This window comes from Castor canadensis, chromosome 15 (genome assembly GCF_047511655.1).
Source record: "Castor canadensis chromosome 15, mCasCan1.hap1v2, whole genome shotgun sequence".
Taxonomy (NCBI): Eukaryota; Metazoa; Chordata; class Mammalia; order Rodentia; family Castoridae; genus Castor; species Castor canadensis.
Genome location: NC_133400.1, coordinates 82,670,796 through 82,814,974, shown reverse-complemented (window position 1 = coordinate 82,814,974; position 144,179 = coordinate 82,670,796). Strand labels below are relative to the sequence as shown.

The 144,179-nt window shown below is 42.2% G+C and overlaps 3 protein-coding genes across 9 annotated transcripts; 2 read left to right on the top strand and 1 right to left on the bottom strand.

The window, feature by feature from the left end:
- Positions 1–23,773: 23,773 nt before the first annotated feature.
- Positions 23,774–64,823, top strand: LOC109679005 (optineurin-like). 7 transcript variants are annotated; one of them, XM_074056640.1, is made up of 14 exons: positions 23,774–23,955; positions 30,106–30,282; positions 31,506–31,708; positions 35,798–35,929; positions 38,206–38,285; positions 40,244–40,378; positions 49,369–49,471; positions 50,284–50,399; positions 52,134–52,283; positions 52,801–52,894; positions 54,905–55,063; positions 59,457–59,587; positions 60,447–60,529; positions 63,911–64,823. In XM_074056640.1, the coding sequence occupies exons 2-14, from the start codon at positions 30,117–30,119 to the stop codon at positions 64,036–64,038; spliced, it is 1,680 nt and encodes a 559-aa protein (XP_073912741.1). In that variant the 5' UTR covers positions 23,774–23,955; positions 30,106–30,116; the 3' UTR covers positions 64,039–64,823. The 7 variants fall into 7 exon arrangements, with proteins under 7 accessions (XP_073912741.1, XP_073912739.1, XP_073912740.1 ...); XM_074056638.1 differs by having other exon boundaries at positions 35,798–35,977; XM_074056639.1 differs by having other exon boundaries at positions 35,798–35,980; positions 60,450–60,529.
- Positions 64,824–80,077: 15,254 nt separating this feature from the next.
- On the top strand, positions 80,078–116,004 carry Mcm10 (minichromosome maintenance 10 replication initiation factor). Its single transcript, XM_020169243.2, has 20 exons — positions 80,078–80,695; positions 82,862–82,941; positions 87,150–87,482; positions 88,272–88,376; positions 88,747–88,887; positions 90,380–90,551; positions 91,784–91,949; positions 93,496–93,663; positions 95,316–95,432; positions 96,453–96,652; positions 98,276–98,376; positions 98,950–99,057; positions 99,143–99,260; positions 101,363–101,591; positions 102,770–102,914; positions 103,870–103,988; positions 105,830–105,943; positions 107,577–107,722; positions 113,064–113,106; positions 113,567–116,004. Exons 2-20 carry the CDS (start codon positions 82,935–82,937, stop codon positions 113,648–113,650), a joined length of 2,616 nt encoding a protein of 871 aa, XP_020024832.2. The 5' UTR covers positions 80,078–80,695; positions 82,862–82,934; the 3' UTR covers positions 113,651–116,004.
- A 5,035-nt stretch (positions 116,005–121,039) lies between these two features.
- Ucma (upper zone of growth plate and cartilage matrix associated) lies at positions 121,040–137,255 on the bottom strand. The gene is made up of 5 exons (XM_020169242.2): positions 137,074–137,255; positions 136,621–136,686; positions 136,430–136,525; positions 133,309–133,407; positions 121,040–121,367 (listed from the first exon to the last, which is right to left on the bottom strand). Exons 1-5 carry the CDS (start codon positions 137,129–137,131, stop codon positions 121,270–121,272), a joined length of 417 nt encoding a protein of 138 aa, XP_020024831.1. The 5' UTR covers positions 137,132–137,255; the 3' UTR covers positions 121,040–121,269.
- Between the last annotated feature and the right edge of the window lie 6,924 nt (positions 137,256–144,179).

Genomic DNA, 144,179 nt, shown 5'->3' with positions numbered 1-144,179 from the left:
AGATTACCAGCGACTTGAAAGGTATCAGAAGGCATTATGGGGAGGCATGAAGGAAGGAGGGAAAAAGGCCATGAACTTGAGCAAAACTTCAGAAGTCCAAGGCCCAGATGAGAGTCCCAGCCAGTTCTATGATTGCTTGTGTGAGGCCTTCGGCTTGTATACCCCCTTTGACCTGGAAGCCACTGAAAACCAACGGATGATAAATGCTGCTTTGTTGGCCAGGACCAGGGAGACATAAGGCAAAAATTGCAGAAACTGGAGGGATCCACAGGAATGAATGCTAGCTTCTGAGAGTGGCCACAAAGGTTTTTATCAATCAAGATCAGGAGGCTAAATGGGAGGCCAACAGGAAGATGAAAGGGAAGTGGACCACCTTGCAGCAGTTCTTGCAATCAGGTGGGCCCTGGTGAGCAAATCCAGGCAAAGGCAATCCCCGAGGATAATGACAAATGCCCCCAGGACACCCCCACCCTAGGGAGGAACTAGGGTGAAACCAATGTGCCTACTGCCATCAGAAAGGTCATTGGAAGAATGAATGTCCCCAACAGGTCAGGGACTCCCAAAATGCCCCCCAGACTAGAGGCAGAGGCCAGGTCATCAAAGGAAAATACCAGCCCAGCCACAGGGGATCAAGCCCCTGGGAGGAAAACATTGTCAGTCTAGCAGGTCTTGAAGGCTATGAGGAGGAATAGGACAGACCAGGCTCCATTCTACTGGGCCCCCAGGAAACTATGGTCTGAATGAAAATAGGGGGCCATTCCACTGACCTCATGGTGGACATGGGTGCTCAGCATTCAGTTCTGACCCAACCAGTGGGTCCTCTTTCCAATAAGCATATAACTATTATTGGGGATACAGGGAATAGGTCCACCACCCCTTCCTAATGGCTAGACAATGCAGTCTTGGGAGTCATGAGGTAGGGCATGAATTCCTTTATCTCCCTGGTTGCCTGGTGGGCCTGATGGGCAGGAACATGACCTTATCCCAGCTGAGGCAAAGTTTTTACCTGCCCAAATCTTAAAGATACATTCTTCTACATCCTGGCCCCACAGTTGCAGCCTGTTTTTGCCTTCCAATGGGCAAATTCCAACAGTGGGAAAAAGGGGCAACTAACCTGGATTCAGTTGCCACAAGGTTTCAAAAATTCACCCACTATTTTTGGAACTGCCCTGGCATCTGACCTAAAAACCTTCTCAGCTGACCAGCATGGCTGCATACTCCTCCAGTACGTAGATGACCTCCTGCTGGCTGGACCAACTCAGGAGGACTGTGTGGAAGGGACACACTTTCTCCTTTCTCTTTTATGGGAGGCAGGATACAAAATCTCTAGGAAAAGGCCCAGATTAGCCAAAACACTGTCAAACACCTTGGCTTTCACCTGTCCCAGGGGCAATGCAGGCTTGGCCCTGAGAGGAAACAGGCTGTATGTTCCATCCCAGCCCTAAGACCCACCAGCAAATTATGGAATTTTTGGGTGTTGCAGGTTTCTGCCAAATCTGGATACCTAACTACACCCTCTTGGCCAAACACCTCTATGAAGCCACAAAGTGGGGAGAAGGCACTCACTAATGCCCTTGCTCCAGGCCTGCCAGATGTGATGAACCTATTGGGGTCCTGACTCAGTTACTCGGTTCCTGGCACTGCCAAGGCTTACTTGTCAAAACAACTTGATGCCATTTCCTGAGGCTGGCCACCATGCCTGCATGCTCTGGCAGCCACTGCTGCCCTGGTGACAGAGCAGACAAGCTCACCCTAGAGCAAGAACTCACTGTCTGGCTTTCCCACTGTGTCCTAACACTCATGGAGGGAAATTATTGGCTGACTAACTCTCAGATGGTCAAATACCAGAGTACGCTATGTGAAAACCTGCACACCCATCTGGAGGTTGTTAAGACTCTAAACCTGGCCACTGTATTGATGATTGTCTCAGGCCTCCCAGAGCATGACTGCTTAGAGGTTATGGATGAGGTTTTCTCGAGCCAGCCAGATCTAACTGATTAACCAATTGGCAATCCGGATGTTGAATATTTCACAGATGGCAGCAGCTTTGTCTGGGACAGCACACACTGTGCTGGTTATGCAGTGGTGACTTTGGACGCAGTTATTGAGGCTCACTCACTGCCAGTAGGGACTTCTGCACAAAAGGCTGAATTTGTTGCCCTCATGCAGCTCACTGCAGGAGTATGAGTAAATATTTATACTGACTCTAAATATGTCTTCACAACCATTCATGCCCATGAGCCCTTATATAAAGAGAGGGGACTCATTAACTCAGGAGGAAAAACTATCAAGTATGGGCAGGAAATCCTTGAACTGCGAGATGCTGTGTGGTTTCCTAAACAGGTGGCAGTTATGCACTGCTGAGGGCACCAGAAAGGAGATGTAACAATTGCTCAGAGAAACCAGAAAGCTTGCAGGGAGGCCGAACAAGCAGCCCTCACAAGGGGCTGCTTGATGTCCTGATGGCTGCCTTGTTCCCATGCCCCTTAGCTGAATGGGACCCACAGTACACACCACAAGAACAGACTTGGTTTAAGACTGAGGAGGGAAATTTTCTACCAAATGGATGGTGGAAGTTTGGTGATGGCTTCATTGCCATACCTGAGTTGCTAGCCCCTACATTTGTCAAGCAATTCCATGAAGGAGCTCATGCAGAGCAAACAGCCCTTAAGACCACCCTGACTCAACATTTTTATATCCCCAAGCTCTCCAGCATAAGTAAGGCAGAATGTAAGAGATATACCCTATGTGCTGAAAATAACCACAGACAAGGGATGAGAGGTGCCCCCTCAGGCACAGAGTGTTGGTGAAACTCCTCTTGAAAACTCAATTGTGACCTTCACTGAAATGCCACAAGTTTGCAGATGCAAATATCTGTTGGTGTTTGTTTGTACCTTCTCAGGATGGATGGAAGCCTTCCCCACATGAACTGAAAAGGCCCAGATGTCTGTTAAAGGAAATCATCCCTTGGTTTGGAATACCTGTGTCAATTGGGATGGATAATGCACCAGCCTTGTGGCCAAGGTTGTACAGCTAATGGCCAAGGGCTTAGGAATCACCTGGAAGTTGCATAAGGCCTACCACCCCAGAGTTCAGGAAACGTGGGACACATGAATAGAATCCTAAAATCAGTTAGGAAAACTGTGTCAAGAGACCCATCTGCAATGGGATCAATTACTGCCCATACCATAACTAAGGATTAGGTCTAGCCTATGAAACAGACAGGACTCACCCCATTTGAATTCCTTTATGAATACCCATCTCCCTTAATCAAGGGCATGCAGGGGGACCTTAAGGAAATAGGTGACCTCACCTTGAGGCAGCTGATGCAGGCCCTTGAGTTGACTCTCTCAAAGACCAATGACTGGGTCCAGGACAGACTCCCTGTCAGCCTGACAACTCCCACACATCCATACAGGCCAGGAGATGCCATCTGGGTAAAGGAATGGAATGTCCAACTGCTAAAGCCTCATTGGAGAGGCCCTTTTGTTGTTATCTTTCTACTCCCACCACAGTTAATGTAGCAGAGATTGCTCTTTGGTTCTACCACAGTCGAGTCAAGCTAGTGTCTCTCAAGTGGTAATGCATCCCTGATGCAGTTTCACTGTGTAAGTTCACCCTCCAGAACCTAAGCACCCTCCTTGGCCAGATTCTGCTTCCCAGGAAACAACAGGGGATCATGAATGGCGGGACAATAGCCCTGCTCAAGTCACCCCTGGAAGCTGACTAGTCTATGCATGGCAGAAGCTTGAGGAGTCAACTATCCAATGGGACAAACAGACTGTTTTCCATACCAGTTTTCACCGTAATGCATCATCACCCCTTGTCTTTATCTGTTGCTATAGTTCTCACCCTAGTCTTCACCATAGGTTTGGTGAAAACTGCCCCTGCTGACTGGACTCACTGCTAAAGGTTTTTATTAGCTCTCTTCTACCTCTTTTGGGCAGGATGCATAATTACTTATATTGTTACTGATCTGGTTCCTGTGACCTAGGTATGCATACTACTCAGGAAGGAAGTGTTGTCACTAGGACTTTGCTTTTCCATACTTACTATTCCTGTGCAGGCTCTGTCATCAGGTCATACACACACAAACATACCCCCTATCTAGTGTGCTCCCATGGGAATCAGCATATCTGCTTCAACCACACCTACCACCTTCAGGAGCAATGGTTAGAGATCCAGAGCATCTGCAACCCTGGGAACCTTGTTAGCTGCATCCAGGTGTGTAGCCCCAATGATCCAGTGTCAGTGTTCTTTGTTGCATGTGCAGCCATATACCAGATGGATGTGGAGGTATAGGTTGTGGCTGTGGGGGTCTAGCTTGGGAAAGAGCCTATATGTCAAATGATAAGTATATGTGCTGCGAAGACCACCCTTGGCTATGTGATAATGTGGGTTCTTATTATTGCCCTTATTGGGGTTGTGTTTCATGGGCCACATGGCAAAGGGAAAAATATTCATCCCGCCTTTACAAGGGGATAGCTGCCCCTGACTGTACCCCCTGGCACCTGTAACCCTGTATATTTCACTATGCTTAAGCCATCCAATTGGAAACAGACATATAATTAGTATAATGATAGATGAAAAGGGCCTTGACCCCAGGACTCTGATGCATCTCAAATTAGTAACTGATACCCATGAGAGTTCCTCATACTAAGTTTTTCACTCCTTCTATGAGGAAATGAGGAGTGAATTTTCTATCTCTACCAAGGCCAAAAATTTGTTCCTCTCACTGGCTGAATCTATAGCCCAGACACTGAATGTCACTTTGTGCTATGTTTTTTGAGGGGACCAACATGGTAGACCACTGGCCTTGGGAAGCAAGGGAGCTGGACCCATAGGAGCCTTTTAATGAGACTGTGTTCACAAAACATGGGAAAGGCATCTGGCTCCTAAAAGCTTCCATCATCAGAAATTATCGTATCTCCCACCCAGAAGGCCAATTCTCCACCTCAGTGGGGGATTTAACTTGTTTAGGACAGAAATTTTACAATGACACTGCCCAAGAGACCCAATGGTGGGGAGCTCCAAACCACACAGAACACCAGCCCCACCCACAAGCCAACTTTTTCTAATCTCCAGAAAGCTTGGAACAATCTTACCACAAACATAGATTGGTGGGTGCCCAGGGGGCTGTATTGGATCTGTAGGAAACAAGTTTATATGGTGCTACTTAGTAGCTGTTTGGGTCTTGTGTGCTAGGCTCAATCAGATCACCCTTTTCCTTGCTTCCTCTCAGACAAGGTGAAAAACTGGGAGTCCCCATATATGAAGAAAGATTAAATAGACAAAAACAGGGTGCCTTACAAATTGGCAATTGGATAAATGAAAAATGGCCTCCTGAGTGATTCACCAAGCACTATGGTATTGCCACTTGGACAGAAGATGAGTCCTAGGGCTATTGCACCCCTATATATATGCTCAACAACATCATCAGGTTGTAGGCTGTTGTTAAAATTATAACTAATAAAACTACAAGAGCTCTCAATTTGCTGGCAAAACAAAGCACTAAAATGTGCAATGCCATCTACCAAAATCACTGGCTTCTGAGGGAGGAGTTTGTGTAAAATTTAACCAGAGCAACTGCTGCTTACAGATTGATGATAAAGGAAAAGTCATGAAAGAAATCACAGATAAAATGTAAAAGCTTGCCATGTCCCTGTCCAGAGAGGCTGGGCTCCCAGTGACCTCTTTGGAGGATGGTTCTGTTGGGTATGGGAGCCTAAAAGACAGATGTATGAGTATCCCATTCCCCATGGAGAGCACTTTGGGCCCTGCATACTGAGGAGCTCATAAATCTGCCACAGGGCTGATAAACAAAATGCTCTCAAAGTTGTTTCCCTCCAGTAAGGGGCAAACAGACCAGCTCATTGAAGAGAGCCTGTGTGCATGAATCCACAGCCAATGATAAGAACCCACCTAACCCTTACCCTAACCCAGAATTAAAGCATCCATAAAAAGCCCCAGCCTTCACCTGAGCAGGGAGCCACTGGTTTCTGGGCTCTGCTGCACTGCAGTAGGTGTAGCCTTTCCTTTCTCTCTAATAAATCCTACTTTGTGTACTAGCCTTGTCTCACAAGTCAATCAGGTGCCTTATGGCCAGTTCTCTGGCCTGTGAAGGCAAGAATCCTTGACACCAGCCCACAACATTTCACACCAGCATGTAACATTTCTGGTGACCTGGAACAAGGTCAGTATGACTTGAGTGCCAAACCAGCTGGAGTTTGCCTAAGGGGCAGCTGTGAGCCTCTGGCACCCTGCTGGATACTCCTGCTGGGGGAAACACCTGCTGAGGACTAGCCAAAAAGCAGACTTCCCTGTGCTGCTCCCCTGTCTCTCTCTCTCTGTTCCTGTCTTCCTGAGGGACTTTCCCATCATGGTATTGAACCAAAAGCTCCTGGCCAACTTTGGTCTCATGGCAATTCTGGCTTTGGAAATGCTTTCTACTCCCTCCTTGTGAGCCAAGACTGAGCCTGGGGTTTATTCAGGTATGCCTTATGCTATGTTGGAGGAGACCTCATTGGTTTTGGCAACTGGTGATCCTCGTCTTCTCCCACCTGTTGGTACCCTCTTCTGCTGGAGGCAGTGACTTGAGACAAGAGATTTTGTGTGGCTGAAAGTGTTCCAGTACCACTTAGTGGGAGTGACCTGAAAGCACACCTAATCCTTAATTCCTCAAGCATGTGTCATGTCTCTCAGCTCTGTTCCCCCCTCCCCCACCTAGGATGTCAGGTCACCCTTTCTGTCCCTGCCAGAAGCAGCAGACATACTTTTACTCACATGCGCCCTCTTCTGGTCCTACCACCTTGTTTGTCCCTGTCCACCTTCCCCTCCCTGCGCTTACTGGAACACTCGCCTCCCATAAAAAACTCTTACCATCGTTCATATGACTTTCTTGAGTCTTTCTTGAGTTACTCCCACACCTAGTTTGTCATGCCCTTTTGTCTGCACCAGCTTTAAATCAGCTGGTGGGCACTGGCAAGGCAAGGCACCTCACAAAACTGTGGATCCGGCAGGGGTGAGGACTGACAAAGGCCTCTGCACTACATATGTGCCCATCCCCTAGGCACAGTCCCTGCTGCAGCTAAGACAATCCATGAGAAGTTCCCAGCTGGCATCCAGAGCTTCTACTGCCAGATGCACAGTGGTGATTATGACCCACCACCACTCCCCCAAAAAGAGATAAGAAAGGAAATAAATGTGCATGTGCACGTGGAGGAGGAGCATCAGGCCACTAGGGCAGACCCAGTGGGGTTAAGGACCCATACAGGGCTCCTGCTGTGCCACATGCATGCCCTAACCCCACCCCCACAAGGAGAGGAGGGAAAACCCCATTCATGCATGGGGACACCATCCAGTCCCACCAGACTCCCTTGGTGCAGTGGTGATGGCTGCCACAGCTGAGGCAATCTATAAAAAGGGCCCAGGGTGCATCCAAAACCACAGGCCATACACAGCAGTGACTGTGACCTGCTGCCACTCCCCCAAAAAGGGATAAGAGGAAAAATAAACACGTGCAGGTGTGCATACATGGGAGGAGGAGTGATGGGCTGCAAGGGTGGGCCTGAGTGGATAAGGTCACTTGTTCCAGGCATGGGGGAGGGTGGCAACACCTTGCCCAATCCCTATGCCCATCCCCACTTCATGCCCAAGCCTGACCAACCCAGCCCTTGGAGACAATTCTTATCTCAAAGTTAATGTAATCTTCCACAAAAAGCCAAAAAAAAATGAGTGTTTCTATGGTCTCTAGACTTCTCATTTAAAACTTTTCACACTTTGAGCCTCAGCATAAAATATTTCCTCCAAATATTGACACTAGCCGTCCCTTTGTGGCTCTGTGATTGCCCTGGGACTCCTTCTGTGTTCCCTTCTCTAACTCTACAGGCACTTCTCCAGATGATCCATACCTTTGTTAAAGAGGCTGCCTGCTTTTGGTAATATAAGACTAAAAGTCAGGATCCTAGAGGTTTTACACTGCATAGGTAAGGGTGGCTGCAGTCCTACCAGTCACTACATTTCCTTTGGTCCTGGCCATGGATGGCAGAAGGAAATCACGAGACAGGGACACCTGCTCTCATCAGATCGATCCCCAGTCATGACACTGATGAAAGGGGAATCTGACAAGTTTTTCTAGATGGGACCTGCCCTCTCCAGTCTTCCAGCTTCAGTACCCAAGCAGTCTCTGCTGGCCTATCTAATGACCCTAATAATCTAAAAAAAAAAAAAAAACCAAAAAACAAAAAACTCATCTTTCTTTGTACTGAGGCCTGGCCTCTATATCCCTTGGGTGACCAGGAGAAGTGGCCTTCAGGGGGCTCCTTAAATTATAATACCATACTCCAGTTACACCTTTTCTGTAAAAAGGAGGAAAAGTGGACTGAGGTCCCTACATACCGTTTTTCTTTTATCTCCAGGACCACCCAGAATTGTTCCATAATTGCTATCTAGATACTCAAACACTGGCTGTTCTTTGTAAGCCACCCCATAAACATGGGGAAGGAGGACCAGAAAAGCCCCTTATCAATGACAAGTCCCCCATCCCTACTGCTCCACCCTATGCCCTACCTTCTAAGCCACCCCAATATTCAGAATCTCCTAATGGATGTTTCCCTTCAACAGGCAGTGGTAGAAAGAGGGCGAGTCTATGTCCCCTTCCAATTATCAGATCTAAAGGAGATTAAAAAGGATCTGGATAGTTATACTGACACCCCAGACCAATATATCTAGGCCTTTATTTCTGTGATGCAAACCTTTGAATTGGCATGGAAGGATATCATGCTTCTCCTGGACATTATGCTTTTCCTCATTAGAAAAGCAATAGGTCCTAGCCCAGGCCACCCAAGTTGGAGACAATTCCCCTCTACAATGAGTCCCAATACCCATGGCACCTGGAAATGAGCAAATAAATATGCCCACACCCAAAGGGGCACAGGCAGTCCCATTGGCAGATCCACATTGGGATCAAAATGACAAGGGGGATGAATGGCATCTATGCCACTTCATCCATCTTATAGTGGAAGGGCTAAAAAGGGCCAAAGTTAAGCCTCTACACTTTTCTCAGGTGACTGTAGTACAACAAGGCCCTGAGGAAAACCCCCTTACCTTTCTACAACATCTTAAGGATGCTATCCAAAAGCATACCACAGTGTACCCACAGTCACAGGTGGGAGAGGTTCTCCTCAAAGATAAATTTCTAACTCAGTCAGCCCCAGATATCCATAGAAAACTCCAAGTCTGTGGCTGAAGGGAAAAGTCACTGGACCAACTAATGCAACTAGCCACATCTGTATACTACATCCGGGACATCACTAAAAAGAGAGAAAAGGATAAGAAATATTATGGCCTAATTGCAGCTCTCAGGGAGTGCCCCACCCAATGGGGGCCTACATCCCAAGCTTGCTAACATTGTGGACAGGAGGGGCACTTCCACAGAGAATGCCCAAAAGAGGGACAGACTAGGAGATAGCCCCAGCCCCCACCGGGAGCCTGCCCCTCTGCAAAGGTAACCACTGGAGGTCTAAGTGCCCTTGTTCTCCAGGTGAAAGGCGGGGAGCCACCTCCTATGGATTGATGGGCCCCAGTGCCTCCTGTCTAGACTCCTCTTCTTAACATCAATGCTGAGGAGCCTCTGTTAACCATAATAGTAGAGAAATGAAAGGTCATCTTCCTCCTAGACAGTGGAGCCTGTTTCTCTGTTACACCTTTCTCTCCTGGTCCCCGGTCCAATAACAAGGTTATTGTTCGGGGCATATCTGGCCAGCCTCTGTAATGCTATTCTACTTGGCCTTTGGCCTGCTCTTGGGGACACCTCCACTCTATCACTCTTTTCTCATAGTCCCTGAGACTCCAGTGCCTCTGCTGGAACAGGATTTACTATCTCAGCTAAAGGCTCAAATTCTACTCCCCCCAGGCAACTATCTCTGCAGCCCTTCTTCAGGAACAAGTAGATCCCACGGTGTGGACTGATGGAATGACTGTAGGACAAGGCAAAATGGCCCTTCCAATTCAAATAAAACTCAAAGATCCCTCACAGTTTCCACAACAAAGACAATATCCCCTCAAGCCTGAGGGACGATCAATGAGGCCTCTTACCTATCATAAATTCCTTTAAAAAAACAAGGGCTACTAATCAATTGCTCCAGGCCCTACAATTCTCCTATTCTTGCTGTCCCCATAGGGCCAAATAAATGGAGCTTGGTTCAAGACCTCCGGCTCATTAATGAAGAAGCCATTCCCCTCCACCCAATCATTCCCAGTCCTATACTCTATTGGCTCAAATACCCTCAAAAGCCCATTCTTACTCTGTACTAGATTTAAAGGATGTTTTCTTTTACAGTCCTCTACATCCTGACAGTCAGCCTCTGTTTGCCTTTAAAGACCTCACTAACTCCTCACAACAGCTAGCTAGCCAATTTGTGGTCCTTCTGGAACAACATATGGAGCTGGACTCCTTGGGCACTACCTCTGGCTGGCCCCCATTTTATGCTCCTTCTAATATTCCTATTTGGGCTTTGTATAATAAATGCTCTCTCCAGAGTCTTAGCTCAACAGGTCCAATGGATCAAATTCCAGCTCTTAGTCAAGGATTACTCACCTCTGCCTATACATGAGCCCTCCATCCAGTTCTACCAGGGCCCTCTGGAGACTACACCTCCCCCACCCCCATCACCCCACTGATAGCATGAAGCAACTAGACAAGTCATCACCCCTCTCCCCAACAGCAGTTGAGTACTTGCCTCTGAGGGGGGACTTGTTGGGTCTGGGAACCTAAATGATAGATGAATGAGTATCCCATCCCCCATGGAGAGCACCATGAGCCCTGCACCCTGAGAAGGAGTCATAAATCTGCACTCCTGCACCCTAAGGAAGAGATACAGGGTCTCATAAATCTGCCACAGGGCTGATAAGCAAAATATTCTCAAGGTTGTTTCCCCCAATAAGAGGCAAACAGACCAGCTCATTGAAGAGAGCCCGTGCATGCAAATCCATGGCCAATGATAAGAACCTGCCTAACCCTTACCCTAACCCAGAGTTAAAACATCCATAAAAAGCCCCAGCCTTCACCTGAGCAGGGAGCCACTGGTTTCTGGGTTCTGCTGTACTGCTCTAGGTGTAGCCTTTCCTTTCTCACTAATAAATCCTACTTTGTGTTCCAGCCTTGGCCACAAGTCAATCAGCTGCTTCACGAGCCAGTTCTCTGGCCTGTAAAGGCAAGGACCCTCGATATCAGCCCACAACATTTCACAATAGTACGTAACAGTTCTCTGCCTTGGGTGGACGCAAAACCCTGATAGGGGCAATGGGCCTAGTCCAGGGAGCATGTTTAATACTGCCCTGCCTGGTTCCCTTGGTATTGCAGTCTTTCAGGACTATTATGGAGGCCATTATAGAAAGAAAAATGGCCACACATGTAATGATGTTAAGGAAATACAAACCCCTAGATCAAGATGATGCTATTTGACCCTAGGTGGGTCTGAGCATCAAAGAGGGGAATACTGTAGCAGGGAGGAGGACCAGAAGAGAAACAGACTAGGCCACAGTTCTGTGATAAAGTAGCAGGGAGGTAAGGATGGCATAGCAAAGAGATAAAACCTGAGGAATCTAAACGTGGAGAGGGTCATGTACCACTGGGGAGGGGGAAAATCACGTAGCACAGGGGTAAAGCAGCCTATTGAATTGTATATAACCATGTATGGATTAGACCTTGCTTTTTGCTTCTGTAACCTGCTTGCAAGGGTATATAAGGTGAGACCCTTTTGTTCTTGGGGCTCAGCCTTTGGACACAAGTCTGCTGGGTCTGTGCTGGTACAAGAAAACATTTCTTCCCGCTAAACTGCATCAGTGCCCTATTTCTCAGAATGAGATTCCTGCAACAATACCTCTAGGTAGGGTGAATTATATTGATAAACAGGATTTTGTTTGTTTGTTTGTTTTTCTTTGCCATGCTGGGCTTTGAACTCAGGGCCTATACCTTGAACCACTCCACCAGGCTTTTTGTAAAGAGTTTTTTTCGAGATAGAGTCTCAGAAACTATTTACCCAGGCTGACTTTAAACTGAAAAACTCCTGATCTCTGCCTCCCAAGTAACGAGGATTATAGGCGTGAGCCACTGGCACCTGGCTGATAGTTTTTTATCTTTAACGGCAACATGATAACCGTGAATGAAAGCTGAGCTGCAGTGACCTTGAGGGTACCCACTGTGGTAGAGCACCTGGCTAGCTTGCAGGAGGGCCTAGATTCCATCCTAACATCACACACACAAAAAATTCTTCCCTGCTGGCAAATTCCTGGAATTTCTTTAACAAATATTTTATTATAATGCCAGAAATGCTGAACCTTCTAAGTGGAGAGCACCCCAAAGTGTCAAGGCTGTGTCATACAGCCTTCCAGTGAGCAAGGTGAAGGGGGAAGGAGAGAGATGGGGTGGGATTGGAGGACAGGGGACAGGACAGGGACGAAGATGCAGAGAGCAGTGGCTGAGGTGACATTTCATGAATACTGAGACAAAGAGTACACCTGAGCCATCCAAGCCAGAACAAACTGAAATAAGCTTTTGCACTGAAGGTGAATTTAAAAAAATCCACAAAGATGGGAGCCAAGGAAATAAGTCTATAAAAAGACTCATAGAGACTGTTCCCTTGTTTCTAAAATAAACAGTGGAGCAGCTTCCCAGAATGATAATAAGACACAATGAAAAGGAGAATTCTAAATTTATGTGAGATCCATTTTTGACATGTCTGAAACAGTGGGAAACAGAGCCTAAGCACTTCCAAGTTCACAAATAGACCTTCTTCTTGGAGTTTTCTCAGCCAGCTCTTCAAAATTTGGCCACCATTGTCATATTAGTTCACCAATATCCAATTGTCTCTCTGAGAAGCGTGTTATAACTAGGATTTCTTTCTGCCTCCCTGGGGTCAGATCAAGTGAACTCAATGAGAATTTCTTTCTGTGAAGACAGCCATATTGGAAAAACTGCTGTGTAATCAAAGGCATTTTTTCCCCATAGCTCAGGGTTGAATCCAGAAAGGAGAATGATGATGTCAGGAATAACAATCGTGGCAAAATTTAATGATAGAACATGGTCCTTAGGGAAGAAACGGCCTCCTGGCATCCAGGCCTAAAGGTTAAGAGACCAGCCCCAGAGAGAGCTGTGTGACTGCTCACGAGGGCACCACAGCTACAAATTTAGTAATTGTCTACAGGCCTAGGACAGGATCAGGCATTCTGTTCACACAGCAAAGAGTTATTGTAGCCCACTTTCATGGTAGGATGTCGAAACTTCAAGGGTATTAAAGGGCACAGCTCGTCCAGCTAAGTAAGGTTTATTGTGGTCGATTTGAAAGTCATATATGAACACATTTTCTTACAAAAATAGAGAATTTAATGAGCTTTCAAATTGCAAAATATTTTTTTGACAATTTAACTAGGTAAGCATTAAGTCAGTCTCTGAAGAAGGAAAATGTAGAAATTGAAATCAAGTTAATTTGGCATGTACTAACATAGGATACCAAAACAAATTCTATCACCTCTGCCTTTACCTTGGGGAGGGTAAGGCCAAGGCCATGGGTCTTCTGTCTGTCTGCATGAGGTTGAGCCCAGACATCCTACAAGACTCTGTGTCCCACTCCACTGAACACCTCTACAGAGACACAAGACATGTCATTTTAGATAAACTAAATGAAATGGATAAAAAGAAAAATCTCATGTGCTTCCACACTACAGATCAATTATTTAATCTGAAGCAAGAAGCTAAAACTATGTACAAAATTAGGCACCCAGGTCATTTCTCTTTCCTCAGCCACACAAACAAAATAATCGCAGTATTATTTTTAAGATTATGAAGAATTATGGGATATTATGATGGCTATTTTCCAAATCACCATCTCTGGCTAATTAATACCTTAACAAAAAAAGACCACTCCAGGAACTCAAAGGTTTATAGCAAAACAAAGAAATGAGGAGTGAACACTTCATCTATGCTCTGCTTTTGTTAGCGTAGGCAGCTAAGCAGACATGAGCAGGATGAGGAAATGCCCAGGCTATAAGACTCTATTCTAAGTTCCCAGATGGCTATACCCTGGACCAACTGTTAACATAATGTACCTGTAGCCTCCGTATGGAGCACACTCCCCATGTGGAGGCTGGGATGTGCCTTGAGGGTGTAATGGTCACTATGTGACCTGCCCCTGGATATGCTAAACCAGGAGGGGACAAGAGGACCACATATGCAGGCGCCTACCCTCATCTTCTCAAAAGTACAGGTACATGAGTTCCCACACCCGGACTGCCACTGCACAGGTGTCAAACTATGTGGGAAGGGCCACAGGGAGGACTCTAATTTCACACCACCTAGCAACCTCATCCTATTGGATAAAAAATTTCAAGCCCCAACAACTGCAACTCAGTCGGCCCTTACCCAAACTGCCCACATCACATCTCAAGGTGTAACTCCATTTTGCTAATAAAACACCGTTTGCTACCTTCCTACTCTTTGAGGTACTATTGCTGTACCTGGAGCAGCATCCTAATCTTAGGTCTTGTACCCAAATATCATCTGAAACACCCAACCACTGGTAACACTTTGAATAGAAAAGGTGGTGCCATCTTCATACAAAGGGTGGAACAGGGAGTAATTAATAAGTAGTATCATTGCTACGGTATTGTAAATACTTACAGAGCACAAACCTTCACCTAAGGGATAAACTCCTGTAGGGATCTGGCTTTTGGGGAAGCTGAGCCTTTGTGCCTGTGACTTTTAGCATACTCACCGTGGAGCCTCATTCTGATAGAAGCTGCAACTACACTCCTCACTCATTTGAGTCCCTGTTTTCAATTATTTTGGGTGTATACCTAGGAGTGGACTTGCTCAGACATATGGTAATTCTCTGTTCAAGTCTCTGAGGACCCCTTCCTCTGACTATTTGGAGCCAATGGTGACCTAAATCTAAGTAAAGCTGGACCAAAGGCCAGACCCAACTCAGCTGCAGAGTGGATGACCTAAGAGGCAAAGGAGAATGGATGCCCTTTTTTAGACATAATTATGACTTATTTTGATCTCTAGTGTGCTTTTTGTTGGTTTACTTTTGAAGTGGGGATCTTCCTGTGTTGCCCAGGCTGGCACCAAACCCCTGAGCTCAAGTGATCTCAGCCTTGTGAATAGCTGGGACTACAGGTATGTTCCGTCACACCTGGCTTCAGGTGTGCTTTTCGTGTCATTTGTGCAGCTTTATTGAGTGCAATATATGATAAGAAAAATTCTGAGATGTCCTAAAGTTAATTCATTACAAGGGCCAGAAGAGAGAGGAGTGAAGAGATAAGGAAAGTTAATTGTTAACAGTCATGTACCAAAGTAATAAAGACCATTGTAAGCAAGGGCCTGGGTTCCATCCACAGTACAGAAAAAAAAAAAAAATCTTGCATGTTCCTGAATGTGTGTTAGAACTTTGGCTCCCAACCCCAGGGTACCAGTGCTCTAGGCACCATCCATGCTACCTACAACCCCAGCCAATCAGAAACAACCAACATTTCTCCCATCTGCACCTTCCTGCCCCTCTTATCTTGAGCCAATGTAGGTTCGATGTAAATAAATCATGTCTTCCTTTCCCAAAGTGCTATTAATGTAACAGGTCCTTAGAAAAGGCTTTTGCTAGGAAGAACTGACTCCTCCCTTGGGCCTACAGAGTAACTACAAATGCCATAGAAGCCTGGCATCCCACCCTGCATTTTGTGTCTGTCTCCTTTGTCTTCAAACTTTGGGTCAGACTCCTGCTGAACTCTGCAGTAGGCAAGTGAAACATTCAAGGAGTGTCTGTTTAAAAAACCCATGCTACGTCACCTTCAAGGCTGGAGACACACAGGTAAGAGTATCTGAGGCACCTCACTGCCAGCTTTACAATGTCCTATTCCAGACCCCCTAGAAGCACCTGAAAGTCTCCAGTCATTGTCCTAAACCTGCAGTCACGTTGGAATCTAGGAACTGTAGAGCCTTACAGACAGATCACCCCTGTGATGATGTGAGGGGAACCGTGAGTGGGCAAACTGCAGAAAAAGAGCAGAAATGGATAGAAACACATGGCAGAAATGACCATGGGAATGTAAAGGAAACAAGTGTCAGGAGTAACTTTGTCTTGGATAAAAGAAGGAAGGAAGTCATCCTTAAAAGCAAGCATCTAAGGAGACAAGCATAGTGGGCTTCTCACTTGTATCCTAAAGTACAGCGGTCTTTCTCCTAGATAAGGGAGAACAACAACTAAAAAGATGAATTTTAGACCCCTTAAGGAAGATAACACAGCAAACTTTCCCAAGATAAACAAAAAGGAGGTCTCACCAAAATAATGAGTGGCAGTCATAAATTGTATATGGCAGAGCTCCAAAACAGGATAGGCTAACAAAGGCCCTCTTGGAATGCCCAGTTGGATAAGGCAAGACCCTCCTGAAATGTCCAATCCAATTAGGATGAGGTCAACAAGAAGTTAGTTAGACAGCCGATTAATAGATGCAGCTTCAAAGTTAAATTAGGGGATGCATAAGTCAGACCAGGCCCTATATCATCTCCTAGACTTCAGCCATCCTTTGGCTTAGCTCCTTCACTAAGTCCCACCTGTCAGGCTGCTTTGCTATCCTTTCAATAAACTTTGTGCTTGCTTTAATTCTTAACTCCTGGTCTTGTGCTTTCAGTCAACCATGTTCTACTATGCCAGAACACGAATCCGGGATCAACACTCCAGTATCAATGAGGTTAACTCCCCACCCCAATTAGGAGCTCAGCATGGGAACTGGATTGTTCCCTCAAGCAGTAAGGACTTCTTTGGGCCACCTGGCAGGACCATAACTGAGATAATAATTAACCAGGCACACTTTGTTTGGGACTGCTTCACAGCCCCAATTCTTTCTGTAGTTAAACCTAATATCCTTGTCAGTACCCCAAGGATGGCTGGAATGCTTGCTCTTCCTCTTCCAATGGGCTCCTTTCCTGCCATTCACCACCACACATCTCTTTAATTGGTGTATTGGGGAGAGTGGCCAGACCTGACATGTGGAACTCCCAGAGCCAGGCCTCTCGCCTTGGACTCTGGTCATATTACAAAAATATTTTTAGTAGCTGGGTGTGGTATCACACACCTGTAATTCCAGCCCTTGAGAGGTTGAGGCAGGAAGATGGAGAGTTCAAGGCCAACCTGGGCTACACAGATAACTGCCTCAAAAATATTCTTAGCTCTAAATCCGGCAGACACTTCCTCAACTTCTGTCAGTCTTGCTGCTGCAAGTTCTGGGAGCTTGTCCCAAGACCTGATCCCCCCATATTTTCTTTTTTGGCTGCATCTGCAAAAGTTCAATAAATCCACTTATTTCAGAGTCTCGAGAGTTTCAATTTTCACATGATTTGTGGTCTACATGCCATAAAACTCATCCCAATGTAAGTGTATGATTCAATGATTTTTAATTATACTTACAGAGTTGTGCAACCATCAACACAACCCAGTTTTAGAATGTTTCCATCATCTCAAAATATTCCCTTGAGCATTTGCAAGCACCACCCCTGCTGCCTCCCACAGCCCCAAATCTCAAGATAGCTACTGGTCTGCTTTCTGTGTTTGTTTGTTTGTTTTGGCAGTACTGGGGTTTTGAACTCAGGTCCTCAAGCACTCTACCACTTGAACACAAACCTTAGTTATTTTTCAGATAGGGTCTCATAATTTCTTCTGGGTGGGTGGCCATGAACTGTGATCCTCTTTTTGGGGGACAGCACTGGAGTTTGAACTCAGGGCCTCATGCTTGCTATGCAGGCATCTTAACACTTCAGCCACTCCGCCAGTCCTTTTTTGGGATGTGTTTTGTCCAGATAAGGTCTTGAGAACTATGCCAGGGACTGGCTTCGAACTTTAATCCTCCTGATCTCTGCCTCCTAAGTAGCTAGGATTACAGGTGTGAACCACCATCACCCATTCAACTGATCCTCTTACCTCTGCTTTCAGAGTGTGCACCACCTCAGTGGCTTATTCTTTGAGACAGCATCTTGATAACTTTTTTTGATTGCTCTGGTCTTGAACTGCAATCCTGCTATCTCCACCTCCCAAGTATCAGGGATTACAGGTATGAGCCACCATGCCTGACCTGGAATTTAATGTATATTGAATCCTGGTCCATGTAGTCTTTGTGTCCAGTGTACCAAGTGTGAATAGTAGTCAACTGACTGAGATGTGCATTAAGATGTGACATATCTTCACTTTCTTTAAAGCCAGCCTCTGCAGGAGTGGAGGGAAATCCAGGCATCACTGGGGCTTTGGAGAGCTGACTCTCCTTCCCTAGGGTCCTGCAAAAGTCTGGGAGGACTTTGGGCCCTGGTTGGAGTAAGGCCATTTATTCTCTTGACCATCAGTCCTGTGGCTCATGCCTCATTACCCAACACAGGTGTTTTCTAGGAAAGCAAAGGCTGCCCTGCTGTTTCCAGTGACAAACCTGGGTACCAGAATCTTCCAGGGTTCCTGAGGTTCAATAGACGCATCACCTAGAGTGTATCACTTCGAAAGCTGCCAGCTGTCCTAGGGTTACAAGGACTTGAGCGTGCGACCACCAGTCCCCTCCCCTCTCCCAAGCCGAAGGAATTTTTCCTCCCTCCAGCTGCCATGAGCCTTCTCCCTACCCTGGCTCTCTCCCCTTTCCCTCTGGCTCATCTGTGTTTATCAAGATCAGCCCTTCTCAAAAGACAAGAAGAAAGGGTGTTCTAAGAGCTGTTGCTTAGAATTCTGCAGAAGCCCCTGAGATCAGAAACAAAGCTGCCAACTCAAAACAGGGGGTCAAGGGTGAGGAGGAACACAAAAGCCGTGACATACAAATTAATATCCCACTACTACCTAGCACACTGCTGTGTATTGACCTATACAAAACCACACCAGTCAAACGGATAAAAACATGTGAGAATTTCAGTCATCTTATAACAGGTACTAGAAAGTTATTTTTTACATAGGCACCTGTGGCTCACACCTATAATCCCAGCTACTTAGGAGGCTGAGATAGGGAAGATCAGGGTTTAAGGCTAGCCTGGGCAGAGTTCTCCAAAATAACCAGAGCAAAATGGAATGGAGGTGTGACTCAAGTGGTGGAGTTCCTGCTTTGTAAGCACGAAGCCCTGAGTTCTAATCCCACCAAAAAGAAGAGAAAAAAAAGAAACTGCACGGTTTCTTTGCACTGCCTCCTTTCTTGGGCCCACAAGTTAACTAAAAGCAGGAGAAAAGCTTGGCATCCCTGCCTCCATTTTGCATCCGTCTCCTTTATTCTGAGTCTCTCTCCCCTGAGGGTTCCAGAAAGAACAGGACTGATGGTTGATAACACTTTTACTATGAGAGACCAAAATGTCCCCCAAGGAAGACCTTACCCCCCCCTGCCCCAAAAAAATGAGGACAATGACTTACGATGACAAGGCTGCACCCTTGAGCAGGAGTGATCATCTCCTGGGAATCAAGTCTCTCCCCCACCACTTGATGACAGAGATAACAACTTCCCTGGGAATCCTCACAGAACTGAGGATTAAGCCTGAGATAAAGATCAACCTGGCCACACTTTGCCTGGGACTGCTGAATTATGCAAACCTCTCACCTCTTACCCTGATTCTTTCTCTATTTGTACTGGAAGTGCTGGCATTGTCTCTTCAGGTGAGCTCCTGCTGAATAACAACCTTCTTTCTCTGCCCCTCACCGCTACTCTGAATTTCAAGTGTGGGGTGCAAGTGGCCGAACCTGCCTTGTTGGAATCCTGGGAGAGCTGGACCTTGGCCTAGAACTTGGTACCGTGTTTGCCACTCTGAGATTCTTGCTACTGAATTAGTGTGAGGGACAATGGAAGCCCCAAACTGGACTACTTAGGCCAAGAAACTGTGTGCTGAGAAAGCCACACCTTTAGTAAAGATTCCACAGGCTGCTTGACCTAGGATGACTAGAACACCATTATTATGGAGACATGGAATGTAGAAGGTCAAGAGCAAAATTTATTTAGGGCCCTTTAATAGCCACTTACCTCTAATGTTCTCCGATTATGGAAACTTCTTGGAATATGTCACTAAGTTTAGCAGATTTCAAGCCTCCTCCAACCCTAAACTAAAAATGCTGTAAACTAATATCAGAAACCTATGGAAGAGATTTCCCCAGCCTGGATACAGTGACACAAGCAGGTAATCCTAACTACTTGGGAGGATCCAGATTCAAGTCCAAGCAAGCCCTGGTCAAAAGTTCTTCAGATCCTCATCTCAAGCAATAAAAAGCTGGGTGTGTCATCCCAGCCATTTGGGAAGCAGAAATAACAGAAGGATCTTGGTCCAGGGGCAGGAGGGAGGGAGGGAGGGGGAGGAGAGAATCTCCCAGCCTTCCGCCCATGACCTCTTCTACCCTCCTGGGAACTTCTCTGATTCTCATTTATCTCACCTTAATATGATTTAAAACAATACATCAAAGGGCAAAGTTATATCAATTCAGTTTTGGCTTTATTTTTATTCTAGATTCAACAATATTTTATTCCATAGAGTAGAATAATAAGTGTTCTGATGAATCAGAACAGGCTGGTTTCATAGTCAGAAAAGGGCTAAAAAGCAGAAACAAACAAAACTAAAAAGTGGATTGGCCTTTTCCAAGTTATTTTTCTAGTATGGCAGGGATGGTAAGTCAAAAAAATAGAGGAATAATTGATTGGCTAAGATCATGTTGCCTTTTTGTGTAAGGATTATTTATTTTTTAATTTATTTTATTTTTTAAATTTTATTCATATGTGCATACAATGCTTGGGTCATTTCTCCCCCCTTCCCTGACCCCCTCCCTACCCCCCCCCACCCCCTTGATACCCTGCAGAAACTATTTTGCCCTTATCTCTAATTTTGTTGAAGAGAGAATATAAGCAATAATAGGAAGGACCAAGGGTTTTTGCCAGTTGAGATAAGGATAGCTATACAGCGAGTTGACTCGCATTGATTTCCTGTGCATGTAAGGATTAAAGCAGACAGAGGAAGCTCCATTATCAAGCCAATTGAAAATTAAAACTTGAGTAGAGAATTTGGCCATTGTTTCTCTAATCCTGACTTTTCAGAACAGATAGATAGATAGGTTAGTTTAAGCTTAGCGAGTCACAGGGCAGGGTGGCCCATGTCTGCCATCCAGTCCCTTATCAGCCCTGGGTGTGAGGGGGAGTTATCGAGCTGGAGGCTCTTTGGTTGAGGCTAGCCAGGGCAAAAACTCAAGACCCTACCTGAAAAATCACTAAAGCATGAAAGGGCTTGATAGAAGGAGTGAGAGTGGGGCTTAAGTGGTAGAGCACTTGCCTGGCAGGCACAAGGTCCTGACTTCAAACTCCAGAACTGACAAAAATAAAACAGTGAGTGGAACTTTAATATGAGTGATTCCATTTTGATTTACATTTTTAAAAAACTTTTTTTGGTTTTGTGAGACCGAATCTGGATATGTAGTCCAGACTGGCCTCCAGCTGGAGATTCTCCTGGCTTCATCTCTGAGTGCTGGGATTATAGGTGTGCACCACCAGCCCCGATTTCTATTTAGAGTTTTAGCCTGGTATGTTAGAGCCTTAGTCCAAAACAATGGTGTCCTGTCAGTTTATTTAATAAGTGAAGTGTGACTCACACCAGGCACTCTTAACAGGCCCTAAGAGGGATCCTCCTCCCCAATTCTCAAGAACTTGATTCCAGTTCTCCCTCTCTCTCAATCTTTCTCTCTCTCTCTGAATGATATCAGGTCTGCAACAAACTGATTTTTTTTTAATTCTCATTTTTGTTACACTTCCCCCAGGCTCACTCCATATAAGCCAGCCCTCTCCACTATTCTCACCCTCCTACACCACAACTTCAGGGCTCAGGACTTGGGTCTGAGGCAGCTCCTGACTTGAGAAATTGTGAAATAAATATTTGGTCTTATCCAAACTTCCTGGAAAACAGCTCCCCAAGTCCTTGGAATCTCCAAAGTGACAGGTGTCTTTTGGTGTGCTAATAAATTGACTATTGGTTGGCAGCCCATAGGTAGCTTCAAGATGGAAGCTGTTCACACAGAAAGACCAAGGCAGGATTAGAGGGTTGGGACCAGTCCCACCTTCAACCTATGGGAAAGGGAGAAGGGCTGAAGATTAAATTGGTCACCAATGGCCAACAATTTAGTTAATCATGCTTGTATAACAAAGCCTCCATAAAACCCCAAAAAGATGTGATTTGGACAGCTTCCAGATATCTGAACATATGGGAGCTTCCAGGAAGGTGAACAAAGACACATCCTCTAGCAGGGTGGCACACAGCAAATCCCAGGGACAGAAACTTCTGCACTGGGGACCCTTCTGGACCTGGCCCTTTATAACTCCTCCTCTGTTTCTTTGTATCATTTAAAATATCCTTTGTAGTAAACTGGTAAACATAAGTGTTTCTGTGAGTTGCTCTGGCAAATTAAAATCCGAGTACAAGATCCTGGAAACACCAGGTTTGATTGGTCAGAAGCTCAGGTGAAATTACCTGGGGCTTGCAATTGCCCTGGGAAGTAGCCGGCAGTCCTGTGGGAGTGAGTCCTTAACCTGTGGGATCTGCCACCACATCCAGGTAGATAGTACCAGAACTGAACAGAGTTAGAGGACACCCAGCTGGTGTGCCCTGCAGAACTGGTTGGCTGTTCTAGGGAGAAATTCCCACATACTTCCTGGTGACCAGAGTCATAGGAGTCTTATATGCTGATTGTGGAGAGTATAGGAGAAATAGATCGTTTCTGGACTGGGAAAGCTGAATCTTTCCAGTGTACCAGGAAGGATGTGTCTGTCTGCCTTTTCCCGGTTTGGATCAGGATTTGATTCCTTCCAACCTGTGAGCAGGTGGATAGGCAATCACGTGTGCTCATTTCCACTGAGGTGAGCAGCGTCGTCCCTTTCATTGGCAGATCAAGTTCTCCCTTGTTATGCATCGTTTTTGACCTTGAGCACAAACCTGCTCACAGACTCTTCAGAACATTCCGGGAGACCGTCCTAATGTCTGTTTACGTGTCTTGCACTGGGATCCAGGACCTCACTCTTACCATCAGATGTCATCTGTGTCCTGTGATGGCGTCTCGGGTGTGTGGAATGCAAACCAGGGCGGTTCTGCTCTCCTGCTGTGGCTTTCTACCCTTTCATTCTACCGTACAAAGCAGAGGCGCCCTCCCTCCTTAGTACAGTGCATCAGTACGTCCCCAGCAGCGAGGACTGCCAATCTCACCTGCCTGGGTCATCCTTAGCACCCAGGCGACAACGAATCTGGGAGAACAAGCTCCAGAGAAGCATTCTGCAGGCTTTTTCTGTGTTTTAATTAAGGACAAAAGAAAGGGGGAGTTGGGGGTGGAGATTGGGTGTAAAGCAATATATGCGTACGGTTACCTATACCTAGAAGGAAGGTTTCAAAACCAAAACACAGATGAAGATACCATTTTGAGGGTGCCAGGTTTCCTCCTGCTCTGAGGGGCGCAGCGACCCCCTGTGGTCCGCTGTTCTCCTACAGGGACCTCACGAGCAAGACCCAGGCAAGCCCGACTCCGAACACTGGGTCTAATTAATCGTTTATTTTAATTAATCCCATCTGTCTGACCCCCTCTTCGTTCTCCCCGTTTTCTTGGCTCCTTGTGGGGCCCTGCGCGAGCCGCGGGATGCGACGGTCCGGCGCACGCAGAGACGAGGAGGGAGGGGCGGGACGTTGGGGGCGTGGCCAGGCCTGGGGCGTGCCCGTGGGGCGTGGTCCCAGGGGGCGTGGCCTGGGAAATTCCCCGGCGGGGCGCTGCGGTCAGCTGAGCGGCGCCGGGCGGGTAGTGAGTCGGTGCATCAGCCCCTCGCAGGCCGCCGCCGCCCCCACCCAGCAGGTCGCCGGGCCGGCGTCCGCATCCGGGTCGGGAGCTGCCCTCCAGGGCGCGATGCCGAGGAAGCAGTGATCCCGAGACAAGCCGATCGCGGCGGCCGGTGAGCCGGGACAGGGGCGAACAGGAGTAGATAATTGGGGTGGCTCTTTCTTTCCTCTGGTTGGCTCTGGAAGTGGTTCCCGCTGCCTGATTGCCTGCGGCCCCGAGCCTGCCAGGGTGACGGTGGCTAAGGGTGGCGTGTCCCTCCCGCGGGACTGCTGTCATGGGAAGATTTCCAGGCCCTAGTCGATCTTGACCTGGTGTGAAAGGGCAACGGGGCAGAGGATGGTGGGGACAGACGGCTACCTCAAGGGGTCCCCGTTCCCTTGAATGGTGAAAATACCACGGGCTCTGCTGTCTGCAGGTGACTTCTCTGCAGGTCACCGAGGTGGTTTGAGGGTGACGTCCCTTCTGCAGGTTTAGAGTGGTTATGCAGCCAGTTCCTGATTATAAGAAGGAAGTGGTTAAAGGTACACCTTTGGAAGACTTGAAAATACTCTGGTAATGAGGTGGCCCAGGAACTGCAAGGAATAATGACCCTATCCAACGTGGTGGGCGGTGGTGGACAGCCCAGGCAAATGCACACGAAACCCTTATGCCTGAGAGAGGAGTGTGTGTGTGTGTGTGTGTGTGTGTGTGTGTGTGTGAGAGAGAGAGAGAGAGAGAGAGGATATGAATGAATATTTGATGAGGCTGAGAACCTTCAAGAATTGCTTTTAGCTTTGAAACTATGTAAGCAGGAGGCAGTGGAGGAGGCCGAGAAAATGAAACCTAGCTTTTGGCCTGGCCTCCACCCACCAGGAGTAGTGTTGTATGGAAATGTATGCTATGGAGTGGTTTAAAGACGATATGGAAAACTAAAGCCTTAGGAAAATAAGTGAGGCAGTGCTAAGACACCCAAATCCTTCAGAACTGGCTAGTAAGGCCACACTGTTAATCCAGGCAGCCACCTACCCGTTTGACCTAGGAAGAGAAGAGATAGGGAGCCAGGCTGGTTCCCAGGAGTAGTCTGTTTGTATTGGGCTGAGAGGGCCCAGAGCAGAGGCCAAGGCCAAGGACTGCCCTGTAATGGATAGGACAAGTGAAGTTTCTGTGTGGACTGTACAGAGAGGAGGAGGATTGACTTGAGTCTGTGGGTGTTTGTTGATCTCTTTTTATACTGAGCCAGTTCTGGGGTTCTTTATGTGTCGTGTACACCATGAGAGTCACAGTACCTTTTTTACAACAACCTTTGGGTTGCATATTATGCTATGGAATCTAGCCCTCCCCCAAATAACTTCTTGAAAGGAATTGGACATCATATGACCTTCCTCATGACGCTCCTGCCCCCTTCCTTAAGTAGTAGCACGTAGGTGTTCTAGAAAGAAATATACCTACTGGTCTCTAAACCTGCTTTCCTGAGTTTTATAGAGACTTGACATATTTAATATTTAATAAGTTCTTTAGAATTTATGGAACAGTGAAACCAAAATGCAAAGAAAAAGAAATTGATCATTTTCCAAAAAATTAAAATCTATTCTTTAGGAAGTTTTCATTGTTTCTACTTTAGCATGTGTATGATGATGGAATGTTGCAAGTATGTATTATGAAATAATATCCAGTGATATTATTTGCAATGATATAAAAAGCAGTTCTGATTGTTAAAGTAAGTTTTAGAAGTTGACTTCAAGAATCTGGTAATGCATGCCATAGAACTGTAAGAAAACTTGTACTAGCATGGCGGGTTTGCTACTCGCACAGCAGAAAGCATTTTTAGGTATTAGACTTTAAAGTACCTCATTATGCTGTATTTTAATTTCATTTTAATAAACACCTACTGAGAGCCTGCTGTGTGCCAGACTCTAGTTAGAAGATGGAGAGAAAATAGGTGGGCATAAGATGATGGCAGAATTTGCCAAGGAGGCAAGTAGAAGGGCCAAGGAGGTAGAACTGCAAAATGATCATTTGACACAGGAAGAGTTCACTTGACACAGGAAGAGTTCACTTGATACAGGACTCCATGTTTGAGCTGAACATTGAACTGTCCAGAGGAACTTTGCCAGAGCAAAGGGAGCCAGATATTTCAGGCAGAGGACAAAGGAGAGGGAAGGACACAGAGGCTAAGAATGCAAGGAACTATGAGCCCTTTGATGTGGTGCAGTGGTTGGGTGACAGAAGAAGACACAGATGCATCAAGAAATTGAACTCAAACCCTGAAATGCCTTCTTTGTCTTGCTCAAACTGTCTTCAGTGAGAATGGTTGTACTTGGGCAAATTATCTCCTATTACAAGAGAAAACATGAAGGAGACAATGGAATTGAAATGGAAAATGAAAGTCAGATTACTTAGGAGGCTGTTAAAATTCACTCAACAATATCTGCTGTACTTTTCCGTATAATGATGTCAGTGCTAGGAATATAGCAGTAGATAACATAGGCAGAAACCCTATGGAGCTCAGCAGACAAATAAGGGCCTGAGCTCAGCCTATGCGGATGGAGAGGAGGTGGGGTTTAGGAGCATTTTGGAGGTGGAAGTGACTGGATTCGATGGCCAATTAGATTTGGGGGAACAGAAGAAGCAAGCTTTATTCCCAGGTTACTGCCTTGGTGCCCAGCTCAACTGTTTCCGTTTTCTGTATATAGTAAGAGCCAAAATTAACCTAGTGTTTTTAGCTTATCATGATAGGGCTTCTTTTGCTCCATTAGGAGGATACGTGTGAATTCTGAGTGCTGATGGAATCTTGCTCTCTCCCTTGGTCCCTCTGTGAACCCAAACCAGAATTTGCTCATAGCCAACTATTGGCTCTGATCAAAGCTAACTTATCCCAGGAGAGATTGAGCCTGTGAAAACTTCATTAGCAAATTTGAAGACTCACCTACACTAGGGTAAGGGCTTAAGTTTATTTTGCACCCAGTGGGTGGAAGCCAGTGTAAGGCAGATTCTCTTTGACACACAGGACTTTCTGGCAATCAAAGCCATCCTGTAATGGAAAAGACAGGGCCTGCTGTGATCAGTGCTCTGTCATTGAATATCCAAGACTATTCTGTATGACCATGCACCATGGAAACCAGACAACACGTTCTTGCATTGAACAAGAAGTAGAATTAGATTATCTATCTCTGGCCAACTCAGGAATGAGACTTATGCCTGTGTCTACAAGGACAAGTCATTAATTGCATGACTTTTAGAATGAAGAGTAAGAATATGTATAGTTAGGAATTCAGGCAGCAGATCTGGGAATAAAAGCTAGGAGATTTTGCTTTGACCTTCCACCTATCACCTACTTCTCAGTCTTCCTAATTAGTGAAAATGTGACAAACCCTATGCTCAATTCATGCCTCCTTCTATCCTTAAATATCACCTTTGCTCAGAAATGACATGATTGAGATCTGGATCATCTGGATTATTGTGAGAAATTATGTTATGTGATAGAACCTTGGTATAAATGACTGTTCTAATTTCTGTAACCTACGAAGATCTGTGCAAAGGTTTGTGTTCATGTTTGCCCAATTCAAAGTTGTTCAAGATGAAGTTTAAAGACTTAAAGAATGAAGCTTTCTCTTACCAGCATTCTAGCAGTAGATAATTCACCTGTGTACTGTTCAGTGGTAACTCAGTGATCCCCTTAGACTAGTCTCAGGACGGGGGTGTGGCTGAAGACATAGAGTGCTTGTCTAGCAGGCGTGAGGCCTTGGGTTCAATCCTAGTACTCCAAAAATAGAAAAAGAAAAATAATTCTAAAAAAAGTACCCTTTGAATCTTCCAAACTTACATTAAATTGCTTTTCAATTTTAAATAAGTAAATTGTTGGTAGTATTTGCAATGGTTATGTTTGCCGTCCATGTTCACTTCTTATTTACTGGGGCATTTGAACTACAAAATCATTTTTCCTAATAATATTGAGTAACGAAGAGTTCACAGTTACCAAGATAGGCATACGTTTTCATGAGATGAGAGCATGCCTGTGAGGATACCGGGGTGTCAGTGGAAGGGTGAAGATGGAGCTGTGACTTTTTCTCTCTTTTCTGGGACTGTGATCTTACTAGAAGTTTAATACTCCTTACAGGGTTGCAGAGCTGAAAGCAGCCATCAGGGTCACCATTTGATAGGTAAATCAGGAAATAACCACAAGAGGTTAGGCAACTTCCCAAGGCCACAGGTTCAGCAACTGGTATAAGTGGTTTTTCTACTGTGTCCCTTCGTACAACCCCACCCTTTTCCAGTGTCCTTATAAAATCTGAGCAGCCTGCAAAAGTTGGAAGCCCTGCAAAAGTTGGAAGAACACATTTAACTTTATCGTGTTTATATCTATAGACTTGGTGAAGGTGCAGAGGAAGGTGAGGAAGAGAAGAAAAGGAAACATCTCCTTCCCTTTTCTTTCTTTCTCTTTCCCACCCTTTCTTTTCATTCTCTCTTGGAAAGAGCACTAAGAAGAAACTTGTGACATAATAAGATGAAACCAGACACATCTCCAGATACCTACTTGTACGCTTTTTAAAATGTTAGGCGGGGGATGTAGCTCATGGTAGAGCACATGCTTGGTATTTCAGGGGCCCTGGGTTCCATCAAATCAAAAAAAAAGAAAATGTCTGTTAAATGTTGCCATGGTCTTTGCAGAGTGCAGTATAATCACCGTATATGTAAGGAACTTTCATGTTGGCAGATAAATGATCGATGTTACAAGGACTTCATTTTTAGACCTCTTACCTAGAATTTTAGCATTCCTCTGCAAAAATAAGTAGGAACATGGTTATTCAATAAAACCTCATTTATATGAAATGTTAGCAGCAAGATCATTCTGTGAAAAACTGAATTTTATGGAAAGTCAGTAACTGACAATTTATCCAAATTGCATTTTTTAGGGAAAAAAGCAGTCTATTTTTGTCTCCTAGTGCTAAGTGTTGGAAAACAATCTCATGATAATTCTTTTCTAAATTTGGTTATGTAAAACATAGATACAAGAGGTTCACAAGCCATGTGTGGTAATACATGCCTGTAATCCCTGTACTCGGGAGGCAGAAGCAGGGAATCACGGGGTCCATGCCAGCCTGGGCTATATAGGAAATTCCAGGCTAGTCTGGGCTATGATAAGACTGTGTTTCAAAAAGCCAAAACAAACAGAAAAAAAGGTTCACAGTTGTACAGCAGTACCATTGCTTAATCCTATTTGTTACATAGATGGATTTAAAGTTGGCATGTGGCCAGGCATGGTGGTGCATATCTCTAATCCCAGCTATTCTAGGGGTGGAGATAGGGAGGGTCACTGATTGAGACCAACCTAGACAACAAAGTTAGCAAAGTTAGCTGAGTCCCAGCTAGGTGGGAGGCACAGGTGGCAGATTGCTAGGAGGATCTTGGGCCAAACTGGGCAAAAACTTGAGACTCTACAAACTAGAGTGGTGTGTGTAGAAACCTTTTCAGAGCATGCAGTCCCTGAACAAAGGTCTTAGTCTGTGTTCACTGTGTGCCCAAGCAGTCAGCACTACCTTTACTGTGTTGTCAGACTGGGTTGTGGTGCCTCCTTGATGCCTGCCTATGTCATATGTCACGTGTTGACCTTGGACAAGCTGAGCATCCATGAACTCAGTTTCCTCACTGTGAAAATAGGTAACCAGCAATGTTTTGATGAACAGAGGATGTCTGATAGTGTTTCAGCACGGAGTAAGCACTAGAAAAAAGTTACTTCTCCCTTTCTTTTTAATCAATATCATAAGTAATAAAATGTGGAGATTTTTAACAGCTTCATTGGTATATAATTCACCTACCATACAGTTCACTCAAAATAAGAAAGTTCAAAATTAAAGATTTGTAGGGGGATTATTATTATTATTATTATTGGCAATACTGGGGTTTGAATTCAGAGCCTCATGCTTGCTAGGCAGTCTCTCTACCACTAGCCAGGGGGGAGTTTTATTTAATGTTACTTTGTCCATGCCTACAAAAGCATCCTCATCACCATGATGCTGAAGCCCTCTTCCTCTGTTCCCAGCTCCTCACTGGGCCCCTTCATATACCCAGGCACACAGGAAAGTACATGCATGCACGTATTTCCCTGAAGCTGGGCCATGCCTTTTGTGTTAAAGGAAGAATCAAAAATATATGAAATACAATTGGAGGGAAGGTTGGCAACTTTGGGAGTAAATATTAGTCATTTTCTATGTTACTTGTGGGACTCACGGAGATCCTAGGAGAGGAGGGACAACTATATTTTCAGTTTGTGGCTTTTCCACAGGACCTGCTGCTATGTCCCACCAACCTCTGAGCTGCCTGACTGAAAAGGGGGACAGTCCCAGTGAAGCCCCAGGAAATGGACCCCCACACCTGGCTCACCCCAGCCTGGACACGTTCACCCCAGAGGAACTGCTGCAGCAGATGAGGGATCTCCTGGTGGAGAACCACCAGCTGAAAGGTGAGCCACCCCATATCCCTGGTCAGCAAGCCCTCGTGATGCAGGGTCCCCCCAAACAAGGCTCCTCGGCGGGTGCCCTTCAGTCTGCTTTCCTGGAGAAGAAACAGCACAGGGTAGCCCTTGGCAGGGATAAAGGGCTTTCTGTCTTTATTTCTGGGTACAGGTAAGAATAAAAAGTGTTCTGTCTTGGGGCTGGGGTGTAGCACAGTGGTGGAGTGCTTGTCTAACATCCCCTAGGAGGGTCCCTAGCACCATCTCAGGGAAATAGCACAATGATATTTAGACCTTTGAGAGGAAAAAGAGAGGAAGCCTTGCTAAGAACACAGCTAACCCTGAGTATCACCTAGGAAAAGAAAGCATTGTGCCAGACAGGGTGGGGCACTCCAAGGATTGGGAGTTCCAGGGCAGCCTGGGAAACAAGGTGAGACTCTATCTCAAAAGCAAGCAAGCAAGCAGAGTATTCTGATATCTCAAACCATAGATTTTGGTAGAACTGGTGGTTTAATCAGCATCCTAGTGATTAATGGGGATTTGTGCTATATGAAGGTACCCAAATCAATTCTATTTTCTTGGAACTTTGTGGGTTTTTTTGAGACAGGGTCTCTCTATGTAGTCCAGGCTGCCCTCAAACAGGCTCCTCCTGCCCCAGGCTTCCAAGGGCTGGGATTACAGATGTGGGCAACGATGCCTGGCTTTTCTTGATGCTTTTAAGGACTAGATATGATGCTAAGTGCTTTAGTCCTGTCTGGAAGCAAAATCACTCACATCTCACATCACTATAAATCACTCACATCTCATATCACTATAAATATCTATCTATCTATCTATCTATTTATAGATAGATAGATAGACAGATTTTTTTTTGGTGGTACTAAAGACTGAACTCAGGGCCTCCCACTTGCTAGGCACCCCACCACCACTTGAGCTACTCCCCTCAGTCCTTTTGCTTTTAATTTGTTTTTCAGATAGAGTCTCATACCTTTACCCAAGTCAGCCTCAAGCTGTGATCCTCCTATCTCTTCCTCTGAAGTAGGTGAGATTATAGGCATGCACCACCACACCTGGGCTCACTATAGTCTTTTTTTCCTGCTGACCCTTGACCCAGGCCAAATAAAGCATATTTAGATCAGAGCCTTATAGTAAAATGGGCAATGGGGAGGTTTGGTTCGTGAAATTCCATACGTTCTCCTGATTATGACTTCCTTCCTCTGTACTCTACACAGAAGCCATGAAGCTAAATAATCAAGCTATGAAAGGGAGATTTGAGGAGCTTTCAGCCTGGACAGAAAAACAGAAGGAGGAACGCCAGCTCTTTGAGATACAGAGCAAGGAAGCCAAAGAGCGACTGACAGCTTTGACTCGTGAAAATGAGAAACTGAAGGAAGAGCTGGGAAAACTAAAAGGGAAACTGGAAAGGTCATTTGCGGTGAGCAAACTGAGCAACTCTGATTTGATTTTCTTAATATTTGCTATAGAATCTTAATTGTCTAGACTCCTAGATCAATGCCTTTCATGATTCAGGCTGGACTGGCGTTTTGCAGGTCTTGAAAGAAGTGTTTTGCTGAAAAGATCGCTTGTGATTTTAAAGATCAAGTATAATCTCTGTTGGAGGAAAGAAATTTTTGAGACTTTTTCCATATTGACTCAAGTCAAAAAAATATTGAGATCATAAATCGACGCCTTGCCTTCACTGCAGATGGTGCATACAGACCTCTGCGTGGAACCACCCACTTGGTAGTCTTTAGTTTGTCTTTAATATAAAATTGTTTTTTTTAAATCTATTACTCTAAATTTTATTTCTTGACCTTGTCCTTTCTCTCAGTCTGAAATAGAGATTATTTATTTCACATGTTCCTTTAGAAAAAAAATGTCTTGGCAAAAGCCATCTTGCAATAGGAGGCTGGCTGTTTGGTTTCCATGGTAAAGAGGGAAGAAGACTTGTTTTTGTTGACCCAAAGAACAAAGGAAATGTATTCATACCCAAGAGTGGATCAAAGGTGTTAATGAAAACCAAACCAGGACACATTGGAAGTTCTTGCTGAGCCTCCAGCCTTGCTGGCTGTTGTTTGTTTGCATTGACATCTGCCATCCACGTTCTTCCAAACCTGGACTTAACCCTTTGGAGGAGGGAGCACTGGGTTGGTTAAGGAGGGATTTATTCCAGAAATCAATGTTTTGTTTGTTTTCTTTCTTGAGACTTTACCTTGAAGTTTGTTGATCTCTACATTTTTGGATGGATAAAGAATGGAAACAAGAAATAAAATAGAAAATAATTCAAAGGGAGGGATGACAGAGGATAAAGATGAAACATTGTTCAGGGAACTATAAAAAAAGATCACTTAAATCAACACTCTTATTCATCTTCCCCTGCTCACAGGATGAGGAAAACATTCTGCTTGAGTCATTTATATTCGTATTGGACATGTGTCATTCTTGATAAGATTTATCTCGCCTAATCCTTCAACCTGTCTTACGGAGTTCAAAGAACATTAAGTTGTTTCCTTGGTGGGGGTAGGAGTCTCTCATTAGTTGAATATTTTTGAGGTAGAATTCTTTGAAGAAATGATCACCTGGAACATATGAATAATTTCCTACTCTCTGAAAGAAAATATCTTACATTATTTTCCTTTTTTGGCTTTTGGGAGGTGAGTTGACAGTTGGCTCCTGTCTGCTGGGACCTATCACATTGAAGCCAAGAAGGAAGCTTCTAGAACACTTTGTCTTTTGAGATAATCTGCCCACAGGTTTTCCTGGGAGGCTCCACAATTGGGAGCTGTTGAGACAGAAGCTGGAGCTCTGTCAGCTGCTTTCAAGGCAGATGACCGATGGGCACGAGGTTGGAGCAGGACCCGGGGCTCGGGGGTGGGGGGGTGGGAAGAAGAAATGAACTGCTTTTGAACCCTTGGCCATCAGCCTTTTCCCACCAGTCTGAGCTACTCCATCCGCCCCATTGCCTCCCTGCCTTTTCTTTAGTTTTTATTTCATGGATCCTTTGGAGAGATTTTTATTGAGTCCTCATCTTCCTGACTTAGTAAAGCTAAGGCCTCTTCTGACTGTTCTCTCTCATGCCACCCATCCTTGGTGCTGTTTCCTACAGATGAGAACATAGGAAACCCCCTCCCCACAAGCCAGCAAGGCTTCTCATGTGTTCTGAGCCTCACGGGAGCCAGAGTAGGCATTTCCCGTGGAGGTCTGCCTTTCCATCCTCAGTGTGAGCTGAGGTGTGAGTGACTCTGCCTGATTTCACCCAATTATGCATTAAAATGATCTCCAGAGAGTACTTTGTAACTTTTAATTGTATAAATGGCCAGGTAAAGACCATAGATAAACATTCCTTCTGGAATTCTAGCTGACACATTAACCTGGACAGCGGTACATTTTCAGGAAAATGAAATGGAAAGCCTTTACAAATACATGAAAAGATAAATTGTGTTATGGGAAGGTCAATGGTAAGGGCTCAAAAGTGACATGTAGTGATAATGGAGTTGCAGGAGATTTTGAAAAAATAAACCACAGCGCTTGCCTGGCATGTGTAAGGCCCTGGGCCCAATCCCCAGCACCATTCTAAAAATGTCCTTTGAGAAGTCAAGAGGGTACAGAGGCTAAGACTGAAGATTCCTAATAAGGTGTAGTTTTGCCTTTACCTGCCTAGTCTACTTCCTGATTCGAATACCATTTTCATTCTTCAAGTTTGTTCTTTCCTTTGAGTCCTCACTGAGGTAGCTCACACAGACTTCTGACCTTCCTCATTGACCTGAATCCCTGGGTTCACAATGAGTTGCTTTTCTCTGAGGCCTGTAATGGTTCCCCAACAAGGGATAGCTCCACATGAAGAACATTGCCCCTGTAGTGTGAAGAAAGTCAATACCTGTGCCTCCATTTTAAAATATTTTAGGAACTAGTTGGTTTATGGTCCACCCATCCAAATCGACACCTCTTTGGTTCAACCATGAGCCTTGAGGGCATTTTTATGTTCCTTGGGAAATCTCTCAGAGAGGGCAGGGAAAGGGAAGGAATAAAACTCCAGGACATGGGCTGGTGGAGAGCCTCAAGTGGTAAAGCATCTGCCTAGCAAGTGTGAAGCCCTCAGTTCAAACCCCAGTACCACCCCCCCCCCAAAAACACTAGGGCAACATTGACTACAAGTGTGAGATCACTTATTTAAATTACTTGTTTAAATAATCTATAGATGGTATTTAATTATACTATAAATTCCTGAGGGCAGTTAAGACTTTTCTTTAAAAGCTGGTCTGCAGGTATTTGTTATTTTACCTTGAACTATTAAGGTGAAGGACTGTGTCTATCTGTTGTAGTTTTCTGATATTGTTGGGGCACCGCAATTAAGGTTTGGAAAGGGAATTGGTGACATGCACATAAGGACCATATAGGTTTTCTGGGGAGGGAACCAGCAGAGACATGGAGGTCACCACTGGCAGAGACCATGGACTATGTGGTGCTACATAGTTCCAAGGCCAGAACTTCAGGGAGTCTGCTCAAGATCAAATCCGCAGTGGTTAGCAGATGTAGACTACATCTGTTGTCCCTGCTCCCAAGTAAAAGTGCCACACCTGAGCAGGGTCTTTCTCCTGTAACTGTCCTCTGCAGTCATTACAATTGGGTAAACAACTCATGCTTGACACTAGTGGAATATTTTTTTTGACACTAGTGGAATATTGATGCTGATTATTCACATTTGTGCATGTGGAAACTTAAGGTTTTCCTTACCATTGGGTTATACCCATCTACTAACATTGGGAGAATTTGAGATTTTTCATGTGACTTACTGTTGCCAAGTAACATCCTTGATGCTTTGGTTTTGAACTAGATCTGAGGGGTGTGGGGAGAGCGGGGTAAGTGGCCATTTGTGGGAAGGAAAAACATAAGAAGGAGGTTGAATTATAACAGCTTTTTGTCCTTGTTTTCTGGAATTTCAAACTATAACTTACGAGGTTACTCAAAGTTTGGTTAGTTATTCCAATGTGCCATGGAATCCTTTCTTTTGTGTCATAAAGTTATTATTTACTAAAACGAAATAGTATAAAAATTCCATTTTATTTTATGGTGCTGGGGATTGAACCTCAGGGCCTTGTGCATGCTAGGCAAGCACTCCACTATTGAGCTCTACCCCCAGCTCCCAGATTTCCATTTTAAATGATAATATGTCAGAATAAATTGTCAAGTAAGAGCTACAATCTTTAAAGGATAGGAGAAGACCAGGTGTGGTGGTACATGCCTGTAATCCCAGCACTCAGAAGTCTGAGGCAGGGGGATTACAAGTTCAAGGCCAGCTTAGGCTATATAGCAAGTTCCGGGCCAACTTGAGCTACATAGTGAGACCCCCATCTCAAACAAACAAACAAACAAAAAAAAAAAAAAAAAGAGAAGAAGAAGAAGAAAAAAAAAAAAACAAAAGAAATATTAAGAAACCGCCTTTTTGTGCTGGGGGGATTTCTGAGTTTGATGGGTAGGCCCTTAGTTTGATTTGTGTATTCACTTTATTCCCTGTCATTTCTAGGACCCCAATGGTGACTCTAGGCCTCCCAAGGCAGAAGCAGAACAGGAAGCAGAGCAGCTAAAGACACAGGTGGCCCGCCTTCAGGCTGAGAAGGCCGACCTACTGGGCATCGTCTCAGAATTACAGCTCAAGGTCAACTCCAGAGGCTCCGCAGAAGACTCCTTTGTTGAAATTAGGATGGTTGTAAGAGTTTTGGTTGCACTTCTGTTGTAAACAAACTATAAAGCGTCATCCAGACAGATGAAAAAAATACCACTATCATTTGTCAACACAGGGAAGCCCAATAATGAGGAAACTGCAGTATAGCAGCATTAAATTGCTAACCCCATTTTTATTATTTTTAGGCTGCTCTGTAACTCTTGCTCCCTTTTGTCTCTTCCAAAATTTTTTTTGGAGGGGAGTGGTTCTGGGGATTGAACCCAGGGCATGCTAGGCAAGCTCTCTACCATTGACCCAAATCCCTAGTCCTACTCCTGTTTTTAAAGTGTAACATAGTGCTTGCAAGAGTTATCCTAGCTGAAATGAAAAAAAAAAAAAAATATATATATATATATATATATATCAGTTACCTTTTATAATCTTTTTCCCCAACTTGTCTTGGCAAATTAGGTATTTTTGTAACTACCCTAAAAGCAAAAACAACCCCCACCCACCCAAAACAAAAACCACTTGGAGTGGCTCAAGTGGTACAGTGCCTGCCTAGCAAGCATGGTGAGGCCTTGAGTGTAAACCCCAGTACTGCAAAAAAAAAAAAAAACCCAAAAAACCACAAACATGAACTTTCTGTCATTTTTTTCAAACCAAATCTCAAAACTAGGTTGAGCAGTTCACTCAGGAACAGAATTGTGATCAAATGTAGTGAACAAATGGCTTTTAAACACTTTAAATAATGGAATTGTCTTTTCAAAGTCAAATGAGGAACCATGGTAATTAAAAATGAGAGGAGGGTGGCAGACTGAGGGGAGTCTAGATTTTTCCCTCCCTTCCAATAGCATCTACGAGGCATCTCTGAGAACTGAGTTTGAAGCCAGTGCTATCCAACTTAAATTTCTATGCAACCCAAAATGAAATGGGTTAAGTGAGGTGGTGTGGACTGATTCCTAGGCTCTTGTAAAGGGTCTTTTGGGAGTGTCTCTGGATGTATTCAGACCTGTTACAGAGCAAAGCAGATGTACAAATCTTGTAGGGGGTCTGTCCTTGTGAGCTACTTAAAGAGATTGGACAGTGAGGGAGAAAAACACAATCCTCTGTATTAGACATGCTCATTTTATCTTTGTCAAAGGACATATCTGATATAGGAAAAGAGATTAACTGAAGAGAGAAATGTTCAACATATATAAGTCAGGAGGAGAGGAGAGTAACTTGCAAAAACTGAGCTACTAGATATGTCTGGAATATGAGCATGGGACTTCCTTATTCACTTGCTGCACTAAAGAGTAATAGAGTTGGAAAATGGCTCTCACTGCCCTTGTCATCCACACTTCCTAATAAATTTTAGATGTATTAATAAATAAGTGGCCAAACTCAAGAGCAGTGAAGATTTGAAGCATACCTTGCTGACTATCCTTTCTGCAAGTGACCAAAGGGGACTAAAGCCTAAGTTTGATCACAGAGCGTTAGCCCTCTGCAAATAACTGATAAAATTTAGGAAGCCCAAATATTTTATCATGAGTTTCCAAAGGAGGCTTCTTTCATAGTTTGCATCATCTTCTGCCTCCCAGATGAGTGACAGTTATTGTTAGCATAAATTTTTGTTTGCCTGGCTTCTGTGAACTCAAAAACACTGCCCATGGTTTAGGAAGAGTGTATCCAAAATATCAAGGACATCTTTGTGCATTTTTGAAGATTTTCTTCATTAGCTTATTGGAATAGAACTGCCTTACAAATCCTATTAAGTCTTGGTCTTAGCCAGCGATGCATGCAAATTATAACGAGAGCCAACTTGGCAAAAACATTGCTTTGTAAGCCTCATCCACAGAAAACTGCCTCCTTTTCTACTTTGCTTAGGTGAATTCTAGCATTTTCCATTTTAAAGGACTGTTAGGAAAGGTCCATGGAGTTGTCACTGCTCTGTGTGACCTTAACCTAGGGAACGAGGGAGATGCCAAGGAGAGAGAGGAGGAGATAAGCTTTCATGGAGTCAGGTTGACTGGGTTCAACAAGAGGAGGCCAACCTTCATGCCTTGGCCTAGATATTTATAATTCTGACAGGACATGCAGCTGCAGGAAGAGTAAATTTCCACTCCAGTTGGATGACCTAGTTAAACCACTTCACATTCAAAAGGTGGTTAGTTTTCTTGGTTTGCATATCATTAAAGTTCTTGATCTTTTTGTCCTTCTTTCTTTTGACAAAGAATTTCTCTAACTGACATATTGTGCTTAAATCCCTCTCATCTATGCTTTCACAGGAAGGAGAAGCAGATGGGTCAATAAGAGAAATCAAGAATAGTCCTGGGCCCATAAAAACGGACTCCACATCCATTAACACGTATGTGATGAAAGACTAGAGTGATCAGACAGACTCACAGACAGGGCAGCCTTGTCACTTTTAGCCTGGTACTGGAGGTCTAACATGAAGGGCTGAAAAGTAACTTCTCTCTAACTTGTACCAGGGCCTTTCTAGAATATTCGATTTGAATGGTATTTAATGTTGCCCAATCTGGCAAAATTAAAAATAATGTCTAGTGCCTTGCTAGGCTTACAAATGCTGACTACTCTGTTATAGAGGTGTTTCATTTCCATAAACTAGTCCTTGATCAAACAAAGGTATTTGTTCCTAGTCAAAAGACCCATGTTTACTCATTACCAGTGCTCTTTGACCTAGACCAGGCTGCCCAGCTTCCATAAGGGGGATGTGTCCATTTTCTCTTTCCTGTTCATTACAAATAAATGACAAACCAGATGATCTTTTGTAACAACTGTTGTTAGTGCTCTCAGTCATTGTGGGCATTTCTTAAAAGTGTCCAGCTATCTTATCTGTGGAGTCTCAGATTTACCTGCCCCATGTAGATACTAAGAAACAGACTTCTTAAATAATTAGAGAGCCTTTGGTGAGGGAGATAGTAGAAGTGAGTGTGTCAACCACTTGACTCAGCCCTCAGCCAGAGGAAGTCGTTAGCTCCTCCTCTGTGTGCAGGTTGCTACTTCATTCGTCCATTTATGAGTCAGTCTGAACATTTCTCTGGATCTCTTCCCTCATAGACTTTTGCGTGTATGTGATACTAGGGTTTGAACTCAGGGCTTTGTGGTTAGCAAAGCAGGTGCTCTACCACTTGAGCCATACCTCCAGTCCCCTCTAGACTTGAAAACCTTTCTATAAGTTGTGAAAAGATACATACAGAAGAATGTATAAATGATTAACACAACTTTTTTCAGCTATGTTCCCAAGGCTTCATATCAGGGAGAAAATAAGGATTATATAATATGCTTTCATCAAACAGTGCATAAATAAGCATTATTCCCTTTTTTAGCCAGAAATGCTTCAACTTTCCCCAAATTGCTGTTTTTAATATCAGAAGACTTTCCTGGAAGTAGAAGGAAGGAAGAAAACTGTGTTTGAAAGTTTCAAGCCACTTCCTCCTCATTTATATCCACACGCAAAGACCACTTCCTCTTTTGGGCTACACTGCTAACTTTTTAAAATAATAACAGCTCTGTGTCATTTATGAGTATCAAAAGAGATCAGAGCTAGATTTCTAGGTTTGGAGTTAAAGCGTTGGAGTCTTGGTAACTGGTATTCAGCCCTGGCTATTTATCAGATATGGTAGTTTGAGTAGATGACTAAAATAATAGCTGCTGTTAGCATCATCCCCATCACTGTGATGACTTTTGTGACTACAGTCATAGTTGTGGGTTTAAGTGTCTCTTAATTCAGCCACATTTGGAAATCGAGAAAAATATTTGACAGTAGTGCCAATATTTTTCTGCTTTGATTATTTGAAACCAAACCAAAACAGGTTTTCTTTTCTTGACTTGCAAATGTGATAGCTTCTGTCCATTTGGAGAAAGGCCAATGGTCTGCCCACATGCACTTGTATAATTTGTTTGACTGCAGTCCCCTTTGTGATTAGATCTCTAGAGAGGCTGGCTCCTCCAGCTAGGGCTGCTGAATTGATTCTGTGGGTTGTGTGGTCTTAGGTTGTATAAACAGTGACCATTTTGAAGAAACAAGTGCTCACATTGTCAGGCTACCTTCTCTGGAGCCTTGTGTTAGTCTTCACGCTTCACCCAGAAAACATGAAAGAGCTTGGCTGGATGGGTCACAGAACCAGCTGCACTTGATTAATCCATGAGAATTAATTGGAGAATGTTCTGGAAAGCAATTCCTGTAAATTAGTCTCAGTTATATTGGGCAACTCTTTTCTTATTCTTGACATTTTCATTTTCTGATGAAAACCTTTGTAAGTTTTATACCAGCTGTGGTGGTGATGTGATGTCTCAATGTAGGAGCAAATCTGCAGAAGGTGCCAGAAATTATTTGGAATTTGAGGAATTAACTGTGAGCCAGCTCCTGCTTTGCCTAAGGGAAGGAAACCAGAAGGTGGAGAGACTTGAAACTGCTCTCAAAGAAGCCAGAGAAAGGTATGAAATAGATTAATATGGAATGTGCACACATCTTAACTGCTTTATTGAAATATCATTTAGATACCGCACAGTTCACCTGTGGAAAGTGTGCATCTCAATATTTCTAGAACATTCACCAGGTGATGCAATCATTGCCACAACAGAATTTTAGAACGGTTTCCCCTATAGCAGAAATCCAGTACCCACTAGCACTCGCTTTCCACTCCTTCCAGTGATCTGCTTCCTGTGCCTGTAGATTTGTCCATTCTGCGCATTTCATAGAACTGAAGCAATCCATATGCGGTTCTTTGTGACCGGTACTTCACCACTGTTGCTGTTGAATAATATTCCACTGTATGAGTATAAACCTTTTTATTTTTCTGTGCACCATTTGTTGGCCATTTGGATGGTTTCCTCTTTTTACCGGCATCCACATCGTTTCACATTCACACGAGCAGCGTATGAGTGTTCTACTTTCTCCATATCCATACCAACACCTGCTATTGTCTAGCTCTTTATTTTAGCCATGCTAGTAGATGGGAATGGGTATCTTCTTGTACTTTCATTTCTATTTCCCTAGGGAGTTACTTTTATGTCAGATCTTCTTTGGATAAATATCTATTCAAATTTTCAGCTTATTTAAGAACATGAGTGTTTATTTTATTTTATTTTTATTGTTTTATTATTCATATGTGTATACAAGGCTTGGGTCATTTCTCCCCCCTGCCCCCACCCCCTCCCTTACCACCCACTCCCCCCCTCCCTCTCCCCCCCACCCCCTCAATACCCAGCAGAAACTTTTTTGCTATTTCTAATTTTGTGGTAGAGAGAGTATAAGCAATAATAGGAAGGAACAAGGGTTTTTGCTGGTTGAGATAAGGATAGTTATACAGGGCATTGACTCACATTGATTTCCTGTGTGTGTGTGTTACCTTCTAGGTTAATTCTTTTCGATTTAACCTTTTCTCTAGTTCCTGGTCCCCTTTTCCTATTGGCCTCGGTTGCTTTTAAGGTATCTGCTTTAGTTTCTCTGTGTTGAGGGCAACAAATGCTAGCTAATTTTTAGGTGTCTCACCTATCATCACCCCTCCCTTGTGTGCTCTCGCTTTTATCATGTACTCAAAGTCCAATCCCCTTATTGTGTTTGCCCTTGATCTAATGTCCACATATGAGGGAGAACATATGGTTTTTGGTCTTTTGGGCCAGGCTAACCTCACTCAGAATGATGTTCTCCAATTCCATCCATTTACCAGCGAATGATAACATTTCGTTCTTCTTCATGGCTGCATAAAATTCCATTGTGTATAGCTACCACATTTTCTTAATCCATTCGTCAGTAGTGGGGCATCTTGGCTGTTTCCATAACTTGGCTATTGTGAATAGTGCCGCAATAAAAATGGGTGTGCAGGTGCCTCTAGAGTAACCTGTGTCACAGTCTTTTGGGTATATCCCCAAGAGTGGTATTGCTGGATTATATGGTAGATCAATGTTTAGATTTTTAAGTAGCCTCCAAACTTTTTTCCAGAGTGGTTGTACTAGTTTACATTCCCACCAACAGTGTAAGAGGGTTCCTTTTTCCCCCGCATCCTTGCCAGCACCTGTTGTTGGTGGTGTTGCTAATGATGGCTATTCTAACAGGGGTGAGGTGGAATCTTAGTATGGTTTTAATTTGCATTTCCTTTATTGCTAGAGATGGTGAGCATTTTTTCATGTGTTTTTTGGCCATTTGAATTTCTTCTTTTGAGAAAGTTCTGTTTAGTTCACTCGCCCATTTCTTTATTGGTTCATTAGTTTTGGGAGAATTTAGTTTAAGTTCCCTATATATTCTGGTTATCAGTCCTTTGTCTGATGTGTAGCTGGCAAATATTTTCTCTCACTCTGTGAGTGTTCTCTTCAGTTTAGAGACCATTTCTTTTGATGAACAGAAGCTTTTTAGTTTTATGAGGTCCCATTTATCTATGCTATCTCTTAGTTGCTGTGCTGCTGCGGTTTCGTTGAGAAAGTTCTTAACTATACCTACTAACTCCAGAGTATTTCCTACTCTTTCCTGTACCAACTTTAGAGTTTGTGGTCTGATATTAAGATCCTTGATCCATTTTGAGTTAATCTTGGTATAGGGTGATATACATGGATCTAGTTTCAGTTTTTTGCAGACTGCTAACCAGTTTTCCCAGCAGTTTTTGTTGAAGAGGCTGCTATTTCTCCATCGTATATTTTTAGCTCCTTTGTCAAAGACAAGTTGGTTATAATTGTGTGGCTTCATATCTAGGTCCTCTATTCTGTTCCACTGGTCTTCATGTCTGTTTTTGTGCCAATACCATGCTGTTTTTATTGTTATTGCTTTGTAATATAGTTTGAAGTCAGGTATTGTGATACCTCCAGCATTGTTCTTTTGACTGAGTATTGCCTTGGCTATTCGTGGCCTCTTGTGTTTCCATATAAATTTAACGGTAGATTTTTCAATCTCTTTGATGAATGTCATTGGAATTTTGATGGGAATTGCATTAAACATGTAGATTACTTTTGGGAGTATAGACATTTTTACTATGTTGATTCTACCAATCCATGAGCATGAGAGATCTCTCCACTTTCTATAGTCTTCCTCAATCTCTTTCTTCAGAAGTGTATAGTTTTCCTTGTAGAGGTCATTCACATCTTTTGTTAGGTTTACACCTAGGTATTTGATTTTTTTTTGAGGCTATTGTAAATGGAATTGTTTTCATACATTCTTTTTCAGTTTGCTCATTGTTAGTGTATAGAAATGCTAATGATTTTTCTATGTTGATTTTATATCCTGCTACCTTGCTGTAGCTATTGATTATGTTTAGGAGCTTCTGAGTAGAGTTTTTTGGGTCTTTAAGGTATAGGATCATGTCGTCTGCAAATAGGGATATTTTGACAGTTTCTTTACCTGTTTGTATTCCTTTTATTCCTTCTTCTTGCCTAATTGCTCTGGCTAGGAATTCCAGTACTATGTTGAATAGGAGTGGAGATAGTGGGCATCCTTGTCTGGTTCCTGGTTTTAGAGGGAATGGTTTCAGTTTTTCTCCATTAAGTATAATGTTGGCTGTAGGTTTGTCATATATAGCTTTTATAATGTTGAGGTACTTTCCTTCTATTCCTAGTTTTCTTAGAGCTTTTATCACGAAATGGTGTTGGATCTTATCAAAGGCTTTTTCTGCATCTATTGAGATGATCAAGTGGTTTTTGTCTTTGCTTCTGTTAATGTGGTTTATTACGTTTGTTGATTTTCGTATGTTGAACCACCCCTTCATCCCTGGGATGAAGCCTACTTGGTTGTGGTGAATAATCTTTTTGATGTGTTGTTGAATTTGGTTTGCCATTATTTTGTTGAGGATTTTTGCGTCAATGTTCATTAAGGAGATTGGCCTATAGTTCTCCTTTTTGGAGGTGTCTTTGCCTGGTTTTGGGATAAGTGTAATACTGGCTTCATAAAATGTGTTAGGCAGTTTTCCTTCCCTTTCTATTTCGTGGAACAGTTTAAAGAGGGTTGGTATCAGTTCTTCTTTAAAGGTCTGATAGAATTCAGCAGAGAATCCATCAGGTCCTGGACTTTTCTTTTTGGGGAGACTCTTGATTGCTGCTTCAATTTCATTTTGTGTTATAGATCTATTCAGGTGATTAATTTCCTCTTGGAACATGAGTTTTTATATTATTGAGTTGTAAGAGTTCGGGTTATGTTCTGGATGCTAGTCCTTTATTAAGTATGTGATTTGCATATATTTTCATCCATTCTTTGGGTTGTCTTTTCATTTTCTTGATGGTATCATTTGCAGCACAAAAAGATTTTATGTTGATGTAATCCAATTTATCTGTCTCTCATTACCTGTGCTTTTGGTCTCATGTGTCAAAAACTGTTGCCCTAACCCATTGTCACAAAGATTCACTCTTATGTTTTCCCATAAATTTTTTATAGTTTTAATTCTGACCCATCTTCAGTTCATTTTGTTCTGTACAGAATGATATAAGAATCCAAATTCATTAGTCTTGATTCATTCTGTTCCATGTCCTATATGTCTATCCCTATACTAGTACCATACTGTCTTTTATTTGGGGGGCGGGTACTGGGATACTAGGCAGGCACTCTTCCACTTGAGTCACTCTGTCAGCCCTTTTTTTGTGTTGGGTATTTTTGAGGTAGGATCTCAAGATCTATTTCCCTGGGCTGGCTTCAAAGCTTGATCCTCCTGATCTCTGCCTCCTGAGTAACTAGGATTACAGCTATGAGCCACTGGCCCCCAATTTACACTATCTTGATTATAGTTTTGTGGTAAGTTTTGGAATCAGGATTGTGAATCCTCCAACTTTGTTGAAGACTATTTTGGTTCTTCAGGGTCCCTTGCTGTTTCATTTGAATTTTAGAATCACCTTGATAATTTCTGGGTAGAAAAAACCAGCTGGGATTTTATTAGGGATTGCATTGACTCTGTAGGTCAGGGTCTATTTTTATTTCTTTCACTGATGTTTTATATTTTCAGTGTACAGCTCTTACACTTATTTGTTAAATTTATTCCTTAGTATTTTAGTATTTTTGATGTTATTGTAAATGGACTTGTTTTCTTTGTTGGCTTAGTCATTGGTAGTACATAGAACTATAACCAAGTTTTATATGTTGATCTTATATCCTGTAAACTTGCTAAAGTGACTTATTGGTGCTAATAATTTTTAGTGGGATCCCTAAGATTTCCTGTGTACAGAGTTAAATTGTATAATCTGCAAATAGAGATAGTTTTGCTTCTTTGCTTTCTAATCTGAATGGTTTTTTTCTTGCTTGATTGCCATGGCTAGAACTTCAATTCATTGTTAAGTGCTAGTGGAGAGGGTAGGCATCCTGTCTTGATCCTAATGTGAGGACAAAGCTTTCAGTCTTTTACCATTAAGTATGAAGTTAACTGTAAGCATGTCATTGATGTCTTTATCAGGTTCAAAAGCTCCCTTTGATGTCTACTTTGTTGTAAATTTTATCATGAGACAGATTTGGAATTTTTAAATGCTTTTTACATGTCTATGGAGATCATCATACAGATTTTAAGGCCTTTATTAAAATTTCATATTTAATTGACTCTCAGATATACAATCAACCTTTCATTCCTGGGATGAATCTCATTTGGTCAAGGTGTATAATCCCTTTTCTATGTTGCCAGGTTCAATTTGTTGTATTTTGTTGGACATTTTTATGTCTTGTTACATAACGGATATTGGTTTGTAGTTTCTTTTCTTGTGATGTCTTTGTCTAGCTTTGGTCTCTAGGTAATACTGACCTCATAGAATGAGTTGAGAAATGGTGCTTTTGTGTACACAAAAGAGGAAGCAAGAAGAATCACTTAGGTTAGCATTCAGGGTAAAGTTTATCTATCTTATGAGTTACTGTAAAGTTCTGATTACGAATGTACTTTTTGAAATGCAAAGTGTTAAGATACCCCAAATCCAACATAAACTATAAGGGAAACTATGTAATATTTTTAGGGTGCTGGTGATTAGAACATTTAATCATAAATACCCTATGGCATAATTAATTGTCTCAAACATTATAAATAGCTAATTAATTGCATTTTAAGGTACAATTTCCAATTGAAGCAGTTTAAATATTTAACTATTAGAAGACCTACTCTTAAAATACTGAGAATAAGTTGTTTTTCAGAATGGAGAAATAACTTAGAAGACAGTCAGCATTTACCTAATGACTTACTTGGTAATCAGCTCTTTTCAAATGTGAAAAGGTGGCAATAGATCCTAGGTTTTTAATCCCATGTCCTACTGCTGTCCTGTAGAACAGTTCACAGGTGACTTCTAGGACACTACCACCTAAGTTCTAATGGTGACATATTCATTCTGCCTTTTTGTTAAATACCAATGCACAGTAATAGTGCACAAATAAATAAATAAAAGTGTTCTTCCCACACTTTGTTATAGCTGAGTTTTAGAGGAGAGTGTCAGGCCTTTCAACAGCCATGTGTAATCCGTGTTTTTATTTTATAGACATGCTTGTGTCTCCCATGTTCTGTGTACCATCCCAGGAAGTGAACTTTAGCCAGTAGTTCTACCTTACTTAAACTAGTGTGATTGGCTGTATTCATAGCGTAAACTTAGGAATTTGCTGCTTATACATCCTGATCTTTTTATATGAAATATATTATTCCTGTTTAAAAAAAAAAGACATAGCTTTCCCCCTCTAGGCTAGAAGGCGTAGCTCTTCAGATTTACCTAATAAGTCAGGCCTGATCTTGGAGAGGGAGGGGGCTTTCAAACCCCACCTTATGCACCCTATATAAGCCTCTTTCTCAATAACATTGAACTTTGACTTTGTGGGCCAGCCTCCTCTCAATATTTAACAACTGACAGATCATTAGTTAGTGGCTGGGACGAATGTTTTTCTCTACATGGGAGGCAGGATGATTTTCTCCCAGATAAGGCAGGATTGAAACCAAACACCACATGAACAGCTTGGCTTGATTTGTACAGATTGTAATTAGATATGCTAAAACACATTGCAAAAGCTGGTGTGGTTACACACACCTGTAATCTCAGCACTCAGGAAGCGGAGGCAAGAGGATCTCAAGTTCAAGGCCAACCCGGGATACATAGTGAGACCCTGCCATAAACAAACAACAGTAACAGAAAAAACTCATTGCAAGATCTAGCATGTCTTTTTCTGAAAGAAAAAAAAATAAGTCAGTCTTCAACCTTTTCCATTAATCACAGAAAATCCAGGTGTAGGTGTTCTAAATTTTATTATTCTGAAAATAATCAGGTGATATATGGGGGCAGGGAACAGTAGATTTATCTTCCTGTCATTGTTTTGTCAGGATTCATATTTCATGTAGTTTGTGTTTTCTAAACATACCCTGACATTGGGAGAAGAGGAAAATTGTATAGGAAATGTAGTCCTGGAGAATCAAGGAGTAGCAAGGGACAGTTTGAGGTGACAGTATGTCCTGGAAAATGAAGAGAACTTGTAATTCAAACAGATGTCCAACCTTGTACCTCCGTAAGCTGTGTTGTAAGACCCACCTTCCTCCCCACTAGCTGCTGCTTAATCCAGTTATTCAGCCTAACTGGAGAGAGTGTGCCTGCACTAATTAGATCTGACAATTTGCAAGTCATTCCAGTGTTTATTTTACTTTTCATCCTCATTAGATTCTTCTTTAAAGATCAGTTTTGCAGGTCTGACGGGGTGGTTCAAAGTGGTAGAGCGCCTGCCTAGCAAGTGTGTAGCCCTGAGTTCAAACCCCAGTCCTGCCCCCTCAAAAAAATCAGTTTTACATTCATAGAAAGAATTGGTCATTCTAGGAACTTCTTATGGAGAAACAGTCTTTCGATCAGCCCCTACCCCATACTTAAGTGTAACCTGCTTCCCAATCACCTTTAACACATTTAGTTGGTTCTTTTGATATTTACCTCCACATATCAGGAGGTAAATATCAAAAATTGTTGCTTTAATTTTTAAAAAGTTTTAAAACATAATCTATTGACCTCTCACTATGAATGATGGAGATTTACTGTCTGACACCATTATCATCAACACAACACACACATGCTTCGGGGCCCTTCTCTTCCTATTCTCTTCTGAAACTGAAATTGATGTAATCAATTGATAGACTACTCGTGTTCGCATTCTTAGGCATCCAGGAATGCACGCACTGCATACACACTCACAGTTCACAGTTGAGTTGTGTACTCTGCTCTGATCGCTCTTCCTGGCTTCATACGGTGCTTTTAACGTTCCTTTCTGGTAGTTGTCTCTAGGGATATTCTATTGAGAGTAGAAAATGTCTTTTATTTTAAGGTTTTCCTTCAAAGTCTGGTAGTCTTGGCTGTTCAGTCGGATTTAAGAAGAGAGAGAGAGGCTACTTGAAGCTTCTATAGGAAGTCAAGCTGGAGACTTCCTGGGGGAGGCCACAGATCTGAGACTGAATCTTCCCTCTTCTGCTAGTCAAGTTCTCTAGAGAAGGCTCTTTGGCCTCCTGCCTGACAGCAATTTTCTGGATGCCAGTGTTCTTGAGAGGAGAGGAAAAGAAGACCGAGGGCCTGAAGTCATCTGATGTGAGGTCCCCTCTCTTATGTAGGGGACCCAGTACCTCAGCTTTGTTTCACGTCTGAGTCCAGAAGCTCGATATGTTGACATCTTCCAGTTGCTTTTATCACCCCCAGTTCCTGAGCCTTTGTGGGTTCTCCGCAGTGGGAATCAGGTTACTTCTTGGTTTTCCCTACTGTTGGCTTTAGGTCCAGCTCCCAGAATGCTCAGCGCCCCCCCCTCCAACCCTTGCTTGCTGTAGTGCCCTCTTTCTTTCTTTTTGTTCCTATAGGCTCAGGGCTGTTTGAAAGTCATTTTCACAGGGCCTGGGGTCAGAGAAGAATTAGGTACACACACCCAACCTCCCATCTTTAACCAGTCTATATTGGCTTCATTTGTTTTGGGATAGCTCTCCCGTGATTTAGATTCTGTGTAAGAACAGTGCTATATGCTTTTGTTCAGGGACTTACAAACTTATGTGGGTCCTCAAAGAGAAAGGCTTTCTGTCTCTGATGAATTCTTATGGGGTTCACACACATCCACATTTGTACATACACAAAAAATTTTAAAAATCCCTGTGGACAGTACAGTCACATGAAAACAGTGTTCACAATGAGTTAGTTCTATCTCTTGTTTTGTTTTTGAGACAGGTTCTCATTATGTAGCCAAGGTTGGCTTGGAACTCATGATCCTTATGCCTCAACCTGCTGAATACTGGGATTACAGGCGGGTAACACTGTGTTCAGTTTATATTCCCACCTTTTACATCTGTGTGTATTCATCTTAAATTGCATCAATTCTAGTCAATCTTAAGATGAAAAGCAAAACCAATAGCAATATAGTGACAAGTAAAAACATTTTGAAGTCCCCTTTACCCAGGTTTTGAATGGTGTTCTTTCAAGTGCTTCTGCAATTGCTATTTTTCTTGAAGCCAAAAAGAAAGTAACTTTTCTACATTTCTGTGATTTTTCAGAATTTCAAAGTTTGAAAAGAAAGCACGTGATCATTCTGAGACTGAGACACAGACAGAGCAGCGCACAGAGAAAGAGGGTGAAGAGGAGAAAGTCACAGAGACTGTGGGTATAAGACTCCAAGATGCCGCCTCACCCTCATAGACACGAGAGGCCATAGCAGCTGGATTGGGGGACTTGAGGTGTATTGTCTGCTGTAGAAATGACAGTCATGTTAATCTGTTCCATTTCTCTCACATATCCTTATCCTGGGTTTGAATTTTACTCCATGTCAGTTATAGTGCAATGCGTTCCCATCTGTATTATATAAAAACCATTCCCGTATCTCTTCATAACTGATTTTGTGTCCTAAGTCCTTAAGTGAACAAGGGTACTAAATGAAAATGGAATAATGAGATGATTTGAGGATATGACTCAGAAACATGCAGAATTGCAAGGTCTTGGTTCTGTCCCCTACTGGTAGGAGTGACACAGTTGGCATGGAAAAGGCTCCTGAATATATATTTGGTGTTGTATTATAAGTTAATTAGGCTCAGGGGAAGTTAATGAAGCCAGCAAGTTATGATAGCCACAGTAGCCTACAAGATGGTGTTTATATAAATGGACATTTTAGCTAATTTATTCAGATATATTCATGCATGATATTTGATCTGTGTGCTCCCTGAACCACGAGTAGGGGTAATTTTAGTAGTGACAAACTCATTGTCACAAGTGTATCCAAGCTGATCTGTTAGTGCTGTATTAGGAAACAGAATTATACCTAAAACATTTCCTTTCATAGAAGGTAGTTGGGGTAGTAATTGTCAAAATGAATTGGTTCCCCATTGGCTACTATTGGTTCAGACCGTCATCTCACAGAGGTTCATGTAGTCTCTGATGATGGTCACAGGTGAATATTTGGCACTTCTGTGTGGCAGGTTGGAAGCGAAGTGGAAGCCTTGAACCTTCAGGTAACCTCCCTGTTTAAGGAACTTCAGGAAGCTCATATGAAACTCAGTGAGGCTGAGCTCATGAAGAAGAGGCTTCAAGAGAAGTAAGAGCAAGATGTTAACTTTATCTACCTTGAAAAATATCCAGTGCTACAAAATTCCATTTTGCTACTATGCTACTGACCAAAAAAAAAAAAAAAGAGACCTAAGTAAAATGTGAATTCAAAAATGCTAATGTGTATACAGATTGATGTAGAGCATAAAGTTCTGGATGTGACACAGGGGCTAGGGACCATGGCGGGGGACTTTGATTCTGCTGAGTCTACCAGCTTATGTGCTACTTGTACAGCGCTGTAAGCCAGATTTCCTGGGACTGACTTCAGCTGCCATTGATGTGTACAAACATAAAAGAAAGCTGGAAAGAGCATAAAGAAGTTGAGTGGGGTTTATTTCAATATAACCCATCTCAATCAATTCCTTTTTTTTAGTACTGGGGTTTGAACTCAGGGCCTCCTGTTTGCTAGGCAGGCACTCTACCACTTGAGCCACTTCACCAGCTCCTTTTTTATGTTGGGTATTTTTGAGATGCAGTCTCTTAAATTGTTTGCTTGGGCTGGACTTGAACCTCGATCCCCCTGATCTCTGCCTCCTGAGTAACTAGGTGTAAGCCACCAGTGCCCAACTCTCAATTCTTTTAATCAGTTGTTAAAGCTGACATATAAATTGAAAATTTTATATTCGCTTGTTTCTCTTGATTTAAGAAGCTACGATTATAAACTGGGATTATAGAGATGGTGGTGCATCTCTATAATCCTAGCACTTGGGAAGCTGAGGCAGGAGGATCACAAGTTTGAGGCCAGCCTGGGCTATATATAGAGACCCTGACTCAAACAAATTTTTTCCCAAAACTTGGCAAAGCTAAGTCATTCTGTTGGATTCACTGGCAAGCAGATTTGTAGCCCCATGTGCAGGTGGATGTTTTCCTGAGTGACACTTACCAATACTCTACAGTGTTATGGTTGTCTGGTCCTGTGTAGCAGCTAATGTGAAGGATGTCGGTCACACAGGCCTAGATGTGAAATGCTCACGTACAGCTTGTCTGCAGTGGCACCTTGTGGGTTGTTTAACCTCTCTGAGTCACAATGCTGTCACAATGTCTATGATATGTGGAGTGTTAAATGAGATACTTAATGAGCGTGACATTAATGCCTGGCACGTAGCTATTGTTTATTTGTTTTGCTGTCATTCTATTAAAATTCTTGTCCTCATCTTTAACAGACCCTTAGAGGACTTCCTTTTCCAGTCAGTGAATCTGCCAGAAGTCCAAGTCTTTGTGACTGCAGAACTTTTTAAAATATAGGTGAAGTGGCTCAAATGGTAAAGCGACTGCCTAGCAAGTGGGAGGCCCTGAGTTCAAACCCCAGTAACGTGAAAATAATGCATTTATCAAGAACTTTTTTAAATATAAAAGGGAATAAATCAATAAAATATAGAACGGGCCCATGGGTGACTATATGAGATTCATCTTTAGCCAATTACTACTTTGGTCTGTGTTTAAATAACAAAAATATAATGCTACGAATACTTAGGACAATTACTCTAAATTATTATTCAAAGAAGACACTACTTCATGTCTTAGATTTGCACTAATTTGTGTTTAGGCATACAAAATCAGAATTAATGGCCATATCTAGTAAAGAAGCAAGGAGAATAAAATGTTTTGTTTTGCCTTCCTAATTCCCAAAATTCTTTGTATTTTTCTTTAGCTTGGGATGTGTGAAAGCCACTGAGAAGGGAAAGAGCATTGTTCATCCTCATGAAATCGTCATCTTTTTTAGGTGTCAGGCGCTCGAAAGGAAAAATTCTGCCACCCCATCAGAGTTGAATGAGAAGCAAGAGCTTGTTTATAATACCAAGAAGCTGGAGCTCCAAGTGGAAAGCATGCATTCAGAAATCAAAATGGAGCAAGCGAAAACAGAAGAGGAAAAGTAAGTGTGCCCTGGTGGAACTGGAGTTTAAACTCAGGGCTTTGCACTTGCAAAGCAGGTGCTGTACCACTTGAGCCACACTTCCAGTCCATTTTGCTCTGGTTATTTTGGAAACGTGGTCTCAAGAACTATTGTTTGGGCTGGCCTTAAACCTTGATCCTCCCAATTTTAGCCTCCCAAGTAGCTAGGACACAAGTGTGAGCCACCAGCACCCATTTTGGTTTTTGTTTTTTTTTTTTTAAATACAGATTGAATTGGGATTTGAAACTAAATTCTGATTTTTTTAATTTGAGAGTCCTAAGAGACTCTTTGAAAGAATAAAATTTAACATTTTACCTTAATAAAATTATGAAAATTATTTACATTCCATCTTTTGGAAAATTTTATTTGAGAATGAGAAAATGCTAGCAGGTGGTGTAATGATAAAGGTAGAAAAGGTTTTGCTACTTGAGTTTCAGATGAGTAGGAGGCAAGATATTTTCCCCAAAATTCTGTTTTCTACTGTCTTTTTCAATAGGTCCAAGTTAGCCATTCTGCAGTCAACACACAACAAGCTTCTGCAAGAATACCATAGCGCACTGAAAATGATTGAGGAAATAAGAAAAATAGAGGTATTTATACAAAAAAAAAGCCTAATGATGAACAGAAACTATTGAACATTTTACAGATTAAAAATTTGAGTGATTACTTAATTAAGTTGGGTTTCAAAAGTTGTTTTGCAACTTTATGGATGTCCCGTGTGAAAACATTTATAACGTCTTATGCTCCACATGTGAATAAGGTGCTTTGTGAACAAGGATGAAGCTGACATCCACAGTCAGTCAGGGAATAGGCCTTCAGGATTTCTCAGGATGGTTTGCAGGGGAGCTAAGAGCACTGGCTTCCCTGTGAACAGGGCACACAGTGAGATAGCTGGCGAGGGCTGGAAGCCCATCTGCTGCATGCACTTGTGCAAGGCCAGCTTCCCTGCTGGCAATGAACTTGGGACCCTGGACTCATCAGAGTGTAATTTAAATTTGAAGAGACACCCAGCATGATGTGATCATTTACAGACCATGCAAGCCTTGAATTAGAAAGGATCTTTGAATTTCCATCTTTATAAGTATAGTGTTTCTTTTTACTTATTTTTTTCTTTTATTCATATGTGCATACAATGTTTGGGTCATTTCTCCCCCCTTCCCCCCGCCTCTTTTTCTTTTTTTAAAAATACAACATTTTTTTTCTCTCTAGGACCTAACTGATTTTAAATTTAAACACGTTTCACAAAGTAAGAATGACATGATAATAACTGTGACACACAACCCCATGGGGTTGGGGTTTATTATTTCCCAATTTCAGTGTTTGGTTTTTTTGTTTTGTTTTTTGAGGCACTGAGTTTTTTTTTTTTTTTTTCATTTTTCTTTTATTATTCATATGTGCATACAAGGCTTGGTTCATTTCTCCCCCCTGCCCCCACCCCCTCCCTTACCGCCCACTCCACCCCCACCCTCTCCCCCCCACCCCCTCAATACCCAGCAGAAACTATTTTGCCCTTATTTCTAATTTTGTTGTAGAGAGAGTATAAGCAATAATAGGAAGGAACAAGGGATTTTGCTGGTTGAGATAAGGATAGCTATACAGGGAGTTGACTCACATTGATTTCCTGTGCGTGTGTGTTACCTTCTAGGTTAATTCTTTGTGATCTAACCTTTTCTCTAGTACCTGTTCCCCTTTTCCTATTGGCCTCAGTTGCTTTAAGGTATCTGCTTTAGTTTCTCTGCATTAAGGGCAACAAATGCTAGCTAGTTTTTTAGGTGTCTTACCTATCCTCACCCCTTCCTTGTGTGCTCTCGCTTTTATCATGTGCTCAAAGTCCAATCCCCTTTTTGTATTTGCCCTTGATCTAATGTCCACATATGAGGGGGAACATACGATTTTTGGTCTTTTGGGCCAGGCTAACCTCACTCAGAATGAGTTATTCTCCAATTCCATCCATTTACCAGCGAATGATAACATTTCGTTCTTCTTCATGGCTGCATAGAATTCCATTGTGTATAGATACCACATTTTCTTAATCCATTCGTCAGTAGTGGGGCATCTTGGCTGTTTCCATAACTTGGATATTGTGAACAGGAGGCACTGAGTTTTGAATTCAGGGTTCCTCTATTGCTAGGCAGGTGCTCTACCACTTGAGCCATGCCTCCAGCCCCAATTTCAGTGTTATCTTTTAGAAAACTTATTGTTGTGAATTAGGAAATTATTATTTGCAAGTCATAAAGTGCAACTTTCTGAGTAAGTTATCTCTGCTAATTAAACAGACTAGTTCATATCTAATAATTTAGAAAAGTAAACCTGTAACATTTTACTAAAACAGGCTGCATTATTTCAAGACCATTTCTGGAATAATGGTGTGTGTGGTGAGGGTTGTTTCTGTGTTCTTTGTGGTACTGGGAATTGAACTCAGGACCTCCTGCCCATGAGCCACACCCCCAGTCCTTTTGTTGTATTTTATTATTGTGATAGGTTCTCACTAACTTAGCTCAGGTTGGCCTGGAAGCTAAGATCCTCCTGCCTCCACCTCCCAAGCAGCTGGGATAACAGGCATGTGTCACCATTGTTGGACTCAATATTGTCTTTTTCAGTCAGAAAAAGTGGACAAGGTGGTGCTACAGGAACTAAATGAGAAACTGGAGCTGGCTGAGAGAGCACTGGCTTCCAAGCAACTTCAGATGGATGAGATGAAGCAACTCATAGCAAAGCAGGAGGAGGACCTGGAAACCATGGCTGTCCTGAGGGCTCAGGTAAGAGCTGTTCTAGAACCTGAGCTGAGTGAGGTCAGCCTTGCTTCAATTCCCAATGGCAAAAGGGTTTAAATGAAAATGGTGTTTAATATATGTATTGTTTATTGTATAATCTTCCTACCAGTGAGTTTTTTTCAATTTTAAATTGAAAACGTGTGCAAAATGCACCAAATTTTTAAGCACACAACTCAGTGAACTTTATCTTATCGACAGTTAATAGGCAGGTGAGTCATTTCTGGTTTGTGGCGTTATGAGTAGTGTTGCTGTTACATGCCCACACATGTCTCTTTGTTCATGAGTTCTCAGTTCTTTCGGTACAGACCTGGGAGTGGAGTCCCTGGTTGGAGGCTGTGCACACTACACCGGCTAGTAGGTAAATAGGCTTCCCAGAGGTTTACCAAGTTCACTTCCGCCAGCAGAGTTGCCATTGCTGTGAGTACTGTCAACACTTGTATGGTCGGTCTTTCGCTCTGAACCCTTCTGGGGGACATAAGGTGATGACATCTCATTTAGTTTGCAGTTCATTGATGACTGATGAGGTTGAGGACTTCTAGGTTTCCTCTCTTGTGACTTGCCAAGTCAAGGCTTTGTCTGTTTCTCTTTAGGTCTGCATGGCTTTTTCTTGATTTTATGAGTTCTGTATCTACTCCAGATAGAAGTCTTTGTCAGAGTTTTTGCCTTTTCAGTCTTAGAGTGTTTTTCTTTTTTTAGCAGATGCTCCTTAGGTAGCCCAAACTGAGATCCTCCTGCCTCAGCCTCCTAAGTAGATGGGATTACAGGCCTGCACCACCACACCTGACAACTACATGTTTTAATTTGTTAATATGGTAAATTAAATTGATTTTTAAATATTGAGCAAAACTCGTATCTCTCAAATTATCCTCTGTGTCCAGTTGACCCTTGCTGTCCTCAGGCTCACCACTGAGGAAAACCTGTGCATGTTCAGGAGACACAGAGGTCAGTGCTATACTGCAGATGCTTGATTCGTTTCTCCCACAATGCTGCTCAACTCCCTCTACAGGCGTGGTGCCTTTCAACAGATCTCAGATTTTCATATAGCACATCCACTTGCACCTTGGTTTTGAGATACCATTTGCTTCTGGAAAATAGATTTTCACCAAATGAAAGGCAGGGAAACCCTCAGAAAGCAGATCACGTAACAATTTAAACACAAGTATAATAATGCAGGACTGATTGAGAGCTTCTCCCATCAACTGGGCTGCATAATATGTGCAGAAATTTTAAAATTTATGTTTTGGAAATTTATTTTGATTTTTTTATTTATTATTTTCTGACCATGCTTGGTCAAAACTTCATGTAATAATTCCGTGTATAAGGTGGACTTACTGTAAATTGTAGGATTTTGTTTGCTCATATTTTGCTTATAATTTTGGGTCTATATCCTTAAGATTAGCCTAGGATTTTCCTTTGACTAGCTTCTTTGTCAGATTTTAATATTGGAATTACACTTGCTTCATAAAAACAACTTTAAGCGTATTTCTTGCTTTATGTTCTCTGGAAGAGACTGACTAGTGACTACTTTGACAAACTTCGGATATTGTTGAGTGGAGTATTTGGAAGAGAATTTATGAGTGGTAATACATCCTTCCTGAGATGTAAAACCACAAAAAAATTAATGGGAAGAAAGAGGGTTCATTTAAGTAACTAGAAATCAGAGAGGAATTTTTAAGATAATTAGGTGCTAATATGTTTTAAATTTATTTGAAATAATATAAACAAAGCCATTCATTAAAAAACAAAAATTTTAGATAATACAAATACAATACAAGAATATATAAGGTACAAAGTAAAGCCCTAACTCCCCCAAATGCCTCTTCTTTTTTTTTTTTTTTTTTTGGTGGGACTGGGGTTTGAACCCTGGCTCTGCACTTGTAAAGCAGGCACTGTACCACTTGAGCCTCACATCCAGCCTGCCACAAATTCCATTTTGCTTGCTTCATTAGGAATGGGATCATGCCAGGTACTGGTGGCTCATGCCTGTAATCCTGCCCACTCAGGAGCATCATGGTTCAAAGCCAGACTGAGCAAATAGTTTGTGAGACCCTTGACAAAACCCATCACAAAAAAGGGCTGATGGAGTAACGGTAGAGTGACTCAAGTGGCAGAGCACCTGCCTAGCAAGGGTAAGGCACTAAGTTCAAACCCCAGTGCTGCCAAAAAAAGGGGCGGGGGTGATATTAGGCTGGGACTGTAGCTCAGTGGTAGAGTTGACTAGTATGTGTAAGGCCCTGGCTTCCATCCCCAGCACCACACACTGAAACAGATCATGCTACGCCTTTTGTACTACAACTTTTTCACTCCTGAGATATATTGAATACCTCTCTGTGTTATTACTTGGCCACATGTTATTTTTATTGGTGTTTTTGTTAATTTTTAAATGTTGGATAGTATTCTCCCAAACTCTTGCCCCAACTGGCCTCCAACTACCATCTTCTGATCTCTGCCTCCCAGGTAGCTAAGATTAAAGGCATACACCATCATGCCTGGCTCTAGCAACCTTTTTTTGAGCACCTATCATATGTGAGATAATGTTTTCACTGCTAGGGAGGTGGTATGGACAAAACAAAGACCTATATTTACTGGCTCAAAACTAAGAAGGGATACAAGTGAGTCTCCAACTAAAGTTTAGACCTTTCTAAAAAAGACATGGTCTACTAATGATTATCATGCTGGATCACTCAGAAGTGATAAGAAGTCCCTTAAAATGGTCTCTTTATTACATACTTTTTATAATTATAGTTGTAACAGAATATTTAGATTAATTTTACTTTTTAAAGTAATAGGTAATAATCCATATCATAGAACCATTAAATTTCAAAAGGAAAAAGTGATTTTATTTCTTATTTATTTTTTGCAGTACTGGGGTTTGAACTCAGGGCCTACACCTTGAGCCATTCCACCAACCCTTTTTTGTTATGGGTTTTCTTTTTTTGAGATAAGATCTTACAAACTATTTGCCTGGGCTGGCTTTGAACCACAGTCCTCCTGATCTCTGCCTCCTGAGTAGCTAGGATTACAGGCGTGAGCCACCAGCGCTGTGCAGAAAAAGTGATTTTTAACATAGAAAGTTAAAACCTGGTATTTAGAACAATGCTTAATTCACTACATTCACTATTAAATGGTTCAGTTTTACAATTTGATAACAATAGAGAAATTGCTGTCATGATGTATTAGTTATCTCTGCATAACAAATTACTCCCCAAACTCAGCAGCTTAAAACAAACAAAAATAAGCATATGTTGTCTCACATAGTTTCTGTGGGTCGGGAATCAGGAGAAGCTTAGCAGGACATCCTGAGTCAGGATCTCTCATGAGCTATGTTGGTCCCTTTCCGAGATGTCTCACTCGCACGGCTGTTGGCCGGAGGCCTCTTTTCCTCACTGAGCAGGCCTCACCCGTGGGCTGCTTGTATGACTTCATGACATGGCAGCTGGCCTCCTCCAGGGGAAGGGATCCTGAAGAAAGCCAGGAAGGAGCCACAGTGTCTTTTATGACCCAGTCTCCGAAGCCACATTCCCACTTCTGCGCTGCCTAGTAGTTACTCGGGTCAGCCCCATTCACTGTGGGAAGGAATCACAGAGGGGATGAAAGCCAAGGGGCAAAGAGCACTGCAGCCAGCTGCAAGGCTGGTGGCCGCCACACATGTCAAGTGTCTTGGTATATCACAGAGTCCATGGTAAATGGGTTCAAGTGCTGATTTGCCTACTCCATAAGTTTTCCCAGGATTAAGAACTATTAAGCTTATTTTTTTAAATGGTGATAGTAGTTTGGAGCATGACTCAAGTGGTAGAGCACCTGCCTAGTAAGCACAAGGCCCTGAGTGCAAACCCCAGTATCACCAGAAAAAAGAACTAAATAAAATAAAATAGTGATAGCAATTTTACACATTCCCAGGAATTCTGATAAGGTGAAATAAGCACCCAACACAGGACCTCACACATATTTAGAATTCAATAAATAGCATCTGATAATTATTATTGTAAGTTTTGCTTGTGACCAGCATTCTAATTTTACCTGGCAAAGTGAATAAACCATTTACTATAAGCCAACACTGATGATTTTGTTTTTAAAAAGAGGCCACAGTACTTTACCGAGTTAGCGGTACATACATTGCTTAACCCACCTGTATCAGTGCAGTTGTGGGGTTGTAACTGCTTCAAGCACCTATGCACATGCCTTGTACCTACGATCAGAATGGAGTTGGAAGGCCTTGGTGGTTGTACTGGTTCCTGGCAGGAGTCAGTAGCTGTCATTCACAAGGTCCCTCTTAGGACATGGCACTCCATGTTATCTCCTGACGTCATGAACAGGTGAGCTGCAGAGGGTCTGTATTCTAACTCATGGCAACTTCTGTGCCTTTCTCCTCTCACAGATGGAAGTTTACTGTTCAGACTTTCATGCTGAAAGAGAAGCAAGAGAGAAGATCCATGAAGAAAAGGAACAACTGGCATTGCAGCTGGCAATCTTGCTGAAGGAGAATAATGCTTTTGAAGATGGAGACAGGTAAGGAAACATGACAGGACTTGGAGCCTAGGACCAGGAGGCTGTGGAAGAGGTGACCTGTCCAAGCTATTTCCTAATTTGAGCTGTGAGGGTTGCTGTACCTCCACTTCACTTGGTCTTATTCCTGTACCTAGTTTGGCTTATAATAAAGCTTGACAGAAACTTGTGAGAAACAAGCTTTTATTTATTTATTTGGTGGCAATGGGGTTTGAACTCAGGGCCTCATGTTTGCTAGGCAGGCACTCTACCAGTTAAGCCATGTCCCCAACCCAGTATTTTTTTTTATTAAAATAAAAAAGGTGTTGTAGATAAAGTTAATGTCTCCTTTGTTCCCCATCCTTTATCATAGTCCCCTCTTCCTTTACCTTGTACAACCAGGAATTTGATAGGCGTCTCCCCATCTATTTTATACATATATACATGTAGATATGCACACCCCTATAAATAAGGTAATACTGATTTCTCTGTGTCTTCAGTTACAAAATGATCACTGTAAATACTGTTCTGAAACTTGGTTTAGATAGTATTGTGATTTTGAACTCTGTTGATACATACAGATTTAAATCATTATATTTAATTGCTGTGTAGTCTTTTGATAAAGAAATAGCTACTTTTTTCTAGTCCATTCTCCTATCAATTAACAGTTTGATTGTTTCCTAACTGATTTTGAAAATCTTAGTTTCCCCACATAGTATCCTCATGCCAATAGTATTTAAAAACCAAATTAGTCTCAAGTTCTGGAGCTTATGAACCTTGGCCTTGTAGTTGGACTCTTTTTCTTCCTACTGTGGTTGACTACTCACCAGCATCATGTTTCAGTCTTGTAGAACATCACACGTAGCGTTGCTTTTAATCCCAGCAGGCAGTCCTTGATGGAAATGCAAAGCCGGCACGGAGCGAGAACAGTTGACCCGGAACAGCAGGCTTACCTCGTTCAAAGAGGTGAGTCACATGCGAGCTGGTATTCAGGGAATAACGGACGCAGAAGATGCTTTAAAAAAGGTTCCTTTCCATTCTATAGAATGGATTCCAAATCATACTACCAAAACTATAGCACCCCTTATTCCCCTAGTACACTAACCTCCATCCATTTCTCACTAGTCCAGTCTGGAGCCTTCACCTTTGGGACAGGCTATAGACATTAGTGGATCTGAATCAGTCCCTTCCATTCATCCTGAGCCTCTCTGTGCATATATTTGCACTGTGTCCCTCCCTCATGCATATTCCTGTCTTATAATTGCTTCCCAGTGAACTCCTACCCATCCGTAGAACCCATTTCAAATCCCATCTGTATGAGTTGTTTCCTTCCCGAACTGAAGTACTTTATTACTCTGCTATTCAACAGTTTATGTTTAAGTGCATATTTAAGTACTCTGTTGAGTGATAACCTTCCTTGGAGCACGTGTGAACACTGCTACCTAGTAGTCACACACAGTCGTGTTCACATTCATTGAGAATGTGTGTGCAAGCACTGTGCTGGTGTCACTGTATCAGTATTACTTCATTGGATTCTCAAAAAAATCCATGAGGTCTATTTCTTACAGAAAACAAAGCTAGAACTCAACAAGGTTAAATAACTCAGGATCGCAAGGCTAGTGAGGGCAAAATTGAAAGGTTATCTGAGTGTGACTACTGTGATAAATTGATTGTCATTTAATTCTGTAACGTATCCAGATTTTAATTTCCTAAGTGAAAATGATTATGATACTTCTTAAACATGTGGTGCTGTATTTACGTCATGGTTTTAATGGACAGGTAATAATATGTCATTTATAATAAATCACTAAAAGGGGAAATATCCTTGAGTCTAGATATGAAAAACATAATTCAAAGATCAATGATTAACATACTTAGAAAAAAAGTTAGTAATGCCTAAGAAGAATCTGGATGCCGTGTTAAATTTCATTCAAAAATAAAACTGGTTCTAGTTGGGCATGGGTGGCTCACACCTGTAATCCTAGCTATTCAGGAGGCAAAGTTTAGGAGGATTGAGGTTTGAAGCCAGCCCAGGCAAATAGTTTTCAGGACCGTATCTGGAAAAAAACTCATCATAAAAAAGGGCTGGAGGAGTGGCTCAAGCAGTAAGAGTTCCTGCTTAGCAAGCTCAAGGGCCTGAGTTCAAACCCCAGTGCTACCAAAAATACAAAACAAAACAAAAAAACTAAACCTTTTTCTTAGATGCTGGAATAGCCTAAGTCCCTTTCACATATCAACCGATTGTCAGAATGGAAAAGCAGTTTTATCATGGGCTTGGAAATAATATTATTATATGGAATGAACTGTTAAGTCTTGGGGAAATTTCTCTGAGTATCTTTTTTATCTTCCATCTCTCCCCTTGTCCCCACCCAAAGGTTTCTCTTTAAAAAAACAAAAGGTTAAAGTATTAGAGGTAGTAATTTAGATTTAAAAAGTAAGGATAGTGTTATTCACAGGGCATATGCAAAACTGCTTTAAACAACAGTCTCTCCCCATTACATCTTATTGTTGTCACCAGCAGCCACTTAAGTGTCTGCTCTGTTCTGGGGTACTTGGCTAAGTGACAGGTACCAGAAAGACATAGGCATACTCAACTCCTTAAGGGCTGTGCTACAGTTGGAGACAGGGTATCTCCACGTCAGCATCACATCGCATGTAAGTAACAAAACAATAGTGTTGAAGAGGAAAGGTTGATCACTAAGGCAGGACATACTCTAAGTTTGACCTTGGATTTATTTGGATAAAGATAATGGACGAGTAAAAGGACAAAGGCAGAAATGAGTATGCTGGGATAATAATAAAAACTGACTAAGCATAAAACAAAAGAACAAACAAAAAAGCTGACTAAGCTATTATAAGAGGCAGGAGGCAGAGGGAGCCATAGACAGACTGGTAATCCAGCCCAGGATGGTTTTGATGTTTGAAGTTTCGTTTTGCTTTGTTTGAATGTAGGGCCTCCATCTTGATAGGCAAGTGGTTTATCATTTGAATCGTGCTCCAGTTATTTTACTTGGAAGGCAGAGGCAAGAGAATCTTGAGTTCTAGGCCAAGCAGGGCAAATGGAAGAGCCAGGGGCATAGTTCAAGTGGTAGAGTGCTTGCCTAGCGTGCTTGAAGTCCTGCATTCAGTCAGCAATATTGGAGACAGAGAGAGACAGAGAAGGAGGGAAGAAAAATAAAAGCTTCTTCCATTTAGTGATATACCTCAGTGGAAGAGCACTTGCCTAGCATGTATGAGGCTTGATTCCCAGCACTGGAAGGAAAAACAAAAAGCGTCTTAGGTTGCTGAATACAAACTGTTTCTAGTCTTGTATATTATTAAATTCAAATAATGTACTATGAAGCAAAGAATCATGTAAAGGTTATCTTCATTGTCATCCTCCAAAAACAAAGTTTTGGGGGCCGAACCAAAGTCTAGGTTGAGACCCTAAAAAACCAAAATGGTTGCATTGGTCCAGAAAGGGCTGGTGGGCAGTGCCCAGGAGGCAGAAGTACTTTTCTACAGTGATGGCAGTTTGTATTGATCCATGTCCTACCTACAGTCAGGGCTGATTTCAAATGTTCTCTGATTTAGCATTGACACCAGCCTAGCCCCAAAATTGGAAGAAATGGCAGGATTCATTGTTCACTTGTTTCTCCTCACTGACTTTTGCAGGACTGAGGGTTGAACTCAGGGCTTCAAGCTTGCTAGGCAAGTGCTCTACCACTTGAGCCACATCCCCAGTCCTGCTCACTGACTTTTCTTGGATGACTTCTGCTGCTCCTTGTGGCATGGCCTCATCCTGGAGGCCTTTCTGAGTAAGGGTCCTTCACCTCCTCCTGCCTGATCCCTAGTGCCTAACACTGCCCTGCTGCATCTCTCCCCTGGCTTCCTCGCCTCATCCATATGGGGCACACAGCACTCTCCTACACATCGTGGAGGTTCAACAAGAATCTGAAAAAATGAGATGCTTGTCTGCTTCTGGGAAAACGCATGCCATTCCAGGAGCCCTCTCCCATGCAAACTTGACTTCTCCCTCCACATTCTCCCCTTCTGCTTACATTCATCTCTTTTATTCTCTCACATACTGTAGTTTTTAGCGGATCATGTATTATTCTGTACCTAGAACTAAAATGATATATGTATTCTCACATACGTTGAACTTAGAATATGGTTTAAATCCTGAAATAATATGCAAGCAGATTATTGTGTGCACAGTAATAACTTCCCTTAAAAACCAAAAGCCTGTGTTCCTATCCCATTAAGTATTGATTACAAGGATTAATGGATGTTGAAATTAGCCATTTGTTACTAAGATCGCAGAAATGCTGTGGAGATGGAACTAATGCCTTTCCTGCTCATTCCCAGGGGGTGAGGACAGGAACTGGCAGCAACAGCAGGAAGAGAGTATTCCGCTCCATTCTTGCCCCAAGTGTGGAGAAGTTCTGCCGGACATAGATACGCTACAGATTCATGTCATGGACTGCATCATTTAACTCCTGATGTCACCTGTCCAAACTGTTGGTAAATGTCGGATTTTCTCCTCCAAGACTTGTACTTTCGTCTCATTTGTTTGCCCCCAAATATTTGGCCTCATTATGCTTACTTTAGGGAAAAGAATATGTATCTAAGTACAACATCGTGGATTTCCATGAACTCACAAAAAGAATCTTTAATTACCACTCTTCTGATGAAAATCCGATGTTTTTATGTTATGTTTGTACAAGCAACTGCACTGCTTGTGTGGTTAGGTGTCATGAGATGTCTTGTGAAAGCCCGTGGAAGACTATGGAAGAAATGTCACTGATAAATTTTAACCTTTTAAGAAGGCAGGAAAAATGAAGTGGTCACAGATTTGATCAGGAAAAAAAATGTCCAAAGTATTTTTAAGTAAATTATGTTCTTTTTCTTCATCTAGTTAAAATGGATCTTTGGGGGTTATGTGTTTGTGTGTATGTTGCTTTTTTATTGCAGTAGTAGTAACTGTACTAAAGTTTTGATATGGCCCTCTTTGTCTGAGCACCGTGAGCTTTTGGCTGCCATCAGGACAAGTGAACAGTTTTGGCACACATAACATTAAGTTCACTGGATTTCTTATAACCATTCAGAGTATTAAGAAGTTAGCTTTGTTCTTTCATTGTACTGAAGTTATGTGGGCTGGTACGGTACATAGTTTATTAATTTCTAAAAAGAGCAGGTATTTTCTTCCTAGATCAAGTTATTTCTTCATAATCACAAAAAGTGATTCTTGCAAAATAAAATTTTGCTTATGAGTTCTTTACATCGTTCATACATGATTGACTAATTTCTTAGTATGCATTTTCTGTATTAAGCTTATTTTCCTTAATATAAGCTTAATGCTTACTAAGGTATGTTATATTATAAATGAACAAATCCCTTTAGTAGAGGCCTATACATGTTTGAATTAGAAGGTGCTAGTTAAGAAGATGAATAGAGCCAGGGATGGTGGGTACATGCCTTTAATCCAAGCACTCTGGAGGCTGACGAAGGAGGATGGAAAGTTTGAGGCCAACCTGGACTATAGAGCAAGACTCTATCTTAAAGAAAGAAAATGGTGAATAGATTGGGTTTTGCCATATTTTGTAAACCTACACCTGGTAAGATTAGCTAGTACTAGACAAGCTGTAAAAGTAAACAGTCTTTGTACATCCAGGTCCTAAAACATGTAAGAGAAAATTAACAGATCTCTTTTGTTTGTATTTACCAAAAGATCTCTCCTAGACAAACTGGATTACATATACACACATGTGTATGTGTGTGTTTAGGAATCAAAACAGTTCATGCCATAAGAACATACTGTACAAATTGCAGTTTTCTTCATGATAAGGAAACACATTGCACAAATTGAACAGTAATTTAGATTAAAAGATTCCCCCACACCCAAGGGAGAATGTTCATTAAAGAGATTTCTAAAATCATGAAAAATTTCTTTCAATTTCTTGTTTATAGTTTCTAGTATAAATTTCCTTACCATTTTATACTGGAGAAAATAGACTTTTATAGTATCCTAGATAGAGAAACATACAAAATGGTTTCACATTTAAGTTGTTGGGGAAATCCTTTCTACTTTGTTCAAGCAAAAATATCCTGCAGACCCAAATTCTGAAATAATAACTTGGATAAACCCATGTCCAAATAATTTGCTTGGATTACAAATAAAAGCAGGTTCACATGATTGGCTTAAATTAAGGATGTTGAAGAGATGTCTATATCCCATGTTCATTGCAGCATTATTCACAGTAGCTAACATGGAAGCTATCTAGGTGTCCATCAGTAGATGAATAGATAAAGAAAATGTGGTGTACATACAAAATGAAATACTATTCAGCTGTAGGGGGAAAAAAAAGAGGGAAATGCTGTCATTTGCAACAACATGGATGAACTGGGACATTGTGTTAAATGAAGTAAACCAGACAGAAGGAAAATGATCCCACTTACCTGTGAATCTAAGAAGGTGAACTCACAGGAGCTGAGAGGAGAATGGTGGGTGCATGGGGGAAGGCAGGTGGGTAGAGAAAGGGGAGATGGTGGCCAAAGGGTACAGAGCTCAGGAGGAATAAGCTTCACTGATTTTTACACAAAATAATGACTGAAATAATGCATATTTTAAACAATTGTTTTTGAGGGAATCACCAGCTTAGTAAACAGCTTGTAAATTCTGTGCATATCTTATCTCATTTATTGAGTCTGATATCTCTTCAAAGGCCTCCTTCCATATTACCAATTAAGTATACCTGAAAAGAAATTTGTGCATATTGGGGGTAAAAACATAGCATGATATCTATGTGTGTTGGGCTTTTCATTGCTGTGACATAATACCTGACGGAACAATGTGAAATGAGGAAAAGATTCATTTGGGCTCGCAGTTTTAGAAGAGTTCAGTTCATTGTGGTGGAGAAGGTGTGGCAGCTCACAGCATGGTGGCCAGGAGGGTGGGGTGGGAGGCGAGAGAGAGACAGAGAGAGAGAGAGAGAGAGAGAGAATGAATAAATATGCCTTTTATTCTATCTGGGGCTGGAGCCTATGGGATGGTGCCATCTATATTCAGGGTGGGTCTTCCCTCCTTAGTTAATCCTCTCCCCTAATGCCCTCACATAGTCAGAGGCCTGCTTTACTAATCTCCCAGGCACTTCTTTATCCAGTTAAGTTGATGATCAAGGTTAACCATCGCACTAACCTCTTAACAAATTAATAAGTGTATTGTACAGTATTGTTAACTATAAGCACATTACTGTCAGCAAATCTCCAGAACTTTTTTATGTTGTATTGCCTGACACTCTTTACCTATTGAAATCAATCCCATTTCTCTTTTCCCCAACCCCTAGCAAACACCATTTCTACTTTCCTATTTTTTATTTTATTTTATTTATTTTTATTTGCCTCAAGTCAGATTCTCCCTATATAGTCCAGGCTGGCCTCCAACTCAAGATCCTCCTCTTTCAGCCTCCCAAGTGCTGGGATTACAGATATGCTCCACCATCCCCTATGCCAACACTATTTCTGCTTCTGTGAGTTTCACTGACTACTTTAGATATTTTGTGTAAGTGGGGTCAAGCAGTACTGTGCAACTGGCTTGTTTCACTTAGCACACTGTTCTCAAGGTTCATCCATGTTGTTATATATGGTGGGATTTCTTTCTTAAGGCTGAATAATGTTCCATTATGTATTTACCACATTTTCTTATCTGTTCAGCTGGTGATGGACATTTAGGTGTTTCTACCTCTTGACTATTGTGAATAATACTGTAATGAATATGGGAATGCAACTATCTCTTTGAGATTCTATTTTCAGTTCCTTCAGATAAATGCCTAGACATGGGGTTGCTGGATCATACACTGCTCCTGCTTTTGAGTTTCTGAGGAACTCCATACTGTTTTCCATAGCTGCTGTAACATTTTACACTCCCACTGCTGGGTTCCAATTTCCGCACATCCTTGTCAATGTCAGTTACTTTCAAATATTCTGATAATGGCTCTCCTAACAGGTAAGGTGATATGTCACTGGGATTTTAGTTTGCATTGTCCTGCTAACCAGTCATGTTGAGCATCTTCTTGTATTCCTGTGGGCTGTTTATATGTTCTTTGGAGAAATGCCTACTCCAGTTCTTTGTCCATTTTTTTGTTAGGTTACAAAAGTTGTGGAGATGTAAATGCTCCTTATTTATTTTGGATATTAACCCCTCATCAGATACATGGTTTGCAAACATTTTCTCCCATTGTATAGATTGTCCTTTTAATTCTGTTGATAATTTCTTCTGCTAGACAAAAGGTTTTTTTAATTTGATATAGTTCCATTTGACTATTTTCACTTTTGTTGCTTGTATTTTTGGTGTTACATATAGGAAATCCATGTCAACACCAACTTCATACCATTATCTTTTGCTGTCTTTTGTTTTGTTTTGTAGTGACATGCTTTAATTCCTTTCTCATTTTCTTTCATGTGATGAACTCCCCTCAAAACTTTTTTTTAACCTGGTAAAGTATTTCTTTTTTTTTTTTTTGCAGTAATTGGGTTGGAACTCAGGGACTACACCTTGAACCACTCCACCAGCCCTGGTTTTTGTTGGGTTTTTTGAGATAGGGTCTCGAGAACCATCTGCCCAAGGCTGCTTCAAACTGTGAACCTCCTGAGTAGCTAGGATTACAGGCCACCGCCACCCAGCTCTTTCATTTTTGAAGGATGGCTTTGCTGGATGTACTGTCCATGGATGGCAGCTTTTCTCTTCCAGCACTTTGAATATATTATCCCACTCCCTTCCGGCCTGCAAGGTTTCTGCTAACAAATCTGCTGATGGTCTTATGGAGGCTTCCTTGTATGTGATGAGTCGCTTTCCTCTGCTGCTTTCAGAACGAATGCTTTGTCTTTTAAGGTTTGATACACACTATACTTTTCTCTTTGCCCCTGAGGGAGAGTCTGCCAAGGTGCATTGACCTCTGAGTCTTGTACTACGTGCCATGTAGGGCAGCAAGGTACCCAGCTGTCTTTTATTCTCAGCGGGACCCAGTCATCTAGAGTGTGCTGGGTCCCATCAGTGCTCTTAGATAAAACAGGAGCCATTGCCTTGGGCAGCAAACTTCACAAATACTTTTGTGACTATTACCTCTAGAGTCCTACAAAGTTCTCACATTCAAGATTGGGAAAGATTCCCATGTTCTTCTGGAAGGGGTAGGGGAAAGAAGCCACTTTGAAATACACCAGAGTACTCTGTTCTTCTGAACAGGCCTGCCCTCAAGAGAAGATGAAGGGGGAAAAAATGCCCAACCCCAGCCTCATCTAGGCTTCCTCAATTCATGAAAAGGGTGGGGGGAGAAGAAAAACAACACAAAACTAAGCACTTTTGAAGCTTACATCCCAGAAGCACAGGCTCACTAACAGACTTTATTGTAGGACTCTAGAATGCTTCCTTCCCCCTTAAATCTGGCCACTACATAGGTAGGACTCTTATATAATACTAGGGGATTACTATGGGGGGCAGGGGACACCTGCAGTGTCCCAGACCTTATTTAAGAAGATGTGTGGAAACCCAAAGACAACCAGAGAGACAAACACAAGGACAGAAATTGGAATTTTTGCCTAACACCTACAGGCACAGCAACAGTAAGCATAGTCCAATTCCTGCCAGATAAACATAAAGCTTCACTCTACACTCCTGTTTAACCAGCTCATCTTACCTACTGTATCTCATCCAACTTCCAAAAGAAAATCCACTCTGAAAAAGACAGAGCAAACATATAAATAAGACTCAGTAATTAAAGACATCATCCTGGGAATTTGAAGCAACTATGATTAATTCCCTAAGGTTGGAATAGAAAAAGTAGACAACATGCAAGAACAGCTGGGTAATGTTAGCAGAGAAGGAAACACAAATAATCAAAAGAAATGCTATCAGCCAGGCACTGGTGGCTCATGCCTGCGATCCTAGCCACTCAGGAAGGCAGAGACCAGGAGGATCGAAGTTTGAAGCCAGCCTGGGCAATTAGTTCATGAGAACCTATCTTGAAAAAAATCCATCACAAAACAAAGGGCTGGTGGAATGGCTCAAGACGTAGGCCCCAATAGTACCAAAAAAAGAAAAGAAAAAGAAATACTAGAAATAAAAATCACTGTAACAAGTAAAGGCTATCTTTGGTGTGGTCCTTAATAGAGTGGACACTAGCCAAGGAAAGAATCACTAAGCTTAGAGAAATGTCAATAGAAACATCAAAAATGGAAATGACAAAGAGGAAAAAGAATTTAAAAAAGCAGGGCTTGGGGAGTGGCTCAAGTGGTTGAGTGCTTGCCAAGCAAGCACTGAGTTCAAACCCAATACCACCACAAATGAATAAGAATGAACAAAAAAACAAAATTGTGGGACAATTACAAAAGATATTACATACCTGTAATGAGAGGACCAGAAGAAGAAGAAAGGGAACAAGAAATTTTTGAAGTAGTAATGGCTGAGAATTTTCAAATATTGACAGATAACTAAACTACAGATCCAAGAATCTATTTCATCAAAACAAAAAGAAAATCTTGAAAGAAGCCAGGGGTGAGATAAGGAATATATCAGACATCTCTTGAGAAACCTTGCAAGCAAGAAGGGAGTGGTGTGAAGTGTTTAAAATGTTCATAGAAAAAAAAAACCCAACCTAGAATCCAAAAACCTCAAACATAGTATCTATGGATACTGTCCTTCAAAATGAATGACAAATAGATACCCTCAGGTAAACAAGAATTGGGGAGATTTGCCAACAGACAGCCTTGCAGGAAATGTTTAAAAGAAGTCCTTCAGAGTAAAAGAAAATGATACAGAGCAGTGTAATTTTATGCTGAGATAGGAGAGAAAATCAAATATTAAAACTACAGAAGGCAAATATACAGTAGCAAAATAAAAAAAAATCAAGGTAACAAATAGAAAACAGTAACAAATGTATCAATCTTCCCTTTAAACATCAGTAGTCTAAAGATACCAATTAGAAGACAGAGGCAAGCTGGCATAGCAGAACATAACTGTAATCCCAGCACTTGGGAGGCTGAGGCAGTAGAATTCCAAGTTTGAGGCCAGACAGCTACGCAGTGAGTGTCTTAAAAGAATAAATAAATAACGAGAAATTTTAAAAAGACTGTCAGAATAGATTTTTTAAAAAATACCCAAGTATAGGTTGTCTCTGAGAAAACTACCTTAAATGCAGACATATGGACTAAAAGTAAAGCCATGCAGAAAGATATATTCCTAACACTAATCAAGGTATTAATGATGTATTAATCCTTTAGAAGAGGTAACCTTCAGAGCAAGGAAAATCATCAGAGTTACCGAGGAACATTACATAATGATAAAAGGGTTACTACTCCAAAAGACATACCAATCCTTCACTTATGTGCAACAGAGGCTCAAAATACATGAGGCAAAAAATGATAGAACTATGCACTAGCATAGTTGGTGCTACTGACTGAACTGTGTCCCTAACATTCATACGCTGAAGCCCCGTACTCAGTGTGGTGGAGTCTGGAGATGGGACCTGTGAGAGGTAATTGGGTGTAGATAAAGTCATAAAAGTGGGGTCTTGATGACAGAATTAGTATCTAAGTAGACATTCCTCCTGCCTCTGCATCAGTGCACCAAGGAATGGCCATGTGAGGACAGAAGAGGCTGCTGTGTGAAACTCAGAGAAAGCCCTCAGCGATGCTAATGCTGTCAGCACCTTGGTCTTTGGTAGCTAGTCTTCAGTTGCTGTTGTGTAAGCCACCTAGTGGTGGTATTTTGTTATTGCAGCTTAAGCAGACCCATAGGTGGAGACATCAAAATCCCTCTGTTCACAGGTCCTGTGGGCAGAAAGTCAGTAAGGACATGGTTGGGCTGAGCAGCTCCGTCAGTTAACTAGATGTAATAGACACCTATGGAACACTTCACATTTTCTGTATAATAAGCAGAGTACTCATCTTTTTTTTAACCCAAGGCCTCGCATTTGCTAGGCAGATGCTCTGCCCTTTAAGTCATTCCCTTAGCCCTTTTCCCTTTAGTTATTTTTTTGAATACGGTCTCACATTTTTGCTTGGGGCCAGCCTCAGACTCAGATCCTCCTACTTATGTCTTGAGTAGCTGGGATCACATGTATGCACTGCCACACCTGGCTTGTTTGCTGAGATGGAGGTCCTGCTAACTTTTTTCAACAGGCTGGCCTTGAACTGCAATCCTCCCAATATCTGCCTCCTGAGTACCTGAGATTACAGGCATGAGCTACTTTACCCAACCCACAGTACACATTATTCTCAAGCTCATACTGAATACTCAAGATAGCTCACATTCGATGGGCCATAAAACAGATCTTAACAAACTTAAAACAACAAAAATTATACAAAGTATGATCTCACACCAAAATGTAATTAAATTAGAAATCACTAACAGAGTTGAGAATCCCCGAACACTTGGAGACTAAACAATACACTCGTAGATAATACAAAGGCTAAAGAAGAAACCTCAAGAGAAATTTTTAAATATTTCAAACTAGATAAAAAATACGTCTTAGCAAAAATTCATGGGATGCAGAGAACACAGTGCATCCCACAAGGGAAACCTGTAGTACTGAGTGTGGATATAGAAAAGAAGAAAGATCCAATGACAATAATGTAGGTTTCCACTTAGGAAGCTAGTAAAAGAGTAGCAAATTACATGCAAAATAAGCAAAGGAAAAGAAGTAAAATTTAGAGCAGAAAGCAATGAACTTGAAACTAGGAGACCAATAAAGTAAATGAAACCAAAGCCTGGTTCTTATTATTTTGATCACCTTTAGCCAGGTTAAATAAGAAAAAGAAGTCATAAATTACCAATATCAGTATACCAGCAATAAACAGTGAGAACTTGACATTTCAAAAAACAATACCACTTCTGTTAGTAAGAAAAATGAAAGAGGTATAAGCCTAGTAAAATCTGTAAAGATCTATACAACAAAACCATTAAATCAGTGAAATGAAGATGTAATAAGTGGAGAGGCCATTAATGTTCATGGATAGAAAGAGTCAATATTTTCAAGATGTCAGTTCTTCCAACTTGATCGATAAATTCAATGTAATCCCAACAAGTTATTTTATGGGTAGTAATGAAGTAACTCTAAAATTTGGGAGGAAAGACAAAAGTCCTAAAATAGCCAATGCAGTACTGAGGGAAAATAAAGTCAGAAGACTGACCTACCTACCTTGAGACTTATTAGAAAGCTACAGTAGTCATGACAGTGTGGCATTGGTAAAAGAATAGACAAATGGGTTGGTGGAACAGAATAAAGAGCCCAGAATGCTATCCTCACAAACACAATCACCTCATATTTGACAAAGGAGCAAACAATTCAATGGAGAAGGGATTTTCAATTACAGGCATGGGCTGCTGGTGCCCAGCTTAATATTCTGGTGGTACTGGGAGGTTGAACTCAGGACCTCACATTTGCAAGGCAGCTGCTCTACCATCTCAGCCACACCTCCAGTCCAATATTCATGTTTTAATGGAACAACAAAGGATACCAAAATTGCTTTGCTATGAAAGACAAAGTATAATTTTGGTATCATGTTTGGCATCCTTTGACTCATTAAAAAATTATTAAATATGTATTCTTGTGAAAATGTTCATCATTGTTGAGTAACTTTTTTCTAGCTAAACAATTGCAAAAATGAGGTATAACACAAAAAGTATTTTTCTTCATTTATTCATATGTGCATACAATGTTTAGGTCATTTCTCCCCCCTTCCCCCCCATCCTCTCCCTCTCCCCCCATCCCCTCACTTCCAGGCAGAAACTGTTCTGCCCTGATCTCTAATTTTGTTGAAGAGAGAGTATAAGCAATAATAAGAAGGACAAAGCGTTTTTGCTAGTTGAGCTAAGGATAGCTATACAGGGAGATTCCTTGCATTGCTTCCGTGTACATTTGTGTGACATTCTAAGTTGATTCTTCTCGGACTGCCCTTTTCTCTAGTTCCTGATCCCCTTTTCCTATTGCCCTCTATCACTTTAAAGTTTCTGCATTAGTTCCTTTGCATTGAGGACATCAAATACTATCATGTTTTTTGGGTTTCTTACCTATCCTCATACCTCCCCTTGTGTACTCTCGCTTTATCATGTGACCCAAGTCCAATCACCTTGCTGCATTTGCCCTTGATCTAAAGTCCACATATGAGGGAAAACATATGATTTTTGGTCTTCTGAGCCTGGCTAACCTCACTCAGAATGATGTTCTCCAGTTCCATCCATTTACTTGTGAATGATAACATTTCATTCTTCTTCATGGCTAAGTAGAATTCCATACACAAAAAGTATTGATTCAGGAGAACTGAAGATGTGGCTCAGTGGTAGATCACTTGCCTAGCATGCACAAGACCCTGAGTTCTAGCTCTAGCACTGCAAAAACAAAAGGTATTGATACAGGAGTTCTCAGGGAGGTGATAGATTTATGTAGCAATTTTGTCCTTTAAGTATATGGAGCTATAATCAGAAGGGACATTATTCCACACGTATATTGTATATATTCTAGTTATTAACCCAGCAAAACCAAGGAAGAAATGTGTTAACACTCTTGTAGATTAATGAAAACCACCAACAATAAAGTTTTCTGTTGGCTTCCCTTTGCAAAATATTAGTTGAAGTAACCAGATGGATGGGGAAGTTCCTACTAAAGTAGGCTGAGACATTGGTTGAAGAGCAATGAACATTTATTTAAGCAACAAAGACAATATTCTGTTACACAAATTAAGGAGGTTGGTTTTCAGTGCGTGGTCTTTGCCCACTCAGCTGGACAAGTTTAAGTTTGAGATAAGAGTCTAGAAAGCTCTGCACCTCAGAGCACGGAAGTTGTGAAGTCAGATGCAAACAGATGCCTACAGGGAAGTGGTGGTGGTGGGGTGGGTTGTGGAGACTGGGCTGTTACTTCCAATGGATCTGATTTTGAACAGCATTGCCTCCTTTGGGCCAAGGATAGAACTGGTTTAATCATTTGATGCATCGAAGGTATTTTGTTTCTACAGTCTCTATTTAGAGACCTCAGCTGCATTCACTAGTCAACACTCCCAAAGGGCCCCAAGGCACATTTGAAACCCTGGTATATCTCCCTGGCCTTCATCACCAATTTAAGGAACCTCAAAAATCCACACCACCACTGGATACAGAACTCACATTCCTGCCTGGTTCGGTGTGAGCTCCTCCTTAGACTTCTAGCCTGTATCTGTGGGTCTGCCAAACCCCCAGGCATCGCCATTCTGGCCATCACCCTCTCCTTTAAGATAAATTTCCTTTGATCCGTCACCAAAGCAGATAGGTTTTCCTCCATGGTATGTTTCCCATTTGTCTCTTTTCTCAACTCTTACAGTCTGGGACTGTCACAACCTTCTGCCAGACTTCTCTGGTCCAAGTTTCCTGCACAGTCATCTCCTGAGCACCCATATTTGTGAGATTAACCTTTATGAACAATACTGTGTAGAGGAATAGGAATGTAAGCTCATACATGTTTAATATCTACATATACCAGGCATTTGATTCTTAGATTTCCTATGAAATAAACATTACTATCCCTGTTGTGCAGATGAGTAAGTCGAGGTATGGAGAGGTTTAGTAACTTAACAAAGTTTCACAGTTGTATGTAGCAGTTACAAGTACGCAGCCTTAATGCTGGGATCTGAGCCTAACCACATCTTCCCACTATACCTTTACCTTCCTCCCGCCTGCTCAAACATGGTCTCTTTATTACTTACAAGATAAAGATTTTCACCCAGTGTTCATTATTCTGCCTATTTCATTTAATTTTTTACTTCCTTCTTCTATATATGTTCTTTATCAAAATCAACACCCATTGCAATCACCTGTTATTTATCTTTTATGCGTATGTAATCTCTCTTACATTAGACTGTAAATGTCTGGACTGTGTTCAACACCTTTATGTCTAAGGCTGTTACGACTAGTAACAGATGTGTGGAAATGTATTGGAAATTCTCATTTGACCCTCCCTAAAGCCCTCTAATCCAAATACTGCCGTTGTCAGCACTTCAAGAAACTGAGACACCAAATGGTGACTTGTTAAGGAGCAAAGGTGCTGTTCAGTTTTTCTTTTCCATAAACAGAAGCAGCAAGAGAAGACAGAAGAAGAGGTAGGAGGATGAATGAGATGTTCCCCTCTTTCCTGATGCTCATGTGACAATGGGAGGAAGAAGAAGACATGAATGACTAGGATGTGTTGTGACAAGTTCTACATGCAAGAACAGTCTAAAGTTCTGAGAAACACTGAGCAGCAATGCTTAACCCAGAGGGTCTAGAAGAACTGCACAAAAGGAGAGGATGTCTGATCTGGGCTTAATTGGTTTTGTAGGAGTTGATAAGATAGTTGGGATTGACTCTGACAGAAGTCATCCTAAGCAGGGGTCTGTAAAGAAGGATCTTTTTTTTTCTTTTATTATTCATATGTACATACAAGGCTTGGGTCATTTCTACCCCCTGCCCCCACCCCCTCCCTTACCACCCACTCCGCCCCCTCCCTCTCCCCCCTACCCCCTCAATACCCAGCAGAAACTATTTTGCCCTTATTTCTAATTTTGTTGTAGAGAGAGTATAAGCAATAATAGGAAGGAACAAGGGTTTTTGCTGGTTGAGATAAGGATAGCTTATACAGGGCATTGACTCACATTGATTTCCTGTGTGTGTGTGTTACCTTCTATGTTAATTCTTTTTGATCTAACCTTTTCTCTAGTTCCTGGTCCCCTTTTCCTATTGGCCTCAGTTGCTTTTAAGGTTTCTGCTTTAGTTTCTCTGCGTTAAGGGCAACAAATGCTAGCTAATTTTTTAGGTGTCTTACCTATCCTCACCCCTTCCTTGTGTGCTCTCGCTTTTATCATGTGCTCAAAGTCCAATCCCATTGTGTTTGCCCTTGATCTAATGTCCACATATGAGGGAGAACATACGGTTTTTGGTCTTTTGGGCCAGGCTAACCTCACTCAGAATGATGTTCTCCAATTCCATCCATGTAAATAAGGATCTTAAAGGTATGAAGCTTGCAATCTGTACAAACTGGGCACTACTAATGGATTTAATCAGGAGAAAGTCATGACAAGATTTTATTGTAAATAGAAGCAACCAAATAAATGGATTGGAGATGGGTGAGCCTGGAAATGGAGGAGTTAGTTATAGGTAGGAAAGAGGAAGAGGATGTGACCTAAGAAGTCCCACTGGAGAGGATGAAGAGGAGAGGATGGGCTCCAGAGATGAGACAACCCATGCAATTGGATATAGGGAATGAGGACCAATGGGGGGGGGGTGACAAGGAGTGGTGTTTAGTAATGTGGACCAGTGGCATTTGGGGGAAGGAGGCTGGAGATTACGTCTCTCTCTCTCTCTCTCTCTCTCTCTCTCTCTCTCTCTCTCTCTCTCTCTCTCTTTCTCTCTCTCTCCTCCATGTTTCCCTTTATTGTTTTGTGATGCATTGTAACAAGCCCTCCAGTGATTCTGATGCACTCTAGATTTAGAATCACTACGAGAGATGAAATATTACCAAAGATGATCACAGAATGTTGAGTTCTCACCTTGAGTTTCCCATCAGTTGATCTGGCATCAGATACAAGCATTTGGTTTGTAGCAAGTTCTGAGCTGAGGCTGATGCTGCAGTCCAGGGCCCAGACTTTGCAAAGCACTGCTCTACAGCTCTGACATCTGCCTCTTCCTTCCTAAAATTCTTCTTCCTTGATATCCTGTGCCATCATTAGCATGCAGGCCCACCTCTTATGCTGGGAAAACCTTGAGCAAGAATGTAAACTGAGGCCCACATACCCTATGTGTGCAATTTTAAAGTTTATAAATAAAACTAGTCATCTGGAATTTTATACCAAAGCATGGCAACGTAAGTGGGCTCCTGCTCTGCCAACCCTGCTTCTCTTCCTACTAGTGCTCATTTCTGTGCTGCATTTCCTGGCCTCTGTCTCAAGTGTGGGGACATCATAGCTTGCTACCCAATCTCCCTTCACCCCTTACCTTACCCCATCCACCACCAAATACCTGCCCCTTGGCCACCCCTTGGATCAAGCAATCTGCTCTTGAAAGGACAACCAGAGGAAGAGGCCCATGCAGGTCCTTGAAGCAAGGCTTGGGCGATTTGGGTAAAAAACAATCCCAGAGTCCCAGGACCTAGAGTTTTGGCAAAAAGGGGCTCCAGAGAGTCCCTTGGCCCTGGGGTTCATTGTCCTTTAGGAAAGGACACAGCTGGAGGGGGATGAGAGCAGGGCCAGGTGAAAGGCAGGCCTAGGCTGGGTTGCCACTCTGGCTGCTCTTCTCTCTTTGGTTCCTCTTCTTTATGTCAGTTGCTTACCCTTCAAGTGTTTGTGCCCTGCAGGGCACTGGCCTTCTGCACCAGAGGTTCTAAATTTGAGGGGTGCATATGGATGGGCTTCAGGAAAACATATGGACCCCTGAGAAAGCATACAAAACCTTGAGGATGAATGCACATTTTTCTGGAAAGAAAAGCCCATCATTTTTACTGTTTTCTCAAAGAGGTCTGTGATCACACACTCCCCAAAAAGGTTTATAAACCACTGCAATATAGTCTCCGCTTTCAATTTCGTTTTGGGTAGATGTTGTTTGTGGGCCTCCATTTCTCTTTTAGAGAGAGTACAGCCTCTCCTTAGAACCAGATTCCCAGACTGAAGATCAAGCTGGCTATTGGAACTTTCTTTGTTTTGTTTTGTTTTCTTTGAGACTGGGTCCCTCTATGTAACCCAGCTAGCCTTGAACTCATAAGGTAGCCCAGACTGGCCTCAAATTTCAGATCTTCCTGTTTCAGCCTCCTGAGTGCTGGGATTACAACTGTGCACTACCATGCTCAGTAGAGCCTTTCTTATATGAAGTGTTACCCCCAGAAGGCTCATGTATTGAAAGCTTGGGTCCTGTTCAGAGGTGGGGCTTTGCATACTGATTGGATCATGAGGGCTCCATCTTTATCAAAGGATTAATCCATTGATAGATTCAAATTTTGAATAGACTTTTGAGAGGTGATAGAACTGTAGAAGGTGGGCCTAGTTAGGGGAAGTAGGTTCCTGGGGGAGGGTGCATGTCCTGGAAAGATATACCTTGTTGCCATCCCTTTCTTGTCACTCTGCCATGAGGTGAGCAGCAATGCTCTGTCATGCCCTTCCACTATGATGCCCTGCCTCACCACAGTCCTAGAAGCAACAGAGCCAGCCAGCATGGACTGAAACATCTGAAACTGTGAGCCAAAATCAATCCTCCCTCCCTTAAGTTGTCATGTTGTCACAGAGACAAAATGTCTGACTAGCAAATCTACATCTCATTCTAAAATTGAAAACTGAATCTACCCTCTCCCCTAAATGTGTTCTGTTCTTGCTATGTCTCCTATTTCAGTGCATTGCCTCAGAAAATACCCAATTACATAAACCTGAAGTCTACAAGCCATTTAAGCCTCACTGTCTCCTCTACCTCCTCCTCTCTTTTAATATCCCTGCATTCAACGGGTTCTGAATCTACTTCGTTTTTTTAAATCACTACTATTCTTTTCTCAAAATCGGCACTATGTTAATTTCAATATGAATTGCTTGATACTTTAAGAAGGTGTGGGGGCATAAACTGGTACTGTTTCCTACCCCACACATGGAATGAGGGTGGGAAGAGGACTTGGCAAGTTGAGGGGAAGAAAGTAACTTTATGGATCAGAATTGGTCAAAGAATTTCTGCCTGATGGCTAAAAATCCATGATGAACTTGTACAACTAGATGTAGCAATACAATTTAAACAATGATTATTGTACTCTCTATTACTGCAAATTTTTAAGCATTAGCAGTTTTCAAAAGTGGTATTGATCCTATTCTTGTGTCAATATATAGGACTGAGCTCATAAAAAAATCACGCTCATGGCATTAGGACTATTTCCCAGTCATCCTAAAGCTAGCTTGTTTGTTTATTTGTTGCAACGGGGTCTTGTTATGTAGCTAGCCCAGCCTTCTAATCTTCTTGCTTCCACCTCCTAAATGCTGGGATTACAGGCATAAACTGTACCCTGCTCTGAAATACCTCTTATTAGGGGGAATGCAGTATCTTCCAGGAAGAAAAACTTTAAATGATCTATTGAAGCTGGGCCTAATGACTCATTCCATGGTGCTTACTCCTGTAATCCCAGCACTTGGGAGGCTGAGACAGGAAGATGACAAGTTCAAGGCCAGCCTGGGCTATATAGTGAGGCCTTGTCTCAGAAAAAAAAAAAAAAATCATTCAGTCCATCAAAAACTATTCTGCTTGGACAGTTTTTTAAATTATATAGAAGCTAAATATTATTAACATTTAGAAACCTGTTCTTAGTATTGTGTACAAATACACATTTCAGAATATAAAAGCATAAAAGGGATGAATTTTACTAATGAAAAATATAGCTCCTGAGAAGTTATTCTCAACTCTAACACCAAAATCCGTGGACCAAAAACTACTCTGGATATCATGGTTTCTGTAAAGAATGTCATCTATCCTTTCCCTCATTTAACGGGTGGTGAAACTAAATCTAAAGAGGTAAGTTATTTCCTGAAATTAAAAGTAGAATTCTTTTGTCTGGTTTTTCTCAAGTCCAAACATCTCAAGTGGACACCAGGCAGCAAAGCCAAGTGAGATACTCAACCAGCTTGTGCAGATTCTATACGATCACTTACACCCAGGGACCTTGCAGCAGCCGCGAGCGGCGTGGGGAAACATCCGGGCTTCTCTACGTCCATCCTTACCCTCCAACTCGCGGAATTAAAAAAAAAAAAAAAAAAGAACTGGGCTGAAAAGGTCAAGATAAGAATCAATCCTGGAAAGAATCAGGAACTGAATTCCCACCGCTGACCAAAATACTGTAAGACTTTCTGGCGCGGGGGGGCGCCAGATATCTATTTTACCTAAAGGAGCCTAAGAATTCACCGACCGGAAGTTCCTTTGCCCTCAACCAAGAGGGCGCCGGATGACGTAAGCCAATCAGATTGCTCTAAGCGGGGCGATGTTTCGCTCCCTCCCCTGAGACAGTCTCCTCCGAGAGCTCCGGCGTAGCCAATCAAGACGGCGCCGCAGTCGCATGCGTCTGACGTCAGAGGTGGGGCGGAGTCCGGTTGGAATTTTGGCGGGTTCCGCTGTAGACTGGGAAGAGATACCGGCATCAGGTGAGAGGCTCGGGCTCTGGGTGTGCGGGTGGCCCCGGCGCTTCTGCGGGAGGTTCTGGAGACGCCTGAAAGGAGAGCAGAGGAACCCTGGGGCTCGGGTGGATGAGATCTAGAGCCGGGCGGCCGCAGGGCGACCCCGGGACAGCGCGGTGCCGGGCGGACGCTTGGGACGGAGAATTAAAGTAGGCGCGGGGCCTGGAGAATTGCGGGATCGTTTACCTAAGGAACCTGCTCGTTTCTTTTTCCGGTAACGCTTTAAAATGCTTGCCATCTGGACTTCATTCATTCATTCATTTTTTTGAATTCGTGATTTGCTAGTCGCTGTTGAATGCATGCTTTGTGCAAGGCTCCAAAGACAGTCTGCTGCCGTGAGACTTGCAATCTGAAGAGGATAATAGGTAGTGGGCGATGTGCCGTGAAGTACCGGCAAGGGTCAAGGGAGACGATAGGGAAGGGAACCAACACAGATAGGGTGGCCTGGAGAGGCTCACAAAAATGGAGACTGAAGGGCGAGGAGGAGCTTTCCAGACAGTGCCCCAGGCCTGAAAGCATCGCGGTTCTCGGGAAGCTGAAAGCAGACTAGTCGGGCTGGAGCATAGTTTGGGAGGTGGGTAGAGTTGGGTGAGGTGGACACACGAAAGATGAGGAAGTGGAAATAGGCAAGTCTGCCTTGCAGACTTGGTAATTTTGTTCCAAGGGCAATGAAAAAGCAGTAAAGAATTTCAACTAAGGGAATACCATGATCTGATTTATGTTCCTAAAAGATTACCAAGGAAAGATGTTGTGTGGAGAATAGATTGCAGGGAGGGTAAAGAGACCAATAGAGGAAGCTAACACAGTCGTGGAGGCCAGAGATAATGGTGGCTTTTACCAGGGTTTGGGTGGTGAAGTTGGAGAGAAATGAAAGATTTGAGCAGTATGTTGGAGGTAAAATCCATAGTACACGTTGGATTGCCCTGGATGTGAGGGCCATCAAGAAGGCACAGGTTGTTTTTGGAGGGAAGGCTGAGGCTAGTTGTAGAAATGAACCAGGACAGTTTGCCTGATCCTCAAGAAGTTTACGATCCTGCCTAATCCCCAGTGGATAACACAGTGTGGAATACATGATGGGGTCCATGGAAATGCTTGCTGAATCTATAAAAAGAAAGCACCATAATTAATACCGTGACACAAGACTTGCCAAATTCACATACATTATAGAGCACATGTAACTTAACTAATTAGCCTTACACCTTAAAAAAAGTTATGTTAAGTGAGAAAAGGAGAGAACACAGAATGATAGAATTTTTATCTTAATTGGCTACCTTAACTGTTCCTCTGTTTTTTGCTAACTAGTACTGAGTTGAAATCCTGACTGAGGCTGAAACTAAGTAGACTCACACACTAGACTGCTATGGATAAAGTAGACATCAGATGCATTCTAACAGATGAAATGAGATAGTAACCCTAAATATTATTTTGAAGCACAGTTTAAAGCCAAGTAAAAGAGGATGAGGAGGGAGATAGTGTTTCTGATGGCAGAGAGAAATGGCAGATTCTAGATTTTGTCTAAGGTTAAGCCCTGTAGGATTTCTGGGATTCTTGATTTGTTGGACATGCATTGGGAGAGAGAAGAATCAAGAGTGACTTAAAAATAAATAGGTTATATTCCTTGTACAGGGGTGTTCATTGTAATAATTCCAAATAGGCTTACACTGTACATTGGTTAGATCGCCCCACCGTATCTCCCTCCTGGACTCTCTCTGTCCCCACTTGAAGCAATTGTAAGAGGTTTCACTGTTCTGTTTCATATAAGTATATGAAGTCCATCAACCTTATTCCTTCACCTTAATCTCCTTCATTCATCCTTTCCCCTCCCACAAGTACCCCCCCAACACACACACTGTGCCTATTTTATAGCCCTGTCTTTAGTTATTAATTTCTAAGTTGATGTTCAAAGGGGTTTCTTGATGTGTTCCCGCTGTGAGGATACTTTACTTTGGTCATTTCAACATCTTCCATTGCTTTCCTTACCCTTCCCCCCCACCCCCCATTTTTCAACAACTTTCAAAACGTATCTTTATTTTATCTGCCTTCAGAGAGGTTATGTTTTACGATATTGTTGATGCTCTATAATTTCCCTTTTCCTTTAAGGGTGACTTTTCTAATGTTGATTTCACACAACAGATATTACATTACTCATCTCCTGGGCACCTGATCCTCCTTTGGAGTTTCTGATCACAACTGTTCTCTTGACAGCATGGATGGTAAGCCCTGCTTGTTTTCTTAATTTTGCTTTCTTTCCTGGAAAAACTACCCTTTTGTCCTTATTTATTCTACCTGCAAAATAGTGAAAATGCTCCCCCACCCTGTGTATTTTCTCAGAGGTGCAAAAGAGATCTCACGGGAGTCACTGAATGTTCTTTTTTAAGTGTTTCAAGACAGGGTCTGCGTATGTAGTCTAAGCTGGCCTGGCACTGTGATCCTCCTGCCTCAGCCTCCTGAATGCTGGGATTGTAGGCCCGTTTCACCATACCTGGCTCATAAAATGCATTGTTCAAATTCAAGTTTATTAACTTTGCCCTCTTTAAAAAAAAGTAAAACCAATGTTGAAATTCATCACATTTTGGTAAACCTGAAACTCATTGCCCTATGGTATAATAATAATTTCCTATTCCCTAAGGTCACCAAATTGCCTACAAGGTAATTTCTGCAATACAAAGTATAACTTTTTGCCATGAGATGGACATGAAAACAAGAGGTGTGTGGATATGTGCTCTTTAAGAAATCATTATGTCTTGTAGAAAAATCTCATTTGATTGGCATAGCTTCATAATTTGGCCAATGTAGAGGAAATCATAAGGTTTACTTGTAGTAGGAATATACTGTTGAACATTGTTCCTGCTTACATTTTACAGAGGGAGCAAAATAATAGAAAAAAAACCCTATATTACTAGGTAGTTGGTAAGATGGGAGACACTAGAGGGACTTTGTATGTGAATAGGAATGCTCCAGAAGAAAGGGAACAATTGGTGAGGCAGGAGACAGAGAGCTGGTAATTGTAGCATGAAGTCTGTCTGAAGTTGAGAGGAATGGGATCCAGTCTATAAATGGAAGAATTGGCTGTAAATAGGACTAGGCACTTTGTCCATTGTCACAGCAAGGAAAGCAGAGAACTTAGGTTTAGATTTGGTAGTGAAAGATGAGGAAGCGATTGTTTCTATTTTTTCTGTAAAATATAGATCAACATCATCAGCTAACAGAGGTAGGAGGGACAAAGGACACTGGAGGCAAGACTGTGAAATAAAAAATGGGAAAGCAGTGACTGATGGCTCATGCCTGTAATCCGTGCTGTTTGGGAGGCTGAGATTGGGAGGATTATAATTTGAGGCCAGCCCAGGCTAAAAGCAAAACCCCATCTCCAAAACAGCCAGAGTAAAATGGATTGGAGGTATGACTCCAATGATAGAGAACCTGCTTTGTAAGTGCAAAGCTCTGAGGTGTAAACAGTTAACTTCCACTGAACAGGGTTGCAGGGCCAGCCAGGTTTCTAAGAGTCACTGAGGATAGAGGAAAGAATACTACTTGCTGGTTGTAGAGTGTAAATTCCAGGGAATGGGTCCCAGAGGTTTGGGAACAAGAAAGTAGCATGAGTGGGTCAGCACAACATGGAAAAGAGGGATGATTTTTTTTGTGGTCTCGAGGCAAACAGGGTCAGGAGGCATCATGGGATTGGCCCTGGTAATCTCATGAGAGAATGATGAAGAGTATGCAGTTACCAGGCCACATTTTGAACCTGTGGGCAAGGCCTTTTGCAGGGGGTACTGTCTTCCACAGGTAGGAATGAGAGGTAATAGAGGCCTCTTTGCTTCATTGCAGAGCTGTAGCCATCTCTCCTGGAGCACGAAGAGCTGGGATTGCCTCTTTTGTGCAGCACACTAGAGTCTTGGAGTCTTTCTTGACTCAGCAGTCAAACTAGTTGTTAAATAGCATCTGAGTAAACATTTGGCTTGTCATCACATTCGAGGCTTAAGTCTGGCTCTAGGGTCTTTTCCTTCTCCTAAGAGAATAGAGAGCTTTAGGAAGGACAAGATTTGCTGATCTAGAGACCTCCTTACTAACCTAGACTGCTACACTGACTTGTGTCTTCATGTGATCCTGAACAAGTCTTTGCCCACTCTGACTGCAGCCCCAGTGTTTCAAATGACAGGAATGGGTCAGATACCCTTAACACTTTACATGCCTCTGGTTTTATAAAGAAATATTGCCCCAATAGGGGAAAAAAAAAATGAAGCAAGGAAAATCAGCAGATAAATTAAGAAAAAATTCCAATTGGCCAATAAACAAACAGGTCTTAGTCTTGCCAGTAATCCATAAAATGCCAATCAAAAAGTGAGACCTTTCAAAATAATCTTTGGCCAAAAATGTTAAATTTTTGGTGAGGTGGTGTGGAGAAATAATACTTGCTTTCAGTGCTAGTGAGAGGACTTCCATTTTGAGAACCATTTTCAGCAGCTAATAAAATTGGAAATGTGTATACACAATAATCCAGCAATTCAACTTCTGAGACATATTTCCAAGAAATGCTCATACATTTGCAAGAAGATGTACACATGAACATGTTTCCAAAAGTGAGATTGCTAGAGAAGACTAAGGGAGGAGGAAAAGAAGGGAAGAATGATAGAAAGCAAGTAATAATGAAATACATCAGATCTGTGTAGGAACACGACAATGAAACACTGAAAACTGTTGAATAACACAGGATGGGGGAAAAGGGTGAGGAAATGCAGTGGAGGAGGGTTACACTGACTTGATCACAGACACATAAACAATGGACAGGAACAAAAGCAGGTCATGTTAAAGGAAGGGCACTAGTTTGATTGGGAAGATAAATGAAGAAAGTAAAGAGGGCGAATATGGTTGATGAATTTCCTATGCAAGTATGAGTATATGGAACATTGAAACCTATTGAAGTTTCCCTTCTTTTCACCACAAGAAGGGAAATGGAGTAGGAGGGAGAATAATGGAGGGGATGAACCAATTTGGGGTATAATACATGTATATATGGAAATGTCATAACAAAACCTCCTGTATAACTATCATAAACTAACAAAAATGTTCTTTTTTAATAAATAAAGGACAGAAAGGAAAACCAGTCCTGTGGGGGGAGGGGAGAAGATGTATGTGTGATTGCAACTTATTTAGTAACTTCTGTGTCCTTTTGGAAAATGGATTAATAAAATGATACAGTCTTGCTATACAATATGATACAAGAACTGAAAGAAATAAACCAGAACTCTAAGTTCTGATTTGGGTTCATTTTATAAGCAATGTTCATCTATACAGTATGAAATATTTATATAAATACTCTTAAAACAATCTAATATTATGGATTGACTGCCTATATATTTATGTGAAAGTATAAAAGGACAAGAATGATAGATACCCCAAAATTATGAAAGTGATTGCACTTTCATAAAAGTACAAGTAGTGGCAGCAGTGGCAAGGAGTTAGGGTAAGGTTTGGCATGACACACTTTATAAAGTGCTACTTAACATCAAAGGCCAAAAACAAATGTGACACAAAGGTTAATGAGGACTAATTTTGCATTACAAGATATTGGGTACTTTTTATATACCTTCTATATTTAAAAAAAAAAATCTTAAAACAACCAAAATGAGAAAACATACACAGAGCTAATGGGTGGGTAGTGTTTTTTAGTTATTCTGTTGTTGGTTGAATTTCATGGAAGTTGGTATGCAGGAAGTTGTCTCATTCATTAAAATATTGCAAGTACATTAAGTCCATCTTATTTGCAGATGTATTACAAGCACAGTCAAAAAATAACAAAATCAAAAGGAATTTCGAAAAAAAAATTTTAAATTCCTGCCTGCATTATGCAGCCCAGTTGATGTGGAGAAGCTGTTGGTCCCATGTTATCAGTTGTGTTTAAATCTTCTGCGTCATCAACTGAGAGTTTCCCTGCCCCTAATTTTGTGAAAATCTGCCTTTCAAAAAAGCAAGTGGTGCCCAAACATCAAAAAAGTGGATATGCTTAATTGAAATGATAAAGTGAAAATGTGAGACCTGTTGAAAGACCGCATGTCTTTAGAGGAAGTCAGGCGGTGTTATGGGAAAATGAATCAAGCATCTGCAACACAGCACTGAGCATGCACAGTACTGAGCATGCACAGTTTTTCCTTATAACCAGAGATCCACAGATATCAACGGTCTACTCTAAAAAGAGCCTGGCCCACTCTAGTAACTAAGCAAATGTTGGCCCCTTCTCCCTTAGCCCAGTGCCCTCTAAGAAGTACCCAGGGTCAGGAGAACAACAAGTACACCAGACAAAAGGAATCTATAGGTTCATTTTAATTGCCACGTTAGTGTTGAGTTTTTGAGTTAGTTATGCTTGTCATTAGTGCTTTTTCTCAGGTAAGCTTAATCTCCCTTCTTGCTCTTCTGTGTCTTGTAGTGGAAGAAGATGATTTGTCTCTGCTGACATCTCTGCTAGAGGAGAATGAGTCAGCCTTGGCTTGTAGTGTAGAAGAAAATAACTCCTTGCCCCAGGAAGATGGTGAGCCAGATGTATATGATGAGCTTTTTGATGCTGATGGTGACGGTGAATCTTACACAGAAGAGGCTGAGGAGGAAGTGGGGAAGACAGAGCAGAAGGAAAATTTGGCCACTCTCTTTGGAGATGTGGGGGACTTAACAGATGAAGAAGTTCCCACATTGCAACCAACTGAAAACAGGGTCCTCACTGCTCCTGCCCAGAAGCAAGAGAAAACCAATCAGGAGTTGCAAGGTGCCCTAACAACTTGCCTTCTTTCATTTCTTCGTGACAAAGTCGATGAAAACCCCAGTCTTCATCAAATTAGCTGCTGATTCAAGGGTGTTGATAAATTACATCGTAAAAACTAAAAATTGTGTGAGTTGGTAGATGAGATATTTAAGATCAGCATTTGAGTGTCTAGAGGCCTCCCATATCCTTGTCAGGCAGCCATAATTGATCTTCTACAGAGTGGCTCTAGTGCTGTTTGTGCTTGTAACAAAATATATTACTTTAGGATCTATGTGCACATGGAGCTGGGGACAGGTCTACAAAGGCACCAAATATTCTACTTGAGCAAGAAACCATTCTGAACTGAAGCATTAAGGAATACTTGCTTTCTTGTTTCTGGCATTTTCTCTTACATATTTTTAAGTTATAATAAAATTCAGTTGTTAGCTATTTCTTCTAATACAGGAGCCAGCCTTTATTATGTTACTTATGACATTCCAGTTTATGAAATAAATAGAATCATTGCTTGACTTCTAAAATTTTAACTTAGAAGTGCATCTGTAATATCTGTCAGGAGTAGAAATTCTTAGGTAGCTTAGGTGTCAGAGCCTTGATTACTGGAGATAAAAAGTTCATTTCTCTAAAGGACTTCTTTGAAGTACAAAAATTAATCACAAGTTTTAGGCATGTGGTTATATCGTGAGTCTCAAGATTTTGGGACACAGGTGGACAACACAAATATTGCCAAGTATTTTTGTAATATATAATATTTTCTTCTACCTTGTTCTTAAAAAATATATTTTTCTTTCTCAGATGAATTAAGGAAGTTGCAAGAGCAAATGAAGTCATTACAAGAACAGCTAAAAGCAGCATCAATTAAACCGCCTGCAAATCCAGTCATTCTTCATAAATCCCCTGGTAATCAGAATGTAATAGTAGGCATTTCTGTTGTGAAATTATAACTTCATACTTTACATCCAACTCTTGGCAAAACAGTCTTTGTGTCTCTTCCTAAGTTCTTTCTTTTTCAGTAGGATTGGGGTTTGAACTCAGGGCTTTGCTCTTGCAAAGCAGGGACCCTACCATTTGGACCACACCTCCAGTACATTTTGCTCTGGTTTTATATATATATATAGTTTTTTGGAAGTGGGGGAGGGGGTGTCTCTCAAACTATTTGCCCAGGCTGGCTTTGAACTGTGATCCACCTGCTCTCAGCCTCCAAGTAGCTAGGATTACAGGCTTGAGCCACCGGCACCCTGCTGACTTACTTCTTTTATTTTCAATCAAGAAGCTAAGTCTCCACGGCCCCCTCTTAAAGAGAAGAAAGTTCAGAGAATTCAGGAATCAACATGCTTTTCTGAAGAACTTGAGGTCCCTGTTCTACCCAGAACCAAGCGGCTGGCTCGGACACCCAAGACTTCTCCTATAGGTGTGGTACTCAAAACCTCAGGTTCACACTGCTCTGGCTGTTTTGGCACTGTTGTACACGTGTGTGTATGTGTGTGTGTCTGTCGGTCTGTTTTAGCTTCCTCTTGAGAAAAGTAAGTTTCTTAGAATAATTCTATTTTGTGCTCATCTTTGTCTCAAAGTATTTAGAAAATCCTTAGGCACACAGTATGTATTTACTAAATAGTTAACAGGTTAACTGTAGTCTTTTAGTTTTACTTTGACCATAGTTGTATAACTTGGATTGAGATCTTATGCTCAATAAAATCGGAAATCTGATTTAACCTTCAGGCTTGTGAGATTAAGGCACATATTCCCTTAAAGTGATCAAGTGTATTTGAAGACAAGTTGTATTAAGCCAAAAGGTCTATTCTTTAGAAAAAATTCCTTTGCCATGTGAATAGAATAGAAAGAATCTTTTTTCAGCATACATATACATACACATAAAACAAAAAAAAGATTTTTAAGCCTTTTGTATTGGTTTTGTTGTAACATGGCTTAGACAAAGCAGCATTTTATGGCCATATTTGTTCAGAAAGACACTTTTGAATAGCTTTGAGCTGACAGAGTAATAGAGAATAGCTGTAGCCTCGGATTGTTCATATTAATTCAATAGTAAATTATACGTTCATTTTGTCCACTTATATTTGTATAGTGCCTGTTCCCTTGAGACCTTTGGCATTACTAAGGTGTTTCATTAGGAAAGAAAAAAGTTTGGTTTTGCGGGGGTGAGAAAAGGACATTGCTCTTAGCTTGGGAGCAATTACCAAAGTCCATTTGAGAGTGAACAAAACAGTCTTACATATTTTGTTATGGACTGTACCCAAGCTTTCTGATCTTTGGGAGCATTGCAGCCACCTCTTAAATCTGAAAAGTAACCACATCAGGGATATTTAATGTGTGCAGTAGAGTACCCTGGTCCCCCTTTTATGACGCTACTCCACAAATAAAATGGAATGCAATGCAATGAAATGAAATGAAACAAGGAAGAAGAAAGAGGAATTAGCTTTGCGTATTTGATCTGTGCACAAATTTCCACTAATCATTCCTGAAGGAAGGCTTTTACTCCGTAGGGAGTAAGTGATGCTTGAATATGTTGAGTACTCAATAGGTGTCACTGCATTTAGAACTGCACCGTGTAATACTGTAGCCACTATGTGTGTCTATTTAAACTTCAGTTAGAAACTTACTTCCTTAGAAGCACTAGTCATATTTTAAGTGATTGATGGTTACAGGTAACAGGTGGCTACCACCATGTTGGATTACACTAACACAAAATATTTCCATCATCACAGAAAGTTCTATTGGACCTCACTACAGATTTTGAGGGTAGTCAGAATTGGTCATGTGGTCTGCGTTTGTTCTCTCTGAAGATTTGGTTATTGCATCATTGATTTAAAAAAGAACTTTATAAGCAAACTTGGTGCTTCTCAGTGTGGTTTTCTTTTCACTTAATTTTTATGTTAACTTTCTAGAGCCCAAAATCACATCTTCAAGGAAGACAAATGCTCCCTCTGAACCACTACGAATGATTCCTGGGAATAAACCCAGTCAAATAACTAGAGATCAGAGCTCAAGGACCCCAGGAAGTTCTGTTGAACCAGCTCCACAGGTCTCTGTGGAAGCCTTCTCTGGCCTGCGGCTCAGGTCAGTAGCCATAAACAGCCACCTCATTCTCTCAGTACCACTAGATGGCTCTTCTGCTCTCAGAAGATGGAATCCTCTAGAAGCAATGTATTTATGCAGCACCCAAGAGCTTTTTGTGGCTCTGGGGATCAAACCAAGGGCCTCATGCATGCTAGACAAACACTAAACCACTGGGCTACAACTCCAGCCCAACCAAGAGCTCTTGAACTAGACAAAGCTTGATAATGGGTCAACAGCAGCACTTGGTTTGACTCAGTATTGCTGCATATGAGGTGTTTAAGGAAGACTTACTCTTTTTTATACAATGAATAAGAAATATTTATCTACAAAAGGAAATAAACAGTAGTGTATATATTCAGAAATTGACAGGTGGGAACAGTGATATAGACTATATAATTTTTTCCTGTCCTTTTTTACAAAAAAATTTTTATTAGCATACAATAGTTGTACAAGGAGTTGTAATATGACATTTCTATATATGCTTACAATGTACCTCGGTTAGGTTCATTTCTACCATCATTCTCCCTGCTGTCCCTCCCCATTACTTCAAATGATTATGACAGGTTTCAGTGTTCTCTCTTCATACACATATATAGGGTTCATCAATCATATTCCCAGCTTTATTTAGATAGAATTTAGACTACTATTTTTTATTTTTTGCAGTGCTAGGGATCATAGACTATATTTAAATATGTAATGACATGCAGTTTAACAAAAATCATATTTTCCTATAATTGATTTTATAAAAAAGCATGAAAGGTTATAAAATAACCTTTTAAATCAGATTTATATCCAAGGAAAAGCAAATCTTGCTTTAAAAATTAAGCTGGATGTAAAAATTAAGCTGGGTGTGATGGTTCATGCCTCTAATCTCAGCACTCAGGAGGCTGAAGAAGGATGATTTAATGTTCCAGACTAGCTTGGATTACATAGTTTAGACTCTGTCTCAAAAAAAAAAAAAGCATTTATCTGCTATAAAAAGGTGTACCTTAGCCAAGCATGATGGTGCACACCTGTAATTACAGCTTTGGGAAGCTAAGGCAGGAGGATTGAGAGTTCCAGGCCAGCCCAGGCCTAGAACATAGCAAGACCCTGTCTCAAAAACCCAAAAGGGAAAAAAAAAAAAGTGTGTGCCTTATCCATAGTATAGTATATAACTAAGTCCCTGAGGTATCATAATAAGGTACCAGATAATCTTTTGTTAGACTAACAATCCACTAATCTTAACCCAGGCGACCTCGAGTGTCCTCCACAGAAATGAACAAGAAAATGATTGGCCGAAAACTGATCAGACTGTCTCAGATCAAGGAAAAGATGGTGAGCGACAAGCTGGAAGAAATAGACTGGGTGACATTTGGAGTTATATTGAAGAAAATCACTCCACAGAGTTCTAACAGTGTAAGCCATTTCACTGATTGCTGAGCTGCTCCATTGCAAACCAACAGTGGGGACTCTCATACTTTTGAATCACTTCTCATTGCCACATGTCCTTCAGTATTCAGGGCAGTATATGTAAAGAATGTCTTACTTAAAGAGCTGGTTGTACAGCTCTCTTGGGCTTTCATTGTCCAAATCATTCTCATTGTGGTTAACTTGTCATTGGTTTTGGTGGCACTTGTGGTTGTCCTTGTGACACTAATCCCTCCTGTGGAGGAGAAGGTTACATAATCAGGCTGAGTGTGCACGTCTTTTGGAGATCCCTGTTGATGTAAGATATCATCCCAGAAGTGCTGAAATTGCTGGCATGATGAGGGTATATTTAATTTGATGGCTGTTACAAAAGATCTAACAAGTTTCAATATTGCAGTTGACTCAGGCACCATCGGAAAATAATATTATGGTCTAGAAAGCCAGGAAACCTGGGTTTTAAGCTTTTTTCTCTCAGTAAGGGCCTCAGGTTGACCCTTAATCTTTTTTTAAGGACCTGTATGTTCATATCTGTAAAAAGAAAGAACTGGCTTTGATTATATTGAGGATCTTTCCCAGCTTTGAAAGACTGTATGATTGTACATGCTCAGTACTGATGTTATTCACTAATATAAATCTTGACCAACCCAGATTTTTCTTTATCTGACGCAAAGGTTGAGTTTTAGATTACTGGTCCCTATGACTGTGGAGGTAAATGTGAACAGTCTGGTGTTCATTTGATTAAGTTCTTAATTGCTTCACAGGTGACTACAATGACATTGAAATAATAGGTGAGAAAGTTTTATCTGAACTCTTCCAAGAAAAGCATGGAACAAATGCACGGAAGAACAATTATAACACTCAGAGTGCAGCTAGTGACTCACATAACCTGTAACACACATCCTGGGTGCCCCTGTGAAGTAGCTCGCTTGAATATTATTTGAATGATTCTTTTTTTTTTTTTTTTTTTTGAGTGGAGAATATTCATGTTGCAAGTAGTAAGCATTCTGATTTGTATTTCTTCAGATGTTGTGTGATACTATGAAATTTTTCACACTCTGCTGGCTTTCTTTGTTATCCTTCTAAGTCAAGCAAAGGTTTAATAGCATACAACAGAAGCCTCCTTACTGCTATTAATAATATAATTAACCAGTGATAAGTAATAGACTTGTCAAGTACCCATATCAGTAAGTTGTTAAATGTTAGTACCATAGGTGCCTCTTGTCCTAATGGTTTGTGTGCATGTACACGTCATTAGGAAAGCAGTGCTATCCCACCCACTATTCAGACTGACAGTTAGGTCTACTAACACTTTGCTCCTGGCTTGCCTTGCTTCACCTTCATCTCTAAAACGAGCCCAGTAATATAATACTAAAGCCTAAAGAAAGGATTGGTTTATGATTAGCAGACATTCTGGTGATTACATGTTGAAGATGGATTATATTTATATATTTTTCCACAGTAAAATACTGTAAATGGAGGCAGTGTAAGCCATGGCTCAAAAATTATTAAAACTAAGAATAAATATTCATTTCAGGGAAAAACATTTAGCATCTGGCGACTAAATGATCTTCGTGACCTGACCCGGTATGTGTCATTGTTCTTGTTCGGAGAAGTTCACAAGGAGCTCTGGAAGACGGAGCAGGGTACTGTCATAGGTTTGCTCAATGCTAACCCCATGAAACCCAAGGATGGCTCAGAGGAGGTAAGAATCTGTTCATCATTTGTTTCACTGATTGGTTGTTTCTACAACTTAGCTGAGTTTCATGAAAAACATTTGTATTAGTCTACTGCCAAACAGTAAAATCATGCTTTGATATTAGTGTGTCTCCATTAATCTGATCTTTCCTTTGTTTGTTGATCATCTACCAATATTCTGAATTTCTACCAAATTAGTTCCAAGGCTCTTGGAATTTACTTAACTCTTATGCTCAGGTTTCCTTAGATCCCTTACATAAATTTCCATGGTGACATCAAAAAGGCATTGTGTTATGGCTAAAGGAATTTTGCTCCATTAATTATCACAGCCATAACTGCAGTTTAGAATCAAAGTAATATTTATCTTCTTAAGCAATGTTAGAGTTTTGGTATTACTCATGGTGTCCCTAGTAAATTGCAGCTCTAGACTCAGTGTGAATAATGATAGGTCATTTCTCTACCCTGACCCAGCAAGAAGCTTTATTCTAGTGTAGTCAGATTGTTTTCAGGAGTGAGAAAAAAGTTATTTCATTCCTTGTTTGCAGCAGAAAATGACAACAAATCTTCACCTGTTGGTTAGGAATGTATTCAAGGTAGTTTCTTTTTAACAATAAACAGTGGGGTTTATTTTTCAAATATAATAAAAAATCCAAACATGACAGTATAGTGATGTCTCTGCTTTTCCTTCTTGGTCACTCTTGTGAGTGACTCTGAAGCTCCTGCTGTCACTAAGAAGCAGATACTATGTAATGGTATCAGACCTTGGGAGGGGAACACCATGTATGGGTTATGAATCCTAGTGTAGAACTCTAAACAGTTTGCTAATTTCTACTAAAATTCCTCATTCTGGCAGGAGTCTGCCAGAGTATGAGTTCAGTGAGACAGAATACTCACACAAAGCAACTTTATTACTCATAGATGGGCTGCAAGAACCAGCAGAAGCCTAGGCTCTACAGTGAGCCAATGCCTCAAGGCTCAGGAAAACTGCCCATGGTGAAGAAATATTGTCCACTTGTGCCCCACTTTGCACTACAGCTGAGTGTTCCAAAAGCTCTCTGCCCTTGGTTTTATAACCCAGTAACCACTGGACTCACTGAGCTCAATGTTGCAGGACAGAGCCCAGGCTGTTCAGCAGTCCTCCTTATCTTAGGATGTAGTATTCTTGACACATTCTGCCTGAGAATTGTCAGCAAGAGCAGGAAGAACTAGGTGGACCAAGGCCATTCAGTGGCCATCATGTCACCATTCAAGGCTGAAGTAAAGAGGTAGGGTAAGTCAGGCTCTATCTGCTTTATCAGGAAAGCAAGAGCTTCCCTACTAACTCTGGCTTAAGTCTTCTTGACTAGGATTTAGTCACAGGACCATTACTAGCTATAAGGAACGCTGGAAAACAGTGAGCAGGATTCATTATTACCTGAGGCTGAGCACTTGACTGGCTCAAGCAAATTCAGGATGCTGATGGTCAAAAGGAAAGAAAGGATAGTTCCTGGGGAAAGAACTGAATGGGTCTTCTGCACTTGGGTTTCTCTTTATCAGAACACTGGATTCAAATTTGTTTCGCCCAATAAAGCCAACCTTTCTTGTATTTATTCTTGCTAATAAATAAATTAAAAGCCATGCCTTGTCTGCTTTTAACTCATACCTTCCTCTCTTTCATAGCTGTGCTTATCAATTGATCATCCTCAAAAGGTCTTAATAATGGGTGAAGCTCTGGACCTAGGAACCTGTAAAGCCAGGAAGAAGAATGGAGAACCATGTACACAGACTGTTAATTTGGTTAGTGTCAGCCTTGTTAGGATGGTCTCTACTAAAGAAAAGATTTCTTGGGAAGAGACTTTTAGGTACTTTAGCTATAATGATCAAATTGGAACTGAGTTTTCTACTTAATAGGAAGAGTCAAGATGAGTGAATTGAATGTGCAATTAATAATTGTCAGTTTAGGAAACTAAGGGCAGGGAAGTTTCTATTTCTTGGCCAGTTACCATAAGAGGGTTCCAATTTCTCCACATTTTTTTCGATGATAGCCATCCTACTACGAATGAAGAGGTACTTCCTACAGTCTTTGAATGGATTTAATGACAAGTTTTGGTTTATCTCATTTTGTCTCCCTTGTTCCTTGATAATAGGTGAAGTAGTGAACAAGACATAGTAAGGACAGAGAGGTGAGATCTAAGAGAAAGTACTGGACAGAGAGCTCCATGTGGGAGCTAGATCATAGAAAATCCATGGTCATCTAAGGAGTCACCATAGAGCAATACTATGTTTCTCTTTTTTTTTCTTTGAAATGGTAGCATTTGTCCAAGAGTCTACCAGAGAAATAGCCAGAAAAGCTGCTAGAAGCTACTTTTTAAATTAACTTTTATAGAGGTAAAATTTACATGTACACAATTAACCATTTCTAAAGTGCCCAATTCAGTGGTATTTAGTTGCACAACCACCAGCTCTTTCAGTTTCAAAACTTCATCATTCCTAAAAACACCCCATACCCAGTAAGGAGTCATTCTCAATCTCCAGGTCTTCTACAGAAGGAGTCATGAGAAATGTAGCTATGTGTGTCTGGCTTCTTCAGGGTTCACTCTAGGAACTGATTTTTTTTGCCATTGTAGGAAGAGAGTGGGAAGGGTGACATCACTTTCTCTATCACTGTGCTTTAAGAGGGAATTAAGAAGAAATTTCGTCCCCTTGGGAGCCATATGGCTCTTTCCATTTGGGAATTGTGGAGGTCGGCAGGCTACAGATGGTACTGTGAGGTCGGGAGGAAGGGACCTTGTCCTCATCAGCTGCTCTTTCCTGCAGAGTGACTGTGAATACTGTCAGTATCACATCCAGGCTCAGTACAAGAAGCTTAGTGCAAAGCGAGCAGATCTGCAGTCCACCTTCTCCGGAGGACGAATACCAAAGAAGTTTGCCCGCAAAGGCACCAGCCTCAAGGAGCGGCTGTGTCAGGATGGCTTCTACTATGGGGGAGTGTCTTCTGCATCCTACGCAGCCTCCATGTAAGCATTGTCAGGGTTTCCTTTCGCCACAAGGATTTTGCTTGTCTTCTAAGAGCAAAGCTGATGGCTGGACTTTCTGTGTCTGTCATAGGACACTTGCCAGGTTTTATTGTTCATTGCTCACTGCCTGTAACAAGGTAGCTGAAGACCTCTTTTATTCTTGTGTAGAAAGACCAGAGGGAAAAAAGAGTAAGTGAGTCATGTCCTGGACGTCTTTCACATAGAGCCTGTTCTTTGACTTCTTACACAGTTGTGCCAGGGCTGATGGTATGGCCACTGGGAGTGCATTCATCACAGTGTTGATAGTCCTTGAATCATTTCACTTAGGACTTTGAGTGAGGTCGCAGTCCTCTGAGAACCCAAATTGAATTTCATGCACACATACGCAGTGAGTCTTCACATAGGGCTGGGATGATGCTGGGCAGATGTGCACGGCCCCTCTCTGGGTGCTGTCTATGGAATCTCCAAGGAGGTGATAAATGGCCGTGTAAGGACCACATTTGAGTGTGTAACAGGTAGGTGCTTGATTCAAGGGAACTAGAATTAGTCCAAGAACAAAACATAGATTTTGCTCCTGATCCAACAGGAATTGGGTGAGAGGATTCACTTCCTGTGTATTTGGTAACATCAAGCATGTTTTCGCTATTTAAATTAATTTCTGTTTTTTCCACACTGTTAAAAGAAGTGTATGTACATATTTTTTAAACAAGAGTTATATAGTTCAACCAAAAGGAGAAAATTAAACCATCTTTAACCTTAACACCTTGAAACCTATTAGTTCCTAGGTATATATGTTCCTAAGTGTCAAGGGTTTTTTGTTTGTTTTTTATGGTGCTTGGGACTAAACCCAGGCCTTGGCTTGGACATGCTAGCAGTTGCCCTACCACTGAACTATATCCTCAGCCCAGTAAATTTCTAATAGTGTAAAATGAACTTCTATGGTACCTATACATTGTAACCTCTCTCCCACATAAAAGGTTTTCTTTGGCAAGTATTCATTTATGTCATTATTTTTAGTGGCTACATAGTATTCTTTTACATGGTTCTTTTAAGCAGTTCCCCATGGGGTTAATGGTATTTCTACTTCTATTTTAAACTAAGCTGCAGTTAATGGCCTACATTTTTTCAGTCCTTAATTATTTGAATTTAAGTTCCTTGACTTCAAATCAAAGTGTTAGCTTTTTTTGTGTGTGTGTGGTACTGGGGCTTGAACTCAGGGTCTTCACTTGAGCCATTCCACCAGCCCTTTTTTTGTGAAGGGTTTTTTGAGCTAGGGTTCTCTTAGACTATTTGCCCAGGCTGGCTTCAAATCTCAGTCCCCCTGATCTCTGCCTCCTGAGTAGCTATGTGTGAGCCACCAGTGTCCAGCTTGTCGGCATGTTTTGTTTTTATTTCTTTGGCCTTCCAGAATGGCCTCAAGCAAGATTGCATGTTGCCTTTTGTTCTTCATCTGAGACAATTCGTAAGCCAGTTAAGTGTGTTGCCGAGACTGGCAAAGCTTGCTTGTGTGGTGCTTTGAGAAACTTGACATTGGTAATGAATACATTGAGTGATTCCTGCCTTCTGTACTCATCATTGCTGGAGCTCATGACTTCCCTTTCTCTGGGGATCTTGTCATTTCAGTGCAGCAGCCATTGCTCCTAAGAAGAAGATTCAAACCACGCTGACTAATCTGGTTGTCAAGGGCACAAGCACGATCATTCAGGAGACGAAGCAAAAACTCGGTAACTGTCTCCTCATCCTCCATTTCTGGCTAGCCACTCATCACGTGTGCTTAGTGGGTAGTGTGGCTAGGCTAAAGGCATCAAGCCTGGTGGCAGGACATTAAGGAAAAGCAGCATTGGTCTAACTCTGTCTTAGCTTCATATGCTTTCTAAGATTTCTGAAGAAATGATGGTCAAACCCTTAACATCCAGCTTTACAACCAGTGCCATCAGCTTCTCCCAATTACCTTTGTTAAAATAGACCTAGAGCAGAGAATGCCCCCACCTGCACATACGGTCCTAACAATGGCCGGGCCTGGCACCGACGCTTGGCCATCATGTGTATTACAGAAGTACTGTATCAAGGGACCCCACTGATAACAGATGCTTCATATTCTAGTCATCACTTACGATACCCTTGCAGTCCTACTAAGACTGATGGTAAAGGTTCAGGGTTCTGTACTGCCTCTTGGTGTCCCATCTACTTCATTTACAAATGACTAAATTATGAGTGACAAGTGTAAAAAATGGCACATCACACAACATCAAACCATCTGAATTTTGAATCTTTTAATGCTGATGCTTACATCCCAGGAATACCCCAGAAGAGCTTGTCTTGCTCCGAGGAGTTCAGAGAATTGATGGCCCTGCCAACGTTTGGAGCCAGAAACTTAAAACATTTAGCCAAAGCCACATCTTCAGGTACCGTTATCTTGTGTGACTGCAGTGTGTGTGCCAAGTTCCCTCAGCCTCTTAGAGAACCCCTCATTCTGGGCTTGTGTTTTAGGACTCCTGGGGAGCCCTAAACCTGCCATCCAGTCTATCTCGGCATCAGCCCTCTTGAAGCAACAGAAGCAACAGATGTTGGAGATGAGGAAGAGGAAATCGGAAGAAATACAGAAACGGTAAGCATACCAGAACTAACATTTCCTGTTTGGATAACTCATCTCAGGAGTTCTCAATGATGTCATAATAAATTTTAAAAACATGACTTCTGATTTTGGTTGTCTACATTTTTTAAATAACCTAAATAACATTGAAGATTGTAATTTCTAAGTGGCTCCTGAAGCACGAGAGTAGTTAGTTTCACCCCGGAAAAAAAGAGAAAGAAGAGAAGTGGGACGAGGGTTTTGAGAAAGGGAAAGCACATGGTCACCTACTTGGCTGTCATTCCTTGGCTTTGCCATAGTTAGACTTTAAATACAAGCAGAGCCAATGAGTAGATTATTGTAGCTGCTCAAGTAAATGACAAAAAACAAGGTGCTAAAAATGGAAGTCATGTAAGAGGCAAAATCAAAAAGAAATGGATGTGGAAGGTGGACAAAATTCAAAGATTCCCCGAATATGGTAAGACCTACTGTTTACAGTATGTGCTTAGCATGTACTGTGCAGTACTGTTCATAAATAGAGTATCTCATTCATTCCTTGCCCTATCTCTGCAGGGTGCAGTTATTCTGGCTTTCTTATGACATTTCCAAAGGTTAGAAAGTGAGTATGTGCTCTCATGGAGTTTCAAGTCACACCTGCTATACTCCAGTGTGTAACCAATTTGCTGCCTCAAATCAGAGCTGCTGGAAGGCAGACGGTCCCGTGTAAAGGAAAGTATTAAGGATGGCTTTGGTGTCAGGCAGGTTAGTGTGAGGTAGTGAAGGGATATCAATCAATGGAGGTATGTACCATGAACCTCCAGTTCTCTCTCTCTCTCTTACACACATACACACACACATACACACGAGGGGGAGAGAGAGAGAGAGAAAGAGAATATATACGGCATTGTACACCTATTGTACACCTTGTGGGAAAAAGAGAACAGTTAAAAAAATTACAACTTGACACATTTCAGGATTTTGTTGGCTAATCAAAACTTATCTTTGGGTGGGATTTGATAGTCAGCTTGTAAACTCAGCCTACAGCTTGAAGACTGGGCACAGGTAATGAAAGGAACTCTGGTCTGGAATTCTGTCCTGGGTCTGTAGGAGCAAAGTGATCTGAAGCCTCAGTTTCTTTGTCTATAAAATGAGAATCTTAGATGATGATTTCTGAAGTTTGCTGTTTTAAAATAGCTCTTAAACCCACATAGAATAATCACCATTCAAGTTGCAAAACCTCTTTGTTAAGGACTTCCAAACATATCTAGGTATTATGTCTTCCAATAGAGTGAACTAAAATGCAAGGGATTCAGTGAGGAGTGGGGTCTTAGAAGTCCTAGAGCTACCCATAGTCTAGGATACCTCCACATCTCAGCTTCAGGTCTGTGCTATATAGACAACATCCATGGGAAAGCCAGTTGGTAAAACAGATCAGTTCTAAACTGGACACAGTGGCTCACACCTATAATCCCAGTTATTCAGGAAGTGGCAATCAGGTGGATAGTGGTTCAAGGCCAGCCTGGGCAAAAATTTAGCAAGACCTTAGCTCAGGCAGGCCTGGTAGTGCATGCCTATAATCCCAGCTACACATAAATATACTGCAGTGCAGTACAACCTGGGCAAAGATACAAGACCCTACCTGAAAAATAACTAAAGCAAAAAAAGAACAGGGGGAAAAAAAAAAAGATCTAGGGACATGTCTTAAGTTGTAGAGTGCCTGTCTAGCAAGTGTGAGATCATAAATTCAAGCCCCAGTACCATCAAAAAAATAAAGGGATTGAACAAATAATTATAGTTTACTCAATGGAAACTCAGCCAAGAGTAAGTGAAGCTAGTATTAGTCTTACTGTGTGTTAATTTGAATTATTGTTTTAAAAATAGGAAATTATTATTTTACATAATAATTATTAATAAAAAGAAGTTATTTTGCTAACAACTAGTTATCATCCGTTGGTCTGCCTAGTCTCCCAGTCCACTTGGAGTCCTGATATTTGTAAGCCTTCGTGTGTATTTTTTTTTGCTGTTTGTTTTTGCAATACTAGGGACTAAACTCAGGGCCTGGCACATGCCAGGCTGGTGCTGTACCAATGAGCCACACTGCCCAACTTCATATTTTGTTGCTGTGTATTTCTTCAAAGATTTCTCCAAAGCTCAAGTGAAGTTCAGAGTCCAGCTGTGCCGTGCTCATCTGGACAGCCCCCTGCCCAGTCTCCACAAACAGGGGCCAAGTTCCCCAGGCTGCAAGGAGCCCTGGCCCCTCAGATGCCCAAGCTCGGGCGAGGCATCTCAGAAGGGGATGATGTTCTCTTTTTTGATGAGTCGCCGCCACAGAGACCAAAGCTGAGTGCGGTAGCAGAGGCCAAAAAGGTAACTGGCTTCTGTTTTCTTTAACACGTGGTTTTGTGTTCAGTGTAACAGCTTGCATTTCAAACTGTATACTGATGGTCAGGAAAGACAAGACAGCTGATCATAATAAGCAGAGTCAAAGTAATTTGAAATAATAATGGTGTCAACATAATACCATTCATTTAATCAAAATAAGTTAGAGCCTAGTTTCTCAGTGCTGTTCCTTGTCAGGCTGAAGGAGACAGCCTCCAGGAAGATCTCGTTTTTATAGCTGGGACATTGGCATTAGGGGAAAATTCTTGAATTGTTAAGGTGAGACTGTAAATAGTGGCTTAAAGAATCCTCACTAGAGGAGGGGCCTGAGGGGTAGAGCACCTGCCTGGCAAGTGCAAAGCCCTGAGCTCAAACCCCAGTACCACCAAAAACAAAAAATCCTTTAGGGCTGGGGGGGTGTAGCTCAGTAAGAAAGTCTTACCAAAATAATAACTGCAGTAATACCAAGCCAGGTGTGGTGGTACACATATATAATCCCAGCAGGTGGAAGGCTGAGGTAGGATTGTGAGTTTGAGGCCAACCTGGGCAACATAAGGAGATCTATCTTAAAACAAAACAACCAGTAATACCAATAATAATAATCACACATATTGATTCCTATTTCTGTACACCTATGATGTTGGTGTGCTGTGTTCTTTTTGATGTACAGGTGCATGCATTGTCTCATTCCATCCACCCGACTATGACCTTAGAAGATAGATCAATGCCATGACCATCCCTATTTTATAAATACAGAAACTGAGGCTGAGGAATGAAGTCATTTCCTTACAGCTACATGCTAGTCAGGCACATGGCTGGAATTCTATCTGAATTTTGTCTGATTTCAAAACTTCCAAAATGGTCACGTGGTTCCTTTTAGCCTATAATCTAGTTGATGTTAAACTGTTTATGTTAGATAGATAGATAGATAGATATTTTTGGTAGTGAGGATTGAATTCATTGTATATTAAACTTAAACTGTAATGATTCTTCAACTTATAGACCATGCTATCAAATTTTAATAATTATGTTTATAAGGCTAGGTAAAATGAAATATTCTACCAGTTTCTATTAGAGAACAAGCAGATCCTTCTGGTTAATACTGAAAAGGGGCACGGGTCTCTCATCTTTTAGAGTCTTACCTTCCTCTTCTCTTTTTTTTCTAGGTAGCTGCTATTGCCAAATTAAGGGCAAAAGGCCAGATTCTTACAAAAACAGATCCAAACAACATTCTAAGGAAGCAGAAGGAACCCCAAGATGTCCTGGAAGTGAAGGAACGTGTAGAAAAGAACACTGCATTTTCTCCTGAAGGTACTGGTGTCAAAGTCAACGGTGGGAGAGATCCCGGTAGTAAGGGAGTTGTTCTAAACCGTAGCCAGCCCTGACGCAAGCCATCCTTTCATGGGCTCTCTCTGTAGAACACCTGAAAAGAATGTCTACAAGTGGAACAGATTGAATTTTTATAATCACATTAAATTGAAATGAAATCAGGCATGACTTGAACAGTTGAGAAAAGGATTGCTCATTTCATTGTTGCACATTTGTAGCAGCATAAAGATATACTTTGAAAGAAATAGTAGTCCTTTGTTTTTAAATTCCGAAATAGGTAATGTCATTTTAGTGAGTGTGGCCTAATAATGGCTGGAACAGAATATCATGTGTCTTTTTTTTTGGTGGTACTGGGGTTTGAACTCACAGCCTCGTGCGTGCTGAGTAGATGCTGTACCATTTGTGTCATGCCCTTAGCCTGTGGTTATGCCATTTTAAAAGTAGTTTTATAAGTAGGATTTTTGTTATTATCTATGATAACCTGCTTCCTGTATTAAAGTGAAATAGAGATTCTAATTTAGTGGTCATGTCTACATGAACCCATGTTGTAGACTGTACCTCTCATTTCACTTTTTTTTTTTTTTTTTTTGGTGGTGGTATTGAGGTTTGAACTCAGGGCCTCATGCTTGCTAGGCAGGTGCTCTACCACTTGAGCCTCTCTGCCAGCCTCTGTTGGATATTTTCTGTGAACTATTTGCCTGGGCTGGCTTCTAACCACAATCCTCCTGATCTCTGCCTCATGAGTAGCTCAGATTACAGGTGTGAGCCACCAGCACCCGGTTCAGTTCACTTCTTGAATTTTCTCCTGGTTACAAACTAGGGTCTGTCAACTTTGAAGGGCCTGGAGGCAGAAAGAAACAGAATGATGGGAAGCCAAATGGATAGGACACACGGTTTTCTCAAATTCCTTTGAAACAGCTAATGTTTTCTGCTCTAGGTGAGGATGAATTGGAACCTGCCAGAAAGAAAAGGAGAGAGCAGCTGGCCTACCTGGAATCTGAGGAATTCCAAAAAATTCTACAAGCAAAGTCAAAGCACACACACATCGTGAAAGAGGTAAGAGCCCAAAAGACCTGGGATGTCACGCCTCTCGAGCCTGACGTGCTCTGTTTCTTCAACATAGTTCTTTTGGGTCTGCTTGGAAGGGCAGGAACATTTCTGATGAACTTTTAACTTTGCCCTTGTTCTTGCACTGAACAATAACAATCGGTTTATTATGATTTGAAAGATATTTAATATTTATAAAACTATTTCCATTAGTTACGGCTCAAATTCTAAATCGTTAGGTTTAAATGGCTCGATACTATTTGCTATTTTCTGCTGTACAATATGGGAAGGGATTCTTTTCCATTCAGATAGCTTCATTTTGGCATTCCAGATGCTTAAATCAGGAGTGCACCTGTAACTCCAATGTTCCTTTTTAAATAAAAGTATTTTGTTTTGCTTCCCTATTATCTTGAAACAAAATTCACAGATAATGTAAATTAGCTATACTATGTAATTTCAAAACTGTCATAATATCATAACTAATGTAAAGAAGAGGAAATATTTTTCCTTATATAAACATTTGTTAGCAGCTATTCTAGAAGATATAATGAGATAGTCAGAAGCTTGGGTTTGTAAGTGTAATGTGGCATCTCAAAATAAGCACTTGTGTACATTTTCTCAATAACTAACATAAGTGCCATATGTTTGTGTCTTTGTTAATGTGATGTTTTAAAAAAAAAAACAGTGAATTGGGAAGCCAACCTACAAATCATTCCTCAGTGTACACAGGACTCGCCTAGTTGTGCTTTCAGAATATTCAGTGCATATTAAAACCATGCATAAAGCAGTTTTGGGCTAGGGTTATCAACAGTTTTCTCACCAAAACTGATGCCCCCTATGAGCACACAGAATCCTTGTAGGACAAGGCATGATCCTGTGAAGTGTGGGGACATCCTGTGCACTGCAGAAATGTAGCTCTCTGGTCCCTGCCAGGGGTAGAGATAGCAAACATCAGGATATTATCAGGATAATAGAAAAGTTCTCCCACAGATTTACAAAATGGCCCTGGGGTTACATTCACATTTAGTGATACCCCTGATGATCTGCTCTTTTGATTAACCAATAACTAAAGAGAAGTTATAAATGACCTTTCTTTTTTTTTTTCTATATTTTTTATTAGAATATATTAGTTGTATGGGGAGGGGCTTCATTGTGATATTTACAATATATCTTAATTAGATTCACACCCCTATCATTCTCCCTGCCCCCCAATAAATCATGTTTCTAGTGGACTTGAAACTCAGGAGAGAGGCCAGAGCTGATCCTAAAAGGCTGTAGAGCGGAGCTTCTTCCTCTTGTGGACACCAAAGCCCTTCTTGGCATGTGTAGCTCTGCTAGCTCTAGTGCTGTGCCCACATTCTGCCATAAATATCTCCCTGGGCTCATCCTTACTCTCTATTGTCCTGAAAACCCACATGCTCTCCTGCCAAGTGCTGAACCAGGAGACCTACCTAATGTGGGGCTGTCATCACCAGGGACCTTGCACACCCTCCCCACGTGGAGTCTGTTAGAACAGTGCAAGTAACTGCTGGTGCACACTGAACTTAAAGGCACTATTACTGATGTTGGTGGTTTTTATTTGTACTTGGTGTTTTAAAAATCATCAAGTACTTTCAGGTCTTTTTTTCCCCCTACATTTCCAGGCTTTTTTCCACTTCTTACCATCTTTGGATTGCAGTTAGTTCATTGAGGTGTAGTATCTAGGGTCCTCTAACACGTAGCCTGCCTCTTCAATTCTGTTTTGATTATTGTTGAACTGAATCATTGAAGTCATTATTAAATTATTGTTTGTGCTCTGCCTGACCATATATTGGATTTGGTACAAATACCCCTGTATGTTTTGACTTCAGACCGAGGCTGAACTGCAGGAATGCTATTTCGAGCCACTGGTGAAAAAAGAACAAATGGAAGAAAAAATGAGAAACATCAGAGAAGTGAAATGTCGAGTAGTGACATGCAAGACGGTGTGTGCGAGGCGGGCGCTTGACTGATGCTGGTGCAATCAGCGGGAGATTGAGAATTTGTGGAATGCAGGGCCGTATCTTCTGATAGGTCATTTAATTAGGCTGAAAAACAAATTGTCTAGGACAGGCAGAGACCCACCTCCCTACCTAATCTAGCCATGGAGCTCTGTGGGTAGAGCTTCTCCTCTGCCCACAGCTCTCAGTCCCACAGATGGGCCTCTGAAATCTTATTCTTTAGCCACTGGGTCCAAGTTGTTCTCAGCATTCATTCTCAAGTGCTGATGTGTCCTCAGTCCAGCATCCACAGGTCCAGAGACCTTGGTGAACTCTGACATCACATCACTCCTTTCCTCTTCTGCCTCCTTCCACTTTTAAGGACTCTTATGATGACACTGGTTCCATCCAGATAACCCAGAATACTCTCCCTGTTTTAAAATCACCCAATTAGCAACCTTAATTCCTCTTTGCCACGTAACACAGCACGCTCTTGGGTTCTAGGAAATAGGACATGGATGTCTTTAGAGGGCCGTTATTCTGGTTATTCTGCCCAGTAGGGCAGAGTTACCACTCTCCCTGGTACCCTTGGTTGCCAAAGTCTACAGTAGTTTATCCAGACCCAATGTAATCACCAGAAATGACATGGCATTCTCCTGGCACCTGCTTCACCCTTCTACTATTTAGTATTCTCTGCCATCTGTTTGAGAATCAGAATAACAGGTAAACTAGGTAGTATCTCTGTCTTTGTATGGCTGCTTGTGAAATGAGAGTAGTAATAAGCTTAGATTCAGGCTGGCAGAGTGGCTCAAGTGGTAAAGCACCTGCCTAGCAAGAAAGAAGCCAACCACCAAAAACAAAGCTATATCCTTTTCAGAGATCTTATAGGAGGAAATGAAAGAGCTACTGATCAGCCTTCCTAAATTGACCCCAAGCCCCATTATCCAGTGACCAGTAATCAATGTTCCATAAGTGTAGGACAGACCACCATAACTATTGAGAGGTTTACAGTCCTTTTCTTCTTTGCCCTTACTATCTTTTTTGAGACAGGTTTTCACTATATAGTCCAGGCTGGCCTCAAATTCATAATCCTCCTGCCTCAGCCTCCTAAGCCACTGGTATTACAGTTATTTGCCACCATGCCTGGCCTTACTATCATCTTAATGTCACAGAAGTTATTGTGGACCTTATGCCTTATGAGGGCAGACACTAAAAAAGGTGGTATTGGAGTTGGATGCCAGTGGCTCATGCCTGTAATCTGAGCTACTTGGGAGGCAGAGACCAAGAGGATTGCAGTTTGAAGCCAGCCCTTACAAATAGTTCTCAAGACCCTATCTCAAAAAAAAAACATCATAAAAGATGGCTGGCAGAGTGGCTCAAGTGGTAAGAACACCTGCCTGGCAAGTGCAAAGCCCTGAGTTCAAACCCCAGTGCCGTTAAAAAAAAAAAATAGTGGTTTTGGTATGAGGAAGAGTCAAGAAGTCACTCTAGTCATGGGAGGTAGATAATGTGGCAAAGGCCCAGCAAGGAATGGGCAGGAACAGGAGAGCAGAAGTTCTCTTGGGGCAGGACCCTGACAGCTCCCCAAGTCTCCTATGGCCCTTACTGACTGGACTGTGCTCCGTGTTGGTCTATGCAGTGCGCCTACACCCACTTCAAGCCCCTGGAGACCTGTGTCAGCGAGCAGCACGACTTCCACTGGCATGACGGTGTGAAAAGGTTCTTCAAGTGTCCCTGTGGAAACAGGGCCATCTCCCTTGACCGGCTCCCGAACAAGCACTGCAGGTATGAGAATTGCTAGGGGTTCTTTAACTGGTGGTGTTCCTGTGTGATGCTAATCCTGGGAACAGCAGGCTCGTCCCATGTCATCATACAGTGCCTACATGTCCCTAAAACTAGAGCTGTTAAATGGAATTTGAGGAGGGCTCCTTCCTCCTGTGTTGCTGTGCCTCTAGCACCAACTGTGGTGCCTGCCCCACAGTAGTTCCTCAGAAAGGCTTGTGGAATCAATGAATGAAGTACACCTGTGCTGGTGGCCTGGTGAACATGTTTGTTACATAATGGAGTATGGGATTTTTCTCTCCACTCCAAGGAATCTTTTTTAGAAGTCTCTTTAATGTGTGAGTAAGTATACGCATTTTGAGAGTCTATTGTTTGTTTTCGGCTTACTTTTTGGGGGTACTTCAGATGAGCGGCAGAGCTGCTGTGTTGCACCCACTGTGATGCCACCCTCAAGGTGGGCTGAGCATCCCTCCTCGGTTCATAAAGCACCCTGCTGGTCCATCTGGCCTTCTCCTGGTCTTATGTGTTCCTTTTACCCCTTCCTCACTCCCTTCCCTCCCTCAGCATAAGTGACCATTCTCTTAGCAGTAATGGTATCTTTCTGCTTTCTTGTCACATGTGTACTGCTTTGTATGTGGACATTTTGTTTTCTAGAAATGGTCCTGTATTAAATGGCTCACTTAGTGTGCCTTTTCACTCGGCTCTGCTCTTAGGATGCCCATGTTTGCTCCATAGACATCTAGTGGTCATTTCTAATGAATAACAGCGCTCCATGACCAGCACCCATCCCATGAATCTGTGGGCATCTGGGTGCTTCCAGCACCTTCCACCCACCCACCTCTCCATTCTCGTATTGTCTAGTGAGAAGACACTTGGGTCATACCCAGGATTAGAGCTGACCATGTAGTGCCAAGCTGCTCCTCAGAGCAGCCAGGGCAGCATCGCCTCTTCCCTCCATCAGGCCTCCCCCGAGGTCTCCAGCTCCTCATGTTTTCATTCATGCTTTTGCCAGAGTCCTGATGCTTATACATTTTAAATGTTTGGTTATTAGCATTTTTAGTATCTTTTCATATGCTTTTTAAGCCTTTTGAATTTCCTTTTCTGTAATTTTCTATTACTATCTCTTATTCATCTTTTTCTTCTTTTTGTTGTGCTAAGGATCAAAGCCAAAGCCTTGCACACACAGGCAAGTACACCACTGACTACATCCCAGCCCTCTTTTTCTTGTGCTTTTTTTTTTCCTTTTTCTTCTTTATTTGCAGATGTACCTATATTGGGTATTTAACATCTTTGTCCCCTGTCATTTGACTCATTGCGAATGTATTTTCCCAAATTGCTGACTTGAATTAATTGCAGTCCTTAGAGAAATTTTCTAAGCCTTATTATCGTTTTGTACTTTGATAGTTTTTTTTTCCCTAATAGTTTTATTTTTTCTCCTAACCTCATCCCTACCCTCAAAAGTACACAGATAATCTACATTATTTTCTCTTCACATCACAGTTTACTTTTCATAGTTGTGTCTTCGGTTAGTCTGGAAATCTACTCTTTTTATTTTTGTGTCCGTAGCGGGCCAGTGTTCCCAGTACACACACACACACACATACACACACACACACACACACACACACACACACACACCAGTGTTCCCAGTACACACACACACACACACACACACACACACCAGTGTTCCCAGTACACACACACACACACACACCAGTGTTCCCAGTACACACACACACACACACACACACACACACACACACACTGCTGTAGGCCACCCCTCAGTAGTTTCCACTTAAACACAGGTCTGTGTCTGAGAGCTTGATTCTCTTTTCAGTGCCCTTGTTTCTGGAGCCTGTTCCACTGTCTTTACCACTTGGGTTTGTGTGATGTCTTAACCATTAGGCAAAGATTCCCCTGCCCCTTTTCGTTCTTTTACAAGATTGACTAAGCTTTTTGTATCCTATGAATTTATAGTAAGTTTATTAAATTCCTTTTTTAAATTCCAATTGGAATCTATGGGAGGGTTGCATTTATTGAATGTCAGACACTAGATATAAAAACGATGGGGTGTCACTAGCATGTCCTCCTTCTTCCTTGAGCTTGTCTTCTGCTCAGTCTGGCTTGTCACCTGACTCCAGTGGGACCAGTGCCAAGCCAGCACTGGGCTGTGACCCTAGCGTTCCAGGGTTTCTAGAGACGGATAACAGTAGACTCATTTCTTGCTCTTTATCCTAAAGTGGATGTATCCAAATTTCTCCTATAGATACAGCCTTTGCCAAGTGAAAGTCCTTTTCTGTTCTCAGTCACAAGACTTTATCACAAATAGGTATTGAATGCCATTGCTCTTTTGTGATTTTATTAACTTTCATTTATTAATGTGGTGCTTCACATCATTACGTTTTTTTGAAATGAGCAGATGGGGTGTAACCGATTTGACCAGCATGCTGGAGATCCTGAGTTCAATCCCTAGCACCTCAGTCATCAATAAGTAAATAAATAAGTAGATTTTTCTGAAATTAAACTTTCTTCCTATCCTTAGGTAAACCCTACTTATCTTGATATTTTTCATTTTAGTGGACCTTTAAATTCATTTAGTTAATATTTTATATAGAATTTTTGTATTTATATACATGAGTGAATTAAATCCATTGATTGTTTTCCTTTTTTATATAGTTTTTGTCTTATTTGCAACCAGAATTGTGTGAACCCTATAAAATGAACTTGACAGCTTCTAGAAACAATTTGTATTAAATAGCAATTAAAACTGTAATCAATCCCACTAAAAATTAATTAGGGCTTGGTTTTGGGGGAGGGGAAGAGGAGACTTTGGTTCTTATTTCAATTCCTTTGATACTTAAGGTCTTTTCATGGTCTGTCTTCTTTTCTTATTTATTTATTTTTTTATTTTTATTTTTATTGTTGTCCTGGGTGGGGGGGTACATTGTGGCTTCATGGTCTATTTTCTTCTGCCAGTTTTAGCATTTTATACTGTTGTGGCAATATAGTCAGAGGAGAAACCAAGCAACACTCGGAGGAGTGGAGAACTCAGATTTTAATTTTTACGCTAGCGGGCCCAGACGTGTACCAGTGTCTGAGCCCCGAACAAAAGATTCACAGGATATTTAAAAGGCAGTGCAGGGTATCAGGTTACAAGGAATGTGCTCTCCCATAAAGTAGGGCTAGTAGTGGGTTAGAGACCTAAGGTTTAGATAAGAGCGGGGAGTGGGGGGGGGGCCTGCTTTGGAAAGTTTATTTACAAGGGGAGACAAAGGAAGGCAGGAATGGGTGCTTATATCTGCATGGTGCGTTTCATCTTGGTCCCAAACTTTTGCGTGGCTCTAATGGGCAATTCCTCACAGCTCTGTCCGAGATTACAGCTTTTAATTGACAGTTTACCATGTTTTACAAACCTGTTTCAAGGCTATCTTCCTCTTCAATACTTTTATATCTGCTTAAGAAAATTATGCATTCAAGTTTATTGATACATTCTTAATATACTTAATAACTTAATAGTTTTTCAGTCTGTTATTTATTGTTTTTTCAAATTGCTTGTTACGTAGAACTTTTTTTGTTTTTCTCCTCTTTTTTTCAGATTAACCTTGACAGAGTCTCTGTCTTCATCTTTATTGAATTTCTTTGTTTTCTTGATTTCTCCCCTTAATAACTTCTGCCTTCTTGTTTCTTTGGGTTGTTTTTGTGGTACTTTTTGACATGTTCTTCAGTTAATTTAAATGTTTAAGTTCAGCTTACTAGTTTTTCATCTTTCTCACGTCTCACATGTCTTTACAGTTAAGTCTTTCCCTCTGTCTGCATAGTCCTGCTTCAGTGGTCTTCACCAAGGCTGACACGTAGTCAAGTGTGTCCTGTCCTTTGTGCTTCTGTTCGTTCTTTCTTGCTTTTGTTGTCAGTGCTGTGGATCGAGCTCTGCCGCTGAGCTTCACACTCAGCCCTGGGTTAGTATTGTTGCTGTTAATCTTACTGGATTATTCCCTGAGGTGGTATTCACTACCACACCCAGACTTTGGAATTTTTTTTTTTTTTCAGTACTGGTATTTGAACTTGGGGTGCTCTACCACTCTACCACTTGAGCCGGACCCACCCAGTCATTTTTTACTTTAGTTGTTTTTTATGTAGAGTCTGACGTTTTTGCCTGGAGCCAGCCTCAGACCATGATCCTCCTACCTACAGCCTCCTGCACAGCTGGGATCACAGACGTGCCACCACTCCCAGTTTATTGATTGAAATGGGGTATCGCTAACAGTTTTCCCTGGGCTGGCCTCAAACCATGATCCTCCCAATCTCTGCTTCCCAAGTAGCTGGGATTGCAGACATGAGCCACTGCACCCAGATGAATTTTTTCAAAGAACTTAATTTGCATGATATTGATCCCTTGGGCTTTTAGGTAAATTCAAGATTGCTTTCAGTCTTTCCAACAGTTTCTCATCAGACTGTTTTCACTACCTTTGGCTTACTTCTCATTGTTAGCTGTTTATTTCCTGGAATCATGCTTCACCCACACCTCAAGTTCTCCAGGGCTAACTCACACCTGTTATTCTATCTACTCGGAGGCAGAGATCAGGAGGACTGTTGTTCAAAGCCAGCCTGGGTAGTTTTTGAGACCCTATCTTGAAAACCTTCATCACAAAAAAAGGGCTGGTGGTGTGGCTCAAGGTGTAGGCCCTGAGTTCAAACCCCAGTAATGCAAAAAAAAAAAAAAAATTTCTGCAGAGCTGGTGTGGGGGAGGGAGCCCAGAACTCACGCTAGTTCCCCACTTCCTCAGGAATTTTTATGGGAATTTTTTTATGGCCTAGATGATTGTTTTAAGTAGGTATTTGATATTGATACTTGACCCTCTGCAAAGTATCTGCAAAGTAAATGACTGAAATGTTAAAAGAGCAAAACATTATGGACATCAGAGGCATTCTGTTTCATTAAGGATACTCGGTGAGGACAGCTCACGGATGGAAGAACGTCTCCTTGTTGTACTTACACTTTTGTAACAGCAGAGCTTTCCCCGGCCTTTCTCTTGTCAATTCTTGGTCTGGACAGAGCCTCATCCCAACAACCATCAATGAAAACCAAGGTTGAGTTAGTCCCCTGCGGCGTGTGTAACCCTGTGTGCCATCATCTGAGCTAAAGGCCATTTCCCAACTCCTCACAGTGCTATTCTTAGCAGCATTAGCGTATAAGCTGATTAGGCCAGTGACATCAAGGTCACCTTGAATAATGCCTCCTTGAATGTGCAGACACTCTTCCCTGTAAAGGTGCAGTAAGTCCTGTTGTCTTTATCTGTGTGGGCCAACACCTCACCGCTGAGCAAACCCATCTTTTCTATTTCAGTAACTGTGGCCTCTATAAATGGGAACGAGATGGAATGCTAAAGGTATGTGTGTTCCTCAGCTTTCTGTTACTGTAACAAAGTACCTGAAATAAGTCATCATGAAGAGGAAAGATTTACTTTGGCTTACAGTTTTAAAGGTTTCAGTTGACCCCACTGCTTTTGGGCCTGTGGCAAGGCAGACATCATGGTGGGAACATGTGGTAGAGAAGGCCCTTTATCTCATGGCTAGGAACAAAAAAGAGAAACAGTCCTGCAGTTCCCTTCAAGGGCATACCCCCAGTGACCTAAGAGGTCCCACCAAGTCCCACCTCTTTAAATGTTCCACCACCTCCCAATAGCACCAAGCTGGGCTCCATGCCTATACCACATGGGCCTTCTGGGGGACATTCCAGATCCAAACTACAGCAATATGCCATTTGAATACTAATTTGTGACTAATTTTAGTGACCCAGGCAAATAATTTTGTTATACCATCTCTCATTAAGTACTCTTACTTTTCTAGGAGAAGACTGGTCCGAAGATAGGAGGAGAAACACTGTTGCCAAGAGGAGAAGAACATGCCAAATTTCTGAACAGCCTAAAGTAGCCCTCCCTCCAGACATTTCCCCTTCCTGCCTTTCCTCTCAGGGCTCTGGAAATGTAGGGGAGTGGTCGGTGTTACCTGTGCTTCTGATTGATGCCCTCAGAAACCAGTGCTGATCAGCCCAGAAGCTTCCACACACATTTAACACTGACGTTGAAGTGGAAAGTCAAGATGTCATGATCTCTCCTATACTCACTACAGACAACTGCACTGATGTGATGCAGTCACACAGATTTTTGTCCCCAAACTGGGAAGTGGACTGAGAGCCACACTTCTGGTCTCTTGGTTACAGAGGGTGCACTTCTTTATGACAGTAACGTTGTGGTGGCTATGTGGCCACCCAGAGGAAAAGAGACAATTGTCACCCTAGTTAGGTTGCTAACCTTCTGAACTTCATTTCGTCCTGGGTAAAATAAGGAAGACTGGACCGAATGATCTTGGAATGTGTCTTCCAGCCCCAACTCTACATAAACACCCTTTCCCATCTACTCAGTGATGATCATTGTCCCTTTTTATGTACCGTACTTGACTCAAGGGTGTTGCTAGACAGACACTCTACCACTTGAGCCACGCACCTGGCCCTTTTCTGTATTAGTTATTTTTTAAGTAGGGTCTTGTGTTTTTACCTGGGGCTGGCCTTGGGCCACAATCCTCCTATCTCCATCCTCCCATATAGCTGAATTACAATTGTAGAAACTTTTTACCTGAGCCAACCTTGATCATGATCCTCCTATCTCTGCCTCTTAGGTAGCTGGAGTTACAGGCATGGGTCACCATACTCTGCCACCGATCATTGCCCTTAATACAGTCTTGGTGTGCTGACATTAAAATGTATGTTCCTTCTTTCTGTTCTACAGTTACTTCTGTTTTGCTCTTTGAAATCAAGCCACTCAACCACTTTGCATTTCAGTTCATCGCTAATACATGTAAGAGAATGAAAGCTCTGTTCTTACATTATTATGGAGCTCTGAGGTGAAAATACCTAAAATCCCAGTATTTTAAAGTATGGATTATTTTAAGTGTGGCTTCAAGAAACTTTGACACCTCTAATCAAAGCAAATACATATCTAAAGCAGGAGTAGAAAACAAAAACAAAAGGCAGAACCCCATGGAGTTTGGGGGTTGCAGATGTGCTTCATACACATCAAGAATTTTAAAGGTCAAACCCTGTGTCAATGACAAAGCAAAAATGTGGGGGTCTTCTCTGCTGGAACAACCTGACTTTCCAAGTGTCATTTGACCCAGAAAACATTGGAACCACCTAAAGGCTGGATGGCTTGGTAGGATTATTGCATCAGGATTTGAGCTCTAGCCGTACGCAGGTTTCCTTCAGGATGATGTCATGTTAGGAACTTGGTGTGTATAAGAGGTACTTATGAGAGATGGTGGATTTGGGTTTTCAGGAGCCTGGAATGAAATTCACATGGCTTAGATCTCATCCAACTCTGTTCCTGCTCCCTGGGTAGAAGGTGCTGTATCTGACCCTGTGTTTCCAAAGTTTATGTCCTGGTCACCAGGCTTCTAGGAACATTTCACTTCCCAGAAGGCTTTGGGAGTTGTTTAATTTGACTAACAAAGTAAAAATAGTTTAATTATTAATAAGAATCAAAAAGCACTTGAAACTTTTGGGGTGGGGTACTGTACTGGGATTTGAACTTGTGACCTTGTATTTGCTAGGCAGGTGCTCTACCACTTGAGTCATGCCCCCAGGCCAAAGCTGAGATTTTTAATGGCTCACTTAGAGTGGCTTCACTTGTCTCATAAACATAAAACAGAACAATGCATACGAAAGAAGTTATAGCTACTTAGAGCTTGAGCAAGTTGTTCTTCCATTAAGTGATCCTCCTACGTGAAAAGCACATTCTCGCTTGAACAGAGGACACTTTTTAATAACTTTAAAAATATTGAGTCACTTCTTAGTTCACTGAGTCTTGGTGAGATTTCATGTGAGGTGCTTTGTATGTGTGCATTCTTAGAATGTTCAGGAATGAGAAGGGGGGGATGGTAGAGTGGGGAGAACTTATCCATCAGGGAGATCAGTCTTTAATCCTACCTTTTAATCCTTTTTGTCAAGGTGTATTAAATGCTTTCATACAAATCAAACGTGTTTCACTTTTTTTTTTTGGCGGTACTAGGGTTTGAACTCAGGGCCTTACGTTTGCTAGGCAGGCTCTCTGCCACTTGAGTCACTCCACCAGCCCTTTTTTGTGCTGAGTATTTTCAAGATAGTGTGTTGGGCACTATTTCCCTGAGCTGGATTCAAACCCCAGTCCTCCTGATCTCTGCCTCCTGAGTAGCTAGGATTACAGGTGTGAGCCACCAGAGCCCTGCTATTTTTTTTCTTAGTCTGTTATTGGTAATGTATTGCGTCAGAGCTGGCAGTCGGGTGAGTAAGTCCCAGGTGATCTAAGGTAAATGCTGGCCACGTCCTTCTTGGAGGATTGGTTGATCTGAATTTAGGATCTTTGTAATACACTTGAAGAAAATCAACTTTCTCTTGAGTTTTATTAAGATACAATGTGCTGCATGCATGATAAACAACTGACTGAGAGTTAGTAAGACACAAACTAGTGTTGCTGACCTCTGCTTGCTGGTAATGGGATTGTCATTTTTTTTGGGGGGGGGAGTTTTAAAAGCTGTATACACTGAATAATTCAGGCTCATTAGTGTATTCTTTGAGACCCGAAAGTGTTAATAGGGTGTCTAAATTAGTGAGAAACTACCTAAAAAAATACTGTTCATTTTATTACTAAATCAGTTCTTCACAGATACCATCACCATCTCCAAAAAAATACTGGCATTCCTGTAAGAAGCTTTATAAGACTGCTTAATAATAAATTACACAGTTTTTTTTTTAACTGTGGTCACAAATTGATTTAATGCATAAAACTAATATCTGGTCATTAAAATTTAAGCCCAGCATGCATGTAAATCCAGCTCTTGGAAGGCTGACAGGAAGATCACAAGTTTTCGGACAGCCTGACCTACATAGTGAAACCCTGTCTCAAAAAAAAAAAAATTAAAAAATTAGAGATAAAATAACCCAAGTAAATGAAACTGATAAAAAGCACAAATTTCCAAAAAATGTAAAAGTCATTCTGGGACTCAGAAAATTACCACCTCCTTCCAAAAAAAAAAAAAGTAAAGGCATATAACAAGTTGTAATGTCTCACCTGGAGCATGCACAAAAGTTTTGTTTTGTTTTTCGGTGGTGGAGATTGGACCTAGGCCCTTGAACAAGCTAAGCAGGTGCTCTATCACTGAGCTATACTCCTACCCCCCCAAAAAAAAATGTTTAAGAAAAATGCAGGGCTGAGGGTATGGCTTAAGTGGTAGAACACTTACAAAACCCTAAGTTCAATCCCCAGTACTGCAAAAAATGAAAGAAAAAATTTAAATACCAGTATATGTAAAACTAGTGAATAAAAACGAATGACAAATGTACTCTTTGACAAATTTGTCTTCAGCTACTTACCTGGAACCCCTTAAGAGCAAGGGGAAAGTAATGAACAAAGAAGAGAAAGCAAAAGGATATGTCACAGGCCACACTGAACAAGGCCAGTCTCCAGAAATACAAATTGCTCTGGTACTAATTTCCTATTAAGTGCGACTGCATAGATTCCTGGCCGTGTTACCTTTGGCTTCCTTCCCCCTGCCAAGGAAATGGCGTCCAGTGCAGGAATTCTAAGCTGACTTTGAAAACCCTGAACTATAATGGAGCCCTTGTAAAGGATGGGGTGAACAAGGTAGAAGAAGCATTCAGCCCCTTTCTGCCAGAATTCTTTATCTAGAGCCAACATGCCAACTGGGCCTATTGAGATTTTGGGGTTTTTTTTTTTTAAACTGGCCACTCTCCCAAGCCATTCTCAGGTTTTAACATCTGTGTGGCCCCAGCATTCCTCCCTGCAGGTACAACAGGCAGGTGGCCGTGTGGTGTAGCTCTGAATCAGACTCCATCTGCTGCCATCCACCTGTTCCCTAGCCCAAGGGACTCTTGGCCATCCTCCAGAGGGCACAAAGGTGCGCTGCCTTTCCTGGCAAGACCAGGACTGGCTTCTCTTGCTTTCCAGCTGAGGAGAGAGAGCAATGCTTTGCCTTTTTTCTATTGCATGTCATAAAAGAACAGTTGGCCCTTGGTATGACAGGTTTTGCATCCATAGATTCAACTGACCACAGATCAATAATATTTGAACACGTGTACAGTGAGAAGGCTGTTGGGGCTTGGCAAACTGTAGGGAGTCAGAGACTTAACCAGAATCCATAAAGATTCACCATGAGAGTCTAGGGCAACATAGACGTCTTCTTTTCCAAGGAAAAGAACCCTGGCTGAAATAACGTGGAATAGATTTTAGTAGGCTTAAATGAGTAACTTTTTTAATAATTACAGCATCTTGAAAATAGCCCTCATTGGTGATGGGCAGTGAGTTAGTTACCACTGTATTTATTGAGTTTTATTCTCAGATAATGGAAAAGTATTTCTGCATTTGATGAAGAATGGGACTAGATGACCACTGATGTTCTTTCCAAATTAAGGTTCTCTGGATTACTGCATATATTTTGTGAATTTCTGCTATCTACCTTTATTTTGGAATAAGTATACTCCAATTATAATAGGAGTCTGCACTTATTTTTATTTTCTTGAGAACTATGCTCTATATTTTATTTTCTCCTTATAGATCCACTTCTTAAAGTTTCACCACCATCCAGCAGCACCAAATTGAGGACCACTCCCTTAACACAGGAGCCTTTGGGGGACACTCCAAATCCTCAATACAGCGAGTGGGATCCTCAATGGCCTCCTCAGGTCCCAAGGCATTTGGGTGGTGTGCACTAGTAACTTGGTTAGGTCTGATGTGGTTAAGTCTCATAGACGTAAAGGTGAGATTTACTGTGTGAGGAGACACCATAAGTAAGTATATATGTAAGGCCTCCCCCACCCAGACTTTCCTACAACTGTGCTCAATTTGCTTGCTTTAAGGAAGGATGAGGCTCAAGGAGTTGCTCAAATGGTAGAATGCCTGCCTTGCAAATACAAAGCCCTGAGTTCAAACCCCAGTACCACCACAAAAAGAAAAACAAAAGAAAAGAAAGGATAGGCAAGACAGGTGTGGTGGTGTATGCCTATAATCCCAGCTCTGAAGCAGGAGGAGCATGACTTTGAGGCTACATAGGAAGAATTTGTCTCAAAAGAACAATAATAAAAAATGACTGGCAAAGCTGTCCAGTGAGAGTAGTAAGCACTTAACCACTTCAAAGAGAAATCTGATATAAGCTTAAAATGAGTAAACGTCGTAACTCACACTTCATCTATCTTACTAAAGAAGGGATGGGTGAGTAAACTCCAGCATACTCAACAGCAAGCAATGGGGGCTCCCGCCCCCTCCCTACACACACACACACACACACACACACACACACACACACGTGCCGGGTAGTATGAATATGGAGCTAGTTGAGGGAAAACTTAAGAGAACAGATAATTCTCTGAGCAACTGTTACTCCACAGAGAAGTATGCAGGAGCTAGGCCAACTTACACCAAGACCACCCTAAGGAAGCTTCTAGCAAAGGGGCCCTTCCCAAAATATTCTCCTTATTTACAGGAAAAGAGAAGTAGAGAAGTAGGTGGCCCTATAGCCACGGAAGCCCCTGGCACCATGTAACAGAAGTGCATTGTGCCACTGGAAACTGGCTCTGCTTTGACTCTGATGTGATGATCTTGACTTGTAACCCGGCCTGAGTTCCAAGTTATTAGAAACCCAGAGTTCCTGGCACAGAGAAGATAATGACCCTTCTGTTCTGCCTGCCTGGGGAACAGCATTTGATGGTAGGGCTTGGGGTGTAGCTCAATGGGAAAGCACACATTTCAATGGATGAGACCCTGGGTTCACGCTCCAGCACCAAAACCAACCAACCAACCAACCAAAAAAATGAATGGTAATTAATTTTGAAAAATTAATGGTAACTAATGCCCAGTGCCCATCCCAACTTCCCAAGGCGAGGTCAGCTCCTGTTCTGGGCTGACTTGGGGTATGCATCGTCACTTACATCACCAGAGTGCTTTTAAAGACTTATCAGCTTTTTAAAAAATTACTTAACATACAAACCCATTGCAGTGTCCTCACCTAAGTAATCACCCCACTTTTGGGGACGTATTTTACCACAGTTGAGGTAAATGTTCCTGAAAGCAACTCCTACTCAGAGTTGCTCCCTACTGTCCTGGAAGTCCCAGGGTCTCCAGGCATGAGAGAAGCCCAGGCTTACTGACCCCTGGCTGGGACAGGAAGATGTCAGAGTGAATGCTTGTTCTTCATCTAGGGAATTCTGCATTCTAAAGTCCTGTGATGCCCTCTCCCCATGGGCTTACTTAAATTGTTCTTGATTTTTCTGCATTCTTATGTGGAATTCTTGATGTCAACTGAGTGGCAGGGTTGAGGCAGGGTAGGTGGTGAGTTTGGGGCCAGAAGCCAGAATGGTTGGAAGGAAAGAGAGTAGAATTGTGTGTCCCCAAAAGACACACTGAAATCCTAACCCCCAGTACCTGTGAGGGTGACCTTATTTGGAAATAGTCTCAGCGTGCGGCCTTAATTCAATATGGCTGGTGTTCTTAGGAGAAGAGAAAAGACACAAAGACGCAAGAGGGAAGATGGAGACACACGGAGGAGGCCTTGCAAATCCGGAGGCTGGGAGTGGAGTGCAGCTGCCACCGGCTGAGCAATGCCTGGAGCTCTCTAAAGCTGAAGAGGAAGAAAAGACCCTCCCCTGGAGCATCTGGAGGGAGCACAGCCCGGCCAACACCTCCGTTTCACACTTCTCGCCACTCTGCCAGCCCTTTTTGTGATGAGTATTTTCAAGATAGGGTCTCACGAACTATTTCAAACCATGATCCACCTGATCTCTGCCTAGCTAGGATTACAGGTGTGAGCCACCAGCGCCCCGAAATCCCATGTTTTTAAGTCGCCAATTGTGGTATTTTGTTATGGCAGCCAGAAAATGCATACAGGCTCTATGAAGAGAAGTGAGATTTTCTCATTTTGTTTACACAAGTGGCCTTGTGTGACCCCGGCTTCTGAAGAGTACAGTCAAGAAATCACAGAGAACCCTAAGACTCGTCAGAGACAAAAAGAAGGAGGTCCCCAGGCTCTGTGAGCCTCTTAAGTGGTTTTTCTGAAGCAATTGCATCAGCATGCTTTTCATTCGTGTGACTAACTCCTGCGACATGCTGAGAAGAATGAGTGACAATCCTGAAGGCCAAGCTGGCAAGATTAACATTGTCACTCGGGGAGACAACTGGACACATGGCTCCCTTGGAGATTTGAGAAAATAACACATGGTGTCAATTCAGCATTTTTATTTTTAAGCTATAAGCAAACATAAAATCTTTTCTCATTGCTGTGATTCTTTTAATTGGCCTATCAGACAAGAGTACTACTTTGGGGACAGTGGCTTAAGTGTGGGACACCTGAAGCCACCGGGCCTGTTAGCCAGTTACACTAGTGCCGTTGGCCACAGCAGACTCTAAGCTGAGGCCCAGGAAGGGCTCATTTGTATGGAGAAAAACTGTGGCCCGCGGGGTGCTGGCGGTGCTGCATGCTCGGTCTTCCTGGGTTGCTTCAGGGTGAGGTCAGATGTGGTGGTGGTTGTAGAGATAGGAAGGATACAGCCTGTCATAGTGCCACTGTCGCCACTGCTTCACTGTCTCCCGGTTCCTCTCTTCCTGCTCTGGGATGGAAAAATGAAGTCATTGTGAGGCTGAGAGGACTGCAGTCTGAGGACAGCTACCTGTCCTGAGGTGACATGAGCCAAGTGTGCCTGTCAGCCCTGGACACATCCAAGATCAGAGCTGGAAGGGGCTGAGCCCAGGAGTTCAAAGCTGACTGTCAGGATGTTGGGGACCAGGCATGAACCCTGGGCTTGGATGTAATGGAGTTGCACAGCCTCTCCATGTAGAAGTTTGCACAGCCTCTCCTACCATAATTTCCCCAGTACCTGGTGTCTTGACCTTTGTTCTCCCATCTCCTTGAAGAACACAACCTGCTGTGTCCAAATACCAGCCCCCAGTGCAAAACCAGATAAAGCACCAGAACTGTTAGGAGACTCCCTGATGCCAGATTAATCAATACCTTAGATAAGGTGTCCTGTGTGCCTTGATGACTCCAGAACTGATGTGTTGTAATTAAGCTTCATTTGCCTTAGGAAAATTAGCCCACCAAAGCTCATTCCTTTCACCTTGCATCAAGAATTGTTAAAGCCTGATTTTTATCTGAGTCTGTTCCTTGTACTGACCTATAAAATAAACACTGGCTCAGGCAGGTTCCCACCAGGAACGTGCAGCCCTCCCGTCCCCAGCTTTTCTGTTGTACCTCTGTATGTCTGTGTGTTATTTTTTCTCATTCCCCACAGCTCTTAGGTTCACACAGCATGCCCATGCAGGTTGCGGGCAAGTGGCACCCATTCTTGGGGCCTGACTACAGGAGAACTCATTGGACAGTGCTCTCCGAAGGACGCATCTGCAAGGAAAATAAGGTAAGGGGAGAGCGCAATTCTGAATATAGTCGGGAGGAATAAATATGGGACAAACTAGATCTAAAGAAAGAGATCGCTATGTACGTATGTTTAAAACTAAAGGTAAATTTAATGTCTTCGATGTCTAAGAGTACACTCGAAATTAATGTAATTGTTTTGTGTTTCATTGTGTGAATTTTGTGTATGTCTATTGTATGATTAACTTATTAGAGACAAAAAACCGATAGCTACAGCAACAGTCTTACTAAAAACTGAGACTGACTCAAAACACCGTTCCTAAAATTGACTCTTGCCTCAGCTGTTAAAATAAATCCTAAAAGAACATAATGGGACACTTCTCAATCTGCTCCTAAAAAAATTTTTTAAAAAACCTTATCAATGTACGGTGGCCACTTAGTTAATTTTCAAATATTTTTGAGTTCTTGAATCTATGCATGCTTAAATTGACATTTATGGCATACCTAATTTAAAACCTTTTTTACATATGCATATATTTAAACATCTTTAGTAAGATTTTTTTTAATTGTTTTATTATTCATATGTGCATACAAGGCTTGGGTCATTTCTACCCCCTGCCCCCACCTCCTCCCTTACCACCCACTCCGCCCCCACCCTCTCCTCCCCACCCCCTCGATACCTGGCAGAAACTATTTTGCTCTTATTTCTAATTTTGTTGAAGAGAGAATATAAGCAATAATAGGAAGGACCAAGGGTTTTTGCTGGTTGAGATAAGGATAGCTATACAGGGCATTGACTCACATTAATTTCCTGTGCGTGTGTGTTACCTTCTAGGTTAATTCTTTTTGATCTAACCTTTTCTCTAGTTCCTGGTCCCCTTTTCCTATTGGCTTCAGTTGCTTTTAAGGTATCTTTAGTAGGATTTTTTATAAAATTTTGTAAAGAAGTACAATAACTTCTGTTCTCCTCTCTCCCCTACTTCTTCTGCTGCTACAAAAAACAAAACAAAACAACAAAAAAAAAAACCAGTTTTTTAAAGACTATGTCACAAACAGGTCTAACTAAATTACAGGCATTATTTTATGGACAGCAACCTTAATCTGTTTCATTTTGTCATAGGTGTAATTTACATTCAATTCTTTTATAATTAGATCTATTAACAAAAGATGTCTTTAAATAAAGCTGATTGAAAAAACAATTTTATTTAAAATTAAAATTCTTATAAAAGTTATTTTAAAATACAAGTTACAAAGTGAATAAGCATAAATAGATAGGTATTGAGTGTATTTTTGGGAAAAAGTTAAAGGAAAAAGGAATATTTTTATATGAGAAAGGATTTTGTAAAGAAGGGTTTGTCCTAAAGATTGTTTCAAAAATGGAGAGGAGAGATAAGGACAAACCATCAGAGGGTTTAGAATGTTCTATGAAGGTCTGAGTAAGTTTTAAAAGTGTATAATAAAAAGCTTCGGTGCATGATAAAGTTGACTATAATCTAAGAGTTGCCTAAAAGAATTTTTTTTAGGGTCATGTCAAACTAAAATCTAATTATCCATGTCCATAAAATAACAAGGCTATCTTAATATTATTCTGCTTTGAGTAACATCTCCAAAAAACTATTATTTGGATAGATTTTATCAAAGTAATTACTTGTGCTTTCTGTTGATCTTGTCAAGCTTTAGTACTACTAAATCAAAGCTCATGTGTCTTAAACGACCACCTTATAACTGTGTTCTGCGTCTATACTTTATCTAAATATGGTACAAATGCTTGCAAAGTTAAAGGTGTCAGTTTATGTAAAATGATGAGCTAAAGCTCTCTTTTATCCAAAAGTGTTACATTTAACTGACCAGCTAAAGTTGTTTACCCAAAAGCGTTACATCTAAACCTTTGACATATAAAATGCTTAATGAAACTTTTGGCAGGTGTGCTGTTTATAATCAGTAACATTCAGAAAAACCTTGCCATTTGAGCAATCCTGCTACCTAAAACCTGGCCTATATTAGATTTAGTCAAATAAGTGTTACTGTATATGTATAGAATGTAATTGTACATTAAAAAATAAGGCTATTTGGGATCACAGGCATTGGCCCCCTAACTTAAAGAGATCTACTGTTAACAATGCTAGACTTTTACAAGCTTGTGGCCACGTGTTCCTAACTGTAACAAGGAGCATTAGTGCTGCTGTTTTAATACTATCAGTCATAATTATTCTCCTAAAAATGCGGTCTACAATGTAAATAACTAAATGTTCTGACAGTTCCCAAACTACTTTTCAGTATTTTAACCATGACTTCCTAAGTCTTTTCATTCTTAGTCTGGGTCCTTCTTCAGAGCATTTACAATTACCCAATACCTATTTTCAATTGAGTTCAGCCTTCTAAATATTGTTGGCTTTTTTCAAAACCTTTAACTGTCTGCTGTCTGTTGACATTATGCAGCATTTTTAAGTTGTCAGGATATCATCTATAGTCCAGACAGAACTAAAAATGGATGTCAGGTAAGCCCACTTTTTCTAAACTTCTTTTGTTGCTTATAATTTGGCCAAATGGGCCTTATTGTAGCTCCAGAGAAGGTACAAAAACAATCTCCCTTTTCATATTTGGGACAGCTTATTGAGGGACTATCTGTCCTCCAAAAATAGAAATCCATAAAGATAATTTAAAATTTTTAAATGATTTTCAAAAATTATTAGGTGATATAAATTGGCTACATCCTGCCTTAAAACTTACTACCTGTGAACTGTCTCCTCTCTTTAAAATTTTACAGGGAGACACTCAACCATCTTCTCCTAGATATCTTACACTAGAAGGTCGTATGGCCCTGGCTAAGGTTGAACAAGCTATTCATGACTCTCAGAGAACTCATGTTGATTATTCTCAACCATTACAACTTCTTATTTTACCTACTACAAGTCTACCCACAGGAGTTCTTTGGCAGACTCAGGGAGTACTAGAGTGGTTACATTTACCTCACTCCCCTGCTACAGTCATCACTCCTTACCATAATATGGTAGCAAAATTAATAGCCATGGGACGTTTTCACACTGTACAACTGCTAGGACTAGAACCATCCCTTATTATTGTCCCATTTACCAAGGAACAACAGGCTTGGTTATGGCGTACTGATACCATGTGGCAAAATGCACTGGAAAACTTTACAGGACAGCTTGGAGAACATTTGCTTTCCTCTAAATGTCTTAATTTTGCATCTCAACATGCTTTTATATTTCCTCACAATAGCCGAGAGGATCCCATGACTCAGGCCCTTGTGATTTTTACTGATGCGTCAGGTTCTGGAAACGCTGCTTACTTTTCCTCTCAAGGATGAAAGGTTGTACAAACAGGTTTTCCCACTGCTCAATGTTCTGAGCTTCAGGCAGTTATATTGGCTTGTCAGGATTTTGTCTATGTTCCTTTTACAAATAGTGCATATGTTTATGGTGTACTTAAGACTATCAAAACTGCTTATATAGGACCTGCTAATGATGAACAGCTTTTTCATCTCTTCCGTGAGTAAGGGCTTTAGTACAGCAATACCAACATCCCCATTTTGTGGCCATCTCCGGTCCCACTCTGGGTTTCCTGGGCCATTGGCAGAGGGCAATTGCCAGGCCAATGCCTTGGTTTCTCCATTCATTTTACAGGTGGATTCCTCATCACCAGTAAACCAGGCCATACAAAGTCATTCTCAGTTCCACTAAAACTCCAGAGCTCTTTGTAAACATTTTCATATCACCTGAGAACAAGCTCGTCAGATTAAGTCCTGTTCAGAATGTGCTCCTCATTTGCCTGTGCCCAGTGAGGGAGTTAAACCCTCGTGGTCTTCATCCTCTACCCTTGTGGCAGATGGCTGTTACTCACACTCCATCTTTTGGACGACAGTGTTATGTCCATGCTGTCATTGATACTTACTCTGGTTTTGTTTTTGCCTCTCCAAGATCAGGAGAAGCAACACGCCATGTCATAGATCACTGTTTAGCCACCTTTGCTGTGACAGGCAAGCCACTCCATATTAAAACTGATAATGGCTCAGACTATACATCTACTGCCTTCAAGGCTTTTTGTCCCTCCTACAAAATTCTCCATACCACAGGCATACCCTACAATCCCCAAGGCCAAGCTATCATGGAACGAGCTCACCAAACTTTGAAAGTTCCATTACAAAGACAAGAAGGGGGAGTCAGCTCCCTGGCCACTCAAATTAACAAAGCTCTTTTTACTTTAAATTTTTTAAATTGCTCTAATGTGGCTTTACCCCAGCTAAAAACATTGGGAACATTGTAATAAACAATATTTGCCACAGGTATTGTGGAAAGATGTAATGACTGGGGCCTGGCAAGGCCCTAGCCCAGTCTTGTTATGGGGCCAAGACCATGCTTGTGTTTTTCCTGAAGGTGAAGAAAGCCCAATCTGGGTACCCTCATGGTTTGTGAAGACATCAGATGCAGAAACTCCACGTGATGGAGGAGGAGAGAAACCCAAGCCTGCCAAAAACCAAACCGAGGGAGATCCTGTCACTGAAAGTGATAAGGAACCACCCTTACCAGTCCTACAAGAGGGAACATCATCACCTTGACAAACACAGTAAAACAACCCGGGGATGTACTCCCCCAACTTGGGGTCAAATAAAATGCTTGGTGGATATGGCCAAGAATGCCATTAAGGGGTGGGGACAGGAAGAAACGCCCACTGTTCTTCTGCTAGCTGTGATTGCCGCAGGTAAATGCGGCAGAGGCCCAGAACTCAGTACATTGGGCTTCTGTGCCTCATCCACCTCTGCTTCATGCAGTTATCCAGAACAGTCCACCTATATCAGTTTTTACTAATGACCCTGAGCTGGTAGGAGGTCATTCCAGTGGACACCTAATTATAACTTTACAGGACAAGCTGTTACCCATATGTCTGGGAAATCAGCCTTACTGTCTCCCTCTCATGCCTATGTGGAAAAGTGCTCTGTTATGGAATGGCACTCAGTTTCTTGATTTAAAAAAAAAAAAACTAGAATTTTTTGGCTTTAATGCCACACATTGGCCTCACATTCCCTGCTGTCATGACAAATGCAATCCCTGGCACTCCCATAAGGGAGCCTCATGGGAACAATGTACATTTGCTTCTCCAATGGCTATTAATGGTATAGGAGATAAGCTTGTGTATTGGACTTATACTGGCACTTCTGACACTAATATTATGGGCTATTGGGCCACCCCTCTGGTGGGACCAGATGGAGGACCCATTCAATCACACATATGGAAGCTCAGAGCTGTTACTGCTAATATCAATCTAACTAGCCATTCAGGCAGCTCTGTTATTAAAGGCTTACAAGCTCGTGTTCAACACCCTTTTGCTTTATTGGCTGGATCAATTAACATCTCTAAAAGTAGAACTATTTTTGATATCTCTGGTTCTAATTGTAATTTAACTTCATGTATGGACAATTACCTAAATGGCAACCTACTTATAGTAAAACAAAACCCCTATATCTTGGTACCTACAAATTTCACAGGACCTTGATATCATGATAGAGGACTACAGGTTGTCAAAGAAATAAAATCACTATTAGTAAGAGAAAAAAGATTTGTAGGGCTCTTGATAGCAGGCATTGTGGCAGCCATCACTGCTACTGCCACCATGGCTACTGCTGCAGTAGCCCTCTCCCAATGCATTCAAAATGCTAACTACATTAATACCTTACCACAAAATGTCAGTTATGCCTTTCAACAACAAGTTGCCATAGATGAGAAAATTGATACCAGCTTAAATTCTCTAGAAGCTGCTTGGCTATGGGAGATGAAGTTCAAATGCTAAAATTCCGTCAAGATTCACTGTGCCATGCAAGGCTTCCAACACATTTGTGTTACGGCAGCACCTACAATGCCACAGACTTCCCATGGAAACTCGTTAAAGCACATGTCATGGGAGCCTGGGAAAATAACAAAGATTCCCTTAACTTACAACCCTTAAGACAGCAAATTTTAGCCATGCAGCGAGCACACGATCAGGTGCTGCTCCTGCAGATATAGCAAAAAGTATATTGGATGAATTGCAAGGATTTAGCCTTTTAATACTCTGAAATACTCCTTTTGGTATTTCATTGGCATTGTATTATTAATGATTTGTTGCTTTTGCTTACTTTCAGTCAGAAAGGAGTCAAAAGGTGATTCCTCAGATTAAACATAGAAATGCATTGGGAGCTTTTAAGAAATAGAGTAGGGGAGATGTTGGAGACCAGGCATGAACCCTGGACTGGGATGTAATGGAGTTGCACAGCCTCTCCATATAGAAGTTTGCACAGCCTCTTCTACCATATTTTTCCCAGTACCTGGTGTCTTGACCTTTGTTCTCCCATCTCCTTGAAGAACACAACCTGCTGTGTCCAAATACCAGCCCCCAGTGCAAAACCAGATAAAGCACCAGAACTGTTAGAAGACTCCCTGATGCCAGATTAATCAATACCTTAGGTAAGGTGTCCGGCATGATGTGTTGTAATTAAGCTTCATTAGCCTTAGGAAAATTAGCCCACCAAAGCTCATTCCTTTCACCTTGCATCAAGAATTGTTAAAGCCTGATTTTTACCTTTTTCCTTGTACTGACCTATAAAATAAACACTCTGGCTCAGGTAGGTGCTTATGTTTCCCATCAGGAACGTGCAGACCTCCCATCCCCAGCTTTTCTATTTTATGTCTATATGTGTATGTCTTATTTCTCATTCCCCACCGCTCTTAGTCAGAGTCACGCAGCATGCCCACACAGGTCGAGGGCACCAGGAGAACCATGATCAGTGTCTGGCACCTGAGTTCTTTTGCCTACACAACCAGCAAAGCAAGAAAGAGCCTTAAGTAGTCACTGGCTTTTACAGGTGACAACCAAGACACCTGACAGTAACTATAAGCCACAAGCCATGCCTTGAGAAACTCATGGCTGAAAGTCATTGTCACATGGAGTGATTATATTATGAATAGTTTTTTCCCCTCTATGCCATTTTTTATTTCTAAGCTTCAAAAATAAGATTCTGGAGGCTGGCAGAGTGACTCAAGCGGTAGAGCGCCTGCTTAGCAAACATGAGGCCCTGAGTTCGAGCCCCCAAGCTGCCAAAAATAAATGAACAAATGAATGAATGAATTTTTAAAATAAGATTCTGTTTTTAAAACTAACTGGAAGAGAGAGATGGATGGGGCAAGTGTGGGAAAACCTTGATAACTGGGATTTGGGGTAATGGTTCTTTGGGGTTCATTTTCTATGGAGCACTTCATAGAAAAAGGCTAAAAATGACAGAAGGAAGTTGTTAAAGAGTAAGAAAGTCTTGATTTTTTTTTGTCTTTGGTTAAGACATGTTTTCAAAAAACACCTTTGTGGATTGTAGAATTAGGCTCTTCATGTCAACTCAAGACTGTCTGTTGTTGTTAGTTACCATTAAGACACTAGCAAAGCACAGACAGCAAAAGAACGACAGAACAAAAGAAAGAACAAAAGAACACTAGCAGATGTCACAGGCCTCCAATGTTTGCGAAGCATTTGTGAGACTCTAAAAGGTAAGCCCAAAATTACCATATCACCTGGCAAGTCCACTCCTGTGCATATATCTGAGAGAATTAAAAACAAGGATTCCAACAGACTTTTGTGCATAAATGTTCACAATAGCCAAAGAGTGGGAGTGACCCAAATGTCTATCAACAAAATAAGCGATGGATAAACAAAAGATGTTATACTTACACATTATAATGCATATGATAGTATATAGAATAGAACATTATTAAGCCATTAAAAGGAATGAATATCTGGCACAAGCTACAGGATGGATTAAACCCTGAAAATATTATACTAAGATAAATAAGCCAGACACAAAAAGATGAATATTGCAGAGTCCACTTATATGAACAATCTAGAAAAGGCGAAATTCAAGAGACAAAAGACATTGTAGAGGTTATCAGGCTATAGAGGGAGGAACGGATAGTTACAGTTTAATGGTGCAGCGTTTCTGTTTGGGGTGATGAAACACTCATGATGTTCATACAACATTCTGAACATGCTAAATGGCACTAACTTGTATACTTAAAATGGTGAAAATGGCAAGTTTTATGTAATGTACATTTTACTGCTCTTTTTGGCAGTACTGGGGATTGAACTCGGGTCCTTATACTTGCTGGGTAAGCACTCTATCACTTGAGCCACACCTCTGTCCTTTGGTTTTCAGTTTGTTTATCAGATTAAGTCTCCTGCTTTTGAGTCTTGCTGGCCTCTGACTGTGATCCTTCTACCTCTGCGTCCTGTGTAGTGGGGATAACAGATGCATCCCACAACACCTGGCCCCCTAATGCAATTTTTAAAGAAAAATACTCGTGAAAAATCTTGGGAAGATGGGAACTCCTGGCAGAAGAAGACAAGGTTGAAGATTAAAAACCTAAAATGTCTTTGTGCTTCTGTTTTCTCAAATGTGAACTTCACCCAACCTGATCTTGGCACTAGTGAACGCAGCATCCTCTGTAGCCTCAGGCGAACAGGGTGACCTGGTGGCTTCCAGGTGTGCACAAAACAGATGCCTCTCTGCTTCTTAGCGCCTGGGAGGGTCACATGCCTGGACCAGGAAGAAAGGGCCCTTGCAGTCAGGCACAAAGCTGCTGGGAATGCTTCCTTCCTACCTGAGCCTGGAGTCGGTGCTCCCCAGGGTGCTGAAAATCCCCTTAGGTACCTGGTATCCCTGGCGACACTTGCAGCTCACAGAGCTGGGCCCAGGTGGGAGATGTGGGTGTCAGCACCCAGTCCTTTCAGACACCTCTCAAGTTCAGTGGGCCAACTGCTCTGAGAGTGATTGTGACCCAGAAGTTGATTAGATATCCTTTGCTAAAGCAATTCCTTGGGAGAGGTTGGGCATCCAGCTGCTAGTAGTTATTCTAAGAATAAGATGACTGTCAGATATGTCAGGAATGACAGCTACTGGAGCCAGGGTCCTGATGGAAGGGGACTACTGGGGGCTTTGGAGGAGGGCTCAGAAGATGTATGGCTTTGCACATGGCCCCAGGGTGGAGGTTTAGGCAACCAGGACACTGCAAGGGTCATTCTGGGCAGGAGCAAGAGAAAAGGAGGTCAACTTTTCCAAAACTTTTTCTCTGAGAGGCCAGGCCTGCTCCACCTCTTTGCTCATTCCTTTACTGAGCTCTAGGGACCCTGCAGACTACTCTGTTTTACCTTCCTCGCTCCATCCATCATCGTGGGATGGTTCCTGGATGGAGGATCTCCAAAACCTCCATGAATATGCTCAGCCTTGATTTACAAGAATAGGAGCTTTGCTGGCAAACATGCCTGGGTTCCAATCCTAGGGCCACCTACCAGCATGTCACCTTGGATATTCATGTGTCCTTTCTAAGTCTGTCTGTCAAACTTGAAATGGAAATTACAAGACCTTTCTCAGAAGCAGGACATAAGGATTAGATGGTTCTGTCCAGCGCCAGGCAGAGTGAGTGCTCAGTGTCGACAGCTGCTGTAATGACAGTCCCCAAAGGCCTGTCTCTGCTCTGCAGTTACTTCTCTGTCTGTAAGGGTGAGGCCTGAGAACTGTATGTTAGCATTCTCCAAAGAGAACCTGTCATCCTGAAGGTGCCTAACCCCACCTCATAACACATCCTGAAAGGCAAAACAGTGAATGTTGTCTACACCCATGCCAGAGACTTGGAACTCAAACATTTTGTTTGTTTGTGTTGAGTTTTTTTTTTGAGCCTAGTTTTTTTTATGTAGCCTAGACTAGCCTTGACTGCCTCTGCCTCCTGAATGCTGGGGTCAGAGGTGAATATCAAAGAACTGAAACATTTTTAAATGCACAAAATAAGATGCTACTTGTGAGTAGCATGAATAAAAATCATACTGAAGGAATTTTGGAGGCCAATTTTTTTTTTAAGAAGAGTTGGTTCCCTCTGAGTTGTCCTCCAAGTTAAACAAATCCGTAACAGGACCTTTTGCCTCTGAATTATGACAGTCTTTTGCAATATGTTCCAAAAAATGTTTGTTTTTCCAGGACCTGAGCCCAACATCTGCATTCAGGGCTCAGTCCGGTGCCACAGCAAGGCAGAGGGCACAGCTGGTACCTGGTGGTCGTGTCCCTTCACTAGAAGATACCCTTGGAGGGTACCTCTCTCCACATCCATCAGATCTAGCAAGCCAGGAAAACTGAAAGAGCTGACTTCTCTAGCAAAAGTAACCCAAACTAGGGTCCTGCGTCCAAGGTCAGGTGCACCAGGAGGTACCAAGTGATTTTGCTCAGGAGCATATATATCTTGAAGTTGGGGAAAGATCCAAAAAGAAATAAATGTACACTATCTCTCACTCTGGCCTTGCTTGTCTGATCCCTATTGAATGTTGACATGGGTGACACTTGGGGACACTAAATGCAAGACCACTACCGTCTCTACTTCCACCCACTCTCCTGTGGGGCCCTAGTGCTTCCAGCATAACCTGAGGGAGGGCAGACAGGTGCCTGAGGGTAGGAAGGAGGTGGGCCAATTGCCTGGTCTTTGGAGAACCTACCCTGTTGACAAGAGGCAAAAGGCCAAGTCTTGAGGAAAGGAACCAGAAAGCCACGAGAAAACTTCCAGGGTCCCTGGTGCTATTGGGTGATCTACAGTTGAAAAAGGGCTGTAGATATGGGTGGCAAAGGTGGGGTGCAAGGCAGGGTAGCAAGGACCAGTCAGTGAGTGCCTTCTAAGTTCAATTCCTTGGCTTGCCTTCACCAGTCAGTTAAGGTGCTGATTCTGGGGAAGCCCTTGATTTCCCAACAGAAGGAGAACCTGGAGCTGTTAATTCATGTGCGTTCAAGGCACTCGATAGTGACTTTGATACCTACCCATGCCAAGAGTTTGGACGGCTTGGCAGAGAACACAGACCACTGCAGTGAGTCTTAAGCAGAAAGGGATGGGAAAGGAGTCTACGTTCATACCATCAACAAACAGTTCTCTCATCTGCACCGACCTCAAGCTAAGGGTAAGGAAAGTATTCTATACTCTGCCACACCTTCTGAAGTTCCATACAGCCATTTGGGGGGCTTTCTCCCTTTTCAAGGCTCACATGAATTGGAAGTAGATCACCCCCACCTCCTTCCTCCAATTACAAGTTGGGGGGAAGAAATGGAGGCAAACCATGCAATCACCGCACAAAACTCCACTTCCCTGAAGACGCTGGTGGAGAGCTCTTACCATCTTTTTGTTCCTCCACGAAGTTCTCAAATTCGCTCCTTTGTTCCTCGTAATACTCTCTCCGCTGCTCATCAGCCCTCAGCTTCTGTCTGTTTTCCGCTGTGAAAGAAAACAGGTAAGAGGTGTCCCCAAGAGCTGGGTATGGTGGCTCACACCTATAATCCTAGTTACTTGACAGGTGGAGATAGGAGTATCATGGTCCGAGGCCAGCCCAGGCAAAAACCTGAGATCCTACCTGAAAAATAACTTAGCAAAAACGGTGGCTCAAGTGGTAGAGCACCTGCCTAGCAAGCATGAGGCCCTGAGTTCAAATGCCAGTACCACCACCAAAAAAAAAAAGAGTTGCCTCCAAAAAAAGGGCACAGACAACACCCATGTAGGGGACACCAACATGCTGAATCTGGTGTGATTGAGGTTGGGGGCTTCGTTAAAATGGTTCCCTCCTGACATGGACTGTAAAACTGACCGACCTGAGAGACCATCCAAGCCAATCCAGTCACCCCGTTTTGCAGATGAGAAGACAGAGCCCCAAAGGGCAATGATTTAACTCCCATCATAAACTTGGTGTGACCCAAGATCTGAGGCCACTTAGAAACCTGAAACCCCATAATCATAAATGAATTCCATATAGGACTAATTGGATTCAAAGTTGACCTTACACTGGTACCTGAGTACAAGTCACAGCTGGGATGTAGGCTGAGCACGAGGGTAAAAAAAGGCCAGTAAGAAAAAAGATGCTGTTCCTCCACTTAAGAGAGACTGGCCAGTCGCCTAGTTAAGAAGGACATAAAAACAAGTTTCAGTTGGCCAGGGTGTGGTTCAGTGGTAGAGACCTTGCCTAGCATGTGTGAGGTCCTGGAATTCCATTTCCCAGCTTTGCTAATAATAATAATAATAAATTTCACAAGCACGATGACTGCTAACATCAAAATCGGTGAGAGCTGGAGGATGTTACTCAAACCTTTTAACTTCCCCAGTTTCTTCTAACAGAACATCCATGAGGGTCCATACGCCACGTCTGCTGCAGGAAGAGGGGCCTCTCGGAAGGCCTCACAATGTCAAGGTGGGATTCCCCTCACACTGGGGGCAAGGGGACTGTGGTGCTCGTTTTGTCCCACACTCTGATGGCCAGAGGAAAGCCATGGCCTCTACACCCACCCCAGCCCACGTTACAGGAGCATTGAGAAAACCAACAAAAATGATTTCTTTGCAAAATCATCATATTAGAAACGATCACAAATCCCTCTTGGAATCAAGGAATTTACATTTATAATTATATAAATACTAGATATTTCTATAGTGTTTCTATCATTTAATTTAACTCACATTAAAACCAAGCTGTCCGTGAGTTAGTCTTAGTGCAGATTCCTGAGCTAAGTTCTGTGTTTCTTCACAGACTCCTGCCTTTCCCTCACAACTGCAGGAAACTTTAGCCTGGCAGAAGGAGTGCACAGTCCCTTTCATCCCCACGCCCCACAGGTTTCTCAGGAGGGGTTCAGGCTCAAAGAGGTACAGTGACTAACAGAAGTTACATGACTAGTTGGCGGAGGAGTGCCAGGTTCTCACTACTGGCCTGGAACACACTTTGCATGGTGGCATCCCCCTTCTGGCTCACTGGTGTTGCTCCAGACACCAGAAAGCTGCCTTGGAGGGAGGGGGACTGAAAGTTTAGGAAGCCGATGCAGAATGAGTGATAGCCAATTCTGAAAGAAGTTTTTTTCACCCTCTGTGCACCCAAGAAAAGAAACCAGCTTCCCAAGCTGCTTTTTAGAGGTGCCAAAAATTGGACCATTGATACGATCATGAATAATAAGGCTTTAGTTCTCGAGACAGATGGAATTTCCTACAATGCATCACTTGGAATTGTATGCCTTCCTTTCAGGAACATCCATTAATCACATTTGCTTTTATTCTATAGGATAAAACCTGAGCCTCTATCCCAGAAGCTTCCAGCAGTTAGATCCCCATCTCCTGGTTCCAAATTCAAGTGGACTGAAGTGTTGTTGCTTCCTTGCCTGTCCACAGGGGTTGACCAGATGACTGCAGATGCAGCCCTGGGTGCTCACCAGGCTGTCCTGGGTCTCCCTGACTGCTAACTGTGTCCAAGGGAACCTCAGGCTCAATCGTGCACCTCCTTGCCCTAAGTCAGCTTCAGAGGGGGAAGATAGTCTCTTGCCTGACCTCACACCTGTTTTCCCCTGGCATCTGCTGACAGTTGCTTCTCTGATTGTAGTCAAGAGGGACTCAGACTTTGTGAGGGCTTTGCAGCGATTCCTGACGTTGGCCAACTTGCAGGTCCCAAGCTGTGTGAGGTCTGGAGACTGTCCTAGTGTGGTTATACTTATCCAACTAAAAGGAAGGGAATCTCATCTCCATGCATTTCCATCTCTGCTCTGCCCCATCATTTAAGAACAGTCCTGTTTTTGCCAAGCAAAGTCACCTTGCTGAGTGTGCTTGGGGACACAAAGAGTTCATTCATTCACATACACAAGGAAAGAATTGAGCCACAGACTCGACCAGGACAGTCTGAGCTCAGAGTCTTGGAAGACTTGAGTGCAGGGGTAGGAAATTCAAATGCCTTCAAGGGTCGGCAGCAGATCAAGGACCTGAGGGTCCTGTGGGCAGCTAGCTGGGGGACTCCAGGGCCTACAGCAGCTGTACCTGAGACACGTTCACCAAAATGCACCGGAGATTCAAGCTCTAAGAAGCACTGCCAGCTGAACACTGAATATAAATAAGGAAATTGGGACCACAGAGAGGAAACAGCTCATGCCACTTAGCCCAGAGCTGTCACAAAGCCCATACTTCTCAGTCCTCCTTGCCCATTAGGCTCTTCCCCTGCATGCAACACTGTTGCTCTATGGGGTATTATGCCAACACCCCCCAAAAAACACCCTGAAGTGATGTGTCACCCTAGTTTAGAGCACACATTTCCTCTCCGCAGTCTCTACTTTCTGAATTCTGATGCACCTTAAGTGCATTGAGGTGGTGCTGTTTCTAATGCCACATGCAGCATGTGACCCTCAATCAAGGAAGCACGGTATCACTTCTGACTCAGAGATGCAGTCACCCCAGGGCTTTGGTTCTCCACCCAGGAAGGAAGGCCTCCCAGCGTCCTTACCGTTGACCTCGTCTTGTGATTTGGGGGAGCGCTTGCTGCGCCTCTTGAGAAAATTTGAGGCATCTGACTCCTGCATGAAAATCTTCTGTTTGGCACCTGAAACCGAAAATTGGCTGTCACAACAGGCACAGGGCCAGGCACCAAGGAAATGGACTCCACCTCCCCTGCATGCAGGGGTGCCCTGCACTCACCTTCCTGGGCTTCTTCTCCAGCTGCCTGCCTGCTGCCCACTGTCACACTGGTCCCCTCCTGCAGCACTGTGGGACAAGGGCACAGAAGGGAGACTGCAGCATTGGGGCAGGGGGAAGGGGAGAGCCAGGCCCCAAGCCAGGCCTCAGCAGTCTTTTCTAGGCTTAGTTGCTTGCCAGGCTTTGTGCGGTGCCCCCTGCCTGCCACATAACAGTCACAAAATCATTCTCCTTAGGAACCTACATACAGCTGGGGTTTTCCTATATTTTTCTTTCTTTGCTATTTTTCTGTGCATACCACACACCATACACACACACACACACACACACACACACCAAGAATAGCCATCTTAAAAAGTGTACCTTTCCTACCTGTGTCACCTGAGCAACTTACCTGTGCAAGGTAAGTCCTACTGTGTAGCTAACATAGTCAGCCCTTGACCCTCCCATACTCACTACACAGGAGAACTGTGGCTGAGAGGCAGGACAGGAGGAGGACCTGACTCCAAGTCATCTTTGTAAGGGTAGAGGCTCCCTCCAGGAACCACAGGGCAGATGAGACCAGGAGTTCTGAATCCCTGGAGGCTGCTGACGCTGACGCCCACCCTGCCGGGTCCTTACTTCTGAGGCAGGCGGGCCAGGAGACAGGGAGGAAAGTGAGAGGCAGGAGGCTGGGATGCCACTGAGGGGGAGCGGGAGGGGTCCTGGCTATGGTTTCCATTGGCTGCTCCTGGCCAGAGCACTGGAGATGTTTTTGGCGCCTGGCAAAGCACTACAGAAGTGGAGCTGTAGCTGGGGCCCCTGGCAGGGCATTTTGAGACATCCTTTCCAGCATCCACGCCCAAGGAGGTGCTGTTGGGAATTCTCAGCCCAGAGAACAACACATATTTCAAAGGGCTCCTTGCATCTGCTCTAGGGAAGTTAGGACACTAGCATACAGGTTAGGTGAAGCACACAGGGCAGACAGGAAGGGGCCAATGGGGAGCCATTCCCATTCAAATGTCAGGCAGGGAGGAGTCCTGATGTCTGGAGCACCCATCAGGGTGATGCTCACACACACATGCACACACGCACGCACGCACGGGCCATTCTGACGATGACCTCCTCCTTTGATACATTGTCCCCAGCTCATGATCACTACCAAGCAAACCATGAACCCTAAGCCTGAGGGGTCCTAGATCCCTTTAAATACAATCTTTCACTGTAAAGGGGGAGCAGGACAAAGCATTTGCGAACCATGGCTAACCATTCTTCTTTAGAATCACACATACCCATGTAGAGGGGAACAGGTTCCTAAGAAAAATGAGCATTAAGGAAATCAGAACCCTGTGGGGGGTCAAGCACCGTCCCTTTAGCAATGTGTCCCTGGCATTAACATTAGTATGAAGCAACATCAATACTTTGACCATTAATACTTTGGGACATCACTAGTTCCAAAACCCAACCCAACCCACCTGAAGCTCCCCCCTGTAAGACTCCTGTAAGATGTGTATGTTAACATCCTGCATGAACTTGACCATTGACTAGGAAATAAATTTTAATTTTATTTAATAAATAATTTTTAAACAGATTGGTTTCCAGTGGAGGAAGGCATGGCCAATGGCTGCTCTGATTCCCAGTGGACAATTGCTGACTCCCCCTTTACAGGGGGTAACAGGCTCTGTGTGATGGACCTGAGAGGAGCAATCTGTTTGAGGACACACTAGCAAGAAGTTACCTATCAGAGCAGCTAGATGTCTCTGAGAGAGAGGAGCAATTTCGGTGGACTCCTTGGGAAGAAAGTAGCTAACACCTATGACACCTTTGACACCCTAAGTCTATCTGAATCTGTTTTAGTTCCAATCACTCCAACTACAACATTTACTGAACACCTACTCTATTCCAGGCCCCTATGCTAAGTTACTGGTCAGCCAGTTTTGGGTAAACATGTCCAGTATCCCCAAAGTCACTTCCTCTCCCTGTTAAACACTTTAAATCCACTGTCCAGGCAGAAGGTCTTCCGAGAAGAATCTTGAGCTTCGTGCAGTTCTCTTAGAGTCAGCCTCAGAAAAAAATGGCAGGAGATCCAGAATTGAATGAGTGAAGGAACCAGGGCTTGAAATGGGAATATAGCTCAGTTCTGGAAAAAGCAAGTTTGCATTTTTTACATTCCTTGGCCTGAGATTTCTACCAGTGACACTGATCTGCTCCAAGAAATGGTCTGACCATAGTCTTTCAGTTCCTTCAGAGCTCTCTCTCCTTCTAGACCACTAATGTGCAATTCTCCATACTCCTCCCCCTTCAGCTGCCCTCCCCTGTCCACCATGGCTGAGTATAATACAGAGGTGGCCTCCTTGTGACATGATACTCTCAAATACAAGTCACATCAACTATAGGCAGGGACGAAATGAGAAGAATGCTGGATTTGACATCAGAAAACCTTGTTTGAATCCCACAAGTACAGTCTATAGATTTGCCCAATGATATGGCTTGTGAGGTGTCTCTTCTCTCTATTGCCTTCAACTCAGTGAGATCTTGCTGTTCATCCACCCAGTTACCCAAATTAGGGACCAAATGCACCCCATCCAATCTCTCACGGCCTTTGCTCATTAGTTATCATGTCCTATTGATTCTATCTCAGTCTTTTCAAATGCTCTCTGTTCTGTCATTCCTATTGCTCCCGACCTCTCCAGATACCATCTCTTTGGGGTGTCTGTAGCAGCCCTCTCTAAATCTCACTGCTTTAGCCTAATCCCTTCACCCGTCACATCACTGGGGGTGCTGCTCCTCCTGAAACCCCTCAGGTCATTTTCCTAGCTGAAATCACCCAATGGCTCATGATTATGTCATGTTGCAAAACCGCATGCAAAGCTTGGGGCGTGCCAGGCCTCCTTCCAAGGACACATTAGCTCTAGTCACAGGTCAATCTCTATAATGGGGCAGGGGATTGAAGCTCAGAGAGGTAAAGTGACTTGACAAAGCCACGTAGCCAGTAAGAGCAAAGCTGGAAGTGAGCCCAGCGGCCTGGCTTCAGGGACATTGCTATCATCCTAACCTGCCTCTCAAGGAATGAAGATCAAATTCCTCTCAGTGCCCAGGCTCTGTTTACATCCACCTCCTTCACGCACTCCTGGGCTGTGGATCTACTGATCTTCCTGCAGCTTCACAGAGGGAACTTGCTGCTCCAGCCCGGGATAGAGGCTTCTGTTCCCAGAGGGCTTCGGAAACCTCGTGCTTCAAGGTCATCTCGGCCTTCATCTCCTTTTCGAAATTCTGTCTGTGTCACCCCTGTTCACGCCCACAGTTGAGTATCCTGAAGCTGTTTTCATATTAGGTAATATGCATTTATGTAATATATATTCAAGCTTATAATACACGTATATTTTGTAACAGCTTTTATTAAATACAATTCGCACACTATAGAACTCACCCATTCCTAACATATCATTCAAGGGTTTTTAGTATATTCACAAAATTGTGCAACTATCATCACTAAACACAATCAAATTTAGAGCACTTTCATTATTGTGATCAGAAGTCTTACACCCAATAAGAATCATTCTCTTTCTTCCTAGCCCCGTAGGCCTTCGGTGACCATTCATCTATGGTCTCCTGTCCCTGTGGTTTTTGCCTATTCGAGACATTTCTGAAGGCATCCATTATGCAGTCTTCTCTGCCTACATTCTTTTACTTGGCATAATGTTTTCCAGGTAATCGTGGTATAACATGATCACTGCTTCATTCCTTTCTATTGCTGGCTGAATAATAAGGACCTGCCATATTTTGTAGTGCCGTCACCAGTTGATGGACATGGGTTTTTCCATCTTAAGTTGCTCTGAATAACGCTGCTGTGCACATTTGTGTACAGGTCTGGGGTAGGCATATGCTTCCATTTCTGTTGGGTGGTGCTGCGGGCCATGAGGTGATCTTCTGTTTAAGATTTTGAAGGACTCTCAATGCTATCTAAACGTTTCATTTACTCATCTCTCTCCTACAGGGCACTTCAAAGGCTGCTCTGAGGGGAGGTTTCTGCCTTGTTCATGCCTAATGTACTGCCTGGCACAGACTAGACACTTCATGTTCATTGAGTCCATCAATGAAAACACTTTAACTGAGAGCATTAAAAGGAAACATTTATGTGCTCATTTCAACAGGCTACCCATACAGGGACCTGATATTTCCAAGTTTATATGTCCCTGGGTTTAAGGTCCGTCTCAAGCAGCAAGGATGAATTTTGGGGTACATTTATTAAGGATTGCCTGAAAGGATAACCATTTATCACAGTCTGGCTAAACTTTACACAGGTTTCTTCCCGACTCTAGGCCCCTGACCTCCCTTTTCTTAGATCATTGATTTTAGAAATCTTGCAATTATAAATTCTTTCTCTGCCCCCTTGAAATACAGTCATCTGGCCAAACCTGAGGAAGGTTGGTTCAAGAAACCCCTGTGCATACTTGAGTCCACAGATGCTAATACCTTTTCAAGAAAATGTCACAATGCTTGTAAATAACCTGTGGACACCCTACCATACAGTGTATTTTTTATTTTTGTTTGCTTTTTTGCGAAAGTCTCTCTATGTAGCTCAGGCTACATAGAGGAACAAGGGTTTTTGCTGGTTGAGATAAGGATAGCCATACAGGGAGTTGACTCACATTAATTTCCTGTGCGTGTGTGTTACCTTCTAGGTTAATTCTTTTTGATCTAACCTTTTCTCATGTACTATTATTATTGCTATCATTTTGTGGCACTAGGAATTGAACCCAGGGCTTTGAGCTTGCTAAGCAAGCACTATAGCACTTGAGCCATGACCTCAGCCCTGACTACAGCTTTCAAGAAAGCGAAACGTTCCAGAAAAGGTGGCTAGATATAGATATGGATGTATAAAGGAGGGAAAAATTGCCTCTTTCATGTGTGATTTTGGACCCAACTAGAAAGATTCTGAATTCAAGGTCATCTGTTTTGATCAGAGGAAACTTCAGGAAAAATGGCTTCTTGTCCTTTGATCTAGTCAGATTCTGATTAGCACCATTTGGAAAATTTAGACCGCAGAAGCTAAAAACCATTTGCATATAGCCCATCATTAAGTGCACGATAAATGTGTCCTACAAAGAGCAGTGTGGCACTGTTGAAAGAGCACAGCCTTTGTCACCTCTGAGGTTCCCCTGGCATCCCCAGCAGGACTCAGAGCCGTGGCTGTTGTCACCACACACTCCCCACAAAAGGCTGGTAGCTTTCTGGCTGAGGAGCTCTGCCTGTGTTTTGTCTTGATTTGGCTTTTGTTTTCACTGAAATAAAGCCAAGAAGGGCTACTTTAAGATCTCATAATGTCTTAACAGCATGAGCAGTCAACTTGGGTGAAATTACTATAATTTGAAAAGAAAAAAATATAAAGTATTGAAATTCTTGCCACTTTTGACATTTAGGGACCACTAAAAACAGAGTGCAGTGAGTTTTGGGCAGAGCAGAGAAGCAGCCTTTGCCAGGCTGGGCAGAAATACCCCTCACCTTTGGGGCCCTGGACCATCTAGAAGTATCTGGGAAACTAAAGGAGCAGATTGGCTACTGTGAGTGATAAGAGGTGTGACGAGGGAACTTCCCAAGCCCAGGCCCAGCTAAAGAGAAAACAGATGAGGAAGCAGCTCATGTAGGACTGATAGCCTGCTCAGTCTCCAGACCCCAACTACCACATCTCTTTCTCAGTATACCCAAGGGACAATGACACCCATTTCAGAGGTGCGAGAATTGTTGGCTGGGAGTCTCCTTCTCATGGGGTCTTAGACAAATGAAAGAATCAAGCACAGTGGAGGGTAAAGGTTGACATGCTACCATCATGACTGGAAAGCTGGAGGAAGAGGAGCCAGCTCTGCCTGGGAGTTCTGGTTACTCCGAGTCTTCACCAACATACTGGTGGGGTTTGAAAACATCTGTTTTCAATTTAGCCATTCCAGTTGGATTACTGGTAGTTTGTTTTGGTTTTAGTTTGCATTTCCCTGATGACTAATAATTTGAACACTTTTGTAGCCTATTATTGGCCATCTCTGTGTGTTCTTTTGTAAAGTTTCTTTTCATTTTTTGCCTTTATTTATTGACTTTGTCATATTTTTCCATGTTCTCCATCCAATAGTTTGTCTGATATAGAAATTACAAATATTTCCTCTAGGTCTGTGGCTTGCTTGCCCATTTTCTTCACTGTGTCTTTGGTGAGCAGCAGTGTAAAATTTTTATTTAAGTTCGCAGTGTGTTTTTTAGTGGTTTGTGCTATGTCCTACAAACTCTATTTACTCCAAGATGGAAGTTCCAATTTGTTTTTTCTCTAAATTTTATGTTTAGATCTATGACACATTTGAATTGATTTCTGTGTATGGTATGAAATAGGAGTCAAAGTGGAAATCCAGTTGCTCTAGTTTTGTTCTGAAGCAGGATAGACTAGAGCTATAGAAACTGAGAAGCAAAAACCAGGAAATCAGAAGTAAACATTGCATCGATGTATTACCTGATTAGAAGTGCACAAACACCACTTCCTTCTCTTCATCTGGGAGGTGGTCATTAGGAAGTCACAAAAAGCAAACATCCACCTAGCCAGGACCTAGAATTATCTCAGACTTAAAACCTCCTGGCCTCACTGATAACATCAGAACACTGTGTTAGATTTGATGGAGCAGATGCCTAGGACAAAGGGGGCGACTTATCCTAAGACATATGTACCAGGAGTCCCCACCCCACTTTCCCTAGCATTTATACCTCTGATAAACCAACCCATTCTCATCCTTGCCTTTTTGATGAGACACCTCTGTCCTACTTGCCTGTTTTTCCCTTGCTTCCAGTCTCTGCCTAAAATTCTTATTCCATGTCCAGGGTGGGGTTGAGGAACCGCCCCCGACTTTCTCTTCTTTTCAAAGACCCTCTTTGAGACCCTCATCCACCAGTGACAATTTGGTGACAGAACTTTTCTTTCCCCATACAGTTTCTTTGCTGCTTTTCTTTTTGTGGTGGGACTGGGGTTTGAACTCAGGGCTTCAACGCTTACAAAGCAGGCACCGTACTGCTTGAACCACACCTCCAGTTCATTTTGCTTGGGTTGTTTTAGAGGTGTGGGATTCTGAGAACTATTTCCCTGGCTGGCCTTGAACTGTGATCCTCCCAATCTCAGTCTTCCAAGTAGCTAGGGTTACAGGTTTGAGCTACCAGCACCCAGCTCTTTGCTGCTTTTATCTAAACCAATTGACAACATGTTTGTGAAATTTACTCTGTCCTACTGATATGTTTATCTTTCCTTACATCGATGTCACTCTGTCTTGATTTCTTTGTGGTGAGTCTTAAAATCAGGCAGTGTAAGACTTTGTTTTTCCCTCTAGTTTCCTTCATACCTTCATGTACATTTTAGAGAGTTTGAGGAGTTTTGTTATCTTAATAATCTTAAATCTTCTAATCGACATACATGAAACGTCTCCCACTTATTTTGTTCTTTAATTTCTAACTGGACTGTTTCCTACTGCTCACTTTAAGTTCTGGACTTTTTTTTTGTTTGTTTGTTTGTTTTGGCTGGGAGTAGGGTTTGAACTCAGGATTTCATGCTTGCAAAG

Coding starts and splice junctions, on each gene's coding strand:
- LOC109679005 (XM_074056637.1), top strand. CDS start 30,117: ATGTCCCACCAACCTCTGAGCTGCCTGACTGAAAAGGGGGACAGTCCC. Junction 31,709..35,797: donor AACTGGAAAGGTCATTTGCG/GTGAGCAAACTG, acceptor TGTCATTTCTAG/GACCCCAATGGTGACTCTAG. Junction 52,284..52,800: donor GCGAAAACAGAAGAGGAAAA/GTAAGTGTGCCC, acceptor CTTTTTCAATAG/GTCCAAGTTAGCCATTCTGC.
- Mcm10 (XM_020169243.2), top strand. Junction 91,950..93,495: donor CTCCACAGAGTTCTAACAGT/GTAAGCCATTTC, acceptor TATTCATTTCAG/GGAAAAACATTTAGCATCTG. Junction 95,433..96,452: donor GTACACAGACTGTTAATTTG/GTTAGTGTCAGC, acceptor TCTTTCCTGCAG/AGTGACTGTGAATACTGTCA.
- Ucma (XM_020169242.2), bottom strand. CDS start 137,131: ATGACTTGGAGTCAGGTCCTCCTCCTGTCCTGCCTCTCAGCCACAGTT. Junction 133,408..136,429: donor ATCACAAGACGAGGTCAACG/GTAAGGACGCTG, acceptor TTTCTTTCACAG/CGGAAAACAGACAGAAGCTG. Junction 121,368..133,308: donor CGTGGAGGAACAAAAAGATG/GTAAGAGCTCTC, acceptor TTTCCATCCCAG/AGCAGGAAGAGAGGAACCGG.